At 50.0% G+C, this 141,843-nt stretch overlaps 4 protein-coding genes across 6 annotated transcripts; 2 read left to right on the forward strand and 2 right to left on the reverse strand.

Annotated features, from left to right (window-relative positions):
- Window positions 1-3,234: 3,234 nt before the first annotated feature.
- Window positions 3,235-48,774, reverse strand: ALOX5 (arachidonate 5-lipoxygenase). 2 transcript variants are annotated; one of them, XM_081104722.1, is made up of 15 exons: window positions 48,556-48,774; window positions 42,822-43,020; window positions 40,025-40,106; window positions 26,164-26,286; window positions 20,890-20,996; window positions 19,944-20,116; window positions 16,494-16,640; window positions 11,403-11,606; window positions 10,653-10,739; window positions 8,968-9,146; window positions 6,912-7,033; window positions 6,480-6,580; window positions 6,032-6,202; window positions 4,759-4,952; window positions 3,235-3,559 (listed from the first exon to the last, which is right to left on the reverse strand). In XM_081104722.1, exons 1-14 carry the CDS (start codon window positions 48,703-48,705, stop codon window positions 4,773-4,775), a joined length of 2,025 nt encoding a protein of 674 aa, XP_080960848.1. In that variant the 5' UTR covers window positions 48,706-48,774; the 3' UTR covers window positions 3,235-3,559; window positions 4,759-4,772. The 2 variants fall into 2 exon arrangements, with proteins under 2 accessions (XP_080960848.1, XP_080960849.1); XM_081104723.1 differs by lacking the exons at window positions 42,822-43,020; window positions 48,556-48,774 and adding an exon at window positions 40,302-41,328.
- A 7,392-nt stretch (window positions 48,775-56,166) lies between these two features.
- On the forward strand, window positions 56,167-57,665 carry LOC308528867 (sodium-coupled neutral amino acid transporter 3-like; the record flags this gene model as incomplete). Its single annotated transcript, XM_081104726.1, is given in 2 exon segments — window positions 56,167-56,713; window positions 56,716-57,665. Coding segments are annotated over 2 exon segments (1,497 nt in total).
- A 35,898-nt stretch (window positions 57,666-93,563) lies between these two features.
- RASSF4 (Ras association domain family member 4) lies at window positions 93,564-122,498 on the reverse strand. 2 transcript variants are annotated; one of them, XR_013996757.1, is made up of 10 exons: window positions 122,411-122,498; window positions 119,396-119,471; window positions 111,110-111,249; window positions 110,089-110,177; window positions 109,388-109,545; window positions 107,483-107,584; window positions 107,158-107,209; window positions 106,477-106,598; window positions 104,164-104,377; window positions 93,564-94,071 (listed from the first exon to the last, which is right to left on the reverse strand). XR_013996757.1 is itself a non-coding variant. In XM_081105302.1 (10 exons), the coding sequence occupies exons 1-10, from the start codon at window positions 122,470-122,472 to the stop codon at window positions 104,317-104,319; spliced, it is 960 nt and encodes a 319-aa protein (XP_080961428.1). In that variant the 5' UTR covers window positions 122,473-122,498; the 3' UTR covers window positions 103,080-104,316. The 2 variants fall into 2 exon arrangements, 1 of the variants encoding a protein (XP_080961428.1); XM_081105302.1 differs by lacking the exon at window positions 93,564-94,071 and adding an exon at window positions 105,652-105,749 and having other exon boundaries at window positions 103,080-104,377.
- On the forward strand, window positions 112,864-113,478 carry DEPP1 (DEPP autophagy regulator 1; the record flags this gene model as incomplete). Its single annotated transcript, XM_081105428.1, has 1 exon — window positions 112,864-113,478. One exon carries the CDS (start codon window positions 112,864-112,866, stop codon window positions 113,476-113,478), a length of 615 nt encoding a protein of 204 aa, XP_080961554.1.
- Window positions 122,499-141,843: the final 19,345 nt, after the last annotated feature.

Raw genomic sequence — 141,843 nt, forward strand, 5'->3', positions numbered from 1 at the left:
AAAACTGTGGTACATATACACAATGGAATACTAAGCTGTGGAAAAAAAAAAAAAAAGGAACTCTTGCCTTTTGCAACAGCATGGATGGAACTGGAGAGCATTATGCTAAGTGAAATAAGCCAGTCAGAGAAAGATAAATACCACATGATCTCACTCATTTGTGGATTATAGAGAACAACATAGACTGATGAAAAGAAACAGATCCAAAGACTGAGAAACAGCGAGCAGGCTATCAATCCCCAGAAGGAAAGTAGGGGAGGGCGGGGGTAAGGGGAAGAGATCAACTGAAAGACTTGTATACTTGTATATAAGCCAAACCAATGGACATGGACAACAGGGGGATGAGAGCATGAGTGTGCGGGGCCGGGGGGTGGGGGGGAGAGGTTGGGGGTTAATGGGGACGATGAGGACACATTTGTAATACCTTAACTAATAATTAAAAAAATAAAAAAATAATAAAAAATAAAGTAAAAGGCTAATATGCAAAGTGTCCCCTTGGGAATTTGACTGGGAATTTGATCACTCACTATGACATGCACTGACCACCAGGGGGCGGCCCAGAACAAAGGAAAGCCCCAGCTGGCAGTCAGAAGGCCCCAATTGGCCCTGATCTCTGGCCAGGCCTAGGGATCCTACGTGTGCACAAATTTCATGCATCGGGCCTCTAGTTTGAAATATAAAAGTTTAAATAATTGTACAGTGAGCATGCACATGCTCTAGGTTCTGCAGTTAACGTTATATATGCTTGACCATATATAATGGTCTGTGCACCACTTTACCCACCCATCAACTTATTTTTTTTCTTGCATTTCAGAGTAGATTGCAGCTGTAAGTACACTTCACTGCAACCACTCCAGTCTGCATATTATTACCTAGAGTTCCATGCTGGTTTATGGTTCTTTTTGTTCTTAGCTAGATTTACAGAGGAAAAGGCACAGATCTCCAGACAGCATTGGATGAGTTTTGACAAATGTATGTACCTATGTAACCCAAACTGCTATCAACGTACAGAACATTACCTCAGTCCTGGAATTCTGATGGCCTTTTCAGTCCACCCCATCCCATTGCTCCCAAGCAAACAAGGCTCTGATTTCTTGGTTTTAGCTTACCCTAGAGCTTAATTTTAATGGAGTCATACAGTACATACACTTTCATATAAGAGTTCTTTCTGCTAGTGCATTGCTTTTGAGTTTCATCCATGCTATTGTATGTTAGCTCATTCCTTTTTATTGTTGATTAGAGGCCCGATGCACAAAATTCATGCAAGAGTAGGCCTCCCTTCCCCTGGCTACTGGCACTGGCTTCCCTCTGGCACCTGGGACCCGGGCTTCCCTCGTAGCTTCATCTGGAAGGATGTCCAGTCTAATTAGCATATTACACTTTTATTATTATAGATTGATAGGCCATTGTGTATATAAACCAATCACTTCATCCATTTTCTTATTGCTGGATACTAGAGTTTACAGTTTGGGGCTGCTATGAGAACTGCTAAGAAAATTTTTGTGAATAAGTGTCTTCATTTCTCTTGGGTAAATACCTAGGAATGCTGGTTCAGAAAGGGTAGGGATATGTTTAGTTTTATAAGAAACCAAACACGTGTTTTCCAAAAACAGGTGGACCATTATATCCTCACCAACAATATCTGAAGGTTAATCCATATGCTTGCCAACATTTGGGTTGTCAGTCACCAACACGACACACAAGGACTTCAACCCTTCCTGCAGATGTGTCATCATGTTGCATTGTACTTTTAATGTGTCGTTTCCTAACGACTAACTGTGTTGATCATCTGTACGTGCATCCCGTCATGTGCTTACTTGCCACTCACAAACACTGCCAGGCCCTTTTTCCAAGGGGCTGTCACACTGCAGCCACTGGCCACATCCAGCCTGGGCCTGATTTCATAAGGCCCTTGAGCCAGCAATGTGTTTCACATTTCTAAAGGGTTGCTTTAAAAAATGCAACAAATTGTAGGTAGCCTGCCAAACCTAAAATATGTATAGAAGAAATTTTGCTGACCCTGCTATATATTGAAAGTGGATCTCTCGTATATAGCATATTGCTGGGTATTGCTCTTAATGTTATTTATTCAGCTAGCAGGGTAAACAATTTGTGTAAATGTGGGGAAAATCCGTGTCTAGGATTCTGGACAAAGGCACTAGTATCATTGGTTTCAATCAAATATGTGGAGCCGATTTAACTTGAAATGGGTGAGGCATCACTACAGCCCTGGTGTTACCTACAGCTGAGCTTTGTCAGGGTGAACATAGCACAAACTGGGCTTTGAACCTTCTGGTGTTTCCTCAGTATTTTCAGTGCAACTTGGGACCTAGAAAATATATGGGTCAACACATCTGCCCTGGACAACAAGCCTGGAAGTCCATGGCTTGAGTGAACTTCTCTGTTCACTGAGTGGCGAAAACACAAACCATCTCTTCGCTGATGGCAAGGAACCCCCTGGGTGGCCCCTCTGGGTCCCTCTTGCATCCGCAGTGGAAAGCACGTGCTGACCTAAGTGAACACAGGACCCGGTCTCCTTCATACAGGGACTCTGCAGCGAGTGCAGCTTGGTTGTTACCCTGTGAAGCCAGATGTGATGCCCTTCAGGGGGGCAAGGGGAGAAGTGGGTTCTTAGAGTTGGGCTAAGGAAGCCCATCACTGGCTCAGCGGTTACTTTGGAGATGGCATTTTCCGTGGGGGAAGCTGCTGCTCAGGTGTACTGTCCCCACTTCCTGTCCCCGAAAATGCTCTTAAATGTGAGCCAACCTATTCATGGGCATCAAGGTTAATGTAGAGAAAGCTGGTACTGCAGTGGGTACTGATTTTTTAAAATCTATTCCAATAATCTCTGCCTTTTTGTAGGAGTTTTTAGTCCATTAACATTGGATGTCATTATTGATATGGTTGATTCTGTGTCTACAATTTTATAATTTGATTTCTGTTTGTCCCCTCTGTTTTTATTTCTTTATTCCCCTTTTCATGCTTTTTTTCATTTATTTACATAGTTTAGAATACCACCTATTGGTTTTTAGCTATATATTATTTTTAGTGATTATAATATACCCACTTAAAATTTTGCCAATTACTTAGAATATTGGGCCAGTTGATATAAAATGTAGAAACCATGTCAATGAAAAAGTCCATTTAATACCCATTGTATTTTATGCTATCTTTATATGTATGATGTAAATCTATGTATTTGCTTTAAAATGTCATATATATTTTAAAGGAATTAAGAGTAGGAAAGTCTTTTAATTTAATAAATATTTACCATTTCTGATCCTCTCCCTTCCTTCTTAAGGATCTGAGTTTCCATCAAGTGTCATTTCCCTTCAGCCTGTAGAATTCCCTTTAGCATTTCTTGTAATAGAGATCTGCTGGCCACAGGTTCTCTTAGTTTTATTTACCTGAAACTTTATTTTATTTCCATATTTGAAGGATATTTTTTGCTGGTTACAGAATTCTGTGTGGGTGATTGTTTTCTTTTAATGCTTTAAAAAGAAAGCTGTTCCATTGTCTTCTGGCCCAATGTTCCATTATCTTCTGATGAAAAGTCCACCTGTAATTAAAATTACTCCATTGCATGTTGTCTGTGTCACTGCTTTCAAGAATTTCTCTTTAACTCTGGTTTTGAGGAGTTTGACTCTGAAGTGTGGCTTACTTTGTATTTATTCTGCTTGGGTTTGGTTGGGAGGCTTTTGCCTCGATCGGGGATGGGGAACATCCGGCCATGGGCCATGTACGGCCGGCAAGATCATTTGGTCTGGTCTTGCCAAGGCATTGGGGTGAGTTAATTAAACGTTTGACCTAATACAGCAGACTCATTTTTAAGTTGGTAACTTTGTATGGCCTTCAAATGATGTTATAAATATCCAAATGGCCCTTAGCAGAAAAAAGGTTCCCCAGCCCTAACCAGTTTGGCACAATGGATAGAGCATCAGCCTACAGACTGAAAGGTCCCAGGTTCGATTCCAGTGAAGAGCATGTACCTTGGTTGCAGGCACATCCCCAGTAGGAGGTGTGCAGGAGGCAGCTGATCAATGTTTCTATCTCATCGATGTTTCTAACTCTCTATCCCTCTCCCTCTCTGTAAAAAATCAATAAAATATATATTTTTAAAAAGTTTCACCTCTGAATTAAAAAAAAAAGTTCCCCACTCCTGGCCTAGATGGAATCACAGTGATTATAACTTTTGTGTGTGTGCGCGGGGGTGGGGGGGGGGGGTGAGATGTCTGAGCTGATTGGAATGTAGCATGTGGAAGCAAACCTGTTTTAAATGCATTTTGGTTTTGTGACAACCAGTTCTTTACTTGGGCATGTATTACACGCAAGAAATGGAACTAAGCATAAATAGAACAGAAACTAGTCATTCCATGTCTCCAACAGGAAGCACCTATCAGTCATCCTGACTGGCTGGTGTAGAAGTGCTGAGCGAGGTGTAGGGCAGAGGCCACACCATCCCACTCTGTGTAGGAGGGGTCCCTGCAGTGTTGCCTCTTTGATCAGACTATGGGCTTCACTCAAGACTGAAGAATAAAAAAGGAATGTGCACCGAAGCTTAGCTACCCTGTGGCCCACCCTGGGCAGCCTTTGGTGTGAAGCCAGTGAGCCTGGGGCCCGAGGGCAAAATCCCCAGGAATCCTGGTGGGCTTGGGAGAGGTGCCAGGAGGCCTGCCCCTTGGCCGCCTTGGGGGCCTCCCCAGCCGAACAGGCTGGAGTCTGGGCACCGAACAACACCAGGAACGGGCGGGCGGCCACCTGGAGTGAGACGCTCAGATGGCAACGCTGTTGGGAATCCGGTCTGGAGACAAGTAGTAATAGGGCAGCTTCTTGTTCTTATTGCGCTCAGCGATCACGGTGACGATGGCGTCCAGGTTCTTGCGGAATCGGGCCATGGCCTCCTTCACGGGTTTCTCAGTGAAATGCTCCTCCGGGTACATGCCCAGGAACAGCTGCGAGCCGGGACAGACAGACAGGTTACGCTGCAATGCTAATTGACAGACCTTGTCCCACGCATGGGCAGCATCCCCTGGGAGTCACCCTCTGCCCGCTGCTGGGAATGCTGAGATGGTGAATGCCACCTCCCTCCTGCTTTCCCTGAGGAGGCCTCCGGGGAGGGGGTGGGGCTACAGACAGACAGAAGGCAGACATCACTGCCCTGCTCCGGGTGGCTATAAGGACGTGCGACGGTGCAGGTGGGTGTGGAGGCTGTTGGTCCCAGCGAGGCCGTGGAGACCCACCTGCCTGTGCTGCCCAGCACCCTACCTGCCCGTCTAGGCTCCAGGTGGCAGGAGCAGAGGAGCCAGCGCTGGCCCCTCCCCTGCCAATGGTGTGCTCATCCACACACTCACACAGATGAGAATTGGACATATTTAAAAAACATGATTGGACTGTTAAAGCTAGAAAGTGTCATATTCAGGGCTGGAAAGGGTGCGAGAAGCATCTCAGGCGGTTGATGGGATTTCGGATTTAGTCTGTGGAGGGCAGCTCGGTCTCAACATTCTTTGACCAAAAAGTTCCCCTGCTAGGCGTGTCTCCTCTGATTCCATTGAACACATGCAAAGACACGTATCCATAGACATTAGCAAGGGACCAAAGCATAGCAAATGCCCTGAAGTAACCGCCCATGGTCTGGGCCTGGCAGTCGCCTGTGCAGCGCCCAGCTACTGCCCGGGGCTGTGTCTGCTGAGTACCCAGCTCTGGGTCTAGGCTAAGCGAGGTGCATGTGCACGGGCATGTCTGGGAGACCCAGGAAACTTAGTTGTTGCCTCTGGGCAGGAGAAACCCACACAAGAGAGCTTTGTCCGCAGCTGGGGCGGTGGGGTGGCTTTGTGGGGAAGGTCACCAGTGGCACAGAGTCCTCCGCGCTGTCTGCCCAGCCGCCCAGGCCTGAGGACCTCAGGGGCCACTTCCTGGAAGGTGAGGACCCAGGAGGGCAGGGGCCACCCTGAGGCTGAATCACAAAGCCCCGCAGTTGAGGAGTGGGTTGCACCTGGGGCAACCTGCCCACCAGGAGGGCACACGGCCTCACCTCATTTTCCTGGAACTGGCTCAGCGCCCACACGGCACCCAGGTGCCAGCAGGAGCGGCCTCGGTCTGGCAGTGCGTCCACGATCTGCTCAATGGTGACCACCCCCTTCGCCGTGGGCGGCGGGGCCCGCATGGTTGGTGGGGCGTTGGGGATCCAGGAGCACCAGTCATACTGCAGGGAGAGCCACAGACAGGCAATGCAGGTGCTGCCACCATGTTTCCCGCCTCCCACCTGGGCACCCACCCACTCCCCCAGGGCCCGGCAGCCAGGCTGCAGCCCCCTCGTGCGGCTGTGGGAACAACCGATTCGGCCCTGAGGCCACCTGAGGTCCACCTGGCTTCCTCTAGCTGACGGGCTGGCTGGCTGGGAGACTGCAGGTCAGTAGCAGGCAAGGTCAAGGTGACCTGGGCAATTTCCCTCCCAGAGGGCTGGCCCTGCCCTTGCCCACCTGGCCGAAGTTCACTGCTGCGTGCTGGGCTGAGGCCGTGAAGATCACCACCGTCAGGTACTCCGACAGCTTCTCCCTGGTCTTGATGGACTTGGGGAAACCTGAGGCAGAGCCACGGGCCCCCTAAGGCCCTGCCTCCCAGGAGGGACACCCAGCCAACAGAGCCCTTTCCCCACCCACCCCCCAGCCTTCCCTAGGGTCCCCCACACCAGGACTGGGGGGACCGGCTTGGCCTAGTGTCCCGATGTTTCTGACCTGGGCTATCAGGGTCACAGAAAGCCCCCAAATGTCCCGATGAGGCAGTCTGGGGTCTCGGGGACGATGGCCTCAGCACCAGGGGCTCAGGTGACTGTTACAGGCCAGTGCGGCCCCCGGACACTCGGAGGTGCCGAGAGGAGGGAGAGGACTGGGGAGAGCTGGGCGAGTCCCTACCTGAGGCCTTCCGGCCCCGCATGCCGTACACGTACACGTCCTTCACGAAGTCCTGCAGCTCCTGGTCCTCCTCCACCACCGGGTCGCTCTCGTAGTAGATGCCCACCACGTCGGCCGCGAACCTGGCTCAGGAGAGGGGCCCAGCTAGGAGTCTGCAGAGCCGGGCCCGGACCGTGGCAGGACCCCAGCAGTGACCCTGACACTTACCCCTCACAGTCCAGGACTTTAGGGTCACCGAACCCCCACCTGCCCCCCTTCCCCCTCAGTGCCCTGACAGCAAAGCCAGTCCCTGGTCCCTGAGTCAGCGTGCGGCCCTGGCTAGGTCCATCCTCCCAGGTCCCCTCCTCCTCCAGGCCCCCCCCTCCTCCAGGTCCCCTCCTCCTCCAGGTCCCCTCCTCCTCCAGGTCCCACCCTCCTCCAGGTCCCCTACTCCTCCAGGACCCCTCCTCCTCCAGGCCCCCTCCTCCTCCAGGTCCCCTCCTCCTCCAGGTCCCCTCCTCCTCCAGGTCCCACCCTCCTCCAGGTCCCCTACTCCTCCAGGACCCCTCCTCCTCCAGGCCCCCTCCTCCTCCAGGCCCCCTCCTCCTCCAGGACCCCTCCTCCTCCAGGTCCCCCCCTCCTCCTCCAGGTCCCCTCCTCCTCCAGGTCCCACCCTCCTCCAGGTCCCCTACTCCTCCAGGTCCCCTACTCCTCCAGGATGCCCCTCCTCCTCCAGGCCCCCTCCTCCTCCAGGACCCCTCCTCCTCCAGGTCCCCCCCTCCTCCTCCAGGCCCCCTCCTCCTCCAGGCCCCCTCCTCCTCCAGGCCCCCTCCTCCTCCAGGGCCCCTCCTCCTCCAGGGCCCCTCCTCCTCCAGGCCCCCTCCTCCTCCAGGGCCCCTCCTCCTCCAGGCCCCCTCCTCCTCCAGGGCCCCTCCTCCTCCAGGGCCCCTCCTCCTCCAGGCCCCCTCCTCCTCCAGGCCCCCTCCTCCTCCAGGGCCCCTCCTCCTCCAGGCCCCCTCCTCCTCCAGGTCCCCTCCTCCTCCAGGCCCCTCCTCCTCCAGGCCCCCTCCTCCTCCAGGCCCCCTCCTCCTCCAGGGCCCCTCCTCCTCCAGGGCCCCTCCTCCTCCAGGGCCCCTCCTCCTCCAGGTCCCCTCCTCCTCCAGGCCCCTCCTCCTCCAGGCCCCCTCCTCCTCCAGGGCCCCTCCTCCTCCAGGCCCCCTCCTCCTCCAGGGCCCCTCCTCCTCCAGGGCCCCTCCTCCTCCAGGGCTCCTCCTCCTCCAGGCCCCCTCCTCCTCCAGGCCCCCTCCTCCTCCAGGGCCCCTCCTCCTCCAGGCCCCCTCCTCCTCCAGGCCCCTCCTCCTCCAGGCCCCCTCCTCCTCCAGGCCCCCTCCTCCTCCAGGGCCCCTCCTCCTCCAGGCCCCCTCCTCCTCCAGGGCCCCTCCTCCTCCAGGGCCCCTCCTCCTCCAGGGCCCCTCCTCCTCCAGGCCCCCTCCTCCTCCAGGGCCCCTCCTCCTCCAGGCCCCCTCCTCCTCCAGGACCCCTCCTCCTCCAGGACCCCCTCCTCCTCCAGGCCCCCTCCTCCACCAGGGCCCCCTCCTCCTCCAGGCCCCCTCCTCCTCCAGGGCCCCCTCCTCCTCCAGGTCCCCCTCCCTCCTCCAGGGCCCCCTCCTCCACCAGGGCCCCCTCCTCCAGGGCCCCCTCCTCCTCCAGGGCCCCCTCCTCCACCAGGACCCCTCCTCCACCAGGACCCCTCCTCCTCCAGGTCCCCTCCTCCTCCAGGACCCCCCCTCCTCCTCCAGGCCCCCTCCTCCTCCAGGACCCCCCCCTCCTCCTCCAGGCCCCCTCCTCCTCCAGGACCCCCCCTCCTCCTCCAGGTCCCCTCCTCCTCCAGGGCCCCCTCCTCCTCCAGGACCCCCTCCTCCAGGACCCCCTCCTCCTCCAGGCCCCCTCCTCCTCCAGGACCCCCCCCTCCTCCTCCAGGACCCCCTCCTCCAGGTCCCCTCCTCCTCCAGGCCCCCTCCTCCTCCAGGACCCCCTCCAGCCACACGGAGTGGTCCACAGCCCAGCATGCACTCACGCCCTGATGGCTTCCCACACCAGGAGCCCGTCATCCCGGTAGAAGTAGTAGGGAATGTCCTCCTTGCTGTCCATGCCTCGGGCCTTGATGGCCTCAGGAAAGCACAGCGAGGGGTAGGTCAGATTCTGCATGGCCTTCTGCACCATCTGCACGTGCCCGCCGCCCCCTGTGGCATTGGCCTTGAGCGGGAGGGAGAGAGAGTGCTGTGAGCCGAGGCCAGAGCTCCTCTCCAGCTTCCGGCCCTGGAGCACCAGGAGTAACTAACTGTGCTCAGCTGGGCAGTGGCCAGGCCTGCAGAGGGCCAAAGTGGGAGGGATGTTTAACTCCCAGAAGCCAGGGCAGCCAGTGAGGAGGCTACGGGGAGGAGCCTCTGTGAAAGGGGTTGATGGACGGGTGAGTGGGGAGCCTGGGGGCAGCTGCAGAGGGAGGGCCGGCTCCCACAAGGAGGAGGGCAGCAGGGACAGCTGGCAGATGGGGACACAGGCTGCCCAGAGTCCAAGGAGTGCTCTTGGTGACCCATCTGTGGCTGAGAAAAAGGGGCAGAAGCCAGCCCCCAGGCCCTGCACAAGCTGTGGAGGGCTGTGCTGTGCTCAGGGGAGGGAGGGAGAGAGAGACCTTCTGGGAGGGAGCGCCCTCCTCCCAGCAGCTAAGATAGAGGCACACGTGTTCTCAGGCATGCACACGTGTACACACACACACACACACACACACACACACACGGCTGGGCAGAGGGCCACAGAATCTCCCAAGGAGGGCTCGGGTGCTGGGCGCCAGACATGGGTCCCCGGGGGTGGCTGACCCAAGTGGGGCTGCTCAGAGTTGCCCCCGTGCCATGTGGTCACAGTGTGGAAGCCTGAGCCTGGAGCTAACAGCCACGGCCCCGGCCCTGCCACGGGCAGCCTGTGGGAGAGTGAGGCCAACACAGCTGGAAGAGGGGGGGACTGGAGCCAGTGTGCTTGGGCCTGGGAACTCTGAGCCCCTGTCCATTTCGGTCGGAAGCTCCTGCAACCCTACATGTCCAGGGATATGAGGCAGTACCTCTCCTTTCCAGCTTCCGCTGGTTTGACTTGGGTTTTGTCTTTTGCAACCTAAACAGTGGCTCAACCTTAGGGACCATCTGGCGGCTCACTAATGGGAGGTGGGAAGGAGGGAGGTCAAGGGTGAGCAGAGGGAAGAGAGAATCTGCGCTTGGTAAGGCCATGGGAGGTGTGCATGGGGTCAAAACAGAGTGAGGTGCTGCCTGGGAGAATGTAAGGGACCCATAGGGACCAAGCCACTGGGGAGGAAAATGGGCTGGGAGCGCTGATGGCCGGGAAGGGCAGAGGGTGGGAGGGCGCGGCAGGTCCCTAGTGCCTAAGAGGAGAGGAGTGGGTGCGGGGAGGCAGGGTCTGCACCCACTTGCCCTAGGTGGGGAGGGGATGGTGGGGAGGGACAGGGAGACACGTGGGAGGAAGACCGGGTGGTGCAGTGATGCACTCAGAAAGGGAGAGCTCGCCCAGGCCAGCTGGAAGGAGCTGAGACTGGCACAGAGCCTGGGAGCCCTCTCTGCCCGCCTCCAGCCTCCAACCTCCACCCCCGCGGGGCCTTGGGGCCTGGCCTCCTAGAGGGAACCTGTGCGGGTTTGGGGAAGTGGCTGCCCGCCAGCCTGGGGGCCGCCTTGCGTGGGGCGGGAGGGAAGCGCCCACCTTGTCAAAGAGGCCGTACTGGCAGATGAGCTGCTCCCGGGCCTTGGTGTTGATGGCGATGGTGAACCGCACGTGCGCCACCAGGAGCTGGGGGAGCAGAGGAAGCCTCAGAGGAGGCCCGGCGGGGCCCCTGGCCAGGTTTGCGCCCCTCTGGAGCCCCCAGGGACCCTCGGCACCCCGCGCCCCCCCACCGTCCAGTCCACTGTGGAGGGTGGCACGAGGGCTGGGGGAGGAAGTGCAGGTGGGCCGCGGCCGCCTGATGCAGCAGAGATGCTCAGCGATGGAGACAGTGACAAAGGTGGAAATGACCGACGCGTGTGGAGCTCCTCTCCGCGTCAGGCAGTTCTAAGCTCTAAATGCGGACAGTGACCCTAGGAGGCGGGTGCACTACTTGATCTTCATTATACAGATGGGGAAACTGAGGCAGGTGGGAATATCCTTAGCCTGCAGCCACCCTAACAGTCAGCGCTGACAGGGACAGAGGTGGCGGGGCTGCCACCTGGGCTCAGACTAGGGTCATGGGGATCTCATTTGCCTCTTCAAAGGGGTCTCACCGCCTGGGCCACCCGGATGTCAGGCCCAGGCCCGTGTCCTCAGGGACCAGCAGGCGCTCAGCACGCATTGCCGCCCCCAGAACACTTCTCCAGGACCCTTGTCTGCTGGCCTCCAAGCCAGGCCCCTCCCTCCCTCCTGCCCCTCCACAGCCAGAAACCCTCTCCCCCACCCCCTTGAGGCAGTCGCTTGCTGTACCTTAAAAATGGGGTGCACGGCGGGCAGCTGGCGGTACATGGCGATACCAAACACCTCGGACACCAGGTGTGTGCGCAGGAGGTGGGTGATGGTCTGGTGGATGTGGAAGTCACAGGAGCGCACCCAGATTTTGGCCAGAAGCCAGTCGTATTTTGCATCCGAAGGAAGAAAAATGGGGTTTTCGTCTCCTGGGACTTGGTTGAGCTGGGACATAGAAGAGAGAAAATATGCTTAATCTTTCATCCCAAACCATAGCTCCCGGAAAGCCCGGCTGCTCAGGAAGTTCCAGAGGATTCTGGATTCCTTTTTTAAATTAAATCTTTATTGTTGAAAATATTCCATATTCCCTTTTATTCCCCATTGACCCCTTCTAGCTCGCTCCCCCCTCCCCAGGTCTTCACCACCCTATTGTCTGTGTCCATGGGTTGTGCATATATGCAGACAAGTTCTTTGGTTACTCTCTTCCCACCCACCCACCCCCGCCTTCCCTCTGAGATTCCACAGTCTGTTCCAAGCTACTATGTCTCTGGGTCTTTTTGTTCATCAGTTTATTTTGTTCATTAGATTCTACATATGAGTGAGATCATGTGATACTTGTCTTTCTCTGACTGGCTTATTTCCCTTAGCATAACACTCTCCAGGTCCCTCCATGCTTCTCAAAGGGTAAGAGGTCCTTCTTTGTTACTGCTGCATCGTATTCCACTGTGTAAATGTACCACAGCTTCTTATCCACTCATCTACTGATGGGCCCTTGGGCTGTTTCCAGGTCTTAGCTATTGTAAATTGTGCTGCTCTGAACATAGGGCTGCATACATTCTTTCTGACTGGATTTCTTAAACAGGGACTTTTGAATCCTGGGAGGATCTTGGGGGAGAGCAGGTGGCTCAGGAGGCTTTGTTTCCCGTCTCAGCGACATCGCTTACTACCTGTGGCACCCGGGGCAACTTCCTGAGCCTCTGAGAGCCCCGGTGCCACCACCTGGAATAAGGGGACAGTATCTGCTCAGCTCACAGGGCTATCGGGGGCCGTGAATAAGGGCGTGAAGGCACCAGCCTTCAGTGCTCAGGGCACATGCTGGGTCTTCCCCCGGCCCCCACACCCCTCTTGCCTTTCCCACCGCTCACTCCTTCCTGGTTCCCGCTGCCCTTGGTCTCCTGCAGTCCCTTCCTCTGCTCTCCCCTTAAATGCTCTGTCCCCAGGCTCTGCCTCAGGGCCTGCTCCTGGCTCCCTGCTCGCCCCGGCCGCCTCTGGTTCCCAGGGCTCTTGTCCCTCACGATGCAGTGGCCAGGGCCACTGTCCCTTAGCCCAGACCTCTGGCCAGGGCCTCCCTAGCAGAGTGGTCTCCCTCTGCTGTCTTCCCTATCCAGTTGCTACTCCACACTGGGTCAAGGCGATATTTTTTCTAAAAAGGAAATGTTTCGCCCATTTTTTAAAAACACGCAGCCACCTAACGCCTGAAAAGAACGCCCCTCACTCGCTGGCCTGGCTGCTGACATGGGACCCCTCCCTGCGTCCCCCCCTTCGCCAGGCCACGGGCTCTGAGCTGCGCCATGTCCGTCGTCACGCATCATCACGCTGCTCAGCTTCAGGACCCCTCGGCAGGTGTCATGTGAGTCCTCTTCCAGAGAGGACAGGCTTGGAGGGGGACATTTACCACGACACTGAAGACTGGGGAGTGCATTCCAGCTGCCGGAGCAGGCGAGGGTTGGGCTGAGTGGAGCTTGGCTCACTGGGCGGGCGGCCCTCCCAGCTCAGTGTGGCGTCAGCTGAGTGACCCAGCTGCTTGCCACGCGGGGGCAGCAGCGAGTGGGCGCCTCAAGGTCATACTAAAGGTTTTGGAAGGCCACGTCCCGGCTTCCCTCTCAAAAGCAGCAGTGTCCAATAGAAAAATAATGCAAGCCACAGATAGAATTTTACATTTTCAGGCGTCCACAGTAATAAAAGTAAGAAGAAACAGGTGAAGTTTATGTTAATAATAACATTTTACTTTACCTAATATATCTAAAATATTATCATTCAACATAAAAATAATATAAAATTACTAATGAGATATTTACATTCTTTATATGGGTAATATATTTTATTATTGTTAGCATGCAGTAAAGCTAATGGTGTTTTTGAGGAGTACATTTATTGACACCTTGCTAAATTAACTTACTAATTCTAGTAGCTCTTTAAAAAATTAGAGTCTCTTAGGCTTTCTAAGTCCACCAAAATATAGTTAGTCTTCTCTGTTTTTTTTTTTACATGTTTATTATTTTATTTTCTTGTTTATCACATCCAGGACAATGTTCAATAACAATGGTGATATGATATGATATTCTTGTGTTTTTGTTTTTTTCATTTTTATGGAATTCATTGGGGTGGCCGCGGTTAATGAAATTGTATAGGTGTCAGGTGTATAATTCTGCAGGCACCATCTGCATACTGTAACGCGTGTCCACCACCCAAGCCACGTCTCCTTCCGTCACCCTTATCCCCTTTACCCTCTCCTGCCTCCCTTCCCCCCCTTCCCCCTGGCAATCACCCTCTGCTGTGTGTCTATGAGCTGTTGGTTTTTGCTTAATCCCTTCACTTTCTCACTCAGCCCCCTCCCCTCTGGCAGCCGGCAGTCTGTCCTCTGTTTCCGTTAGTTTAGCTGCTTTGTTCATTAAGCATTCTTGTTTCTGATTTTAATGAATATTTCCTGACTTCATCACATGGAGGTAATTTCTTTCATTATTTTAATTTTAGTTGTGTTACTCCATTTCCTTTCGGTTTCGGTTGGTACAACCAGAATGTTTTCCATGTAGGCGTGTGAATTAGGCCGATACAGAGGCATCTGGGATACATTCGGGTGGTTGTGACAATGGGTCACGTATGACACTGCTGCGTTCGCTCTTCATCGTTGGCATGAACACCGTTGTCAGAGTCTCTCAATCCTGCACCTGTCACGTGGGTGCCCTCGGCTCTTCTGGAGCCTGCCCGCTGCAGCAGGTCTTGCCAGCCGCGCAGCAAAGCCGGGGGCCATGTGCCCGGGGGCTCTGGCAACGTCTGTCTAACGGCGCCTGCAACTCAGCGCTCATCACACGGCCTCTCACCCGTCCAGGCACTGAACCAGCTTTCTAGATGCTTAGCTGGAAATTGGCCTATTTTCTACAACTTCTAGTAATTTGTGTTTTGCTTGGTTTTTACCCATTTCCTCCAGGTTTTCAAGTTTCTTGCCACATCATTACTCTTTTTAAAAATCTGTGATTGCCTTTCTCTTCTGTCCAATCTTGTATATTTTTGCTCTTCTTATTCTTTCATTAGCCTCAGAGGGGCTTTTTCAGAACCAGATTTTGAATGTATTACTCTCTGGCCTTCATTTGCGTGGTTCTTTTTTTTATTATTTTTTTAAAATATATTTTATTGATTTTTTACAGAGAGGAAGGGAGAGGGATAGAAAGTCAGAAACATCGATGAGAGAGACACATCGACCAGCTGCCTCCTGCACACCCCACACTGGGGATATGCCTGCAACCCAGATACATGCCCTTGACCGGAATCAAACCTGGGACCTTTCAGTCCGCAGGCCGACGCTCTATCCACTGAGCCAAACCGGTTACGGCATTTGCGTGGTTCTTTATAGTTTGCAAAGTCTCCATTGTCAGGAGCGGGAAGAGATTCAAGGACATCTCGTGACTTGCCCAAGGTCCATGGCCTGTACGCAAGTGGCAGAGCTGGGCCTCAAGCCAGGCCCCAACCCAGGCCACCCTGAGGGCCCTGGGGCACCGGCTGTGTTGGGGCGCACCAGTGGGAGTGGCCCCGCCTTGCTCTCCTGGCTGCTGATTCCTCTTACATCACCGGTCGCTTACTGGGTGCACAGCGCTTCTCTCTGTGACGGCTGGAACGCCCCCGCAGGAAACGTGCCCTGGGACTGGGGGTCAGGGGAGCACTGACTTGGAGCCAGAAGGCCTGGCCTGAGTCCCAGCTTTGCTTCTGACTGTGTGCACCTGTGCCTCAGTTTCCCTCTCTGAGGTAAACGGTCCCTAGCAATAGTGTCCGCCTACCTTGCAGGGGTATAGTGATGATTACATGACTAGAGGCAGGTCCTTCCTGGAACCCCTGGTGGCTACATGTTTCAGCACGCAGGATTGTTAAGACTTTAGCGGTGCGCATACTTCATTGTGTGACGCCCCTTTCTCCCACCCAGGTCTGGGCACCGTATGTTTTACAATCAAATATATTATGTTCCTGCTGTGACATATGAATTTCACATTGAAAGGGACAAAGCCTTTAATAGCCTCTCCTATTGGTTCAGAGCAAGTTTTGCTACCAACGAATTTGCTGCCAATTTTTAAAAAGCCTAGCAGTGTTAGAACTTTTTAGATTTCAGGACTGAGGATAAGGGATTACAGACCACATGGGTTAACCCTTAGGGGCAGTCCTGGCATGTGGTTAGCACCTGGCAAAATCAGTGGCTATGACGTCTCTAGCCCCAATGTCAGGCTCGGGTCGGCTCAAAGTGCTGTTTGCTGAATGCTTGTCGGCCTGTCCACCATGGGCCCCTGGGCAGCCCACCCCCAGGACCTCTGCCAGGTCCCACCTGCTGTTGTTTCCTGCTGGCTGGACACCAGCTCCCAGTGTCGCAGATGCTGGTGCTGTGAGGAGGCAGAGGGCAGCCAGGAAGGGGAGGGATGAAACTCTACCCCACCCGCCTCCCCCCAGACGGCCCCCAGGCCCTCATGGCTCCTGGCCCAGGCTCGATGCTGCCTCCTGGGGTTCAGTGTGCGGCTCACGTCGCAGCTTCCCCTGCCTGGCCCCTGTTGACACTGTGATTTGGGGCCCTGCCCAGGTTGGGGTGAAGTGTGTTATCCCTGGGCAGGTCTCTGCAGACAGCTCACCCTGCCAGGAATTCCTCAAGTGGGTCTTGGGGAGTGAAGCCCTCCCTGCCCCGTGGACAGCCCTCCCCACGCCTGGCAGGAAGCCCTGGTGCTTGTTTGCTGCCTTAGGAGACGCGGGCAGAGCTGCCCCTGCCCCTGCCCCTGGAGGCTCGAGTGAGCCACCCAAGCTGCCTCCCCGAGCCCTGTCTGCTGAGGGGGAAGCCCAGCAAGGAGGGGCGGGGCCTACCTGGATGGCGATGGGGACCATCTTGTTGACCAGGTTCTTGTACAGCAAGCAGATGGGGGCGGCCAGGAACTGCAGCGTGCAGGGGTCTGTTTTGTTGGCATCGATGCCATCCAGCAGCTCAAAGTCCACGATGAAGATGTTCCCTTGCTGCAGGAGCGAGAGGAAATGTGTCCACATCAGGGTCGGCCAGAGGCGGCCCTGGAGTGAGGCCGGAGGGCGGGACGGCGGCTCCGGGGCCCTGGCTCAGCGGAGGGGTTTGTGGTTCTTCGTGCCCCAGCTCAGGGGCTGCCTCGCGCCAGGAGCTTCAGGCTGCAGAGGCTCCCTCACAAGGTGAGGGCGTGGCAGGGCCCGGCTGCAGTTGCTGTACTGAGGTCTCCTGCTCCTTAAGGAGGACGCGGAAAGGCCGCCCAGGGGGACAGTTTAATGAGAAGAAAGCAGACAGCGTTTAGATCAGTGGTTCTCAACCTGTGGGTCGCGACCCCTTTGGCGGTCGAACGACCCTTTCACAGGGGTCGCCCAAGACCATCCTGCATATCAGATACTTACATACGATTCATAACTGTAGCAACATTACAGTTATGAAGTAGCAACAAAAATAATTTTATGGTTGGGCCACAGCATGAGGAACTGTATTAAAGGGCCAGAAGGTTGAGAACCACTGGTTTAGATGCAATCGGTGAGTCCAATAGCAGAGTGTCCGTGCAGGATTCCAGACACATAAAGTTCACAACCAGGCAAACTCCACTCCGGGTCACCCTCGGGGAGAGCAGGAAAGGGGCGTGTCTTTGGGGGCGGGAGGCTCTGCAGGGGTGGGGTCTACAGAGGCAGGCAGGCATCCACAGGGTCCAGACAGGGCCTTTGGCCGGGGGTGCTCTCCCGGCCCGGAGGAGCTGCAGGGCGGGGGGTCTGCAGGAGTGGTGGGCTCAGTGGCCTGTCGGAGCTGGTGGCGCGGTGGGAAGGGCCACGTGGCGTGAGATCACTGACTGGCTGCTCCTAATGGGCACCCTTCTCTGTAGTTACTCTGCTTCACTGCAGAACAAATGTGCCTGGGGCTTGGGAGGCGGAAAACTGCCCTTATCAGACTATGCTCGACTTGGAGTTTGGGTAGAGGGCAAGCAGCTCTTCTTAAGCCTACCGTGTGTGTGTGTGTGTGTGTGTGTGTGTATGCATGTGCGTGTGTTCATGTGTGTGTGTGCATGTGCATGTGTGTGTGCACGTGTGTGGGTGCGTGTTTCAGGTGTACAGCATAGTGGTTAGACATTGGTATGACTTAGGAAGTGGTCCTGGGATAAGTCTAGAACCGCCTGACACCACAGCTATTATAATAGTTGTAACTGACGGCATTCCCTGTGCGGCCCCTCACCTCCCAGGACCGTCCTGTAATGGCCTTCCTCGTTTCCAGTGAGTGATGGAGTGGGCGGCGGCGGGGGAAGGGGTCGGGTCAGCAGGAGCTTAGGGAAGTGGGTGTGCACGACTCTGCCTGCAGAGGTCGCAGTGGCCACTGCACAGGCCTTCACGAACCCTGGCTGAGGGGCGCCCAGGACCCGAGAGCTCAGAGCCCGGCTACCATCCTCCTCCTCTGTGAACACGACGGGCCCCCTGCCGCGTGGCACCAGCGATGAGCTCTGAGCATCTGCTGTGAGGCATGGGGGCAGGAGTGGGACAGGGTCCGGGGTCATACCCTTGGCCAACCAGGGCAGAGGGGTGTTCCAGGAGCGTGTGTGGCAGGGACCCCTGGAGAAGACGGTGGAGACGGGGGGCTGGTGGGTCACCGGGCTGTCTGGGCTCCTGTGATGGGCTGGACAAGGTCTTTGAGAGCAGATGTGACCATCAGTGAGTACTACATAGGGCACGGCTGCCAATCAAAGCATGAGAGGACCCAGGTTAGTTAATGTGATGGGAGCCAGGAGGCCTGGGAGCCAGGAGGCCTGGGGCTTGGGCCTGCGATGGGGCATTTCTGTTTTCCTGAGCCACCTCCTCTCTGGGCTTCGGTGGAATCCTTCTGGAAGGCGAGGGAGCCAGCCCTGTCTCCCCGTTCTACATTCTAGGACCCCGCTGTGGACATGGGTGCTCTTGCCTGTCCCATGCCCTGTCCTCTCCGTTTGGTCGGCATCCTTGTCTGGGCCTTGGTGATTGCTTCAGGGGATTGAGAGTCGCGCTGTCGGCGACGGGGTGGCTTGTGTGGATGGCTCCAGTCAGTGGTGGCTGTGAGATAACTGCTCAGGACCGAACCACAGCTGAGTGTCCAGACCGTCGCTCATAGGAAAGATGACCATGTGACAAAGATGGGTACCACCCACCTGCCCTGGAGATGGCAGGGACCCGGAGCAGAGGCTGTCCCCTGGGGGGTGCCAGGTGTGCAGAAGGCTGCTCAGTGCCTCCCAGTTCTAGGATTCTCTGCCTTTCGAGGTCCTGAGATGCTCTGATGTGAAGTTTGAAACCTACAGCACTGACTCAAGTTAACACGCCCAGCAATTGATCTACAGGGGGAGCTGCTATGTGCTGCCTGCATGGGGCGTGGGTTGTTGTCAGCCCCCATGTGACCAGGTGGGGTCCGGGGGCCGGGCAGGCTCAGGAAGTGGGGTGGCGGGGACTGCCTGCCCTGGGCGGGGGCCTTTCCTGGGGTGCATCTGGGAAGGCAGCCCTCCAGAGGCAGGTGGGTAGGGTGGGGCTGGCAGATCTGTCCACAGGTGGCGCTAACCATCCCTCTTTGCCTGGGGCCCCAAAGCGAGCTAAGCAAGAAAGATGGGTGACTGGACACAGCAGACCACGAGTCACCTGGGGACCAAGGGCCATTCCTGGGGCTCAGTCCCCAGCAAGGAAGGTGCTGAAGCCGAGTCGCACCAGACCCACCATGGAGGTCGAGACTATGTTTGTCTTGGAACTGAAGAGGGTGGACCCTCAGGTAAAGGCTGGAACAAGGCTGGTGGGGGCGGAGGGGGGAGTGCGGGGGCGAGGGGAGGGCGGGAGGGGTGGGCCAAGGGGCAGAAGCAGATGACACCAACATTTCAAATTAGAAAGTCAAAAAGTCCATGTTTTCTTCTTTGTTTTGTTCTACTGCAGGGTTGCTTCTTTACCAGGTTTCTCACCTTTGCAAGGTGAGTAACAGTGTGATGCCTGGCCCATTACGGGCCCAAGTCAGAGGGAGCTCTGAATTGTTGATATCGACATTGAAAATATTGACATTATGTTCCTAGTCCTGAGCATCACGGAGCCACCTCCCGGTCAGTTCCTCGTCCTGCGTTGGACAAGGCAGACCCATGGACGCCCAGGGGAAGGAAGCAGCTGCCGGGGCATCTCTCACCCTTAGCCCAGCAGAGGGGCCTCAAGGTGAAGGCCTCAGGCCATCAGCGCTGGCCAGCAGGAAGTGGGTTCTGTTGGGGCAGTGTGACCGGGCCATCTAAGCTGGGCCTCCGGCCTGGACACTGTCTGCAGCCAACTAGGTCCTACCTCGACCTCCTGCTCCAAGGTGAGCTGCCGCTCCAGGCTGCACTCCACCATCTCCGTGGTCACCGGGAGCTTCTCGGGCAACTTGGTGCAGCGCTGGATCAACACGGGGTTGCAGCCGTTCAGGAACTGGTAGCCGAACATGAGGTCTTCCTGCCAGTGATTCATGACCCGCTCTGCGGAGGAGAGAAGCGAATCGTGGCACCGCCTGAGATCTCAGGGGGGCAGCTGGGCTCTGCCGGGTCCCCTCTCCCAGGCACTAGAGAGCTGGCTGACCCCGGGCTCCGCCTGCCCACCCCCTGCCCATCACTGGGTCAGGCCGTGACACCTCCTGCCCTCCCTGAGCTGGCCCTTAGAAGTTTCCTGGGCACCCTTTTCTCAAGTACAAAAATAAAAATAGGGTAATGGGATTGCATTAACCTGAAAACTGCACAGCAGGGAAACAGCAGTGTGTAGCAGGCTACAGAATGGGAGGAAGTGTTTGCAAAGCATATATGTATCTGATGAGGGGTTAACATACAAGATACATAAGGGACTCCTACAACTCAACAAACGAAAACGAATAGCTCAATTAAAAAACGGGCAAAGGACTTGAACAGACATTTCTCCAAAGAAGACATACAAATGGCTAGCAGGTATATGAAGAAATGCTCAGTGGCTGGGCCCATCAGGGAATCAAAACCACCTCACACCTGCCAGATGTCTTACACAAAACGAAGCTAAACGAAAGACAACAGTGAGGATGTGGAAACTGGAAGCTCGCGCACTGTTGGTGGGAATACGGAAGGTGCAGCGCCAGGGAACATAGCCCAGTGCAGGTGGCGGCCTGGGCGAGGGCAGGCCTGGGCAGCCGGGCCTGGCAGGCCAGCCTTGCTGGAGCAGGACGGGAGGCCCTTCCCGTTGCCAGGCAGCCTCCCCAGCACCACCAGAGCCCCACAGGCACACTCACCAGAAATAGTGTTGCTGATCTTGACGAAGATTTTTTCGAAGTCGGCGAAGTCACTCCAGGACGACTGGAACATGTGCATGAAGCGGTTGATGAAGAGGTTCTCCATCCTGCACGCAGGGCACAGCGTCGCCGTGAGGGCTGCGGCCTCCCCGCACAGCCCTCACACCCGGGCCGACGGAGCCTCTAGATCCCGCCTGCGCAGCGGGGACGCGTGCCCAGGGCAGCTCCTGCGGAGAGCTCCTTGCAGAAGCAGGACTGAAGCTGGCGCCCGTGTCCCCCATGCTCCCCCCCCTGCACCTCCCGGGTGAGAACTTGGCTGCCTGCCATGGAGGACAGTGTGCGGCGCCTCCAATCCTGTGCGTGCATGCTTCCGTCCACGCATGCATGCTTCCGTCTGCGCTCATGCCTTCATTCATGCTCAGTGCAAGCTTCCAGGGACAGAGGCCAAATTGCCTATGCAGCTGCTCTACCGAGTCTCCTGGATTTTGGGGGGGTTAGCGGTTCAGTTGAGTTTAACCCTTGTTTACTTTCTACTGAACCCTGGCTCTGTGCCTGGTGCTAAGGAGGACAGTCTCGCAGTGCTCATGACACAGGATAGCAAAATAACCCGGGACGGGCGCTTGATGAATTACAAGTGCAGGCTGTGGGCAATACGGAGGGAGCTCTGAGCCATCCTAGGGCTCCTGGAAGAGGCAGGTTTGGGATGGGCCTGGGAAAGGTGGAGAGGAAGTGCGGGGTTTCCCAGGCTTCCCCGCAGAAGCCAAGCAAGGCACAGGTGTGGGGGATCTGCCCGGTGCTCACGGTGACACACTCTGCCTCAGTTTCTCTCTCTGACACACGCATGGCTGAGAGTAACAAGCTGGTACCTGTTCCTCCCCTCTGGCAGTGCTTGCTGCCTATTCCTCCAGTGTTCAGCCTCCTCACGAGCTCGGTCTTTTGTGCGTCCTGACACAAGCAAGGGCCTTTGCACGTGGGGCTTTCCGCTCCTGAGGGTATGGGGTGAGTATACCCTGAAGGCTCCCCCAGCGTGCTCCCACTCCTCCTTCAATTTCACGGAAGCTGCCCCTTCTGCAAACCAGGTTGGCCCTGTGATGCTCTGGGCAGCACTGAAGGAGTTTACATGCAAACGCATCTGCTGCCTTAGCTACAAGGCGGGTCTGCATTCCTCAGCACCAAGCCTGGGCCCCTGGCACCAGAGAGGCCCAGGCAGCATTGAGCATGGTCTGAGGGGGTGGCAGAGGCTGGGGCCATGGGACCATGCCAGAGGTGCTCCTCCAGTGGGATCCCCTTCCCACTCCAACCCAGCAGAGCCAAGCAGAGCCAGCAACCTCCCCACGGAAGCAGCCTGGCGAGGGCCCAGCACCCCCAGGACTGTCTCCCAGGGAGGTGGCTGTCTTTGTCTGAGCATCATCAGGGGAAGGTGTGAGAGTCCCGAGGCCTCCTCAGGCTCTCCCTGGACAGTGGAAGGAAAGGACTGAAGTTTGCGTGTTTGCTCAGAGTGAATCTGGCTTGCAGACTCCAGTTTAGCAAATGCCTTTCTCTGGACTGATTGTCCTGGGAGAGAGGCCTGGGGCCACAAGGCTGGTGACCTCTGTGAGCCTCCATCCTCCTCAAGCTGCCTGCGGGTTATTGTGATGCTGTGATGCCCAGAGGTGCTGGAGCACAGCAGGGCAGTGGCGGCCACACACAGTAGGCTTAGCATCTCAAAGCTAGGGAATAAGGCTGGCAGCATCCTTCAGTCCATGGCCGGAATCATCACGTTTATCCCAGCCCCTCATAGGGCAGGAAGAGCTCTGAACCCATGTTTGTCCTACACCCTTTCTTGTCCTACACCCATGCTTGTCCTACACCCATGCTCGCCCTACACCCATGCTCGCCCTACACCCATGCTCGTCCTACACCCATGCTTGTCCTACACCCATGCTTGTCCTACACCCATGCTCGCCCTACACCCATGCTTGTCCTACACCCATGCTCGCCCTACACCCATGCTCGCCCTACACCCATGCTTGTCCTACACCCATGCTTGTCCTACACCCATGCTTGTCCTACACCCATGCTCGCCCTACACCCATGCTCGCCCTACACCCATGCTTTTCCTACACCTATGCTGTCCTACACCCATGTTTGTCCTACACCCTTTCTTGTCTGACACCCATACTTGTTGCAGCCTCCACTCCAGTAGGCAGGCTGCTGAGGCCCAAGAAGGCCTTAGCACTTCCCTCACCACCTTCTTCTAGCTTCCCTGTTAGTAAATCTCTGGGTACAGAAGCCCTTGTTAAGCTAGAAGAACAAATCTCCCTTGGCACCCAGTGTCAGTCTGAGTGTGGAAAGGACATGTTCCTGGGAAGGAGAGGCCTGTCCAAGTCCCTACAGTCCCCACTGCCCTGAGGTTGGCCTAGTGCCAGATGGTGCCCGGAAAGAGGTGCTGGACACTGCACCCTGTGGGGAGCCAGGGGTGAGTCACAGTCCACAGTCCAGCCGCTCCCCCTGGGAGTGGTCACAGCCTGTCCAGCTGGGCCCTGAACTGGGAACAGGGTGGGCGTGCCCGTGCTCAGCGGAAGCTTCAGATCCAGGAAGAAGGGGAGTTAGGAGGAAAACATTTGCATGGCCTCAGGAGATAAATATTTCTATGTACTTACAGGCAACTTGATACAAGGGACTTAAAGTTCTGTTATTGCGAAAAGAGGAAGCTGCGCCAAGAGAGGGCACCCAGCTTGTTCGAGGCCACACAGCCAGGTCACAGCATGGCCAGGTAATGCACAGCCAAGTGGATACCTACACCGAGCTGCTGGCCGGGCCTGGGCAGGCAGGAGCTCTTGTTTCCTCTACTCCCCCTGCTCCTTCCCTTCTAACAGCTTCTTCATTTTCCATTTCGGTTTTGCTGTTTGGGGGGGCGGGGGAGGAGGCAGGGCAGGGCGTAAAGCTTACTGAAGGCTGGCCTTGCCCCAGGCAGAGCAGGTGGCTCGGAGGAAACGGGTCACTGCAGTTACTCTGCAGTTACTCGGAAGCGCTGTGGAAACCAGCTGCCCAGAGGCAGAGGCCCAGTCTGGAAAGCCGTTTGGTGACCTCAGCCACGAGTTCCAATTCTGCATAGTCAGGACTGCGCTTAGCCGTGGGCAGAATGACACGGCTGTGGCATAAGCCTCAGGGCACAGGGCAGGCCCTGGGTCCGTGGATTCTACCAGGAACCTTCAGGGCAGAGTAGGCTGTCAGGCACGGGTTTGGTGCCCTTTCCCCATCAGACCATTAGGGGGTTTAACCACATGATCTTGGGGTCCCCCACCCGTATGCTGGGGTCTGGACAAAAGAGCCCTGGATGGAACCCCAAGCTGGGCTCCCCATCCCAGAGCACCAGAACTGAGAACAGTGCCCACATAACATCTGGCTGAGGAAAGCAGCAGGGTTGCTGTCTGCTAGAGAGAGATAGCTGGAAATTCAGATACCCTCTTAAAGGGCCAACACAAAATTTCGTGAGCAGCCACTCATCTGCCTTTCCAGGAAGGTGACTGGGGTCTGGGTGAGGGAGAAGGTGTCCCTCCAAGGAGCTACCCTACCCATCCAATCTCATCGGATGGGAAACGCATAGTGGGTAGGGGTCCGAACACCCTCATCCTGGCACAAGGCTGGTCCGTGCTCCCAAACTCAGTCACCTTCCTGCACTGCCCTGTTCTGCTGGGAAGGAAGCTCTCTTTCTCCATTTCCCTTAGAGAGGACACTCCCTTATCAGCCTGCTAGCCACCTGCAATCACGCTTCAGACCGCAAACAGTGAGCAGTGAGTAAACACGTAAAATGCTCCTCCTTCGATGCCATCGAGAAATTTCACAACTCACCTGTTTTTGTGAGCAAGGCCAGCCACGCCCGGACTTTGCATATGGTACTCTCTGCCCCAGCATCCTTGCCCCACTTCTCTGTCTGCTTGACCAGGAGCAAGGCCAGGCCAGATGCTCTGCTGTGAGCCTTCCTGGGCCCCATAGTGAGATAACACCAGAGAGGGTGAGGACAAAGGACCCAAACAGACACTTCTCCAAAGCAGACATACAGGTGGCCAGGAGACATATGAGAAAATGCTCAAAGTCACTGATCATCAGGCAGATGCAAATTAAAACGACAATGAGGTATCACCTCACACCTGTCAGAATGGCTGCCATCAACAAATCAACCAATGACAAGTGCTGGTGAGGATGTGGAGAAAAGGGAACCCTAGTACACTGCTGGTGGGAATGCAGACCAGTGGAGCCATTATGGAAAACAGTATGGAATTTCCTCAAGAAATTAAATATGGAAATGCCATTTGACCCAGTGATCCCACTTCTAGGAATATATCCTAAGAAACCCGAAACACCAATCAGAAAGGACATATGCATCTCTAAGCAGCACAATTTACAATAGCTAAGATCTGGAAACAGCCCAAGTGCCCATCAGTAGATGAGTGGATAAAAAGCTGTGGTACATTTACACCATGGAATACTATGCAGCAGTAAAAAAGAAGGATCTCTTATCCTTTGAGACAGCATGGAGGGACCTGGAGAGTATCATGCTGGGTGAAATAAGCCCGTCAGAGAAAGACAAGCATCACATGATCTCACTCACATGTGGAATAAACTGACAAACAAAATAGATCCAGAGACACAGAAGCATGGAACAAAGTGTCGAATCTCAGAGGGAAAGCGGGGTGAGTGGGTGGGTGGGTGGGAAGAGATCAACCAAAGAACTGGTCTGCACATATGCGTAACTTCACAACAATGTGGTGAAGGCCAGGGGTGGGGAGGAGGGGCGGATTATAAGGGGTCAATGGGGGAAAAAAGAGGACATATGTAATACTTTCAACAATAAAGATGAACAAAATAAATAAAAAAAGAAATGCAGAAACTGTATTATTTTCTGCAATAAAATAAAATATTTAATAAAGTGTAAACAAAAAATTTAAAAGTAACTCCAGGGAGTGGGGTGTGGTGGCGGCTCTCACGGCAGAGCCCTGCCCCCTAGGGGAGAGCCTGGAGCTGGCTGTGGAGAGGATGAGACATGGGAAGGGCCGGGCATTCCAATCAAAGGGCCCGCTCTGGGCTGAAACAGCTTCGTTTGGTGTGGAAAGTCTTCCGGTTGTAACTTTTCATACAGGGTGCTCTGTGACTGTGCGTCGTGAGCCCACTCTATGACCAAGACCCCAGCGAAGGCATTGGGAAGAGATGCCGGGCTGAGCTGCTCCCTCATCCCCTGCAGCCCTGGCCACGGAGGAGCTGCCCGATGTCCGGGAGCCCGCCCAGACTTACGCTTTCGAGTAGTTCAGAACGAAGTCCACGCCTTTCTCACTATCAAACTGGATGTCGCGAGGCAAATCCCTGTGGCACTTGGCGTCGATACTCAAGGGGAACCCAGGGTTCCATTCCATCCACCTGACAGGAGAAAGGAGAAGAACGCGGAGTAAGCGCCTCAGCATGAGACTGCCCCTGTGCCTGAGCACGTGCCCACCCCAGGCCAACACATGACAGCAAGGTACTGCACCCCTCCCCCGGTCCCCGCAGCCACTGTGCTGAGCATCACCTGGGGGGCTGAGGCCCTGAACCCGAGACTGCGCTTACAGCCAGGGGCAGCGAATGGTAGGCCTGCACACTGTGTAAAGGGGTTGAAAGAAAACATCAGAAGAGGGGGCACTGAGCAGCGAGGCCTCCCAGTGCTCTCCCTGGCACAGAGCGGCCTTGGTGGGCACCTGTGGCTGCCTGCCAGGCCTGACCTGGGCGTCCACGGTCCCACCAGCGGCTCAGTGCACCCTGAACTGCGTGCGGTGGTCACAGTGGTGAAGGTTGCGTGGTAGGTAGGTTCGGCGGTGGTGGGTGGCTAGGTGAGCCTGCCGCCCCCACGGGCACAGAGAGCTGCCATAGCAGGTGCAGAGATTTTATAATCGAAGCAGGTCCCCTACAACAGGCCATGCACCTTCCCAGCCAATGTTCTCAGATCCCAGTGCCCTTGAAACTTACCCCGCAGCACTGGACGTTTGTGTGGTTTTTTTGAAATTTGACTTTTCTTCTTGTTTATAGAGAAAAACAAAACCTAACAAACAAACCCTATAGTTTCCTCAGGGCAGGGAGCATGATCTTATAGTTATTTAAACCCAGCTCTTCGATTCAGATCCCTAATTCTCCTTCCTTTTACATCTCTCTTATGAGAGGAAAGTAAAACTTGAGGTTTTGGTTATTAAATTCTGAGTCCCTTTTACTGTCACAAAAACCTCTCCTGTTTCTCATGGTGGTGCTGGCCCGGAAGCCTCTCAGAGTCACAGGTACAGAAAGGGCATGCGCTTGCCCCACACCCACCTGCGGTCCCTCTTAGAGCAAACATGTCACAGAGCCTGTTCTGTTTTCTGAATAAGTGCTGGCAGAAAAAGGCTACCTAGATATATACTGATTATTTTTCAAAGTGTTGGAGAAAAGAATGTGTGTGTGTGTGTGTGTGTGTGTGTGTGTGTGTGTGAGAGAGAGAGAGAGAGAGAGAGAGAGAGAGAGAGAGAGAGAGAGGGAGAGAGAGAGAGAGAGAGAGATGGGGGTTGAAAAGGGAGGAGGGAGGATGAAGGGAGAGAGACAAGAGACAGATGCTCCCACAAGCTCACAAGCTTCTGGAAGGAGGGCAGGAGAGTAGGTGGGTGTGGGGCAAGTACATAGCCATTCAGAGGAAATTCATCGAACAAGTTCAGCCAGACAAAATGAAATTAGAATGAACCAAGAAGTTCCTAAATATAGTGAGAGTATTCATCTGAAAACAAGAACAAGTCTAATCTTAAACAAACAAGCAAATAAATAAATAAAAATATCAAAGGTATTTTATCAAAAATCAAGATCCAGAGAGAATGTTCATCATTACTATTATTACTTATTTTGGGGAATTTCAGCCACACAATGAGAACAATGTATCAGTGGTGTAAATCATCCTATATAATAAAATGCTAATATGCAAACTGAATGAATGGCGGAATGACTGGTGGCTATGATGTGCACTGACTACTAGGGGGCAGATGCTCAACGCAGGAGCTGCCCCTGGTGGTCAGTGTGCTCCCACAGGGGGAGTGCTGCTCAGCCAGAAGCCAGGCTCATGACTGGCAAGCACAGTGGCAGTGGCAGGAGCCTCTCCCGCCTCCGTGGCAGCGCTAAAGTTGTCTGACTGATGACTTAGGCCCGCTCCCCATGGGTGTCAGTCAGACATCCCCTGAGGTCTCCCGGACTGCGAGAGGGCACAGGCCAGGCTGAGGGACCGCACTCCCAGTGCACGATTTTGTGCACCAGGCCTCTAGTGGAAAATAAAAGACAAAATTATCATCACTTGAGTAATATGATCAAACAACTAGGTAACTAAAGAGACTCATTAAAATGATGACTGCCAATAGAAGAGTTTAGTAAGGTGTCAATACAAGGTAAACATTTAAAAATGAGTATTTATCTTTATGCAGCAATACTTATTTACAAACAGAAAAACACCGCACTCAGAACTGTGCAAGCTATAGTTTCCAGGCTACAAAGTAACTTGAAAGGAGAAAGAACCGCATGAAGAAAACTGGAAATTCTGTTGAAGGACATCACAGGAGATCTCGACGGGTGGAAGGACACACTGGGTCCTAGGCGGACAGATGGACTGTCACTAAAATGCCAGCACATGACAATCTACGTGTAACCCAGAACAGTTCCCATCATGAGAATCTTTTAAAAAATGGTGAAATAACAAAGCAGTTAGTAACATATATTAGAAAGATATGAAAATAAAAAATGATGCTGGGCTGTGGCATAAAAAAATAAAGCAACACACAAAGTCCAGAAGCAGACCCCCAAGAAAATATGTGACTATAATACCGACGTAGCTAATACTTACTGTGTGCTTTCTATGCGCCAAATACCATTTCTATGTGTTTTCGTGGTTTAACCTATTTAATTCTCTCACAAACCCTGTGAGGCAGGACTATTATTTCGTCCATTTCACAGACTGTGGGGGTTGAGGCACAGAGAGATTCAACAACTTCCATAGGCCACGAGGTCAGGGGCTACAAGTGGGGCTGAGCCCAGGAACTGGCTACGTGGGTGTGGCCCAGGGCGGTAGGGAGGGATGTATTAGGTAATAAATGAGACCGAGACCTTTGGCCCCTACTTCACACCATATGTACAAATACATGGCAGATGAAATAAAGCCCTACAGTTTAAAAAATAACAACAAAATTATAAAAGTAATAGACAAAAATCTAGTATTTATGTAACTTTGGGGTGGGAGGGCCTTCTTAAGCAAGGCAAGAAACCCAACCGTTATACAGGAGAAACAATATGCGTAGTTTAGAAAAGAAAGAACTGAAATCCCTGAGAGAAAAGCCAAGGAGGACGAATGATAACGCTGTGCACAGGCCAGAGGGAAGCCACGCTCCATTCCCTAGGCAGTGCCCAGCGGAGGCGAGGCGGAGAGCCCCAGCTCCCCTTGCAGGGGAAGCAGTGGGTCTCAGGGAGTTGCAGATCGTCAAAATGTAAAAGACCAATGTCACCAACTTTTGGCAAAAGTATGGGTAAAAGCATAGTTTCATAGACAACTGGTGCTACTGAAAATTATTATACAATTTTGGAACATGATTTTTGTATTTCTTTTTTAAAAAGATTTTAAAATTAATTTTTAGAGGGAGAGGGAGGGAGGAGAGAAGGAGAGAGAGAAACGTTGATGTGAGAGAGAAACATCAATAGGCTGCCTCCTGCAGGCCCCTTACCAGGGTCAAGTCCACGACCCTGGCATGTGCAACCTTTCATTGCAAGGGAGACATTCAACCAACTGGGCCACACTGGCCAGGGCTGTCAGTATTTCTTAAAATGAAAATTGCTTTGGGTAGTGGACACACATGCAATCATGTATCATAGACATGTACACTTGAAACCTATATGATCCTGCTGACCAATGTCACCCAAGGAATTTAATAAAAATAAATGTTAAAATGAAAGTGCTGATTCTGGCTACTCATGATGGCAGTGACAGCATCAGTGCCGGAAGCCAATTCCAGCATGTCATAATTTCAAGAGTTTCATCAAAAGGTTGATGGAACTTGGGGACTCAACAGGGTTGAGTCACACATGTAGTCACCTGTTGGGAATGGCTGAGGGCATTTCCCCAAACCTGAAAAGGAATGATTGCTTGGCTGCCAGACAGCTCAGGGCATCTTAATCTACATGTTATTGCCTCCTTCTGGCCAAACACCTGAACGGCTGTAGGCTAATTCCCTAATTCTGACAATGCTTGTGTATACCCTTTGAAGTGTATATCTCTGCCTCGCCTCAGGACAAATTGTGTTAATAAAAAGCATGAGGTCCTGAGACTAAGGAGATCTTAGTTTCCTTTAAACTAGGCTCCTCTGACGCCCAAATGCCTTTCAAAATTATATTTCGTCTCTGGACTCCTATTTAATCTATGCACAACCTTCTCCAGATTGCTGAACCCTTGTAGATGCTGGAACAAGAACCCTGGCACACCAGCAAATCCGGACGTTGGCACAAGTCTGCTTCTGGCAGCACCATTTGTGACACCAAAACAAGAGCAAATGTACACAGGGAAACAGGCTGGGTGTCTAACCATAGAGAGTGGCTGAATAAGTTATGATATATTCATATGAGGACAGACATATGTGGCTATTTAAGGAGGAAGAAAGCAATGAGACAATATCTCACACATTAGATTGACAAGAATGAAAATGTCTCAAGGTGCAAAGTGTGTCTAAGGTGTAGGGCAATGGTGACCCTCAGAAACAGCTGCTGTGGCGACAATTGGCAGGAACCCCCTAGAAAACAATTGGCAATATCTAGAGAACTTAAAATGTGGTCTACGACCCTGCAAGTCTACTTCTAGGAATGCTCCCTGGAGTCACTCTTCCATGAGAGCACTGGGAGATGATGAGGAAGCTCATTGAAGCATGGCTTGTAACAGCCAGAAAATAAGAGAGCCCACAAGTCCACAGCAGGAGATGGGGGAGCATGGTGGTGTATTCATAGGATGGCATACAGAAGCTAAAATAATGAATGACACCTGACTGTGTCAACTGGTTGCTCTTTAAAATAGAATGATGAGTGAAAAAAGGTAAGGCACAGCATTAGATTAGCTGGTGCCAATTAAAACCCTACACTATACGTTGCTCTGAGTGTGTGGGTGCCACCCAGGTACATACTAGTAAAGTCACAGCGAGAGAGCAGGCGGTGAGGAATGACCTGTCTGGCTCCTGCATCTCCCTGCCAGCTGGCTGAACGATGCAGGCCAGCCGGGCTCGCTGGCTTTCTCGCATGGTAGAGACTCTTCCTAGTTGTTACTTTACTTCCAAACCCTAATCTGGCCGCCTAAAACATGTGAAAGAGGAACTCCAAGATTGTGCAGACAGTGCAAAGCTGTGTTTCCTGAACGGAAACAGAGGTGGGGAGGGGAGGGCATGAAAAGGACAAATTAGTGGAAGGAGGAAGGAAAAAATGAGGATTAGATTCATGAAAGGGGCAAACTATCTCGCCAGAAAACCCACCTCCCTAGAGCCTGCCAAAGCCCATTGCTGTGAAAACCCCAGTGGACCACCGCTCCCTGGCCAAGAGGTGATTCCCAAAGGGTGCTCCAAACAGCACCCCTTCTGCAGGATGGTAACTCACAGGTCCCATTCTCTTGGGAGCAACTGGATTAAAAAGCATTAACCCTGGTCCATTATCACAGCACTTCTCAGATGTTCAATGCCTGTGCAATTGTGAACCCACAAAAGGGGTGTGCGGTGAACAATTTCCAAACATGTTTTACCGTGGGACCAACACTCTAGGGCACACTGGAGAATACTGGGTTAAGCAAATGCCTGTAAGACTAGGGCAGCGGTTCTCAACCTGTGGGTCTCGACCCCTTTGGAGGTCGAACGACCCTTTCACAGGGGTCGCCTAAGACCATCAGAAAACAGATAGATAATTACATGTTGTTTTTGTGATTAATCACTATTCTTTAATTATGTTCAATTTGTAACAATGAAATTGGGGGTCACCACAACATGAGGAACTGTATTAAAGGGTCGCGGCATTAGGAAGGTTGAGAACCACTGGACTAGGGTATCAAGTCATTAATATCTTAGTCTGAATTAGTGTGGAGCTGATAAGACTGGCTGCCCATTCGCCTAACAAGATGCAAACTAGCCTGATTCTCTGGAAGCTGTTTAATGTCATCTCAGTCTAGGACTCCTTCCTTCCACAGGCCAAAGCAGGGGGGCGCTCACCGTGGGGCTTTGCCACGGGTGGTTGAAGGGAGGGAAGCAGGGAAAGTTTTTTGTTCCTCTGCTTTCCAAGGTTCCCTAGGCAGTGTATACCTGCAGGCCTCACGGACTGGCCAGACTTGTTGTGTCTGGCTTCTCTTTACTCTCCACACCGTAGCTGTGAGTTCTGCCCACGCTGCTCTGCGCAGCAGTGGTTCGCTGATTCCTTGCGGGTGGAATGATCACTATTTTTCTGTCCTGCTGTTGATGGGCACTGGGGGGGCTCCCATTTGCCGGCTCTCATGAGTAATGCTGCTGTGGACATCTGTGTGCATGTACCCAGGAGCACAGGCATACAGATTGGATCCAGGAGCAGAATGCCTGGGTCATAGATTATAACGTAGTTTCCATTTTATTAGATATTGCAAAGTTATTTTTCAAAAATGATTTTTTTTTTCACATAGACATTGAGGGTCCTGAGAAGTGCTGTGATAATGGACAAGGGTTAACTGCTTTTTAACCCAGTTTTTCCCAAGAGAATTGGTCCTATGAGTGGCCATCCTGCAGCAATGTCTTCCCACCCAACCACTTCGTTAACATTCGGGTATTGTCAAGTTTCAGTCTTGCCCATCTGGGGTGTGTGTGTGTGTGTGTGTGTGTGTGTGTGTGTGTGTGTGTTATGGTAGTCATAGTAGGAGTAGTGATACTAGGGATCTAATTAATAGATCTTCATCGCCATCTTATCTTTGATTACCTTGGTTCCGAATGAGGCTGAGCACTGTTTTTTGTATATTTGCTCCTCATATTTTGTATGATGAGTTCTCAAATCGCTGGCCTATTTTTCTACTGAATTGACAACCCTCTTCTTATAGATTTGCAGGGGTCATTGGTATATTATAAATCATAATTCTTGCCCATCACGCTGTGAATTGTCTTCTCACCTTTCATGGTGTCTTTCAGTGAATAGAAGTTCCTCCCCATAAGTTAGATGATATTAATCTTTTCCTTTACGGTTAGTGCATTTTGAGCCTTTTTTGAAAAATCTTTTTAACTGGAGGCCAGGAAGAATAACCTCCTGTACTCTAAAAATGTTATAGTTTTGCCTTTAGCATGTAAGCCTATTCAACCCGAAACTGAATTTTCTGAATGATGTGAAGTAGACTCCAATGTCTTCTTCTTCTCCTCTCTCTCCCCTTCTATGGCTGCCCAGTAGCCTGGTACCACCCCTGCCCGTGCCCTCTGTATACATCACGTATCCATGTGTGGCCCCATTGCTCATTTTTTTAAAATTATGTTTCATGGAAATGTAAGTTTTTATGGATCTGGGCAACCAGCGGGGACTTCTGGACCACATGACAGCACCACTGCTGGGTCCCTGGGAGCAGGGAGGGCAGGAGCTAAGAGATGAGAGACACCTCTACAAATTAGAAAAGTTAAAAGAGAGGCCCTGACCGGTTTGGCTCAGTGGATAGAGTGTCAGACTGCAGACTGAAGGGTCCCAGGTTCGATTCCGGTCAAGGGCATGTACCTTGGTTGCTGGCACCACCCCGGTGGGGAGTGTGCAGGAGGCAGTTGATTGATGTATCTCTCTCATCGATGTTTCTAACTCTCTATCCCTCTCCCTTCCTCTCTGTAAAAAATCAATAAAATATATTTTTTTAAAAAAGAGAGTCTGCCCAGCTGTGGCCAGAATTGGTGAAATTGGACACCCGTCCTCTGTCAGTGAAAACTGGTCAAAGACTTTGGAAGAAAAATTTGTCCATATATACTCATAATGTACACTACTTGCTTTAGTGACTTCATTTCTGGGCACCTATCCTGAGGAAAATACTTAAAATGCACCAAAGATCCACACAAAGGTTTTCACATTGTTTAGAAGAAAAACATCAGAACCTTCGAAGTGCCCAGTTAGACCGGTGTTTAAGTAGATTATGGTGCATCCACACAATGGGGTATTATATAAAACCTAAAATAATGTTTGTGATAAGGTTTTTAAAATGTGGGGGAAAGGTTCCTGCTATATCTTTAAGAGGAAAAAGGAGGCTGCCGATTATGTACATAGCGCAATCCCAAAGGGTCAGAGTGAAAATGGGTGAAATACAGCTATTTCCCTCCCTCCGTGTTATTCCCCTTCCTTGGCTTTACTGAATTAAAAACTCTTGAAATACTGCATGTTCCTGGTGAGAAGCTAAACGATGGAGGAACATGCAGGGAAGTGTAACAACTGTCACCCCCCCAGGCCGCCCCAGCCAGTAACCATGCTGACCCTCAGCACGCTGCCTCCCACTCTCTCTTGGGAGGAGTCTCTTACCCAAAAGTCTCCAGGGGCTGAAGCAGGAAACTAAATGAAAAAAGCCTTGATATAGACACTAACAGGTGTGGACTGAGGAAGCCTGGGGAATAAACACCTTGTTTGCTCAAAACTCCACAATGACCCATCAAACATATGGAGAGGCTGGGTACCGCCCACACTACCAGTTTCCATGGGAGCACTCTAAAGCATGTATTATTATTACAATTTTAAAGCAGATTTATTGGGAAATAATTTACATACCATAAAATTCATGCCTTAACATTATCCAATTAAGAGGTTTTTAGTATATCTACAGAGTTGCGCATCCATCACCAGAATCTAATTTTGGAATATTTTCATCTCAAACAGAAACCTTGTACCCATTGACAGTCATTCCCCATCCCCCATCTCCAACTTCCAGCCCTAGGGAATCACTAATCTATTAATCTGTGCCCAGAAATTTGGCTATTTGGACAGTTCATATAAGCAGATTCAGGCAATATGTGGTCTTTTGTAAATGACTTTTTCATTTTGAAGAATGTTGTTGAGGTTCATGCATGGTTAAGTATATAACCACTAGTAGCCCGGTGCACAAAATTCGTGCACATTAAAAGGGAATTAGTTGCCCTAACCGGTTTGGCTCAATGGATAGAGCATCAGCCTGTGGACTCAAGGGTCCTGGGTTCAATTCCGGTCAAGAGCATGTACCTTGGTTGTGGGCACATCCCCAGTGGGGAGTGTGCAGGAGGCAGCTGATCAATGTTTCTCTCTCATCGATGTTTCTAACTCTCTATTCCTCTCCCTCCCTCTCTGTAAAAAATCAATAAAATATATTTTTTAAAAAAGGAAATTAGTTAGCAAACTGGCCATCTGTAGATTCCGTGAGGAAAGGGGGTCCCTCCTCCCTCCTGTAAGGGTCCAGGGTGCAGGAGAATGGGGTTCCTGGCTGGCAGGCCACTGACAACAAGCTATCCAACAGCGGATTCTGTGAGGAATAGGGCTCCCTCCTTTCTATTGTCAGGGTCTGGTTTGAAGGTTGGCCATGCCCCCTGTTGGGCCAGACCCAGAGTTCTACCACGCCGTGGCCTCCACCTCAGCAACCCAGGGCTGACTGCTGCTGGGTGCTCCTGGTGCTCTGAGGGTGGATTCTTCCCTCAGGCCACACGGGAAACAGCTGGGGAGGCCACAGCCTTGGCAAAATGACCCAGGATTCAGTGGGTCCACGCTCCAAGGGTGGGTTCCTGCCTCAAACCCCGCCCTCACCAGAAACAGCTCCAGGAAACAGCTTGGGGGAGGGCTCAGCCGTTGCCAAGAAACCCCTGCAGGACTGACTTCCTTCCACTTGGTCAAGATTCTGATGGTCGTGATGACCACCACCCATGGTTTTTATTTAAGTAGATAATACATTATTTTTTAATGCTAAATAATATTCCATTGCATGAATGGACCACATGTTGTTTATCCATTCATCAGCTAATGGAATTTAGGTTGTTTGCACTTTGGGGTAATTATGAATATATTGCTATGAATACTTTGTACAATTTTTATGTGTAGAAACAAGTTTTCATCACTCTGTGTAGTTACCTAGGAATAGAATTCCTAGGTCATATGGTAACTCTGTTTAAGATTTGGGGGGACTGCCAAACTAGTTTCCAAAGTGGCTGCATCATTTTACATTCTACCAGCAATGTATGAGTTTCTCCACATCCTTGGCAGCACTTGCCATTATCTGCCTTTTTTGTTCTAGCCATCCTAGTGCACGTGAAGTGGTATTTCATGGTGCTGCCATGACAACCAACAGTGTTGAGCATCCTCCCATGTGCTTATTGACCACTCTTACATTTATCTTTGGAGAATGGTCAATGTATTCATTCCTTTTTATGGCTGAAATATATCCCATTACATAGATATACTACCTATATTCATCAGTTAGTGAACATTTGGGTTGAACTCACCTTTTGGCTACTGTGGACAATGCTGCTATAAACATTCATATACAAATTTTTCTTTGGATGTATGTTTTCATTTTTCTTGGGTATGTGCTTAGGTGTGGAATTGCACCATTTTACATCCCCACCAGTAGTATATGAGGCTCTTATTTCTCCACACCCTTGCTAACACATGTTACTGTACCCCATTCTGTGGGTTATCTTTTCATTTTCTTGAGGGTATCCTTTGAAGCATAAAAGTTTTAAAACTTGAGGACGTCAATTTATCTTTTTTCTTTTTAGCGTATGCTTTTGTTACATCTACAACCCCTTTGCCACATGGTAATTCTATTTTTAATTTTTTGAGGATTCTCCCAGGAATTCCACTGCCGGGTAATTATCCAAAATACTAATTTGAAAAGATATATGCACCCCTATGTTCATTGCAGTGTTATTTACAATAGCCAAGATATGGAAGCAACCTAAGTGCCTATGAATAGATGACTGGATAAAGAAGATGTGGTACCTACATACAAGGAATATTACTCGGCCATAGAAAAGAATGACATCTTACCATTTACAATAATATGAATGGATCTAGAGCAGTGATGGCGAACCTTTTGAGCTCGGCGTGTCAGCATTTTGAAAAACCCTAACTTAACTCTGGTGCCGGGTCACATATAGAAATTTTTTGATATTTGCAACCATAGTAAAACAAAGATTTATATTTTTGATATTTATTTTATATATTTAAATGCCATTTAACAAAGAAAAATCAACCAAAAAAATGAGTTCGCGTGTCACCTTTGACATGCGTGTCATAGGTTCGCCATCACTGGTCTAGAGGGTATTGTGCTAAGTGAAATAAGTTAGACATAGAGAGAAAAATGCCCTATTATTTCACTTATATGTGGAATATAAAGAACAAAGTAAACAAACAAGTAAAACGGAGACAGACTTAGAGCTATAGAGAACAAATTGGTGGTTGCTAGGTGAGAGGGGATAGGGGGGCTGGGTGAAAAAGAGGAAGGGATTGTACCCACAAATTGGTGGGTACAAAACAGTCACGAGGATGTAAAGTACAGCACAGGGAATATGGTCAGTAATGTTGTAATAGCTATGCATGGTGCCTGGTTGGTACTAGACTTATTGGGAGGATTACCTCATAAGTTATATAAATGTCTACCCACTATGCTGTACCCCTGAAACTAATATAAAATAATATTGAATGTCAACTATAATTGAAAATTCTTTGTGAAATCCAAGGTCATGAAGATTTACCCATGTTTTCTTCAAACTTTTATAGTTTTAGCTCTTACATTTAGGTATTTGATCCATTTTAAGTTAATTTATGTATGTGGTGTGAGGTAAGGTCCAAGTTCATTCTTTCACATGTGGTTATTCACTTGTTCAATTTATTGAAAAGAGCATTTTCCCTCCACTGAGTTGTCTTGCTACCTCTGTTGAAAATTAATTGACATAAATGTAAGGGTTTGTTCCTGAACTCCCAATTCTATTTCATTGACCAACTGCCTTGATTACAGCAGCAGTGTAGCAATTTTGATATTGAGAAATATGAGTCCTTCAACTTTGTTTTCTTTTTTTAGATTGTTTTGACTATTCTAGATTCCTTGCATTTCAATATGAATTTTAGGATCTGCTTGTCAATATCTGCAAAATGTCAGCTGGGATTGTGATAGTGATTGTCTTATATCACTTTGGGAGTACTGCCGATTAAACAATATTAAGTCCTCTGATCCATGAGCATGAGATTTCTTTCACCTTATTTAAATCTTCTTTTTGATAATGAATCATTTTATTCATCAACAAAATTTAGGTCTTTCACTGTTATTCATTAATCTTTTTAAAAAAAATTTATCTTTATTGTTGAAAGTATTACAGATATTTCCTTTTTTTTCCTCATTGACACACTTCACCTTTCCCCCTGCCTCAGAACTTCACCACACTATTGTCTGTGTCTTTAATTATCTTCAACAATATTTTGTAGTTTTCTTGACTTTTGTTAAATTTAGTCATAAATATTTTATTCCTTTTGATACTATTGTAAATTGAATTGTTTTCTTATTTTTATTTTCAGATTGTTGGTTGCTAGCATATAGATAAACAATTGAAATTTGTATATAATCTTATATCCTGCTTTCTTGTGTGAATATTGAGATGATCGTGTTTTTTAGTTGTTTACTCTATTTGGATGTTTAAACCAACCTTGCATATTTGGGATAAATCCTACCTGACCATAGAATGCTTTTTATGTGCCACAGGGTTTGGTTTGCTAGAGTTTAGTGAAAATCTTTGCATCTGGCCGAAACCGGTTTGGCTCAGTGGATAGAGTGTCGGCCTGCGGACTGAAAGGTCCCAGGTTCGATTCCGGTCAAGGGCATGTACCTGGGTTGCGGGCACATCCCCAGTAGGAGATGTGCAGGAGGCAGCTGATCGATGTTTCTCTCTCATCGATGTTTCTAACTCTCTATCTCTCTCCCTTCCTCTCTGTGAAAAATCAATAAAATATATTTAAAAAAAAAAAAAGAAAATCTTTGCATCTGTATTCATAAGAGATCTTGGTATATAGTTTTCTTTTCTTACAATGTCTTTGGTTTTGATATAATACTTGTCTCATACAGTGAGTTAAGACTTGTTCCCTTTTCTATTTTCTGGAAGAGTTTATGTAAGATTGGTACTAATTTTTTATATGCTTGATAGAATCCACCAGTGAAGCCATGTGGGCCTGAGTTTTTCTTTGTGAGAAGTTTTAAATTTAATATTTCAATCTCTTTGCTTATAATTGTTCTACTAAGATTATTTCATATTGAGTCAGTTTGGAAGTTTCTGTCTTCCTGTGAATTTGTCCATTTCATCTCAGTTATCTGATGGGTAGATATATAGTTGTTCATAGTATTCCCTTGTAGTCATTTTAATTTCTATGAGTTGGTATTGATGCTCCCTCTCTTCTAATTTTAATAATATGTGGCCTCTATTTTTTCTTAATCTTTAGCTAGAGGTTTGCCAATTTTGTTTTGGATTATGTACCACTTTTATAATCAAACTAGAGGCCTGGTGCACAAAATTCATGCACACATCGGGGGGTGGGGGGTGGTCCCTCAGCCAGGCCTGCACCCTCTCCAATCCGGGACCCTTTGGACATCTCTCTCGCAATCTGGGACTGCTGGCTCCTAACTGTTCACCTGCCTGCCTGCCTGATCACCCCTAACTGCTCCCCTGCTGGCCTGATCACCTCTAACCGCCTCTGCCTTGGCCACCGCTACTGTGGCTTTGTCTGGAAGGAAGAAGGGAAAATGTCCAGTTGACCCAGTCTAATTATCATATTACCCTTTTATCAGTATAGATTATTATCAGAAAACAAAAAAATTGATGGGTAATCCTTATAACTGGAGGTGAGAAAACATCAAGATAAATTCAAGCTGTTGCTGCCCATTCCTCCTTTTTTATTATTATTATTGATTAAAGTATTACATATGTTTCCTTTTCCCCATAATTCTCTTCACCACCTCTGCTAGGAGTGGTGGTTGGGGGGAGCTTGGGGACCACAGGCGGCTGGTGCCTTGGTCATCACTCACCAGCAGGGATGGGCCATAAGCTGTGGGCAGGGATCAGCTCATACCACGGCCCCGAGACAGAGGAAACCGGGGTCCCGTGCCATTCGGCCTGATGTCATCACTCACCTGTACTGTTTCTGCCGTGTATCCAGTTCTTGGCGTCTGTGCTGCTTGAGAATGTGAATTTGGTCGTCGCGGGACAGCTTTGCTGTGAGGAAAGGACACGTGTGAGAAGAGCCTAAGGAAGAATGACATTACGGCCGGCACCAGGGTTCCCCTCAGACTCCCCGCCCCTGCTTCACATGGATCATCTCACGGAAGCCTCAGAACACGCCCGTTTTATTAAATGGGACTCAGGCAGGTTGAAGAGTTTTGTCCTTGAACTTTACTCAAGGTCACATACCTAATTCGTAGGTTTGCAACACAAGACTCCAATCCCACGCTTCTAGTCACTCCTTTTCCAAAAGACAACTCCAGCGTCTCCTGCTGCTCGCTCAGCAGCCGGCAGCCTGCACCAGGGCCTGCGGGTCCCTCGGTGCACCAGCCAGGCTTGCTTCCCAGGGGGCTTTTCGGGGACAGGCAGTGACTCTCTGTCCCTCCTCAGGGACCGTGTGTGCCCAAGTCCGGCCACCTGTGGGTTTTCACCTGGAGGCTCTACCTTCCACTCGCCCACAGGACATTGCTCTGCAGGAGTCCTGGCGCTGGGGCCGAGCTGGCTGCCTCTCCTCTTTGTGTCCCTTGTTGGGTTTCTTTAAACCGCTCAGAACCGCCGGCTCCCATTCCCTGCAGTTCCCATGCAGAGCAGCCAGGGCAGCTGCCTGGGTGCCCCCTGCAGCCCTATAGCATCAGCTGCCCCTGGCTCTCGTGTTTCAAAGTCCAATTGGCTGCCTCCTGGACAAACGTGTGACTTAAGAGCCAACATACAGATGCCGACACTGTCCATTCCCCGTGCTGCCTGCTCAGAGGACGGAGACTGGAGCCGAACTCTGAAGCAGTACGAGGCGTCCTAGAGCAGTGATGGCGAACCTATGACACGTGTGTCAGGTGACCCGCGAACTCACTTTCTTGGTTGATTTTTCTTTGTTAAATGGCATTTAAATATATAAAATAAATATCAAAAATATAAGTCTTTGTTTTACTATGGTTGCAAATATCAAAAAATTTCTCTATGTGACACGGCACCAGCGTTAAGTTAGGGTTTTTCCCAATGCTGACACGCCGAGCTCAAAAGGTTCGCCGTCACTGCCCTAGAGTGCGGGCTTTACAAGGGACACACCTGCGCCAGTTGCCTTGGCTTCCTTAGAGGGACTGGCGATAAAGTGCCCACTTCAGGTCACGGTGGGATGTTGTGAGAGAGTGCAGCAAAGCCCCCACGCAGTGCTCGGCACCCAGGCACTGCCCAAGAAATGGGAACAATGGCCATCGTCCTTACACTCCCAATGGGCCTGAGCCTCCTCTTCCTCCCTCTGAGCCTGGCTGCGAAGTCTCTCACCTCTCAGCTGTGGCAGGCGCTCAGGGCAGGGGCGGGGGACACAGAGGGGCAGAGGCCAGAGGGCGAGTGCCCTGTCACTGTTATTTCAGGTGACGGCAGGGGGCACAGTCACGGCATTCCTGAGTGTCAGGGGCTCCAGACTTTCAAAACTTCCATTCCATCACAGGCTGATATTTTTGTAAAACACAATATAAATTAACGAATAAAAACGAAGATAAAAAATAGGCCAAAGGCATGCCCTGACTTTATTACCAGATGCAGCAGCCACAGAATTTTCCCGGCCTGCTGCTCTGAAAGCTGGGCCTGCTCCCAGTCTCCGTGTTCCCGCGTGCGATGGCCCCACTGTGCTACCCACACTCCTGCCACCTGGCCATCCCCAGAGCAAAGGCTGCGATCTCTTCCCGAGGTCAGGGGACAAAACTCCTTCTAGCGCCAGTCCTTCCGTTCAGACATTGTCTTGGAGTTTGGCTTCGTAAGTTAAACCCGTGTCAGAAGCAGCGGGGTGTGCCTGGTCGTTTAGGAACACTGGGTGGGGGGCCTTTTCCTCCTTCGCCTTGGTTTTCTTAGCGAAGGAGGTGCCAGTAACCACTGTGTTTTATCTACTCTGCGGGACTTCCGTGAAGAGCAAATGAGCCAGCGACTGGAAGCCATTGTACTAGGAATGCAAAGGGCGCCAGGGACGGTGGCAGCGGCCCCTCCCCGTTCTGGGGGATGCCTGGCACCTGAAGACTTCTTGTGCCAGGTTCAGTGTGAGCAAACCGAAGGGCCACGGCTTGAAGTAAGGGAGGAACCTGCCGAGGCCCGGATGGCGCTCTCGCAGGCCAAGAGGCTGGTGTGCGGAGGGCTGGCGGCGGGGCTGGCCTCTGCGGGTGCTTCCTGCGCATCGGCCAGCGCGTGCCTCCTGTGCAGAACGGCCTGCTGAGGCAGCGCCAGGCGGGGCCGCACAGGCGAGGGCCGGCTTCAGAGGGCAGATTTTAGGTCCTTTTCTCTTTCAATAAAACCTGGGACTTCACCTTTAACAGCTGGTGACTGCAGACCCAGCCTACCCACAGCCTCCGGGCGGGGCCCTGCTGTGGCGTCACACAGGGCAGTGTGGGCCTGGGTGTCTGCGATCTGCAAAGTGATGCATCTGGAGAGCTGCCCAGTTAGGGGTACCCCCAGGGGCACTTATTACTGGGGAGCCTAGTCACCCCTTGGAGAACTATAGCTCAGGGACCCCATGGCTGGCCTGCGCCTGGGGCCTCAGGCTCCACGCTCGGAGCCGGAGCCGGGTCTGTTAGTAGGGGAGGAAGTTCATGCCTCCTGCAGGTGCTTTGAGGCACAGAGCAGCCCCCGAGGGGCCGCTGGTTATTACTCCTGTGGACACAGCTCGCTGGGAAGGGGTCTGCAAGCCCCTCCTGGGAAGCTCGGGGCGCCGGCCTCGCTGCTCACCTCGCCCGTCTCTGAGCACCACCTCGCCGTCCCCGGTGAGCCAGCGGTAGCAGGGGAACTCGATGTAGTCCCCAGAGGGCGTCTTCAGCGTGACGTACTTCAGGTACCAGTCGTCGTGCAGCCAGTACTTGCGCTTCTCGATTTTGATTAGCTGGATCTCGCCCAGCTCCTCATCCACTGTCACATCGTAAGAATCGACCTGCGAAGGAGAAAAGGCAGGTTAGATCTCTGAGGTCGCGGAGCCTGGCTGTCACCCTGTGGTCACGCGGTGCCCAGGTGTCTGCCGGTGCCTGCCCTCTGGCTGCGCCCTGACCTGCGGGGCTGTGGGACCACCTGCGGGTCGGCGGAGCTGGAGGCAGCGGGAGGGAAGGGCAAAGGCAGTGGCTGTGGGAAGCCTGGACGCAGGCCTTCCTCAGGCACTTGTTAAACCGGATTCCACCAACCCTGAGCTTTCCCTCGGCGGCAGAGCCTAGAGCCCTCAGCATGCCAGTCAGGCCAGTGGAGGGCACCTTACTCCTCTCCTGCCAGCAGCACCCTGAGGGACTTTGTCAGTAAAACGAGAAGTTGGGTGTCGTCAGAGGCCTCTGGGCTTTGGGTACAGTGAGCAGCTGGCAAGCTGTGGCGGCTGCAGGTGCCAGACGCTGTGGTTAGAAAGCAGAAGCCTCTTCCCTGTGCCCTGCGGTCTCGGCCTGGGCCCCGAGGGCAAGGCGCCAGGTGTGTGTGTGAGATGACACTTCCTTGTGGTCTTGGCCTGGGTCTGGGCGGGGTGGCGGCTCCAGGGGAAGTGGCTTTTCTGTGGCTCCAGGGGCTGGAGGGGCTGCAGTGTCCTGGGGTTGATGCGGGAAGGCTGGGGCTCAGGGGAGAGGACAGCCATTCCCAAGGAGCAGGTGCAGGAGCATCATCCTGGGGGCACTCTCTGGGGAGGGAGGAGCCGGCGACTGGGACTTCGAAGGACAGTGGGGGCTCACGGCCTCTGGGACTGGGCGGCTCTCAGAAGCAAGGCCAGCTGTCCGGCTGGGTGGTGACGGACCAGGAGAGGAGGGGCAGCTTTCCTGGGGCGGGAAGAGCAGGGCCACCTTCAACAAGCCTGTGGTGGGGTCACAGGAGGAAGGCCCTCCAGGCTCCCCCGCCGCCCGCCCCTGTAGGCCTGGCAGCAGGCTTTGGAGTCTCGCCCAGGATAAACAGACTGAGCGAACAGCAGGGGCCCCATATGCCGTCGGACAGGGCCGTGGCGGGGTGAGAGGAATACGCCTGCCAGTCTGGCTGCTCGCTGGCTGGCCCGGTTTCCAACTCAGTGCTCAGGAGGCGAGCAAGCATCTGAGGAGTTCAGCCCCGCACTCAGCAAGTCTTTTAGGCATGAAGTCTGGCTACTGTGGCGTTGGCACCCACGGGAGCCACTACTGGACAGTCACAAAGGACAGAGACAGGCTCCCAGGAGACCACTGGGTCCCAAGCATCAAACACAAGTCGAGTCTTAGGAAGGTCCCACATTACTCCCTCCTCTGCGGGCCCAGCGCCAGGTGGCTGCTCTGCTGTCTGTTTGCCCTGACACATTGAATTCTCATGCCCATTCAGCACAGTGGACACTATCAACAGTGGCTGCCCCTACCCAGCCCTCAACAAATGCCAAGCGTGTGCGTGACTGCGTGGATGGTTCCCACTTTTCAGAAGGAAACAGGCTCCCAGGAGTCAGGCAGCTGCCATGACTGCAGTCCGCACCTGTGTGGTGGCCAGTCCAGTCCTCCACTGTTCCCTGTGGCCACGGGGTGGGAAACGCCCCGACTGGGAGCCAGTGACCTGGCTCTGAGCCCCGGTTCACCCCCTTGATGCAGTGTGAAGAGGCAGCATGGGGTGGGGTGGAGGGCATGGAGTAGCTTCCTACGAGATGGCATTTGAGGCAGCTCTTGGGACTCAGTAAGATTTCAGAGGGGAGGGGAGAGGGAGAGCGGGATGGGCAGGGCCTTTCTGTTACAGGAACGGAGAGAGCACGATCCTCAGGCAGGAGGCGGCTGGAGCCTGGAGCTCCCTGAGCAGAGGCGGCAGGAACTGCAGCAGATGCTGGAGGGAGACATGGAGCCGGGAGGCATGCCCTTCACCAGCCGCAGTTTGTGGAAGGGCACTGTGCTGATTTCACTGGTGGTTCCCAACTCTCTTTTAAACATTTCAGCTAAGTGTCGGCCGGCCAGTTCTATCCTCATTTCAAGGAGGGTTTCATTTTCTCTGCCCAGATCCCTGCTGTTGCTGCGATAGGGATCTCTGCCGGAGCAAGGACAGGGGAAGGCCCTGGCACAGCCAGCCTGGGGTGCCCAATTTTGGGGGCTGGTGGGGGCTGGGAGTGGGGAGGAAGAGGCTGTAGAGCAGAGAGAGAGGGCGATTAAGGGGTGGACAAGGGAGAGACTGCGTAGAGAGAAGATGAAAGGGGGCTGGAGCGGGGAGAATGGGTGAGCAGGAGGAAAATGGGAGCCAGAATGGAAGGAGAAATTGGAGCAGAGAAGAGAGAAATTTGGGGGGCGGGGTTGAGGGGTGATGGGGAATAGGGAGTAGAGGAATAAAGGGACGCAAGAAGAGGAGGCAGATGTAGGGAAGAGAGGGGACAGAGAAGAAAGACTGGGGGATACAGATCGAGGATCAAAAGGAAATATTTATTCTTCATTAATATATTCTGAGAATGAGGTGTTCTAGAATGTATTCCTCATGAATATATTAAAAGAATATTCACTAAAAATATTCAAGAAGTATACATAATTGTAAGAATTGCTTACACTCCCTGAATATATTCCAGGCTAACTTATTGCACTTAGCTTTCCTAAAAGTGCTGCCACGGAATGAAGATGGGGAAGGGAGATTTCCCAGAAATGTTCTGTCTGTTACAGTCACAGCACTTCACCTGGATTACTTTCAATCCACAGAGTGAAAGAAACACCCCCGTTGGTTAAGTTGGCCCAGACTTGGGCTAGTCTCTGGGCTCTCAGGTCCGCAGTTGGGCTGTCCCCAGCAGACACGGAGGGGCCCATGGAGGGGGACTGTCTCCAGGAGAATCTGACCTGTGAAGGACTCCAGCTCCCAGCCCTGCCCTACACCACTGTGCAGGATGCTGGGGAGAACAGCCAGGGATCTGTGACTCAATTTATCTAGAAAAAAACCCCCAGTCCTCTCCACTATCTGACTGAATTCTGCAAGGGTGGGTTGGGGTGTTGACCTGACGATGACCCAGAAATGACTGACCGGTTGCCTGAAAATAGTCTTTACTGCCACTGTTCTTACCCATCAAGATTGTAACACTTTTCGAGTGAAATGGTTACCTTTATCTTCTCAGCAAGTATTTCCTCTAATTTTTTCTTTCACCTTTACCCCAAAGGGACAGATTGTCCTTAAAGAGACATTGGCCGGAGAATGGGGAAGTCGCTCTGGGCTGTGCAAGACAGTGTGGAGTAACTCTGCATCAACAGGAACTTTCTCAAAAGCTGATTTTTATCAGAGAGCCTTTCCGAGCCAGCTGGTTCCCCTGCACGGAGCAGCCACCCTGGCTTGCCCTCTCTCACCCCAATGGAAATGTGAATGCAAATCGCTCCTGAAATTTGCTTCTGAGACACTGGCTGAGGTGTTGAATCACAAGGGCATTTAAATGAATTCTTGGGGGTAGGAAGATAGAAGAGAGGGAGGGAGGTAAGGAACAGAACAGTGCTTGCGCCCCTTTGCCAACAGCCTGGTTGGGTCACACCACTGTCTTCTGGGGAGAAGCCACATGGGGTGCCCCGTGCGGCGCAGTGAGGACCCTGCTGTGTGCCGTGTGTGGGAGGACAGGGCCCACGGTGGCCCACTGATAAAAGGGAAGCAGTTCGCACCCTGTTCTCCTCCCCGAGGTGTGGGGAGCCCATAAATAACAAGTAAACGAAGGTGCTTCAGAAATGACCGGGGTGCCATGGTCTCACATGGATGACTAGTTAGCCTTCCTGTGCTCAGGCCAGTTCCCTGGCTGGGCAACCAGCAGCAGGAGGTGGTCCTTACACTCAGCACCTATCTCTCCGTGAAGGGAGCTCAAGCCCTGCCAATCCAGGGTGGGCAAAAGTAGGTTGACAGCTGTTTGTATGGGAAACAATACAGCCCTGGCCGGTAGCTCAGTGGTTAGAGCATCAGCCTGCTCATAGAAGGGTCATGGGTTTGATTCCCAGTCAAGGGTACATACCTGGGTTGCAGGTTAGATCCCTGGCCCCAGGTGGGGTGTGTTCAAGAGGCAACCAATCCATGTGTCTCTCACATGGATGTTTCTCTCCCTCCCCCAACCCTCCACCCCTACCTCTCCCTTCCACTTGATGGGAAAAATATCCTTGGGTGAGGATTAACAAAATAAACAAACAACAAAAGGAAAGAATACAAGAATAAATAGCATTACAAGAATAAACTGTGTTTTGTGTACTCACACTGTAAACCTACATTTGCCCACCCTGTATGCTGAACTTGGCTAAGTGCCCGGTCAGCCTATAGCTCGGATCTAAGGCTCCTCTGAATTTGGGCCTGGAAAGGGGTGGACTCTTACCTACGTGCTCCAGGCCCTGCAGACCTAAAGCACACTTCACCCATGTAGCCGCAAGTATTTGGCCGAGCCGCATGAAATTGCCGTTTTGTCTGTCAAACCTAATGGACTCGGAGCAATTTTATATGGTTCGACCTTATAATGCGCGAGGTGGCGAGAAGGCGCTCTGCGAAGTCTACATGTGTTGGGCCCGTTCAGAGCTGGGGTGGCGGAGGGAACAGTATTCCGTGGGCCTCGCAGCCTCCTGGGGCACTGCCGATGCGCTGGCCCCCGCGCTGGGCGCCCCTGAAGGCACCGCGGGAGGACCCGGCCGCACGCTCCTGGCTGGAGCTCGTGCCGGAGCCGCCGGAGCCCGCTTCCGGGTGAGGCCGCCTCTGCCCGTCACACCGCGCCTGGCCCACAGACTGGGGTGCAGGGGACACCCGTTCCCTTGGCTTCCTGAACTCCTCCAGCTCCGGGGCCTCCAGCGAGGAGGGGAGAGGGGAGTCCTCCCCCCGCCCGCCCGCCCCCAGCCCTCACCCTGGGTGGACGCCCCCTGGTGCACACCCTGCTGCCTAGCAAGGCTTCTCCTCCCGGGTTCCCGGGCTCCTTCTAAATACCTCTGGGACGCGTCCTGAAACGGCGGCTGCTCAGCGTGGAGACATCCGCGAGTGCATTTGGGGAATCTGAGGCCCAGAGGTGGGGACAGAGTGAGCTAGTGTCGGGCCCGGATGGAACTCAGGTCCCTGGACCCCCGACTGCGCTTTCACAGCTGGCGGCTGCTCCGGGTGCCCTCTGGCTCCACCGCAGGGCGAGGACTCCCGGGGGTGGGGGGGTGGGGGGGTGGGGGGGCGGGGGGTGTCCCTGACCAGACCCCTCTCCCCCCACCCCTGGAGGGAGCCCAGTGAAGGGGCCTCTCAGAGCCTCGGCCTCCCATGTGAATGGAGAGCAAACCTTGACCCTCCCGCGCCCTGGGGAGCAGAGCCTCGCCCTGGACCAGACCCTGACCATGGTCCCCGCCGCCCCGACGGCTCGGACGCGCTTCCACGGGCCCAGGCTCCCAGACGGGTGGCTGGAGCGCCCAGCCGCAGGCTGCTCCGAGGGCCCCGGGGTCCTTCTCCCGGCCCCCTCCCCTCCCCTCCCTCCCCTCCCCTCCCCTCCCCTCCCCTCCCCTCACCTCCCCTCCCCACGGCCCAAGACGCCCCCGCCGCCGTCCCTCACCGCGCCGCGCTCGAAGTCGTTGTAGAAAGCCTTGTCCAGCAGGTGCCTCTCGCTGCAGCCCGCGGAGCCCACGAGGCTGAGGTAGATGTAGTCGTCGGTGCCAGCGAACCACTGGCTGCCGGTGGCCACGGTGACCGTGTAGGAGGGCATGGCGGCGGGCGGCGGGCGCAGCGAGCGCTGGGAGCCTCCGAGCGCTGGTCCCGAGCGCTGCTCCCCTGGACCCCGACCCCGCCCGCCCGGCGGCCCCGCCCCGCCCCCGCCCCGCCCCCCTGCGGCTCCAACCTGGAGGGGACGCCCGGACGCGAGCGGAGTCACCCTTTCTGCGTTGCCCCTGCGTGGCTTGGCTTCTGTTTTAGTACCGAGGGGCCAGGGGCAACCTCAGCTGCCATCCCTCCTCCATCCACCCTCCTCCATCCACCCTCCTCCATCCACCCCTCCTCCATCCACCCCTCCTCCATCCACCCATCCTCCCACCCGCCCAGTCTCTCATCTCCTCTACGCTCTGCGCTCTCACTTGGCGCCTCAGCTTCCCCCCGGGGGAACGGGTAGGGCTGGGCTCCGGGACCCCGAAAACCTGCTCCCTCCAAGTTCCCGGTGCGCGGGCGGGGAACCGGCTCCCCTGCTGTGAGTTCCCGAGTCTAGAGCAGAGGAGGAAGCCCGCTGGGGAGTCAGGGGGGCCACACCTGAGCCCCGACAGCGAGCTGAGCCTCTGCAGCACCGGCTCCTTCCACGCGCTGATGCCACTCTGGGCGGGGGCGGGGGCGGGTGGGCCCTGGGAGACGGGTGCCAGCCACGCCCAGGCCGCGAGGTGGGCAGGATACAGTGGGAGGCAGAGCAGCCAGAGAGGGGGAGGCGGGATGCTCAGGGGTGTCTGCAGGAAGTCAGGGGCTTCTGAGAGGGGGCTGCGGGGCGCGGGGCGGACGGGGCGCTGCGGGGAAGGGTCGGGCTTGTTTGGGACACGCGTGGGAGTGGACCCATGGCTGGAGGTCCCAGGAAGAGGATGTGGACCCCACGGGGCGCTCCCAGAGTTAGAGCTGGTACGGGGGAACCCATCGTGCCCCTCCCCACCCCCCAATCTGTTGACTTTCTAAGTGAGGGGCGGGAGCCAGGAAAGGGTGATCGCGGAAGGCTTCGTGCACTGGAAGGAAGCTTCCCCACTGCTAAGACCTGGTCTCTGCAGTTCTCCCTATTCACCCACACGCCCTCATCCCCCGCCCCCCGCCCTCGCCCCGCTCCAACTTCAGAACCGCGCTCCACATTCAGTGAAGAGCTGGACTAAATTAAAACCGAGTGCGGTGACCCGCACCTTGGAGAGGGTCCGACGGGTAGAGGCGGAGTGGGATTAAAGACCAGGAGACGGGGTTGGGAGGACTGGCACAAGGCACCAGCACCAGCACCAGCACCAGTACCAGCAACTTTATTCTTTACACACACTGCTTTATATCTAAGCTGTGGCTGGTCATGCTTCATAGATCACTGCTAGGGCCTGGCCTGTCATAGGGAAGTAACAGATTGTTACAGGCTGGGCAAGACTGAGCAAGCTTTGTCTAGAATAGATCCATCTATGTTTGACAGTTACTATGACAATCAGGTTATGTTTTAGTAACTGCACTTTTAGCCACCGAGGTCGTGCCTTGGTCAAGCCTTGTCTAATTCCGCTTTGCTGCAAACTCTAATAAAGCCTTAAACCTTTCCTGAGCTTTGACCTTAAAACCTTCCAGGATCGACATAGGGTAGAGTCCAGGGCTTTGCCATGTCCTCTGGTCAGCCCAGACTTTGCCAGCAGCATGACGGTCCCCAACAACCGAGCTAATTCCATGTGAGGTGGAGGCTATGTCAAGTCACCTGCTTTGTAGCTCATTCGGCTGGAGGCTGTAAGGCGCTCTACAAAGATGCAGGCCAAAGGCAGGCTCCCCGTTTCTGGGAGCCTGGGCTGTACCTGGTGGCAAATCCCGCCTCCATGGCAGAACCAAGACTCTGGGCAGAAAGAGGGCACCATCTCACCTCCACACCTGGGGGATGAGGTCAGATTTCAGTGCGTCTGGCTTTACTCATCGAAAGACAGGCACCAAAGGGATTATTTTTATTTATTTATTTTATTACTAGAATGTAATTTATTTTCCTGTTGCACGTTCATGCTGATCGAAGTTTTTTTTTTTAAATAATTTTTTATTGTTGAAAGTATTACATATGTTCCCCTTCTCCCCCCATTGATCCCTCTCCAGCCGCCCTTGCCCTCCGCCCCAGGCCCTCTGTGTCCATGGGCCATGCATTTATGCATACAAGGTCCTTGGTTAATTGCTTCCCATCCACCCACCCTCCCCCACCTTCCCTCCAAGATTCCGCACTCTGTTCCATGTTTCTGGATCCACTTCGTTCATCAGTTCATTTTGTTACTTAGACGCCACATATGCGTGAGATCATGTGATACTTGTCTTTCTCTGCCTGACTTATTTCACTCAGCATGATACTCTCCAGGCCCCTCCATGCTGTCTCAAAGGGTAAGAGATTCTTCTTTTTTACAGCTGCATAGTATTCCATGGTGTAAATGCATCACAGCCTTTTTTATCCACTCATCTACTGATGGACACTTAGGCTGTTTCCAGTCTTAGCTATTGTAAATTATGCTGCTCTGAACATAGGGGTGCATACATTTTTTCTGATTAGCATTTCAGGCTTCTTAGGATATCTTCCTAGAAGTGGGATCACTGGGTCAAATGGCAGTTCCATATTTAATTTTTTGAGGAAACTCCATACTGTTTTCCATAATGGCTGCACCTGTGAAGCATTCTGGACCCGGGCTTTTGTTTGCTGGAAGTTTTTTTTATTGCTGCTTCTATGTCATCAGTTATTATTTCTGCTCTAATATTTTTTAAAATTTAAATTCTTTATTTAAAGTATTACATATGTCTCATTTTCCCCCCCATTGACCTCTCCCCAGCCGCTCCCACCCCCCAGCACATGCCCTCACCCCCCTACTGTCTGTGTCCATTGGTTATGCTCATATGCAAGTCCTTTGGTTGATCCCTTACAACCCCCCACCCCTGCCTTTCCTCTTAGGTTAGACAGTCTGTTAGATGCTCTGTGACACTGGCTCTATTTTTGTTCATCACTTTATGTTGTTCATTATATTCAACAAATGAATGAGATCATGTGATATTTATCTTTCTCCAGCTGGCTTTTTTCACTTAGCATAATGCTCTCCAGATCCATCCATGCTGTTACAAATGGTAAGAGATCCTTCTTTTTTACAGTAGCGTAGTATTCCATTGTGTAGATGTGCCACTGTTTTTTAATCCACTCATCTGCTGATGGGCACTAGGGCTGTTTCCAAATCTTAGCTATTGTAACTTGTGCTGCTATGAACATAGGGGTACATAGATCCTTTCTGATTGGTGTTTCTGGTTTCTTGGGATATATTCCTAGAAGTGGGATCACTGGGTCAAATGGGAGTTCCATTTTTAATTTTTTGAGGAAACTCCATATTGTCTTCCACAATGGCTGCACCAGTCTGCATTCCCACCAGCAGTGCAAGAGGGTTCCTTTTCCTCCACATCCTCACTAGCACTCATTGTTTGTTGATGATAGCCATTTTGACAGGTGTGAGGTGGCACCTTATTGTCTTTTTGATTTGCATCTCTTGGATGGTTAGTGACTTTGAGCATATTTTCATGTGTCTCTTGGCCTTCTGTATGTCCTCTTTCAAAAAGTGTCTATTTAGGTTCTTTGTCCATTTCTAATTGGATTGTTTATCTTCCTTTTGTTAAGTTGTATGAGTTCCCTGTAAATTTTGGAGATTAAACCCTTATCGGGTTAACATTTACCACTGTTAAACCCTTAACATTGGTAAATATGTTCTCCCATGCAGTGGGCTTTCTTGCTGTTTTGTTGATGGTTTCTTTTGCTGTGCAGAAGCTTTTTATATTGATGAAGTCCCATTTGCTTATTTTCTCCTAAGTTTCCATTGCCCTAGGAGCTGTATCAGTAAAGATATTGCTACAACACATGTCTGCTATTTTGCTGCCTATGGATTCTTCTAGGATTTTTATGATTTCTGGTCTTGCATTTAAGTTCCTTATTCATTTTGAGTTTATTCTATTGTATGGTGTAATTTGGTGGTCTAATTTCATTTTTTTGCACGTATCTGTCCAGTTTTCCCAACACCATTTGTTGAAGAGACTGTCTTGACTCCATTGTATACTCTTGCCTCCTTTGTCAAATATTAATTGAGCATAATGGCTTGGGTAGATTTCTGGGTTCTCTGTTCTGTTGCATTGGTCTATATGTCTGTTCTTGTGCTAGTACCAGGCAATTTTGAGAACAGTGGCTTTGTCCTATAACTTGATATCTGGTATTGTGATCCCTCCAACTTTGTTCTTCTTTCTCAGGATTGCTGTGGCTATTCGGGATCTTTTTTTATTCTATATGAAGTTTTGGAGAGTTTGTTCTAGGTTCTGTGAAATATGCCATTGGCATTTTAATGGGGATTTCATTGAATCTATAGATTGTTTTGGGTAGTATGGACATTTTAATGATGTTGATTCTACCAATCCACGAACATGGTATATTCTTCCAGTTGTTTATGTCTTCCTCTATCTCTTTTTTCAACATCCTGTAGTTTTCCTAGTACAGATCTTTTACTTCCTTAGTTAAGTTTATTCCTAGGTATCTTAATATTTTTGTTGCAATGGTAAATGGGATTGTTTTTTTAGTTTCTCTTTCTGTGAGTTCATTATTGGTGTGTAAAAAAGCCATAGATTTCTGGGTGTTAATTTTGTATCCTGCTACATTGACGAATTCATTGATTAAGTCTAGTAGTTTTTTGATGGAGTCTTTAGGGTTCTCTATGTACAATATTATGTCATCTGGGAATGATGACAGTTTTACTTTTCCTTTTCTAATTTGGATGCCTTTTATCTCTTCTTCTTGTGTGATTACGATGGCTAGCAATTCCAGTACTATGTCAAACAGGAGTGGTGAGAGTGAGCATCCCTGTCTTGTTCCTGTTCTTAGGGGAAATGATTTTAGTTTTGCCCATTGAGTATGACATTGTCATATAAGGCTTTTATTATGTTACGGTATGATTCTTCTGTTTCCACTTTGCTAAGAGTTTTTATCAGGAGAGGGTACTGGATTTTGTCAAATGCTTTTTCTGCATCAATTGATATGATTATGTGATTTTTTTTGTCTCTCAATTTGTTTATGTGATGTATCACGTTTAGTGATTTGCGAATATTGTACCACCCTTGCATTCCTGGAATAAATCCCACTTGGTCATGGTGTATGATCTTTCTAATGTAATGCTGGATCAAATTTGCTAGAATTTTGTTGAGGATTTTGGCGTTTATATTCATCAGGGATACTGGCCTGTAATTCTCTTTCTTTGTAGTGTCTTTATCTGGTTTTGGGATTAGGGTAATGGGGGCATCATAGAAAGAGCTTGGAAGTGTGCTTTCCTCTTAAATTTTTTGGAATAGCCTGAAAAGGATAGGTTTTAGTTATTCTTTGAATGTTTGGTAAAACTCTCCTGTGAAGCCATCCGGTCCAGGGCTATTTTTTGCTGGAAGTTTTTTTATTACTGTTTCATCAGTAGTTATCAGCCTATTCAGGTTTGTTTTTTTTAATTCTTCCTGATGGAGTTTTGGAAGCTTGTATTTTTCTAGGAATATGTCCATTTCATCCAGTTTGTTGGAGTAGACTTGTTTGTAGTATTTTTTTTAATAATCCTTTGTATGTCTGTAGAGTCAGTCATTATTACTTCATCTCTTTCATTTTTTGTTTTGTTTATTTGTGTCCTCTCTCTTTGCTTCTTGGTGAGGCTGGCTAGAGGTTCATAAATCTTGTTTATCCTTTCAAAGAACCAGCTCTTGGTTTTATTGATCTTTTGAATTTTTTTTTAATATATTTTATTGATTTTTCTACAGAGAGTAAGGGAGAGGGATAGAGAGTTAGAAACATCAATGAGAGAGAAACATCGATCAGCTGCCTCCTGAACACTCCCTACTGGATATGTGCCCACATCCAAGGTACATGCCTTTGATCGGAATTGAACCTGGGACTCTTAAGTCCGCAGGCCAACACTCTATCCACTGAGCCAAACCGGCCAGGGCTTGAATTGTTTTTTGGTCTCTGTGTCATTTATTCCCACTCTGAACTTTATTATTTCCTTCCTTTTGCTTACTCTGGGCTTTTTGTTGTTGTTGTTGCTCTCATTCTAATTCTTTAAGTTGTAGGGTTAGATAATTTGTTATCATTTTTTCTTGTTTTTTTGAGGTAGGCCTGTAGAGCTACAAACTTCCCTCTCAGGACTGCTTTCACTGTGTCACATAGATTTTGGATTGTTATTTTCATTGTCATTTGTTTTCAGGATGCTTTTTATTTATTCTTTGATTTCTTTGGTGACCCAAATCATTGTTTAATAGCATGCTATTTAGCCTCCAAGTGTTTGATTTTTTTCATTGTTTTTATTGTAGTTGATTTCTAATTTTATGCCATTGTGATCTGAGAAGATGTTTGATATGATTTTGGTCTTTTTGATTTTGAAGAGACTTTGCCTGTATCCTGATATGTGGTCTATCTTTGAAAATGTCCTGTGTGCACTTGAGAAGTAGCTTTGGGGGAAAATATTCTGAAGATGTCAATTACTTCTATCTGATCTAGTGAGGCATTTAGGATTGCTGTTTCTTTGCTTATTTTTTGTTTAGAGGTTTTACTAGTATACAGTGGTGTCAATGGGGCATTAAAGTCCTCTACTATGAATGTATTGCTATCTATCTCTTCCTTGATATCTTCCAAAATTCTTTTTATGTATTTGGGTGCTCCTGTATTGGGTGCATATATGTTTTCCAGAGTTATATCCTCTTGTTGAATTGCTCCCTTTGGTATTATGAAGGCCTTCTCTTTCTCTTCTTATGGCCTTCACTTTGAGGTCTATTTTGTCAGATATAAGTATTGCTATCCCAGATTTTTTTCTCATTTACATTTGCCTGAAATATTTTTCCATCCCTTTACTCAGTCTGTGTGAGTCCTTTGTTCTGAGGTGGGTCTTGTGTAGACAGAAAATATATGGATCATATTTTCTTATTCATTCAGCTACCCTATGTCTTTTGATTAGAGTATTTAATCCATTTATGTTTAAGGTTATTATTGTTAGTACTTGTTTGTCACCATTTTTATTCTTTATGCCTATGTCCCTTCTTCCCTTACTATTTCTTCTTTTTAGAGCAGTCCCTTTAGCATTTGTTGCATTACTGGTTTGGAAATATTATATTCCTTTAGCCCCTTTTTTGTTTGTGACGCTCCTGATTTCACCTTCAATTTTGAATGATCACCTTGCTGGGTATATTATTTTTGAATTCAGTCCCTTGCTTTGCATCACTTTGTATATTTCATTCCATTTCCTTCTAGCCTGATGTGTTTCTGTTGAGAAATCAGTTGATAGTCTAATGGGAGATCCCTTGTAGGTAACTTTCTGCCTCTCTCTGGCAGCCTTTAAGATTCTTACTTTGTGGCGGAGCAGAGAGGCGGCGGCCAAGAGCCGAGCACCGCGCGTCCCCACCACGAAGCCAGGCTGCTGAGTGTTGGCGTGAGAGCGAGGCTGTTCCCTGAGCCATGGAGGCGCCTCTGCAGACGGAGATGGTGGAGCCGGTGCCCAATGGCAAGCACTCAGAGGGGCTGCACTCCGCGGACATCCCCACCGCAGGCAGCGAGAGGGCCCACAGCCGGCGGAGCCACCTGGAGGGCAAGGGCTTCGTGCACAAAAGCCCGGGCAAGGAGCCGCACTTCACCGACTTTGAGGGGAAGACCTCATTCGGGATGTCAGTGTTCAACCTGAGCAACGCCATCATGGGCAGCGGCATCCTGGGGCTAGCCTTCGCCATGGTCAACACGGGCATCATCCTCTTCCTGTTCCTGCTGACGGCCGTGGCCCTGCTCTCCAGCTACTCCATCCACCTGCTGCTCAAGTCCTCGGGGGTCGTGGGGATCCGTGCCTATGAGCAGCTGGGCTACCACGCCTTCAGGACCCCCGGCAAGCTGGCAGCCGCCCTGGCCATCACGCTGCAGAACATCGGAGCCATGTCCAGCTACCTGTACATCATCAAGTCCGAGCTGCCCCTGGTCATACAGACCTTCCTGAACCTGGAGGAGAAAACTTCGGACTGTACATGGATGGGAACTACCTGGTGATCCTGGTCTCGGTCACCATCATTCTGCCCCTGGCACTGATGTGGCAGCTCAGCTACCTGGGTTACTCCAGCGGCTTCTCGCTCACCTGCATGGTTTTCTTCCTAGTTGCAGTCATCTACAAAAAGTTCCAGGTGCCATGCCCACTGCTCTCCAACTCTGCCAACATCACAAGCAACTCCAGCCTTGGGGAGGGGACACCGCCCCTGGGGGAGACTTTCAGCTCAGACTCCTGCACCCCAAACTACTTCACACTCAACATACAGACAGCATACACCATCCCCATCATGGCCTTCACCTTTGTCTGCCACCCCGAGGTGCTGCCCATCTACACGGAGCTCAAGGATCCCTCCAAGAGGAAGATGCAGCACATCTCCAACCTGTCCATCGCCGTCATGTACGTCATGTACTTCCTGGCCGCCCTCTTCGGCTACCTCACCTTCTATGACCACGTGGAGTCGGAGCTGCTGCACACCTACAGCCTGGGGGACCCATTCGATGTGCTGATCCTATGCGTGCGCGTGGCCGTGCTGACGGCGGTCACACTCACGGTGCCCATCGTGCTGTTCCCGGTGCGCTGTGCCATCCAGCAGATGCTGTTCCCGGACCAGGAGTTCAGCTGGCTGCGGCATGTTGTCATCGCCGTCGGCCTGCTCACCTGCATCAACCTGCTGGTCATCTTCGCCCCCAACATCCTGGGCATCTTCGGGATCATCGGTGCCATGTCGGCCCCATGCCTCATCTTCATCTTCCCTGCCATCTTCTACTTCTGCATCGTGCCCACCAAGAGGGAACCTGCCAAATCCACCCCCAAGATCCTGGCCCTTTGCTTCGCTGTGCTTGGCTTCTTGATGATGACCATGAGCTTGAGTTTCATCATCATTGACTGGGTGTCGGGGACCAGCCGGAGTGGAGGAAGCCACTAGGACAGCCCGTCCTGTTCTGCCGACTCATCCTGCGCCCCTGCCCAGACTTCTCAGCCCCTGCTCGCACCTGGCGCAAGGCAGGGCCAGGAGAAAGGCATGGCTAACGTTATGGCAGCGCATGGCCCTGCCCCACGTCCTCTCTGTGAAAGGCTTTTATTTTTAAAAAGAACCAGGACCAAGGCCCTTGGCCTGACCCTGCTGGGCCCTGGGGCTGCAGCACCTTCCTGAGCTGGGCACAGGGGGCTGCACCCCTGCTCCCCTCATGTTGCCTCAGATCCCCCCAAACCCTGCTCCTGCCTAAAAAAAAAAGATTCTTACTTTGTCATTGATGTTTGCCAATTTAATTATGATGTGTCTTGGTGTCGGTCTTTTTGGGTTTACCTTGTTTGGGACTCTGTGTGCTTCTTGGACTTATGTGGCTTTTTTCTTCCCAACGTCAGGGAAGTTTTCTGTCATTATTTCTTCAAACAGGTTTTCTATGCCTTGCTCCACTTCCTCTCCTTCTAGTACCCCTATTACATGGATGTTGTTCTGTTTCGTGTTGTCCCAAAGCTCCCTTAGGCTCTCCTCCTGCTTTTTAAGTTTTCTTTCCAGTTGCTGCTATGCTTGGGTGATATTCCTACCTTGTTTTCTAACTCGCTGATGTGGTCCTCAGCTTCTTAGAGTCTACTGTTGAAACTTTCCATTGTGTTCTTTATTTGCAGCTATGTCATTCTTTATTTCCTCTTGATTCTTCTTCATATCCTCTTGATTCTTACACATGTTGCTGAATTTGTCTTCCATCCTTTTCAGCATCCTTATAACCATTGATCTGATTTTTTTTCTCTGACAAATTGCTTGCCTCCATTTCATTTATTTCCTTTTCTGTGATTCTTCCTTTTGAATGGGGGGTTGTTTCTTTGTCTCACCATTTTTTGCTATTACTTTATGAATGTTTCAATGTATTAGATCAAACTACTATGCCACCCAAATTTTTTGAGTTTGTCTTATGTAGTACATGTTTTGTGGGACCCAGTGATGCAGTCTCTCAGATCTTGTGAGCTGGATAATCTAGGGATGCCCCCTACTGGGTATATTTGTGTTCTCTTAGTATAGTTGGGTCTTGAGTGTTATTGTCCCATTTTTGGATGGAGTCTCCTCTCAGGGTGTCTTGTTAGGTGGCTTGCACTCTACTACATTGACCGAACAGCACAAAATACAACTTGACAAGACATGACACAAAGGGAACAAAATGCGAATATACTCACAACACCGATAACCCCAATATAAGTGACCCCCAGAGAAAAGAGAATTAGGACAGAGAAAAGAGAGCAAAAATGATATCAAGAAAATTTTTAAAAAGGTAAGAGATAAAAGAAAAGGAAGAAAGAAAAAGTGTATATGGGCAGAAAACACCACAGAACAAACGGATAAGCCAAAAAATTGCAAACAACAAATATCCAGAAAAAAATAGGTGGTGGAGGCAGAATTTGTAGAGGCAGAGCTTATATACAGATAGTAAGGTTAAGGAATTAAATGAATAGGGGGAGGACCTTGGTTCAGTATAGAGTAGGTAAAAAGAGAATGAGTGGATAAGAAGAAAAAAAAGAAAAAAGAAAAGAAAAGATTAGTAAAATAAAATAACAATAAAATAGAATGAAGAAAAATAATACAAAAAATATAAAATAATAAAACAAAGAAAATAAAGGGAAATTTTTTAAAAATAAAAGATAAAATTAAATTAAATTAAAAATTGAAGTGTCATTTGTTTCAGCCAAGTTTTAATGCCCCATGGGGGGCTGGTTTAAGATCCCACTCTTCTGTTCTGTCTGTCACTTCGCAGTTTCCTGTTAGGTAGTCAGCACTGTGTTGAAGTTCCAAGTGATCCACAATCCTCTGTGGATCTCTACAGCCTTAACTGCAAATAGGTTGGACCAATCAGCCCACTTAGCCTGTCTGCTGTCAATCTTAATCTCTCAAGCAGCTGTCTCTGACAGGGCTATAGGTAGGAAGAATGCTATATCACTTTCTGGGACTGAACAGCCTCTCTTCAACCCAGTCCCTGAGGGCTCTGTACCACTCAGGGTATAGTCTGGACATGGCTGTATTAGCTCCCTTGGGGCTGCTGGGAGGGGCTGGCTCTACAGGAGAAAATTGACTGCTTAGGTCTGGAGGGTCAGGAATGTCCCAGTGCTGGACTCCTAGTCAACTCTCCCTGACCCACTCTCCTCCACAGCCTCTCCCAGACTCCACAAGTCCATACCTCCACCTGCACCTCAGCCACAGGTGAGTTTGTATTTTAAAGGTCTTATGAACTGGGTTTAGCGAATAAAAGCAAAGAACAAATAGAGGCAAAATAACCATGTGACTGCTAATTTCTTCTCCCCCACCCCCCAGCACCACATGTCTCGGGCAATTCTTCAGGCCGCCCCCTCTGGGTTCAGCCTCTCATGGCTGTGGACTTAGATCTAGAATCTCCTGCAGCCAGCAGCCCTGGGGACTTCCTTTCCACAGTCTGATGTTACGCTGTCCCCAAGGGACATAGTTTTGGTGCCATGCAGCTTTCTTTTGACCCTCTTGGCTCGGTGGTTTTGCATCTCTCTCCAGCCCACATCCCTGATCCTACCATTCTTCAGGCATCCTCTGCCCTTTCCAGCTGTGAATTGTCTCACCAGCTGTGTCTACTTCACCAATTCCGGTGGATGTTATTGGATTTAGGTGCTCCTTCTATCTGCTCCAAGATAAGGCTCAGGACACATCTGCCTATTCAGCTGCCATTTTTTTTTCTCCTCCTATCAGCTATAATCTTTATTATTTCCGTCCTTCTACTTATGATGGGCTTTTCTTGTTGTTTTCCTCTTTCTAATTCTTTAGGTTGTAGAGTTAAATGGTTTATTGTTGATTTTTCTTGTCTTTTGAGGTAGGCCTGTAGTGCTATAAATTTACCTCTCAGGACTGCTTTTGCTCTGTCCCAGAGATTTTGTGTTGTGTGTGTTCATTTTCATGTATTTCCAGAAAGGTTTTTATTTCTTTATTGATCTCCTTGGTAACCCATTCATTGTTTAATAGCATTCTATTTAGCCTCCATGTGTTTGAATGTTTTGGAGTCTTCTTATTGTAGGTGATTTCTAATTTCATTCCACTGTGATCTGAGAAGATACTTGATATGATTCCAATCTTCTTGAACTTGTAGAGACTTGTTTTGTTTCCTAACATGTTATCTATCCTTGTGAATGATCCATGTGCACTCGAAAAGAATGTATATTCTGCGGCTTTGGGGTGAAATGTTTTATAAATGTCAATTAAACCCATCTGATCCAGTGTTTCCTTTAGAGTCACTGTTTCCTTGTTAGGTTTTTGTCTGGAAGATCTATCCAGTGAAGTCAGTGGGGGTGTTAAAGTCCACTACCATGACTGTATTGTTGTCAGTCTCTCCCTTAAAGGCCTCTAGAATTTTTTGTTTTATTTTGTTTTTATGTATTTAGGTGCTCCTATAGTGGGTGCATATATGTTTACCAGGGTTACATACTTTTGTTAGATGAATCCCTTTAGTATTATGTAATGACTTTTGATGTCTCTTGTGATGGCCTTCATTTTGAAATCTATTTTGTCGGGCATGAGTATTGCTACTCCAGCCTTTTTTTCTTTTCCATTTGCATGGACAATTTTTTCAATCCCTTTACTCTCATCCTGTGTGAGCATTTTGTTCTGAGGTGTGTCTCTTGTAGACAGCATATAGTTGGGTCATGGTTTTGTATCCATTCAGCTATCCTATGTCTTTTGATTGGAGCATTTAATCCATTTACATTTAGGGTTATTATTGATAGGTACTTTTTTATTGCAGTATGCCCAGGTTTCTCTATTTCTTATTATTATTACAGCAGTCCCTTTAGCATTTCTTGTAATGCTGGCTTGGTGGTGATGTACTCCTTCAGCCTTTTTTTTTCTTTTCCAGGAAGCTCTTTATTTCACCATCTATTTTGAATGATAGTCTTGCTGAATATAGTAATCTTGGTTTCAGATCCTTGATTTCCATTACCTTGAGTACTTCATGCCATTCTCTTCTGGCTTATAGAATTTCTGATGAGAAATCAGCTGACAGCCTATGGGAGCTCCTTTGTAGGTAACAGTTTGCTTTTCTCTTGGTGCCTTTAAGATTCTCTCTTTGTCTTTAATTTTTGACATTTTAATTATGATGTGTCTGGGCATGAGCCTATTTGGAATCTTCTTGCTTGGGGTTCTCTGTGCCTCCTGAACTTGTGTGACTTTTTCCTTTACCAGGTTAGAGACGTTTTCTGCCATTATTTATTTAAACATGTTCTTTATTCTTTTCTCCCTTTCTGCCTCTTCTGGCACACTTGCTATGTGAATATTTTTACATTTCATATTGTCCCACAGCTCCCTTAAGTGGTCCTTCTGCTTTTTAATTGTCTTTTTTTTTTCTTTTTGGTTCTCCGTTTGAGTGATTTTTTCAATCCTGTCTTTTAATTCACTGATTCTGTCCTCAGCTTCCCCTAATCTGCTTATATTCCTTCCAATGTGTTCTTTATTTGTGTTATGTCATTCTTTATTTCTGTGTTCATAGATACTATATCTTTTCTCATGCTGTTGAGCATCTTCACCATCATTATTATGAACTCTATATCAGATAAATTGCTTATCTCCATTTCATTTTGCTCTTCTTCAGGAGAACTCTCTTGTTCTTTCATTTGGGGATTGTTTCTTTGTGTCCTCATTTGGGCTCTCTGTTTGGGTTTGTGACTATGTATTAGGCAGATCTGCTACGCCTCTCAATCTCTAGTGCAGGACAGTGTCAAACACTGTTTCTGACTAATTTGATCAGGCAAAGACTCAAAGCCTCCAGAGACCATCTCTGGCTCCGGACTGATAGGATTCTGTCTTGAATTGCCCTCAAGCAATTGTCCATAGGTGTGGCAAGAGTTTTTTTCTCAGTAGGGTGGGGCAATTTCTTCTGACTGGAGGCTAATTGTTATTCTCAGTCTCTTAATGGGCCTCAGTAACTCCACACCATAGGGCAAGTGTTTCCAATAGGGTGGGTCAACTGTCTTCCCACCAGGCAAGGCTGCCTGTATAGAAAATGTCTACAAGAGAAAGATGACCTCTGCAGCATGAGGGAATGACTCAGAACAGGAAACTGGGATGTCTGCCTTCTGAACTCTAATTCCAGAGCCCTTGATCTTGGCTTCTGCCCACACAGCTCCAGTCCACTCTGCCCTCCTCCTGCCAGAGCAGAAGGTGAATGGTTCCAAGGGAATTTTGAGCATTGTCCCTCTAACATGGTGCCTGAATTTCCAGCCATCTCTCCCTGTCAGACAGCAACCCTGCTGTTTTTCACAGCCAGATGTTATATGGGTACCTTTCTCAGTTCTGATGCTCTCTGCTGGGGGGCCCAGCTTGAGAATTAGACCCCAGAGTTCTCAGTGGCAACCCCCCACAGCTGAGATATCTCTTAGGAACTTCAGTTGCTGTCTGTGGGAGCCCAGCCAGCCCTTTTGTGCCTCCATCTCTCCTACCAATCTCTATGCAGTCTCTATTTTCAGGTTTCTCTCCAGTGAGTCTTCTGTTGATTATTCAGGAAGTTTTTCTGTATTTTAGTTGTAATTCCAGTTTGGCACTGGGAGTGTGTCCATGCAGCATCCACTTAGTCTGCCACCATTTTTAATATCCAAAGGGATTATTTGGGAACCCAATTAGAGGACAAGAGAGGCTATGAGCACAGTTGTTATGGGGCAGATGAAGATAGCACAAGGTGGGACTCCAGGAAACTGTAGAGGAGGTACGAACAATGGCTCTGAATTACCTTCAAAATAAGAACAAAATGGCTCTTTTTCTTTAAAAAGAAAATACTATATATATTTTTGACAAACATAATGAACTACCCTTGTAGAAAATATTACAAATATAGAAAAGTTTGATACAGAAACAAAATTCATAACAACATGCAGAAAAAGCAATTATAAAAATTAATTACATTACACATTTTAAAGCATTTAAAAACACATTGTATGTTTAATTTCATATCATTTTCCACTTTCCTTAATATTATAGCATATTTTCCTATGGGATTTTACTTTTTTAAATACTTTAAAGACTGTATATATTCAATTATATGCCACCATTTCCTTAATTAATCCACTATTATTGGACATTTAGGTTGCTTTCACCCATAAATAATGTGATGATACCTATTTTGTGCTTAAAGTATTATTTTTTTATGATAGGGATTTAGAAACTACTCAAAGTGTAACAGCCTTTTGAGACCTTTGTTACATGATATTAATCTACTTTCCCAAGGACTGTAGTAATTGACATTTATGCCGTTTACTCTCATGCAGAACATGGAATTTTGTTTCATAGAAACTTTGCCATAATGGGATAGTTTCCAAAATATGTCTATCTTTTTCTCACTGTCCGTGCCCTGGTCAAGGCTTTCAGCATCTCCTGTATGAATTGTAACAACAGCTGCTACATAGCAATCTCTCTATCTCTAGTCTAACCGCCTCCTCCTCGAGTTCTCTAGCCAAACTCAGTTGTAAATGAAATGAGTGAATTGTACGGCATCTCAATGAAGCTGTAAAAATGTTAAAATAAAGAAAACAAAGATACTTACCTAGAAGGATTCCTGGTGGCTAACTGGGCTCAAGTGGAAAACAAAACTGTGACATAGATGGCATCCTCTCATCGTCTTACTGAACACCCATCATTGCCTGGGCGGGAAGGGGGGTGCGGAATTTACAAATAAAAATTGTATATATTTAAGATAAACAGTGTGATATTTTGATATACAGACACATTGTGGCATGATTACCACAATCAAGCCAATTACCTCATCCATCACTTCATACAGTTACTATTATTTTGGTATAATGAGAACATTTAAGTTCTACTCTATTCACATATTTTAAGTATACAGGACAGTATTATTACTTACTAGGGGCCCTGTGCATGAATTTGTGCACCTTGAAAGGAACTGTGGGCCACAAGGCTGCAGTGGGCACAGGGGCGGGTCTCAGCCCAACCTCTGTGCCCCTGCCCAGCTCCTCCTAGAAGGCCCCCAGTCCCCTGTCTGCCGGCAGCTCCGCTCCCCCCGCTGCCGCTCCCATGTGCTGAGGGCGCCGGCCGTACTCTCACCCACTGATGGTGTGGAGTGATTGGGACCAGCACCAGCAGTGGGTGCTAGTGGGACCAGTGCCATTGGTGGGTGTGAGCAGTGGCTGCTGCCCCATCATCCCTCAGGAGCAGGGGGAGGTGGAGAAGCCCTCAGGGGCAATTGGGGCCAGCAACTGCCACTCGCACTGCTGATGGCGCCGTGCGCCAGCAGTGGGTGCAAGTGGTGGCTCCCGTCCTGGCAGCGGGTGCAAGTGGGCCTGGTGCCAGCAGCAGGTGGGAGCACCCTGTGGTGCACAGGAGCAAAAAATTTTCAGTAACCACCAGAGGCTAGTGCCCAATGACAGTTACTGGCACCCCACCTTGGACTGGGGCCCCTGCTCACCTGCTCCACCATCCAGCCGCTACTGATGCTCGGCATGTTCTGTGCTCTGCCACCTGCTGCTGACACCCACCACGTTCTGCACATGCCCCCTTGTGGTCAGTGCACATTATAGTGACTGGTTGTTCAGTTGTTTGGTTGGTCCACTGTTTGGTCTATTTGCATATTAGCCTTTTATCATATAGGGTAGTCATAATGCTGCATATTACATTCCAAGAACTTATAACTGAAACTTTGTATCCTTTGACCAATCTCTCTGGTTTTTCCTATTCCCAGACCCTGGTAATTGCCACTCTACTCTCTGTTTCTGAGTTCAATTTTCTTATATTCCAAATATAACAGAGATCATGCAGTATTTGCTTTTTGTGTCTGGCTTATTTAGCATAATCCTATAATAAAAGCCTAATATACTAAGTTTGTGGTCATCCAGTCATCCATTCAACCAATCAAAGGGTAATATGCTAATGATATGCTAAGGCCGCTAAACTGCTTGCTATTATGTGCACTGACCACCAGGGGGCAGACACTCCAACTGGTAGTTTAGCTTGCTGATTGGGACTGAGCGAGACAGGCCAGACACACCCTGGAGCCCTCCCACTATCCCTCCCTGGCTGGCCAACCTCCCGTGTCCCTCCCCGGCCCCTATTGTGCACAAGTGGGGTCCCTTGGCCTGGCCTGTGCCCTCTTGCAATCTGGGCTGAGGGACCACTTCCACCCCCCCCACCCAAGTGCATGAATTTTGTGTACCGGGCCTCTAATGTTCTCATATTCGTTCATATTGTCACAAATGGCAGGACTTTGTTTTTTATGGCAGAATAGTATTCCAGTGTGTGAGTGTGTGTGTGTGTGTGTGTGTCCATTTTCTTTGTCCACTCATACACTGAGAGATACTTCAGTCATTTTCATAACTTAAATATTGTGAATAATGCTGCAATGAGCATTATTTAAGATCCGGATTTCATTTCCTTTAGATATATTGTTGAAGTGGGGTTGTTGGATCAAATGGTGGTTCTATTTTTAATTTTTGAGGACATTTATGCTGTTTTCTATAGTTGCTGCACCAATTTACATTCCTACTCACAGTGTACAAGGGTTCACTTTTCTCCACATCCTAGGCAGCACTTGGAATCTTTTGTCTTTTTGATAATAACATCCTGACAGGTGTGAGGTGATATATCATTGTAGATTTGATTTGCATTTTTTTAATGATTAGTGTTGTTGACTATCTTTTTATGTACCTGTTGCCCATTTGTATGTTTTCTTTGGAAAAATGTCTCTTCAGACCTTTGTCTATTTTATAATTGAGGTGTTTAGTTTTTTTTTTTTTTTACTTGAGTTGTATTAGTTATTTACATATTTTGGAGATTAAACCCTTATCAAATATTTGGTTTGCAAATATTTCTCCCATTCAGTAGGTTGCATTTTCATTTTATTGATGATTTACTTTGCTGTGCAGAAGCATTTTAGTTTGATGTAGTCCCACTTGTTTACTTTTGCTTCTGTTTCTCTGTGCTTTTGATGTCATATCCACAAATTATTGCCAAGAGGTATCTCAAGAAGCTTTCATCCTACATTTTCTTTGGAAAGTTTTAGGGTTTTAAGTTCTTATGTTTAAGTCTTTTGTTGTTGTTGTTAACCCTCAGCCAAGGATATTTTTCCATTGATTTTTAGAGAGAGTAGAAGGGAGGGAGAGAGAAAAGGGGAAAAGAAAGAGAGAGAAGCATCAATGTGAGAGAGATACTTTGACTGACTCCAGCACATGACCAGACCCAGGTGGGGGATCGAACCCGGAAGCCAGGCATGTGCCATTGACTCAGAATGGAGCCTGCAATCCTTCAGTGTATAGGCTCAATGGTTGGAGCATTATGATTAAGCCTTTAACCTATTTTCAGTTGATTATGTATATGGTATCAGATAAGGGTCCAATTTTATTCTTTGGCTTAGGATATTCAGTTTTCACAAATAATTTAGTGAAGAAACTAAACTATTTTTCCCCATTGTGTATTGTTAGCACCCTTGTCATAGATTAATTGATTGTACTATATGTACATAAATTAGTTGATTGTAGTATATATATGGATTTATTTCCAGACCTCTTATTTTGTTCTATATATCTATGTGTGTTTTTATGCCAGTACTATACTGTTTTAGTTATGATAGCTTTGTAATACAATTTGACACCAGAAGTGTAATGCCTCCATCTTTGTTTTTCTTTCTCAAGATTGCTTTGGATATTTGTGATTCCATATGAATTTTAGGATTTTTAAAAATACTTTTTGTGAAAAAATGCTATTGTCATTTAAATAGGGATTACTTTGAATCTATAGATCACTTTGTGTAGTATAAATATTTTAACAATATAATTCTAATCCAAGATCATGAGATATCTTTCTATTAAAAAATATTTTCAGGGAAACTAAGATGGCGGCATAGATAAACACCGGGAAATAGTCGCCCCACACAACAATTGAAAATTATCCCAAAGGACGGAGCAAACATCATCCAAAACAACAGGAAGGCTGGCTGAGTGTAATTTCTACAACTAGAAGAAAAGAAAAGCACGCTGAGAGCCAGAGGAGCTGCGGAGGCTGAGTGCAGAGGTACGGTGGCGGCTCGCGCGCGCGCGGAAAGGGGGTGGCACCTGAGGACGCGGCTGTCTTTTTGAATCACAAGCTCCCGACTGCTCTGAACTCCGGTTCCGGGAAGTCTCTGGGGACCCAGGACTCATACGGGCAGAGGCTGGTCTGTCAGGTGGCAGCGGGCGAACTTGAGGGTGGATTTCCCTCAGAGGTGCTTGCAGCCGTTACCGGGACACTGAGACGCACGACTCCGGGCGCGGAGAATCAGCCATAGCGTCTTTCTACGCCCTTTTGACTCCCTGAGACTCCGCCCCACCCAGGCTGCGGCAGAGGCTTTTGCATGTGAATGTACCTAACTATAGCCCAGCCAAGCAGACCCGGAACTTCCAAGAGAAGGCCCAAGGCCCCTCAGCGGCTTGCATTGCTTCACAGCTGAGCCTCTTCGTGGTTACTGCTGTGTGGCCTCAGGCAGGGGCTGAATTAGCACCTCCTTAGATCCAGGAGCCACTGTACCCAGTGGTCAGAGGGGGTCCATTCTCCCACTTCAGACACAGCTGCTTCCCACAGCCAATTGGACTGGAGGTCAATTCCTCCCAGTGATCCTACAACAACCAAGGCACCAAGAGTGCACCAAGAGTGTCCACCCCAGGTAACTGGGGAGGCTGAGCCACTGGGCCCTACAGGACACCTGGCGCGCAGGCCACTCTATCAACACAGGGAAGCAGCCAAAATGCAGAGACAAAGAAACAGGTCACAATTGGCAGAAACGGAGGAGGCCAGACGACTGGATATAGAGTTCAAGGCCACGTTTATAAGGTTTTTCAAGAATTCTATGGAAACCGCCGATAAATTTAATGAATCCCTCAAGGAGTATAGTGAGACCATGGAGGACATGAAAAAGGACCAACTAGAAATTAAGCATACACTGACTGAAATAAAGAATAATTTACAGAGATCCAACAGCAGACAAGAGGATCCCAAGAATCAAGTCAAAGATTTGAAATGCAAAGAAACAAAAAATACCCAACCGAAAAAGAAAAAAGAAAAGAGATTCAAAAAATATGAAGATAGTGTAAGGAACCTCTGGGACAACTTCAAGCGTACCAACATCAGAATTATAGGGGTACCAGAAGGAGAGAGAGGGCAAGATATTGAAAACCTTTTTGAAGAAATAATGACAGAAAACTTCCCCCACCTGGTGAAAGAAATGGACTTACAAGTCCAGGAAGCGCAGAGAACCCCAAACAAAAGGAATCCAAAGAGGACCACACCAAGACACATCATAATTAAAATGCCAAGAGCAAAAGATAAAGAGAGAATCTTAAAAGCAGCAAGAGAAAGACAGTCAGTTACCTACAAGGGAGTACCCATCCGACTGTCAGCTGATTTCTCAACAGAAACCATGCAGGCCAGAAGAGAGTGGCAAGAAATATTCAAAGAGATGAATAGCAAGAACCTGCAACCAAGATTACTTTATCCAGCAAAGCTATCATTCAGAATGGAAGGTCAGATAAAGAGCTTCACGGATAAGAAAAAGCTAAAGGAGTTCATCACCACCAAACCAGCATTATATGAAATGCTGAAAGGTATTCTTTAAGAAGAGGAAGAAGAAAAAGGAACTCTTACCATTTGCCACAGCATCGATGGAACTGGAGAGCGGATAAATACCACAAGATCTCACTTATTTGTGGAATATAATGAACAACATAAACTGATGAACAAGGACTGATCCAGAGACGGAGAGGCTTTGATTGGACTGTCGGGCCTTGGAGGGAAGGTAGGGGAGTGTGGGGGCAAGGGGGAAAGAGCAACCAAAGGACTTATATGCAAGCATATAGGCCTAACCAATGGACACAGACAACGAGGGGGTGAGGGAATGAGCGGGGGGAGGGGGGGTAGAGGGTACACATATGTAATATCTTAATCAATAAAAAATATTAAAAAAAAATATTTTCAAATTGGTTTTTAGAGAGAGGAAGGGAGAGGTAGAAAGAGCAGCATCACCGTGAGAGTGAATTACATTGATTGGCTGCCTCCTGCATGCCCGCCTCCTACCCCCAACAGGGATCAAGCCCACAACTGGCATGTGCTCTGTCTGGGAACCAAACCAGGAAACCTCTTGGTGCATGGAATGATGTCCAACCAACTGAATCACACCAACCAGGGCATACTTTCCCGTTTTTTTGGATGTCATTTATTTCTTTCGTCATTAAGTTTTCAGTGTATAGATATTTCAGCTCCTTAGTTAAAATTATTCCTAATTATTTTATTTTTTTGATACTACTGTCAATAACATTGTTTTCTTATTATTTTCAGATTGTTCATTACTAGTGTATAAAAGACATTTAATTTTTGTATAATAATTTTATATCCTGCCAGCTTGCTGAACTCATTTACTAATTCTATGGTTTTGATTTTGTGTGTGTGTGTGTGTGTGTGTGTGTGTGTGTTTCTTTTGTGTCACATGAGAATAGAGATAGCTTTGTTTATTATTTATTTAGTGGGATGCCTTTTGTTTTGTTTTCTTGCCCAGTTGCCTTGGCCAGAACCTCTAGGGAAAAGTTCAATAGAAGCTGCGAAATCAGGCACCCTTGTCTTGTTCCTGGTTTAAGGGGTGAGCTTCTAGTCTCATCATTAAGTATGATAGCTGTAGGTTTTTTATAGTTTCCCTTTATCAAATTGAGAGAACTTCTTTTATTCCTAGTATTTTGTAGTGTTTTTTTATCATGAAAGGGCTTGGGAGTTTATTAAATGCTTTTTTCCAGCATCAATTGAGACATCGTGCAGTTTTTCTCCTGTGTCATATTAATATTGAGTATTACATTAATTGATTTTCAGTTAATCTGACCTTGCAATCTAGATAAGTTCCATTAGATCATAGTGCATACTACTTTTTTATGTATTGGATTCATTGTTAGTATTTTTTGAGAATATTTGTATCTATAATATTGGTATCTATATATTAATAGAAATATTGATCTTTAGTTGTCTTTTTACTTTACTATTTATTCATTTTATATTTTAAATCCTCACCCAAGGATATTTTTCCATTGATTTTTAGAGAGTGGAAGAGAGAGGGAAAGACCGAGAGAAATATTGATGTGAGAGAAACACATTGATTGGTTGCCTCCTGCATGTGCCCCCACCAGGGCCAGGGCAGGGGAGGAGCCTGCAACTGAGGTACAGGCTCTTGACCAGAATCGAACCCAGGACCCTTCAGTCAGAGGGCTGACGCTCTGTCCACTGAGCCAAACTGGCAGGGGCTATTTTATTTTTTAATCACAGCTTACATTCAATACCATTCTGCACCAGTTTCAGACGTACAGCACAGTGGCCAGAAAAGCATGTGCTATTGGCAGAGTGTTTCCCCAAATGCCCCACGCACCCACCTGGTCCCATAGCCAGCCATTTGGGCCTCACACGCCATATTCCCCATGCTGCACTCCATGCTCAGTGGCTATTCTGCAACTACCAGGTTGTACTGCTTAATCCTTTAACCTTCTCCACCCAGCCCCTTACCCCCCGCCCCTATGAGTCTGTCTTGCTTTGTTTATATTGTTCATTAGACTGCACACATAAGTGAAAGCATATGGCTATTCTCTGAATGGCTTATTTCACTTAACTTAATGCCCTCTAGTACATGCTGTTGCAAAAGTTAAGATTTTCTTCGTTGTTACATCTGAGTAGTATTCCATTGTGTAAATGTACCATAGGGTTTTTATTCATTCATTGAGGGTGGGCCCTTGGGTTGCTTCCAAATCTTGACTATTGTAAATAATGCTGTGATAAATGTAGGGGTGGATATATTCTTTCAAATTAGTGTTTTCAGGTTCTTAAAATATATCCTCAGAAGTGAAATTGCTGGGTCAGTGGCAGTTCCATTTTTAATTTTTTGAGGAACTTCCACACTGTTTTCGATAGTTGTTGCGCCAATCTGCATTCCACCAACAATGCACTAGAGTTCCCTTTTCTCCACATCCTTGCCAGCACTTGCTGTTTGTTGATTTATTGACGATAGCCATTCTGAAAGGTGTGTGGTGGTATCTCATTGTGGTTTAAATTTATTTACTTTCTTTTATCTTTTAAACATTTTTCTTCATTGCAGAGCGGAAGGGAGAAGGAGAGGCAATCATTGATTGGCTGCCTTCTGCACGCCCCACACTGAGAACTGAGCCCACAACCCTGGCATGTGCCCTGACAGGGAATTGAACTGTGACCTCCTGGTTCATAGGTCAGTGCTCAACCACTAAGCCACGCTGGCCGGGCTCATTGTGGTTTTAATTTACATTTCTCTGACAAATAGTAATGTTGAGCAACTTTTCATATATTGGCCACCTGTATGTCTTCCTTGGAGAAGTGTCTATTCATGTCTTCTGCCCACTTTTTAATTAGGTTGTTTCTTGTGTGTTAAGTCGTATGAGTTATTTATACATTTTGAATATTAAACCCCTTCTCAAATGTATCATTGGCAAATATGTTCTTCCATTCAGTAGGTTGTCTTTTCATTTTCTTGATGTTTTCCTTTGCTGTGCAAAACATTTTATTTGATGTAGACCCATGTGTTTCTTTTTTCCCCCCTTGCCTGAAGAGATATAGCAAAAAAAAATATTGCTATAAGAAATGTTTGAGATTTTACTGCCTATTTTTTCTTCTAAGATTTTTATGGTTTAGTATCGACATTTTAGTCTTTAGTCAATTTTGAGCTTATTTTTATAATGGTTTAATAAGTTGGTCTAGTAGTTTCATTTTTTAAATGTATCTATCCAATATTCCCAACACCATTTATTAAATAGACTGTCTTTACTCCATTGTATGTTCTTACCGCCTTTGTCAAATATTAATTGATCATGTAGGCCTGGGTTTACTTCTGGGTTCTCTATTCTGTTCCATTGATCTACATGTCTGTTCTTGTGCCAGTACCATGCTGTTTTGATTATTATAGCCTTGTAGTATAGTTTGATATCAGGTAGAGTAATGCTTCCAACTTTGTTCTTCTTTCTCAGGATAGCTGAGGCTATTGGAGGTCTTTTGTGGTTCCATATGAATTTTTGGATTAATTGTTCTAGTGCCATTGGTATTTTGATAGGAATTGCATTGAATCTAAAGATTGCTTTGGGTAGTATGGACATTTTAATTGTGTTAAGTCTTCCTATGTATGAACATAGTAAATGTTTTCATTTATTTGCATCTTCTTTAATTTCTCTCTTCAGTATCTTATAATTTTTTGAGTACAGGTTTTAGCTTCCTTAGTTAAATTTATCCTAGGTACCTTTTAAAACTATATATTATTTTTTAAATATATATATTTATTTCAGAGAGAAAGGGAGCGGGAGAGATAGAAACATCAATGACGAGAATCATTAATTGGCTGCCTCCTGCATGCCCCCTACTGGGGATCGAGCCCACAACCTGGGCATGTGTCCTTGACCGGAATCAAACCTGGGACCCTTCAGTACACAGGCTGCCAGTCTATCCACTGAGCCAAACCAGCTAGGGTAAGCATGTCAAACTCGTGGCTCACGGGCCACATGTGGCCCACAATGAATATTTTTGCGGCCCAGCCAATATAACGGTATCTAAGAAACATTTTAATAAAAATTTCGTAACTTAATTTTTACAATATCCTGTTATACATAATTATTTATAACCCTCTACAACGAACTACAATGTTCGCTAATGACTGATTACTATAATCGTGTTGCATTCATTTCCCTTACGCACCTTACGCACAGGTGCACCATTTCTCTCCACTAATACTAGCAGTGAATATTTTAGCAGCAGATTGCCACCTCATTTGCCTTGGACTGACTTGTTTGGAGAGCAAGAAAAATAGGTTTATTTGCATTACGCTTATTAATTTGTGCAGTTATTTAGTGTCTGCTAAGTTAATGTTCAAGAAAAATATTAATTTTTATTAAAATGTTCTATTATTTTATGTTAATGATTACTGATTTATTTCAACCATTTGTATTCATCATGTCTCTATCAAAATAAACCTACTTTTCTATGAAAATTGAAGCTTTTGTTTTTTTGCGGCCACATAAACTTAAACCTTGTTTACTTGGTCCGTGTTAGCCTTTAAGTTTGACATGCTTGGGCTAGGGCCTACGTACCTTATTTTTTGATGCAATTGTAAATGGGATTGTTTTCTTAGTTTCTCTTTATGATATTTCATTATTGATGTATAAAATGCCACCAATTTCTGAATATTAATTTTGTGTCCTGCTACTTTACTGAATTCATTTATTAGTTCTAGTAGGTTTTTGGTGGATGATATTTAGTTTTCTTATTCTGTCTTTTTTTGATTTGTTATTAGGGTCATATCAGCTTCATAAAAGGAGTTGTTCTTTCACTTCTACTTTTTTAGAAAATCTTGTAAGTATTTAGTGTTAATGCTTTGTTGGTAGTATTCAATGGTAAAGACTTCAAGGCCTGGGCTTTTCTTAATGGTAGTATTTTTATTTCTGATTTGATCTTTTCATTTGCTATGGGTCTAGTCACATTGTCAATTTCTCCCTAAGTAAGTTTTGGTATTTTGTATTTTTCTAGGAATTTTCTCATTTATCCTAAATCATATAATTTGTTAGCATATAGTTGTTCATAGTATTGCCTTATAATCATTTTTATTTTTGTAAAATAGGAACTTATATCCTCTTGAATTCCTGATCTTAGTCATTTGAGTCTTCTCTCCATCCCCCTTCTCTTATTCTATCTCTCTCTTTCTCTCATTATTGTAGCTAAAGGTTTCTTAATTATGCTGATCAAAGACCAACTTTTGATTTCATTGATTATTCTCTATTTATTTTTACCCTTTATTTCATTCATTTCTACTTTGATTTTTATTTATTTCCTATTAGTTTTCTCATTGTCTGTTAGTGTCTTCAGGTGAAGTGTAGGTGATATACTTGAGATCTTTCTTCATCTTCAATATAGATGAATGCATATATAAAATTCCCTCTAAGTAGTGCTTATAAGGTTTGGTATGATGTATCATTTTCATTCAACTCAAAGTATTCATTATCTTCCCTTGTCATTTCTTCTTTGACCTACTGATAATTTAGGAATGTATTATTTAAGTTACACATGTTTATAAGTTATCTAAATTTCTTTCTCTTATTGATTTCTAATTTTATTTTATTGTAGTTAGAAATATTTTATTGTTAGATAAGTTTTTATCTGTTTACATTTCTTAGGCTTGATTTGTAGCCTACCGTATGGTTTATCTTGGGGAATGTTCTATATGCTTTTGAGAAAAATATGCGTGCTGCTGCTGTTGGGTGGGCTTTCTTATGGACAGAGGGGTGTGTGTTAGGTCTAGTTGTTTTTTACTATTTTTCAAATACCCTATATCCTTGTTTACTTATTACCTAGTGTTCTATCCATTATTGAAAGTAAGGTATTAAAATATACAAATTTAACTATTGAATTTGTCTATCCCTCCATTTAATTCTTTTAATTTCTGCTTTATGTATTGATCCCCAGTGGGAGATATGCAGGATGTAGTCAATCAATGATTTTCTTTCATCATTGACATTTCTCCCTCTCCCTCTCCCTTCCTCTCTCTGAAGTCAGTAAAGAATATATTAAAAAAGAATAAAATTCATATGTTCATGTCAGTAGATGCAGAAAAAACATTTGATAATATAATCTATATATAAAAAAGGCTAATATGCTAAGTGTCCCTCTGCCTGTCTGACTATCACTATAATATGCAATGACCACCTGGGGGCAGATGCTCAACATAGGAGCTGCTGTGATGCGCATCGGCCATTTACAGAGAACGGCAGCATGGACCTGGCGCCGACACTCGGCTTCCCCTGAGTGAGACACAGGCCCTGCCATCACCCCAGAGCGACAGCCTGCCGAATCGCAGCCTATGCTGCCATGGCACAAAATGCAGCCCACAGCCCAGCCCAGTCCGGGAACCGGAAACCGTGGCTGTGGGAGCCAGGTAATGACACACGTAGCAACGCCCGGCTTCCTCTCCCTGGCGACTGGCCTCCTTCCAGTTTCTTCAGCCCAGGAACACAACTTGCTTTATTGCCAGGTGAAAACATTTCACACTTTAACCAAATGTCTGTGAAGCGTTTTCCTGTGCCTCATCTCACTTGATCCTGACAGGAGTCCTGGAGTAGGTAGATAGGAGACTCGGTGGAATCCTATTTTCTTTTCATTAGCCAGAAAACAGAGATTTTGAAAGCTTAGAAACTGAAAAGAAGTAAGAAATGGTGGACCCTGAAAATGACTTCAGGTTTTCTCACTGCGCAGAATATAGTCAAACACTGCTACAGTTAAATATCTCACCCTTTGTTCTTCCTGCATGATCTACAATAATAATCTGCTTTGTGTTGATATTTACTCCTGTTTTGCTGACAATTACCTGAAAGAGAAGTTGGGATGCTTCACTGGGCTGGAAAAAGTTTAGCTACATCAGAAAGCAGGTCTAATTAAGCAAGTTTATTCTATATATATGAAAGTCTAAATCAACTCGCACATGTGCGATACATATAAAGCTCTTGCTGGCGCCAATTGCACACGTGTGTTTTGATTTGTCATTGTCAATTGTGAATTTGGTTCACATTTCTATTATAGAGAAAGGGTACATAGCAATATTAAAATATTTCTTCTAATTAATTTCCTTTCAATGTGCATGAATTTGTGCACTGGCACACTAGTTTATTATAAAAAGTCTAAGCAAAGTGGTAATAGAAAAAACATACCTCAACACAATAAGTGCCATATATGACAAACCCATAGCCAACATCATACTCAATTGGGGGAAAAGTGTTTTTCTTAAGATCAGGGACAAATATCAAAGTACTAGAGGCCCGGTGCATGACATTCATGCGCTTGGGGGCAGGGTCCCTCAGCCCAGCCTGCACCCTCTCGCAGTCTGGGACCCCTCAGGGAATGTCCAACTGCCAGCTTAGGCCCACTCCCCCTGCCTAAACTGGCAGTTAGATATCCCCCAAGGGGTCCTTAACCCTGTGCTCACCAGCCGTGAGCATCCTACATTGAGCATCTGCCCCCTGGTGGTCAGTGCGTGTCATAGTGACCTGTTGTTCTGCCATTCGGTAGATTTGAATATTAGGGTTTTATTATATAGGACTAGTGGTCCAGTGCACAAAAATTTGTGCACTGGCGGGGGAGGGGGGTGCCCCTCAGCCTGACCTGTGCCCTCTCACAGTCTGGGACCCCTCGGGAGATAACCACCTGCTGGCTTAGGCCTACTCCCCCGGTGGCAGATGGCAGGCCCGATTCCGCGGTGCCTGCCCTGCCTCCCCAGGTCACAGATGGCAGGCCCGGATGGCGGCTGGGTGGGTGGCGGATCGTGCTGTCCCGCCCCACCTGCAGTATGCAAATTTAAAAGCCATCTTTGTTGGGTTAATTTGCATACTCTTCTGATTGGCTGATGGGCTTGGCAAAGGTACGGTCAATTAGCATCTTTGTCTTTTATTAGTGTAGATACTACAAGACCATAGTATTAAAACAGCATGGTACTGGCATAAAAACAGACATATTGATCAATGGAACAGAATAGAGAGCCCAGAAATAAATCCACAGCCATAAGGTCAATTAAGATACTGCACAGATGTGGAACAGCATAGCCAGGAGGCAGCCCTGGGGCTAGACAGCTCTGCTCTGCCTACTCTGCTCTGTCTATTGTCCTCTGGTCTGGCAAGACACCTGAGATGCCTTCTGTGTTTGAGCTTCAGCTGGGGAAATTCCATTTTCAGTCTTTGGTGGAAAGACTGCCAGAGGGGAGCTGACTTATACAGACAGAAGCCCCTGTCCCTGGTCTCTGATCCGTCCTCATGCAAATGAAGACTCCAAATCCTTGCAGTGTGATCAGAATCCAGCTGCTCTGACTTGTCAGTGAAGATGCTGATGGGGATATAGTGCACGGTCCCGACCGGACAGGGAAAGCCTGTCTTCCTGGTTGACGTACAATTTCAGGATCTCCTTTACAAGGGCTGGCTCAGGCGGCAGGAATACAGTGCAGGCCAGCAGTTCAGGGCTGGAGGCAGAAAGCTTAGTGCAGGCTTCTCCCTGAAGTACAGTTTGTGTAAGAGGCCTCTGTTTAGAACCGGCTGCTAGGCTCTGTTTATAATTTTAGCCCAGGAGCTAGTCTTGGTAGGTGTCTTTTTTCTCAGGGTGCTCTTCCTGAACCACTACCTTTTCTCACACCCATGAAATCCTGGCCTATCTCCTCCCCTTGATCCTTCTTATCATTTTCCCTTCGTCTCCCAATCTCCTCTTCTAAGAACGCGCACAAGTGACGCTTCTTCCATGGAGCCTTCCTTGAATCCCTCAGACAGAATTAGTTGCACCTCTTCTGAGCTCCCACACGTTTGTTCTTGCCCATGTTTTGGAGCTTTGCCACTCTGTCTCCCTCTCTCCCAGCACATTCTGAAAGTCTGAGAACAGGGAGCAGACCTTACTTGACCCTCCGTCTCCAGCATGATGCCAGGCACAGAGAAGTTGTAAATAGGTCCTAGGTATGTTGAGTTACTGGAGAGCTTGCAGCTTGCTGAGAAGATATGGTTTTTGAGGTTGGCAAGGCAGATAGGCAGCATGAGCCTAAGCTCAAGAGAGCGGTTCTAACTTCCCCAGCAACTGGTCGCATGATCCCTGACTCACAGAGTGGAACTTGTGGCGTGTCTACAGAAAGCCCTAACTGCAGCCACCGCTTTCGTAACTGCGGCAGGACTGGTGTGACTCTCCCGCAGGACAGCACGGCCCTGGTGCCCTGGCCGGCCAAGGACGTGACTGGCGACAGGTCTATCTGATTAGTCATCTTCCTCTGGTTTTGTAGGACCACACCTTGTTTTGGTCAGTTTCTAACATTTATAGCCCTTTGCAGTTTCTCGTGCATAATTAAACACTGACTACCACTGACTATTAAAGAGAAAACATTCATCAGAGAAAGAAAAACAAATCGATTGTCCAGAGGCCCCATCTCCCCACCCTGCCCTGCGATAGCCGGACCTCTCAGTTTTGGCTGACTCCGGCTCAGGGTGGATGTTACCAGCTCCTCCCAGCCCATTGCTTGTTTAGCTGCCATTTGCCCTGTTCCAGGAAGAATAAGAGGATACAGACTAAGTCTTAAGAAGCTCCTGTATATCTGAAAGTGTCCCACTGGAAGGATAATGAGGACGCTTAGGGCAGCTGCTTCAGCCTGTGGCCAGCCCGTGGTGGGGACCTTGTTCTCACCCGCTCCCTTTGTGTGCTCCCGGGTGTCTCTGCTCCCAAGGCTGTGACATGAGAGTGGGGTGAGGCACCCATCCACTTTCCCTGGGTGTATGCTCTCCTAAGGGCTGCACAGGTTACCCTCTGGGGCTCAGCTTAAGGCCTCTCTTTTACTTAGGAAGACAAGCTGATGGACGTCTTGATTAAGTACAAGGATACATTTTAATCCACGGAGGAGGACAGGATCCAAATAGACTTGTTATATTTGTTATTGGTGCTCTTTTTTCCAAAAGGGAGAACAATTCATAATCAGGCCGACATTTTTCATCCCAAGATTATTAATCACAAGAGTGAACTCTATGAGCTCCGACTGAACAATTCACTCCCAGGGGTCTGAGCGTCATCATCTTCCTCAGGAAGGCCTGTCCTCGGCCCCATCTGTAAGGGTCCCCTGTCACCCCCTCTCCCTTCACCCGCATGAGCTTTCTTCAAGGCACTTACCACCAGCTGGCATCGGCTTCTGTCTTTCCTCCTTCCTGGTTTATTGTCTGTGTCTCGTACTGCAGGTGGCGCATTGCGAGATTTTGCCAGTTTTGTTCACTTTCACATGTGTGATTCCTACAAGGATTTGTGTTAACACAGAGTTGGGGAGAGAGGGAACTAATAATTTCTAGGTACTCTGTGCTAAGAAATTTTACATATTCTACCTCATTTATTCTTACAACAGCCCCATGAAATATATATTGTTGCTAAATTTTACAGAGAAGAAAGCCCAATTTCAAATGTCTCCTACATGGAATTGTCTCTCCTCTCCTCTCCTCTCCTCTCCTCTCCTCTCCTCTCCTCTCCTCTCCTCTCCTCTCCTCTCCTCTCCTCTCCTCTCCTCTCCTCTCCTCCCCTCCCCTCCCCTCCCCTTCCCTCTTCTCTCTCTCTCTCTCTCTCTCTCTCTCTCTCTCTCTCTCTGAGAACTGCAATCAATATTCAAGAAAGTGCCTCTAAGCGTTAAAAGATTTTAACCAGGGGAAAATGCCCTGGTATGATGGAAGCCCAATGCCAGAAAATGTTAATTAATTATGCACGTGATATTAGCTCACATTTATTGGGGCTTCATGCTGCCAGGACCTATCCTGAGTGTTTTATTTGGGGAGGTGCTATCTCACCCTCATTTTACAAGGGGAAGACTGAGATAGAGGGACCGTGTAATCCACACAGCGAGCAAGTGGTGGAGTTGGAATTTGAACCTTGGCAATCTAACTACAGGGCCCCAAACTTTACCCAAAGATGTGGGGGAGAAGAGAGGTATGATTTGTAAAATGAATGAAAAAAAAAACATCACACACACTCCCCGCCCCCCGCCCCCCCCCCCCCCCCAAGGCTTAGATTAGAGTGTAGGCCTCTTGGTTCCATGCGAATCACGGTGACAGCATCAACTAACCTCTGCCCAGCACTTTCACATCACGAAGCATCTCCTCTCCGTGACTTCACTGTGCTTCCCACAAAGACGCTGAGAGGCAGGCGAGGTGGTGTTAGCTGTCACTCGCGGCTGGCGGCTGGGAAGAGGAGCTCGGGAAGGGAAATGACTTGCTCAGTGAGTCTATTCCACGAGGCGGCCCCAATGGCTCTCATTCAGCTTCTTGCCGCTGCAGAACGGCAGGCTGGTGGGGTTTGACACCAGGTGCCAGCTTCCTGGGTGGGAGGCAAGTCTGGAACTACAGACCCTGCTTGGGAGGGGGAAGCGGAAGCCGGAGGTGGGAGGAAGTGGATTAGGAAGGGTGCACGATTTCCGCATCCGGCTTTGTGGCCAAGCACTTTACATTTTTGGTCTTTGAGGGCTGGTGTGGCCACAACCGTGCAGTACTGGGCTGGTGGCAGAGTTAAGAGCTACTCCAGAGTGAGTAGGGAGCGGGGTGGGGGGGGGGGGGGAGGGGGCGGGGACATAATTTAAGAGACTAATACTCCTGTTTTTTCTCTCAATAGTAGACTCCCAAGTGGTGGTAGCAAAGGGCCCGAGGATGAACTGATGGCGTTTGGTCCACAAGGTTTCCTCACTAAGCCAGGTCCTTCTTGGAGGTTTTAGAAATGTCTGAGGCTTTCTGTCTTTGAGAAGAGGCTTGCTCCGACACCAACCACTTGGTGCTCAGCACTGGGACTTGCACTTAGTCGGTGCTTAATAAATGTTGAGTCAATGCGTTTGCTTCTCCTTTAAATCCTGAGTTTTGTAACCAGGCAAACCACTCTGTGCTTTGATTCTTTTGCACTTTGTCACATCCCATTTAACCTTGTCTGATGAGCCCTGATGTTTTACTTATGGGCTTGTGAGCTGACAACAGCACATGCTAAGTCACTGTGACAGTTTTGTAGGTGGTCAATGCACCATCCAGGTATGAGCTGTCTGAATCCAGATTTTTTAATATGAAGGACACCTTTTCTCACTAAAAGGCCACAGAGGTCTTTGGAGAAGTGGTTAATTTCATGTCCAGGTCAGGGAATCTTCAAGATAAACCTGGAGCAGTTGTGGGGTCAGAATGAAAGAAAGCTATCTAGCCACTGGGATTGTATCAGAGATCCGTAGCCCAACTTCAAGACAGTCATTCAGGGTCATTTGGGCATAAAAAAGTAACTGAAAGGAATGATACAAAATAAAGGCAGCTGGTTGCTAGGGCACATAGTTATTATTCTGAAAACAGGTGATTAAGGAAAAATGATAAAGTGAGCTACACCAGTTTTTATAGTGATTTAAAATAAAACATAACTGCCTACATACACTACACCAGTCCAGAACTGTCTCTATCGCCTGCAACCAGCGGCAGGAATTTGAGTCCTAGGACAGAAGTAACTGCAAGGATCATTTAATTTCACCATCTTCACCAATTTCAATGTCTTCTATAAAATCTCCAATAAAAGTCTGCCTACACCGTGCTCAAACACTTCTGGGAATTTGAAATTCAGGCAGCCCATTCCATCTCAGATACACTGAGTGTTTGAAAGACCAATCTGGTTGGTGTTAAATGGTATCATGGTTTGGCCTTATATTTTATTTCACCAATTACTAATGAAATTAAGAAATTCCATGTGTTTAGTAGTAATTTTCATTTCCTCGTTGAAGATATATCTATTCAACTTTTTGCCCATTTTTTCAACTATATTTTTTTTTCTGTTGATCTCTTACCCCGCCACCGCCCTAACCCTCCACAGCCTTCCTGCTATAGTTTGACAATCTATTTAATGCTGCTCTGCCTCTGTATCTATTTTTGTTCATCAGTTTATAATGGTCTTTATTATCCATAAATGAGTGAGATCATGTGGTATTTTTCCTTCATTGACTGACTTATTTCACTTAGCATAATGCTCTCCAGTTCCATCCATGCCATTGCAAATGGTAGGAATTCCTTCTTTTTTACAGCAGCATAGTATTCCATCGTGTAGATGTACCACGGTTTTCTAATCCATTCATCCGTTGATGGGCACTTAGGTTGTTTCCAAATCTTAGCTATGGTAAATTGTGCTGCTATGAACATAGGGATACATATTTCCTTTTTGACTGGTGTTTCTGGTTTCTTGGGATATATTCCTAGCAGTGGGATCAGTGGGTCAAATCGGAGTTCCATTTTTAACTTTTTTAAAAAAATTAAATCTTTATTGTTCAGATTATTACAGTTGTTTCTCTTTTTTCCCCCCTTAACTCCCCTCCACTCGTTTCCCACCCCACCCTATGCCCTTACCCCCGCCCCCCCCGCCCCCCCGCCCCACTGTCCTCATCCATAGGTGCACGATTTTTGTCCAGTCTCTCCCCGCATTCCCCACACCCCTTTCCCCCCCAAGAATAGTCAGTCCACTCCCTTTCTATGCCCCTGATTCTATTATAATCACCAGTTTATTCTGTTCATCACATTATTTATTCACTTGATTTTTAGATTCACTTGTTGAATAGATGTGTATTTGTTGTTCATAAGTTGTATCTTTACCTTTTTCTTCTTCTTCCTCTTTTTAAAGGATACCTTTCAGCATTTCATAGAATACTGGTTTGGTGGTGATGAACTCCTTTAGCTTTTCCTTATCTGTGAAGCTCTTTATCTGACCTTCAATTCTGAATGATAGCTTTGCTGGATAAAGTAATCTTGGTTGTAGGTTCTTGGTATTCATCACTTTGAATATTTCTTGCTACTCCCTTCTGGCATGCATGGTTTCTGTTGAGAAATCAGCTGACAGTCGTATGGGTATTCCCTTGTAGGTAACTGACTGTCTTCTCTTGCTGCTTTTAGGATTCTCTCTTTGTCTTTTGCTCTTGGCATTTTAATTATGATGTGTCTTGGTGTGGTCCTCTTTGGATTCCTTTTGTTTGGGGTTCTTGTAAGTCTATTTCTTTCACCAGGTAGGGAAAGTTTTCTGTCATTATTTCTTCAAATAGGTTTTCAATATCTTGCTCTCTCTCTTCTTCTGGCAACCCTATAATTCAAATGTTGGTACACTTGAAGCTGTCCCAGAGGCTCCTTACACTATATTCATATTTTTGGATTCTTTTTTCATTTTGCTTTTCCAGTTGGGTGTTTTTTGCCTCTTCGTATTTCAAATCTTTGATTTGATTCTTGCAATTCTCTGGTCTGCTGTTGGAACTCTGCATAATATCCTTTATTTCAGTCAGTGTATGCTTTATTTCTAGTTGGTCCTTTTTCATAACCTTGAGGGTCTCACTAGATTTCTTGAGGGTCTCACTACATTTATCGGTGGTCTCACCAGTCTTTTTGAGGGTCTTACAAAATTTATCAGCGGTTTCTAGAAAGTTCTTGAAAAACCTTAAAAGTGTGGTCTTGAACTCTATATCCAGTCATTTGCTTTCCTCCATTTCTGTCATTTGTGACCTCTTTCTTTGTCTCCGCATTTTTTATGCTTTCCTGTGTTGGTAGAGTGGCTTTGTGTGCTAGGTGTCCTATAGGGTCCAGTGGCTCAGCCTCCCCAATTACCTGAGGTGGACACTCTTGGTGCATCCCTTTGTGGGCTTTGTGCACAGTCTTGTTGTAGTTAAACCTTGATTGTTGTAGGTATCACTGGGAGGAATTGACCTTCAGGCCAATTGGCTGTGAGAATCAGCTGTGTCTACAGTGGGAGAACTTCTGTGCTGAAGACACCCTTATGAGGCTAGACTTGCTTTAGTGGGGCTTTGGTGCTCACTGAGTCTGCCCTCTGAGTGTGTCCCTTATGGATCTGAGGAGTTGTAATTAGATGGTCCCACTCTGATCACTGGGTACACTGGCTCTTGGATCTAAGGAGGTGCTAATTTAGCCTCTGCCTGAGGCTACCGAGCAGGAGCTATGAGGAGATCTGCAGATTCCCCTTCCTTGTTTGGGGTTTGGAGGTGCCCAAATGAGGCCCAGCTGTGAAGCAATGCAAGCTGCTGTGGGGCCTTGGGCCTTCTCTTGGACGTTCTGAGTCTGTCTGGCCCAGCTGTAGTTTGTTAGGTAATTTTCAGATTGCAAAGGGCCAGGGCATTCATATGCAAAAGCCTCTGCCACAGCTTGGGTGGGGTGGGGTCTCAGGGAATCAACAGGGTGGAGCAAGCAGCTATGGCTGATCCTCAGCCCTGCTCTAAGGGGCCCCGCGTCTCAGTGTTCTGGTAATTGCTACAAGCACCTCTGAGAGAAAGCTGCCCTCCAGTTCTGAGTTCTGCCCACTTCCAGACAGTCCAGTTTCTCCCCGTATGAGTCTAGGTTCTCAGAGACTCACCCGGAACTGGAGTTCAGAGCAGTTGGGGGCTTGTGACTCCCTCCCGATTCAGAAAGACAGCCGGGTCCTCAGTTGCCAGCCCTTGCCGCGTGCGCCTCCGTACCTCTGCACTTCCGCACGTCCTCTGAGTCTCAGTGTGCTTTTCTCTTTCCTTCTAGTTGTAGAATTTCCACTCAGCCAGCCTTCCTGTGGTTCTGGATGATGTCCATTTTGTCTTTTAGTTGTATTTTTGAATTTGTTGTGGGAGGCAGCAATTTCTGGTGTTTACCTATGCCGCCATCTTGGTTTCTCCTCAACTATATTTTTTTAAATTAAATTCTAGGATTGTCTTAGTCCAGTGATGGCGAACCTTTTGAGCTCAGCGTGTCAGCATTTTGAAAACCCTAACTTAACTCTGGTGCCGTGTATCATATAGAAATTTTTTGATATTTGCAACCATAGTAAAACAAAGACTTATATTTTTGATATTTATTTTATATATTTAAATGCCATTTAACAAAGAAAAATCAACCAAAAAAAATGAGTTTGCGTGTCACCTCTGACACACGTGTCATAGGTTCACCATCACTGTCTTAGTCTGTTGGCCCTGTTATAACAAAACTACCATAGACCGAGTGGCTTATAAACCACAGATGTTCATTTCTCACCGTTCTGGAGGCTGGGAAGTCCAAGATCATGGCACCACTTCCTGGTTCATAGATGGCCATCTTTTAGCTGTGTGTTCACAGGAGGTGGAGAGCACTAATCCCACCCATGAGAACCCCCATGACCCAATTATCTCCCAAGACTCTACCTCCAAATACCATCACATTGGGGATTTGGTTTCAACATAAGAATTTTGAGGGGACATAGTCTATAGTTAAGCATCGTCAGGTATATTATACTAGAGGCCCAATGCACGAAATTTGTGCAAGGGGCTCAGTCCCTGCCACTTCGGCTTCGTCTGGAAGGGCGTCCGGTCTAATTAGCATATTACGCTTTTATTATTATAGAGATGCTTTGTTGGCAATATGTACTATAAAAAGCTTCTTCCTGTTGAGGCTTTATATTTTTACTTTCTATGTGGTATTTGTTTTTTTTAAGAAGTATAATTTCCCAGTTTTAATGTAATCAGATCCATCAATCTCTTTCTCTGTGGTTTTTAGTCTTAACATGCCCTCTCCTGCCCAAAGACATAAATTTATTATCTTATAAAAGGTTATAATTTGATTATTTAAATTTTTAAAATTAGAATTCACTTTAGCATTTGGTATGAGATAGGAATGCAGTTCATCTCTATCCATATTGGTGCCAATTGTCTCAGAACAAGATGTATGATAGTCTTCCTTTTCCACTGATATGTACATCATGCCAGATCTGAAATTACATAGTCTCTTCTTGCAAAAGAAAAATTCTTGGTGACTCTTGATTAGGCAAATTTTTTTTTAGCTGTAATACCCATAAAAGAATAAAATTTGTATATACTGTATTTCACCAAAATGAAAAACATCTGCTAATTAAAAAAATAATTACTAGTAATAGAATGAAAAGGCCAAGTTCCAGACTGGAAGAAAATATTTGCAAAATCGTATCTGAAAAGGACTTGTATTTAGAATATATACATTTATTAATGAGAAAACAAAAAAAAAAAATTTAAAAACGGGCAAAAGCTTGAGCAGACACTTCGCCAACACAGTATATGGATGTAACATAAGCACATGAAATAATACTCAATATCATAACTTAATAGGGAAATTCATTAAAACTACAGTGAGGTACCATTACAGAATGGGTTAAGTGTTGCCTATTAATTTTAAAACTTACTTGCAATCCTGTAAAAAAAATCACTTTTATTTGCTAATGTTATTGAGGGTTTGCATTCATATTAATTAGTGGGTTGTGTTTGTGGTGTGTGTGTGTGTGTGTGTGTGTGTGTGTGTGTTTGTTTGTGTGTGTGTGTGCATGACATCTTTGTCATTTTTACCTGGATGCTTGTCAGGCATCTCAAATTCTACGTGTTAAAATTATACTCATGATCTTCATTGCAAAGTCAACTCTGTTTTCCTCCATCTCAATACAAGACACCAACACTTACACAGGTGCACAAATTCTACCTGTCTCATCCTACCCCGCTACATTAAATCAATCACCAATGATGATTCTACTTTCTAAATAGTGCTCCAAATTGGTCATTTCTTGTAACCCTATGGGTCAAACTCCACTGTTTTAACATGACCACTCTGATTCTATTTAATCCCTTCCAATCCCTTCTCCAACTACAACCAGATTGATCTTCTAAACACAAAAATTTCATTATATAACCGAACCATCACCATCACCAATGCTGCCCAATTAAAATGTTTCAAAGTTTTCACCATTCATTTGTATAAAGTTCAAAATCACTGATTGATTTGTCTTTGTCTGCTAGTTTAATGTAACGCTTTAAATTATAAAGCATTTGCCAAGAATTATTACGATTGCAATTTGAATTACATTTAAATGTAAGTTCATATCTAAATGAACTCATGCTCATGGCCATTTATGACACTTTAAAATTTATTTATATTTAGCCTGTTATGTATGCAATCATACATTGTGTAGAAGGGTACTTGGATGGCATTTTCAGTTTTTGAACAATGGAGACTGTTTTTATGTTGCTTTATCTTTGGACAATAACTTGGCCATGTATTAAACTATGGGGTCAAATCTCTTCAACTTTAAAACTCTGTGGAGACTGCTCCACTATCTTCTCTAGCATCTGAAGTGGTTGGGGAAATACCTACCATCCACTTTGAACATAATGAATGTTTTTATCCTAAAGATTTAGGTGTTCTTTTGGTTACTGAAAGTTTTCTTCAATAATATTTTTAATTTTGTTTTATTCCACTTCTTGGTTCATTTTTTCAGGAACACCAATTATTTATATACTAGAGGCCCAGTACACGGATTCCTGCACCGGTGGGGGCCCTCAGCCTGGCCTTAGGGATCAGGCCGAAACCAGCTTTCTGACATCCAGTCAGCTGGTCGCTTAGGCTTTTATATATATAGATTGGTTCTTTATTGTTTCTTCCCTGAGACGATCACTTTTCTACTAATTTAATTGCTCTGATAATCACCACATTCTCAAGATTGTTCTCCATGTCACTCATCCAATTTCCTGTCATGCCAGTTCTGCTCCTTACTGCTTCTTAATCAAGATCTGCATGATTTTTGTTTTTCTTTAAATAAAATTTCCTTATTTTTTCAGTTACTTTTTTCTCTTCTAACATTGTTTATTTCTTCTTTGATGTCTTGACTATATTCTCTGATGTGTGGTTTCATAGAGTTCATTTCCTTTGATTTTTTTTTTTTTGGTTAAAATTTTTCTTTTTGCCTAGAATGAGACTTCTTTCAAAATATATTAAATATGTCTTTTGTACACTATGCTCTTTTTTCCCTTATTATTCTAAGTGGAATGTTTGCATTAGTCTTACGCTGTTTTCCCTGGAAAATTTATTTATTTTTACTTTACAGCAATTATTGTATTTAATTCTAATAATAGCAGTACTATTATTATTTCCATACAGAAAATTTTAAAAACATGGGAAAAACATAAAATTGGAATATTATGACATTTGGATTAAAAGGAGTACCATCAGCAATGGAGATCTAACATTTTCCATCTTGATGTATGCAATGGACTGAAATGTATCCCCTTAAACTTCAGTGTTGAAGCCCTAACTCACTCACAATGTGGAGTGTATGGAGATAGGGTCTTCAGGAGCTAATTAAAGTTAAGTATTATAATAACTATGTGCAATGAGAGTGGGTACTTTAAAGATTGAGGGGGGTCACTTTGTAATGTATATGATTGTCTAACCACTAACCTGTGCACTGAAAATTATATAAAATAATATTAGATGTCAACTGTAATTGAAAAATAAAATTTAGGAAAAGGTTAAGTAGGTTACAATAGTAGGACCCTAATCTGATATGACTGCAAGCTTATAGTCATTATTAAATCTCTCTCCCTTTCCTGCCTGGTGAGGACACAATGAGAAGGTGGCCATATACAAGCCAGGAAGAGAGTCCTCACTAGAGACAGAGAGAACTGGCACCTTGACTTTGGACTTCCCAGCCTCCTGAACTGTGAGAAAATAAGTTTCGGTTGTTAAACCACCAATCTGTGGCATTGTGTATGGCAGCCCTACCTGACTAATAAAATGTACTAATACACACCAAATTTCACAAGGCAAAAATTACAAGAAACATAAACATAAATAAACAGATAAATTTAACTCATTTATTAGAAATTATATTGGAATTAATAAGTGTAATGTTTACAAAATAAAATAAGGATGGTGGTAGAGAAAAGACCTATTTATAACAGTCACAAAAAAGATAAAATAACTAGAAACGTACCTGGTAATATATGTGCAAGATTTATATGTAAAACAACCTTTATTCTTTTACTAAGAAATATAAAACAAGACACTAAACTGCAAGGCCAGCTCATCCTTAGAGAGGAGGATAAATGTTGTAAAGATGTCTAATGATCCTAAATTAATCCATAAGCCAATAAAATATCAATTTTATATTTTGGAATATATCAAGAGTGTTTTTGGAACTGTACACGCTGATTTTAAAATGTGCCTGGGTTAAAGTTTAGGTAATAATAAAAACATTTTGGAAACTAGAGTAAAACATATTATTATGCTACAATAATTAAAAGTTTGATAATGAAGCAGAGATAAGCAGACATGAATTAAAAGTATAAATATAGACCCAAATAATGGTGGCAATTTGAACTAAGATAAATACTGCCTATGTTCCCATACATAGGCTCTGTGATATAATTCAGCCTTTGGACGTAGTGAAAAGAAAGACACCTGGAGGAGGACAGAGGAATAAGTACCAGATGAGACAGCAAGTTTATGAAATGCAACGCTAGCAGGACTTCTCACTGACAGGAAAGGGGCAAAGCACCCGCCATTGCTGTGAACCCCATCTCCTGCTTCCCGTACTCCCCGGTCTCTGTCTTGCTGAGGAATATAACTGGCCTTAAATTTATACCTTAATTATAAATATAACGCATACACATGATAAAATGTTCCAAGTATGGAAAGCAAACTGTTCTCACACTGGAAGGCTCCAGCCTTAGTCTCCACAACTGCTTCTTTTTTTAATATATATTTAAATATTTACTCACAGACCCATTGCGTTAAATGTATATTTATGAACTGTCCAGAGACAGTTTTGGTCTTCCTCACACTCTTGAAAATTTTAAATGACCCGGGCAACCCTTGTGAAGATCAAGTTTTCAAATTCTTTTTTTTTACTGTAATTTTATTTTATTTTTAATTTCTTTATTGATTAAGGTATTACATATGTGTCCTTATCCCCCCCATTGCCCCTCTCCCCGCAACTCATGCCCTCACCCCCCTGGTATCTGTGTCCATTGGTTAGGCTATATGCATGCATACAAGTCCTTTGGTTGATCTCTCCCCATTACCCCCACCCTCCCCTACCTTCCCTCTGAGGGTTGATGGTCTGATCGATGCCTCTGTCTCTGGATCTGCTTTCCTTCACCGAAGGCATCCTAGGTCCCTTGTGCGCCCAGGCAGTGTTCAGGTAGCAGCAGTCTAGGCCGCCAGCATCCATCTCTCCCTGCCAAGTCGGCTCGGCGATACTCATTCGGTTTCCGCCGGGTTCTGCACCTGGACACGCCGGGCAGGATCTAAACCTTAACTGGCACTCCACGTGGACTGATTTCACGCGTGACATGGATGGACTTACACGAGGCCGTTCCCTTTCACAAAAACTCCTCGCTTATGTAAAAACTCCCGGCATGCAGTCGATGGCCAGTAAACTCAAATGCACTCCCACCAATCTCCCCATTTCCCGGCGTGGGGTCCCCTGGGGTTCCGCGTGCAACGCGGCTGAGGTCAGGCCCAGGCGCAGCCGCCTGCGCATTCGGGGCCGACCCCGCCCGGCGACAGAGGCCAGGCGGCCGCACACACCGAGCCCCCCGAGCCCCCGCCACGCAGGAGCCGCAGGCGCAGCCTAGCACCTCCCGAGCGCGGAGCCCACAAAGCCCCACAGCGGCTTCTCAGCCTCCTCTGAGCCTCCTGAACGGCCGTGCGCTGCTGTGCGCACTGTTCCCGGGCCATGTTCCCAGAGGGCGGAGCGAACCTGCATGGGAATGGACTGAGCGGACAACGCCAGGCAAGGAGAGAAATCTTTCAAGGAGTTGGCAGTAGAGAGCAAACTAAGAGGGAAGCAGAGAAAATAACTCGTTTGTTTTAATAAAAAAATTGATATCTAGCAGGAAGGGGCCACCTGGTAGAAAAAGACTTATCTTCCTGTGCCTTGGAAGTGGTTAGTATCTAAGTTACAGTGGGACTGGAAGAATATTCAGGTAATTTGACTAAATGTGCTCACTTTTAAAAATGATGCTTGCACCTTCACATTTTTCTGAGTCCCATCTGACTGTAGAGGGTGGCCTCAACTTCCCCACATTTTGAGGATGGTGTTTCCAAAGGAAGATACAAGCTGAATGCACATAAGACAGGCATGTCCCCATTATATCCCCTTTGCTGCCACCTGGTGACAGTTCTAAGGAACGTAAAGAAGTGTAAGAAGCCCCGGTCCAGAACAAGACTTGCATGAGAGTCCTTTGTCCATGCAGTGCCCTCGTTAAGCTGGGGTGCTTCCAGCTGAGCCACCCCAGATATTTACTTCTCCAACAACATGAAATTACTTTGTCTCCCTAACATGGGGAATACATATAATGGCCATGTACTTCTATTTAGAAGAGGTACTCCCACTACCTGTCAAAAAATTCATATAGGTGTTTATTTATTTACTTATTTATATTGGTTTTAGAGAGAAAGGGAAAGATTAATGAGAGAAATATCGATCTGTTGCCTCCCACACACAACCCTGATGGGGATCAAACCCACAACCTGGGTATGTGCCCTGATCAGGAATAAAACCTGCCAGCTTTGGTGTATGGAACAACCCTCCACCAATCAACTGAGCCACACTGGCCAGGACCGTACAGGTTCTTAAATTTCCCTTAGGAACTTATTAGATGGTTCTGGGGGAAAATAGAACTCACCTTTAAATTTATGGAAAGTGTTATTTTTGCCGACAATTTCAGATTTGGTTCAATAGCTTCTCTGCCTCTCATGATCTAAGTCCAACAGTAAATTCTAAACAATGTCCCAGACTCTATGCTAAGCTCTCTACCTGCATTATTTCATACTAGAGGCCCGGTGCATGAATTCGTGCATGGATGGGGGCCCTCGGGGTGGCCTGTGGGAATCAGGCTCCAGGTCGCAGCCCCGGCCTCACAGCCCTGCAGCTCTGCCTGGCACCCTGCCTTGGCCTGGCACCGCCCCCTCACCTGTTCCACCATCCTGCCTGCAGGGCAATAGGTCGGGTCTGGGCCCCCCCATCCCCTCCCCCCTGCCTGGCTCCCTCAGCACCAGGGAGCCAGGCAGTGGCCCCACCCCCTGCAGCTGCCACTGGTCACCATCTGCCCGGCGATCAGGCCCCCACTCGCACCAGCCTTGGCCTGGAGCCGTCCACTAACTTGCTCCACCATCCCATCACGGTCCTGCTCTCATCAGGGCCCATCGGGGCTACCAGCACCATGTCGCCTGCCATGTTCCCCGCCGCCCCCTGATGGTCAGTGCACATCATAGCGAGCAATCAAACTCCCAGTCGAACTCTTGAGGGGACAATTTGCATATTAGGCTTTTATTATATAGGATAACTCCCCCTACAACTCAATCACAAGTATCTTATCCAACTTAAGAACAAAATTCAAATTGACCAGTTGCTAAGTGACCAAGATGCAAACCCAAGCACATTGCCCTAAGGCCCAAAGTCTTCATCATTAAATCCTGCCTATCCTTATCAAAGATTAGTATTATGTATGCATCTTAGACACCGTCTCACATAGCACACACTGCCCCCAGTAAATGGGTTATAGCAGTGGTCCTCCAAGGGGGTCCTGGACCAGCATATCACCATCACCTGAGAGCTGGTTAGAAATAGAAATTTGGCTACAGCCCAGACCTACTGGAAAGCAATTCTGGGAGTGGGCCCAGAAATCAGTGTTTTAACAAGCCTTCCAGGTGATTCTGATGCACCTGAAATTGAGGATCACCGGGTCTGTCACAGTACCCTTTGCTTTACTCATTTACATTCCAATTCCTCTTCTTGACTATCCACTTACACTTAGCTCCTTCAAGCTAAGGCTGTCTTGTCCATTTTATTTCTACTGCACTTATTAGATTGAATAAATTAATAAAGAATGTGGAAGCCAAAGGTTTTAAACATCTTATTCATTGGTGTAGGGCAAAAGAAATTTCAACAGTATTAAAAAACAAACTTGGAGCTCCCCTTTCCCTAAATAAAAAATCCAGAGATTGTATAAGGAGCCAGAGGAATAAAAGGATTCAGCTTGATAAACCTGAGTTATCGTGGAAATTCAGCAGACTGAGGGCAGCGTATTTTCATACAGCAGTGTAGTCAGAGGCAGTGCTTAGGGGTGGGCAAACTTTTTGACTCGAGGGCCACAATGGGTTCTTAAACTGGACTGGAGGGCCGGAACAAAAGCATGGATGGAGTGTTTGTGTGAACTAATACAAATTCAAAGTAAACATCATTACATAAAAGGGTCCGGTCTTTTTTTTTTTTGTTTTATTCATTTCAAACGGGCGGATCCGGCCCGCGGGCCGTAGTTTGCCCACGACTTAGTCCATTTCTAGTAGTGGAACATTTCCATCCACAAATCAATGTAAAGCAGTTGTCATTTCTTCTCTCCTAAGGGGCTCCTAAAAGGAGGAAAAGGCCGCAGTGCCACGTTGGTTACCATAGGCTACCAAATGTACTGGCCTATTTGCTCCCGGTTTTAGGGCTCTAAGAAGAAATGCAAACCACAAACTGAGAATATATCACACTCTGGAGTATCTGCTTTATTTTTATAGAGAACAGAGTTTACTCAGGATAAAAATGTAAAGTATGAAATCTAACAATTTACAAAGGTCTTTCTGTTGCAGGACCCCGTGGTTGCTGTCAAAACTGCAAATCTCATTACATTTAAGAGAGTGGTGTTGGTCCAGCCAGAAGTTACTCCAGACACAGAACTGCTACACGCTAATGGTAGGTCCTCAACATGGCCCTGCTTCCAAGTGACTTGGCCGATTAACAGGACACCTGCTAAGCGAAGATCAAGTCTTTTGTGAAAGATGACTGCAATCACCGCATAGTCACACAACACTCTGGGATATCCCGTGGATGAAACTATTGCCAGCAAGGCCATCTTCTAAGACCCTACACCAAGTACAAGGCCAGGAGGAAGACAAAGTTCACGTTTGAGGAAATAAAAAACAGGCAAAACAAGTGATTCTTCCAAAGCTGCGCTTTTAGATGTTGCTTCAATCCTTAAAATAATTTCCTGGGAGAAAAATAAACAAAAGGTGGTAGTATGCAAAATATTCCTTTTTTATGAATAACTGTCATTAATAACACTAGAAACTGACATGATTATAAAAGATACCAAAAAAATCAGAATGTTAACATTTAATAGAATTAAAATCTGAGCTGAAGGCTGAACAGAATGTTGGACACAGCACTGTTCTGATGGTAGCTGAGATGTTTGCTAGACTGTAAATAATTAATTTCACTCAGAAAAGTTTAACTTAGATTTCAAAATCTACACATTGAACTACATTTGGATTAAGTAACTTTTGCTTTAGGTAATTTGCTATTACTTAAAGTTTTCCAAAGGAAAGGCAGGAAGGTGTGTACACTGTAGATTTTTATTAGCAAGTTGAGATTGTTTTGGTTAAATATGGTTTATTTATTCATGTAGGTCTAAAATGCTATCTCAGTTTGTCAGAGCACAAGAGAACATCAAAACTTCTGGAAAACAACTGACATAGTGTAACGCCATCACAAAAAAACTTGTGGCTTAATTCAGTTTTCATTTTGACTTTTAGAGTATCTTTTAATAAGAATTTGGTGAAAAACAGGAAAATTCTACTGATTTAACAGCTGTTCATAAGAAGGAAAGAAATAAAAGAAAGTTAATAGAAAGTGATGGGCCTTAAGAATCGGTGAAAAATCAATACATTTTAATATAGTGAATCTTGAGTCATACTTACAAACCGATAATTAATATACTACAAAACTTTACAAACATAAAACTTCATGTTACAGAAGTCCAAAACCAATGGAATTCACTTCTTTTCCTTTTTAATTATTCCTTCAACAGAAAGTCTTAAAACCAAAGTTAATGAAATTCCTAATTTTTATACATGTCATTAAAACATGATTGTTCTTGTCAAAATTACTCATGGAACACTTTCAAATAAGGTCAAGAATTTTATATTCTCGAAAAAGATGTTTTTAGTTCTCTGTACTCCAGGTTACAGAAATGAGAACAGTGGGACCCAGGTAATTTCTTTCCACCCGCCCATGTCATTAAACCCCGTGTTTCAATGTCTCCATGCTAGGGACGGACACACAGTGTTTAAGGGCTCTATTACAAAGTATCTCTAGTTCTGAGACAGCTTTTCCTTTTCCTTTTGTTTTTAAGACAGGGCTGAAATAGTGCCCTTACTTAGCGGAGGCGAGCCACCGACTTCCTTTTTGTGCCAGTTTTCCAAGATACTGCGTGAGTTTTTGCCCTCATGTTTTTGCCTGGAGTTTTGCGCGGCTTCTCTTTGTGCACCTTCGTGTGCTGCCTGAGGTGAGAGCTCTGGCTGAAGCATTTGCCACATTCACTGCACTGGTAGGGCTTCTCCCCCGTGTGGGTTCTCTGATGCTGAATAAGGTGGGAGCTCTGGCTGAAACATCGGCCGCACTGATCGCACTGATAGGGTTTTTCTCCGGTGTGAATTCTCTGGTGCTGAATGAGATTTGAGCTCTGTTTAAACCTTTCTCCACACTCATCACATTTATAGGGCTTTTCCCCAGTATGGATCCGTCGATGCTGTATGAGATTAGAACTCTGGAAGAAACTTTTCCCACAATCAGCACATTTATGGGATTTCTTTCCAGTATGGATCTTCTGGTGTTGAAAAAGGGTCGAGCTCTGACTGAAACTTTTTTCACATTCTGTACATTTATAGGGCTTCTCATCCAAGTTTCTTCTCCGTCTACTCAAGCTTGAGTCAAACCGTATTCCCCGTTTCTGCCGCTGCCAGCCTCTCTTGCGCTGGTTCTCAGAGGTCTTTCCTTGGCTTGCGCTCCGAGAAATACCTCCCTTCAGTTTTCCTAACCGCATTGTGAGAGCCAAATGTATTCTTAACAGAGTCCACTTGCTTCTTCTGAATTAATGTTTCTCTTCTTAGAGCTACAGAGCTCAGACTTTTCTGGGTGTAGAAGAAAAAACAAAAATAAATTACAGATGATTTGTTAATTATTTAACTTGATACCTCTTTAGATCCATCCAAATTGCTTCCATTTTTAAATTTAAAAAGTATTCAATATATATGAAAACAAAAACAATTTTGAGGAAAAAATACTTGCAAAGTAATTTTAATAATTCCAGAGTTTAAACTTAGTATTAGCAAATAAGTATCATTATGTCTTAATATTTACTCCCATGTTAAATGTCTCACTGGTGGCTATCTACTTAAGGAGTCCAAATTAAAGAAAGAAATGACAAATCATGCTTTTATTAACTACAGAATGCCTCAAAAATGTATACACACTTTAACAGCTAATAGCACAATTTTGAAAATGAAATGTATTTTAATAAACACTGCCTTTATATTTAAAGTGTGTGTGTACATTTTTTGGGACACCTATATTTGTCCTTATTCATTTAGCCATTCTACTTTCACAGCTATAGATAACAACTTTGCTCTAGCTTTTAGCGTAAACTGTTTTGAAAGTAGGAACTATAAGGAGTAGTAAGTTTCTGTGAGTTGATTTAACAAATGCTGGATGAGAAAAATGTCAATAAAGAAATGCTTTATTTTTTTTTCTAGATTTGAATGATCAAAGAGGACAATTCTTTGAAAACTTGAGGATTGTGTTTTGAAAGAGATTTTTAAAGAACTTTTACAGGCTAGTGAAAGAAACAATAGAAAAAAGGGTGCAGAGAAGAAAGATTACATATAAAAATAGGATTGGAATTTAAAAAATACCCAAATGCCAAATAAACTCAAAATTTCAAATAAATCAATTTATTTACATATAAAGTTATGTAAACTCCAAGTAGGTGAAAATGTACAAGAAACTAGGCTGCAAAAATATTAAAATTATTGGAACTATTTTCCACATCAGATGTCAGGAAGTAGACTTTGAAAAATTAGGCTGGGTCCTTGCAAACAGGCTTCTAAAGCAAATAATGAAAACACAAATGACATCAGTGTTCCGCCGTCCCTTCATCTTATTGTATAACTGAGAGTTCAGGCTTGATAGCGCTGGGGAATTTATCTGGATATTTAATAATAATATCTGCTGCAAGTATGGTAAGTATCAGAGAGCAAACTGCATTCAAAACAAAATCACAGCGATATGGCTACTTATCCTTTAACTGTAGTAAATATAGTATAGAACATCTATTACGAGGAGACATTTGTTAGGTCCATGGTACTGGAGTTCAAAAAACAGCTATAATAGTAATTATACACTGAAAAAACACACCTTTACTTTTTAATACCATAGAAGTGAGATCTGGCAGGAAACTCAGAGCCCACCTAATGCACCTCCGACACTGTAGATGGGAAATGATACTCCAGGTGCCTGCAGGCCAGACACGGGCCGTGTATTCAGCTCTCATGGCGGCTCCAGGCGGCCGCCCCGCGGGGCAGGGCCCGCGCCTGCCCGGGCGGCACAGCACAACAGGCGTGCGTGCGGCCAGCTCTGGGCCTCAGGTGGGCATCGGTGGCTGCAGCGGGCGGCGCGGGGAGCCTGAGGGCAGCGCCCGCTGCTCTGGGAGCCGCTAACAGGACTGCGCCCGCTTTCATGCCGGACCGGGAGGACACCGCAGCAGCCAGGCCACCAGCGCTTAGCCGCTGTGGTTCTCAACCTTCCTAATGCCGCGACCCTTTCATACATTCCTCATGTTGTGGTGACCCCCAACCATAAAATTATTTTCATTGCTACTTCGTAACTGTAATGTTGCTACTGTTATGAATCGTAATGTAAATATCTGATATGCAGGATGTATTTTCATTGTTACAAATTGAACATAATTAAAGCATAGTGATTAATCACAAAAACAATGTAATTATACATGTGTTTTCCGATGGTCTTAGGCGACCCCTGTGAAAGGGTCGTTCGGCCCCCAAAGGGGTCGCGACCCACAGGTTGAGAACCGCTGGGTCAGAGGCTGAGCGTCCTTGTCAGTCGGGGCTCCTCAGAGCAGCGCGGTGCTGCTCGGACATCAGCCCCAACACCCGGGGCGACCGAGGCACAGGAAGCAGCCCGCCCGCCGCCCCGGCCCCGCTGCAGGCCCCTTAGAGCCTCCCGCTCCCCGGGCCTCCGCCGGCCGCCGCCCCCGCCCCCGCCCCCGCCACGCCCGGCCTGCCCAGGCCCTCTCACCCCCACCTCCCGCCCCCCGGGCCTGCCGCCCGCTCCCCGCGCCCCGCGGGCCCCACGCACCGCGCCTCCCGGACCCGGCCGATCCCCCGCCGCCCCGCTCACTGCGCCTCTCGGACCCCTGCCGACCCCCTGGCTCCCCGCTCGGCGCCCTCCAGACACCGGAAGTACAGGCGCCGCAGCGGCTCTAGGAACGCGGCGGAGCGACTCTATGGTCGCGGCCCCTCTCCCAGTGGCTCCCTCCTCCCGCTGCTCCCGCTGCTCCCGCTCCTCCCGCTGCTCCCGCTGCTCCCGCTGCTCCCGCTCCTCCCGCTGCTCCCGCTGCTCCCGCTGCTCCCGCTGCTCCCGCTGCTCCCGCTGCTCCTTGTGGCCGAGGAGGAGCCCTGTGCCTTCCGTCAGGGCCGAGGGGCCGCCACCCAGACCCCGGCTCCAGACTTTTTTCTGCACATCTGCGGGGACTGTTTGCTCTATGTACATTAAAATGAGATAAAATTTATTTAAAAACCTGTTATTAGTAAGACAGTCATTAATTAAGACTAACTCCTCCCATGTCCCACATAAAGGTGAATTGCCTCTTTAGTTACCTGAAAACAGTTTGGCCAACCACAGAAGGCCCAGATGTGTAGATCAGAGAAGTAGAGAGTTAGAGGGGAGGCTAGGGGACTGTCAAGGGCGGGGGGAAAAAAAGGACACATGTAATACCCTTTGTAATACTTTAAGCAATAAAAATAATAATAATAAAAAAAATAAAATAAAATTATGGCACGGTGACTGCCAGAAAAAAAAAAAAGAAAATTTAACAGAGCCAGAGACTTATCAGAAAATCATAAAGCATCCTATCTAATAAAAGAGAAACATGGTAATTAAAAAAAAAAAAAAAGAAAAATGAATTTTGAAAAGGAGCGAGATGAAAGTCATGCAACACAGGTGCGTAGGTAGCCAGGAATGGACAGAGTAGGAGGTAAGGATGGACAAAGGCAAGAAACAGAAAAGGGTATGGGGTGGGGAGGAGGAGGAAGATGAAAAGAAAAAGGAGAAAGAGAGGGAGAGGAAACAAGCAGGGTTTTATGCCTTCACTTATTAGTATAATTATAGTCAAGCCTTACTGAACGCTTATCATGTGCCAGGCACTGTTTGCAGCATCTCAGTCCATATTCCTGTGATAGGATTGTTTCCAAGCGTTTACACTGCCCTTTTTGTATTTTACATCCCTGCCTATTGCCGTGCGACTTTCACTGCCTCCCAGGGAACGACAGCCCATCCCACTAACGCTGACTTTAGGTGTGAATAGCATTGGCCAACTGCGTGTGAGTGAGCGGACATGAGTGTACCATGTCCCAGAAGAAGCTTTAAAGCATCGTTTCTGCCTCCACTCTTCTTGCCTCTGCCTTGGGAATACTGTGTGCCAAGTGGGGGCTGCTCCTCCAGTAGGACCTGAGAGAAGACATGTGGAGCGGAGATACATATGCCCACCTGCAGCCACCTACAGTCCCATGTAACATGACAAATAAATGCTCTGTTTGTCATTGAGATTTTTGGTGTTATTTGTTACTGTAACAAAGTTGACTAAAAAACCTCCCATAACTTTAAGAGATAGGAACTGTTATTATCCTTATTTTACAAATGAGAAAATGGGCACAAGTAACTGGCTTTGCTTTTTTTTCTTTTTTTGTAAAAAAAAATTATCTTTATTGTTGAAAGTATTAGAGATGTCCCCCTTTTTCCCCCATTGACCCACTCCACCCCACAGCAGCCACCCCCCTACCCCCGGCCTTCACCATACTACTAAAAGTGTCCATGGGTTATGCATATCTATCTATCTATCTATCTATCTATCTATCTATCTATCTATCTATCTATCATCTATCTATCTATCTATCATCTATCTATTATCTATCTATCTATCTATCTATCTATCTATCTATCTATCTATCTATTATCTATCTATCTATCTATCTATCTATCTATCTAAAGCCAGTGTCCCTGACAACCAAAACGACCAGAGACAAGAACACCATGGCCTCTTGCCCAGGCTGGCCCCACACCCCAGGGAGCAGTTAGGGGTGCCCCTAGGCAATGTGATAGGGTGTGAGTTCGATGGGGGAAGGTCTTAAGGGTCTGCGGGGTTGAAGTGGTCGGCCCGGAATAGGTCTGGAGTGTGCTCAATTTCATCAGTTGTTATCAGCCTATCCAGGTTTTCTGACTTTTTCCGATTCAGTTTTGGAAGATTGTATTTTTCTAGAAACTGGCCCATATCATCCACATTGTCCAGCTGTTTTTACACTGGGAACGGGTTGGCTCTGATCGCATCTCCTGGCTGATCGTGGCTGTGGGACTGAGGTGGGGCTGCTGCCCACCAGGACACCTGCTCAGGACAACCTGCTCCTGTTCTGCAGCTGCAGGGCACCTGTCCCGCCCCCACGGGCACAGTGGGCATTGCCAGGTCCTCCACCTGGCCTGGCCTGTGCTTTGTGTCCCAGGGACCAAGGGACCAGATGTTCCTGGGTGAAAGGCCCCGTTTTATTTTGACAGTGGGAAGGTCTTGAATCCATTTTCTGGTAAACATCCCAAGCAGGTAGAGTATGGCTGTCACCAGGGGAAAAACAAGGTGTTTTTCGATGCCTTTCTATTTGTTCTGGCCAAACCACCGTTCTTCCTGAGTCCACTTGCTATTTTGCAATCATGTTGATTTCATCCTGTTTGTTATTTTCTCTGGTTCCTGAGCCCAAGCCCGGGAAGACAGTCCTGCTGTAGGAGAGGGCATGCTCTCACCGGAATCTTCAGTCAATCTTGGGATACACTTACTGCCTGAGACGCTAGTTAGTGAAGGGGCATCTGAGAAATACGGAAGGCCTGTGGAGAGAAGACCATGGAGGAAACCACAGAGCCCACTGGGGAGGGTCTGAAACGGAGGTGTCACAGGGAGCTAACGCGCAGGTTTTCAAACGGCCTCTGAAGAGGAGATGTAGTGCCGATAAAAAGGCTCGTGAAGCCCTCAGATGATCACGGAAGTGCCCCTTTCCCCTTTCCTGTGCTGGTGGCGTTTGTTAGCCATGATATGCAGAAGTTAGTTTTGATAATGTCTATTTTAAAAGTGACACTTATCTAGACCAGCATTAAATTAAATAATATTGTAAGAACTGCAAAAAACACCCTCAATCTCTTGTCGGTGGAATGGGGTTCTTTCACAGACTCGCAAGGGAAGCATTCTGGAAACCCAGTACGGGGGGTTGTGACGTGCTGGATGTAGTGTGGCGCCAGATGCAAAATCAAAGGACTGCCCCTGGGATCCCAATGTCTCATCTCCGTCTGTCCTGCCATAAAAAATCCAACCTTGCTCTCCAGGCCCAGAAACAGGGCCAGAGATTTTGTGCCATCCTGCTACTGTAGTGAGCGGCGGCTAGGGCCGCATGGTTACTATGGAGAGAGAACGCAGGAACCAACAGGCCAGCTCTGTTACCCAGCAAGAGCGAGAGCTTTGTTAAGCTTGGATTATACTGTCTCGGCCTTGGGGAAGGACCATGCATCCTTTCAAACTAACCAGTCAACTTCCCAATCTTTGCTGGGCTTGTATGGGATCCTCCCCCTAACCAATCCATTTCCTAGCTCTTCTGGGATTGTGTCCCTTATCCAATCCGATCCTTATCCCAGGCTAGACTGACAGACCTCTAAGTGTCATCTTGGGTCCTACTGCGCATGCCTCACAGTAGAAGCCCCTCTCCTGCGTCATCCACCCTCACCTTGGCTTCTGCTGCGCGTGTGCCCAGCAGGGGAATTTCTCCTGCTGCTTGTACGCCTCCCTTGGTGATGACCAGTAACAACCGTTCTGCTTCCTTTGGGAATTAGAGGTCCCCCAGGGGAGTGTGAAGCTGTGGCTGCCTAGCGGAGCAAGCAGGCTCAGTGTCCGATTCAGCTTCCCAGCATATTATGCTTAATAAGTCTGCTTCCCTGTGCTCCCTTCCTTTATTAATATCTAGCTATGGCCCTGGCCGGCTGGCTCAGTTGGTTAGAGCATTTGCATGTACTCCAAAAAGGTTATGGGTTCGATTCCTGGTCACAGCACTTATGGGGTGACCGATCGATGTTTCTCTCTCACATCCATGTTTCTCTCTGTCTCCCTTCCTCTCTTTAAAAATCAATAAAGCATATCCTCTGGTAAGGATTAAAAATATATCTATATATGTAGGTGCCTACGCTAACAAACCCACAAACAGGTGAGTGCTTACAGAGGGCTCCTGACCCTATGGCTCCCCGTGTGCCAGGCCTGGCCTGCCCCGGGCTGGCAGGTGTCTCTCGGCCTGGCATGCCACACACAGTCGTAACCACCCAGGCTCAGCCGTGGGCCTCCTCCCAGGGCCCTTCACTGGCTCCCTGCTCTCAGGGTGCCTCCCGATGAGGGAGCCCCGAACTGCGGTGGACTGGGGCTCTGTCCTTGTCCCTCCAGGGCGGAGCAGAGGCTGGCACAGGAAGTCACTCAGTTACTGCTGAGCACTGGCTGGCAGCTGTGCTACACCTGAGGTTGTAAATAGCGGCTGGGGAGTAAAATGACCTGTTGGATTTCTTTCCTACCCTCGCCTTGGCCTTGCCGCCACCCACCTGAGCCCGTGCCTGGAAGATTCCTGATGCTGAGAATCTGTGATTCGGGATGACCCTACGTTCCCCGGCCAGGCCACCCACAGACCCCCACAGGGATGACCCCTCCTCCATGTCCGGCAGCCACCTCTGTCCTCAGGCCCCACACCCATCCCCAGGATATGCACAAAAATGAGTGAGTTATGTCTGTGCACAGGCAGCGATGGGGCTCAGCTCTGGCTCATCTGCCAAATTCAGCCACACACTCTCCAGGGTAAGAGTCTCAGAAATACAGCAGGGGGTCAGGTGACACACATAAGCGAAAGGAAGGCGTGGTCCTGCCTCCTCCAGCTCAGTGGAGCTGCCTCCTCCAGCTCAGTGGAGCACACCTTTATTGAGCACCTAGGAAACCGCGCTGCCAAGTGGCGCAGACAGCAAACCTCGCAGCCTGGCTGCTCCCCAGCTCTGCTCCTGTGGGCGCTCCGAGGAGCCGCTGCTGAGGAGGAGGGGGAATCTCGCCGCCTGCATTTGGAGGCCTCGCTCGTTCTCCCCTTTAAGTCTGCCCCCCACCGGCAGTGGGAAAAGAATTTGGTCTTTAGCTTGCTGACACACACCACGACTGACATAAATTGTTGCATAGTTTTGCAGAAGACTTCTTATTCCTTCCAGAAATTCTCCATCAGCTGACCAACCCACATGGTTCAGTGTCTGGCCCCAATGAATTCAAAGCCCTTTCTCCGCAGGCCGACATTTCTCCTCATCGCACACCTTTGAGGGAAGTACTTTGCATGGAGGCTGCAGCCCAGAGAGGGACAGTGTGGCGGGGCCTGGGCACTGCCTTCTCGAGCTGCTGACTACAGCCCCTGGACCCCGGACTCTCCCACAAGGTGTCGTACATCCAATGCCATGTGGGCCACCTCCTCAGTGAGTTCCTTATAAGAATTCCTTCAGGTCTTGCGGAGGAAGTTTAGAGTTAGTGCTGCAGAGAGAAGAGGTGCTTGCGGTCTTATTCCTGTCCGGCCTCTGCCTCCGGCGCACTGGGCTGTGTGAGGCTCACGGAGTGACATCAGATGTTTGGAGGCCAGGAGCCCGGGACGCCATGGTGAAGTGATGCTGGGAGTAGGCACATTCCATCCCGGCAGAGCTCCTGAGCGCAGCACAAGGTGGCTCACGTGGACGCAGAGGACGGGGCTGGGCCCTGCGGGGCTGAGCCAGCTCCCAGGGCGCCGGTAGGCACTGCTCTCCTAAGCAGGAGGTGTGGCGTGAACAGGACTAGCCACGCCATCCAGTGGCAGGTATCAGCGCCAGGGCTGTTCAGCGCCCAGAGCAGCCTTTCATGCAGCTCCCACTGAACCAGCAGGAAACCCCACCAGCAAGTTCCTGCTACTCAGGCCAGCGTCTGGGTCCTGCGAGTGCTCACCTTGGAGATAAGAACCAGGGATGTGGGATTCGTGGTACTTAGGCAGGTAGGCAGGTGCTGATTCCTCAGGTGGGGCCGCCAGTCAGGGCCCGCTCGCAGGCACTGGGTGTGCACTGGCTGCTGGTGGCTTCGGGAGAGGCGGGCTCCGGCTGGCTACTTGGCCTCCACCAGCTGCTCCAGGCGCTGCAGCATCGTCAGACGCAGGGCTTGGAACCTAGAGGGAGACACAGCCAACAGACTCACTGACACTGCAAGGGATGGGGCGGGGGAGGGGAGCAGAGCGGGGGAGCTGCAGATGCCTAGGCCAGGAGGGTTCCTGACTGGCTGATTAGTGCCACCGCCTGCCTTCTGCCAGGAGGGAAGAGCCAGGCGTACACCCTGTGGGCCCACGGGCTGCCAGAGGCAGGCAAACAGGGCTGCACACGCTGCCAGCCTCACAGCTACATGCTGCCATTTCCATTCCCAAGACTGTCCGGTATGGACAGGCGCGTGCTGGAGTGGACAGAGCACAGAGCCAGGATCGGAGCCCTGGGTTCAAGCCGGGGCTCAGCAGTCACCTGTGCTGCAAGCTTCCTCACCGTGGGCCTGTTTCCTTTCTGCACCCTGGAAAGACTGACCGGGTGGCCCCAGGGCCTTTTCAGGTCCTAAATCCTTCAGTGACCCTGCTGACTGCCCACATGGGGCTCAGCTGCACAGACGGAAGTGTGGGGGAGAGAGGCGGGCGGGGGTGGCTTCCACGGGTCATTCAGCCAGAATCCTAGCCAGTCCTCAACTTCAGGCCCTAGCAGTGAGCAGTCCCCTCCCCGCCCCGCCCTTTCTAAGAGGGACTGTTTCCGGCCCTGGCATGGCACCTCGCACGTGTCCTCTCCATGCTTGGCTCTGCAGAGGGGCATGTAACCTGGCTAACCTCTCACAGTTGGACCCTGTGTAGCTTCCCCAGGAGCTGCCAGGTGACACCTGCTCACCTTTCCACTAAACTGGTCCCCTGCACCTGAGTTATAACAACCGCCCCTTTCACAGGCTCAGACTCCCACTGGCATGAAAGCCCCGAGCAGGCTGACCGTGAGTAGAGCTGGATCAGCGGCAGAACTCCCAGCCCTGCTCCAGGGTCCAGCATGCTCCTGCCTGATTCTGCTGCCTGGTTTTCAGCAGCTTGTGTCCCTCCCATCTGGTGAGGTGCTGGATGGGGGTGTGGGCTGCCTCCTGCTATTCTGGCAAGTTGCCACCCAACTTGGTATCAATGCCAAGCAGGGGGCCAGAGGGCCTGGCTGGAAAGCCAGGGTTGGCAGGCTTCCCTGAGCCATGCGAGGGCACTTGGCACGTCTGGAGGAGAGAGCTCTCCCAGCCCTGGTCCTGCTGCTCTACCCTGCAGGCTGGCCTGATGGACAGGGCCCAGGACTGGCCCTTTAAGCACTGGCCCTGGATGCTCTACCCTGCAGGCTTGCCTGATGATTAGGACCCATGACTGGCCCTTTAAGTGCTGCTTACTTCATGGTCAGTTTGATTATTTCTCTTTGCTCCTCTTCTTTTAATTTTTCAATAAAACTGTCCAGCACCGGCATTTCAAACTTAATGTACTGAGCAACCTAGAAAATCCAAGAACATTTTATTGTGCTTTAAATTAGAAGCCAGAAACGTTTTCTTTCCCTCAGGGTTTCCATAGGTCCAATTCAGCAACGTCTTATGCCCATGGAGGTGGCTGCCCTCCTCCCACCCCCAGCACTGCTCTGTGTGCTCCAGGGCGGGCGGGGGGCCCTTTCCTCAAAGGCAGCTACTCTCCCTGGGAGGAAAGACTAAGCCAAGTATTGGGAAAAGCATTAGACAGTGATCAGAGGCGCACAGGGTGCTGTCTGGGGTGCAGGTGGGGACACTGTTTCATACAGTGGCATGAAACTGTACTGGCCTGTGGACTTAGCTGCCTGTGGACTTAGCTGCCTGTGGACTTAGCTGCCTGTCCACAGGCCCAGCCAGGCCCTCGCTCAGAAACCCTGTGTGGACCTTTAGTGCAGTGACAACGGAACACTGCAGTGAAGGAAAAGGTTCCACCTGGCAGGGGAAAGCGCAGGCAGTGGCTTCCTGGAACCAACATCTCCCTCTGAGGCAGCCCATGGCGCTGGTGGTGGCACAGAGGGGTGGGGGTGGGGCTGGAGCCATCATGGCCCTCGCGTGGGGCCCTTCGGGACAGCCACGCGGTCCCTGGAGACCACGTCCAAGAGGGCTGCGGCCAAGGACACCTTTGGAGCCCTGAGAGCCCCCATGCTGTCCGCCAGCCCCGCCTCAGGAGCAGGCCTCCCAAGCCGCGGCCCCACTCACGTCATGGGGCACCTCCTCTCCCAGGTCGGCTTCCATCAGGAATATCCTGGCAATTTTCTCACTGGGCCCGTGCAGGACTCTGGAAATCAGCGGGTACTCACAGTCTTTTAATTTTGTCCGCTCTGAAAAGAAAGGTGGTTTACAAAATTCAGGGGGCATGAGGAGCGCCTTGTTCCCGGATGGACGACAGCCGTCAGGGGCCGCAGGGGCCCTCCTCCAGGCCTGGCTGAGACCATGGCCCTGAGTGTGTGTGACCATGTCATTCACAAAGACCCACTTGGGCAGGGACCGTCCAGGGAGGGGAGCGGGGAGGAAAGCGGACCCGGGAGGCTGGGCCCACAGTCGCCTTCCGAGGGGCTGCCGAGAGGACGCAGGCTCGGCCACTGCACTGCTCAGGGCTGAGGGCTTCCCTCCAGCTCACAGACGCTGGTGACCCTCCCCAGCCCTCCCAGTAAGTGAGCCAGGATGGAAGCTTCCCACGGGGGGAAGTGGGGGTTCTCAAAGGGACACGTGTGCCCTGGTCGGGCTGGGAGAGGCTTCGGGGTGCAGGCACAGTGGGTCCCAAGGCCAGGAGGGCAGGTTGCCCTGTGCCTGCCACACAAGCCAGCACAGCCCCCAGAGAAGGAACGAGGTGGGAACCTGCCTTTTGTTTTTATGATCTGGGCAAAGGCCGGCACTCACCCCCCGACTCGTGAACAACGTAGAGTGCGAACTCACTGGGGCCGTTCTCCACCTGCAGCGGCAGAGGCTGAAGTCAGACCCGGCTTCCAAGACCAGGGACAGAGGGACTCCTGGCAGCAACCACACCCCCGGGGCCACACACATAGATCCCACACACCCGGCCCACCCGCCCCACCATCTCTGCTTCCAACCCCAGAGCCCAGCTCAGCAGAGAAAACCTTGCTAGACCTTCTACCAGGGCCACAGACAACTCCCCCCACCCCACCCCGTCGCCAACCCCTGGAAGACCACCCGCTCGGGGACCAGGCGCTCGGGCCACACTTACCCGGAACTTGCTGAGCAGCAGGCTGAGCACCTGCAGGGTGGTCATGGTGCTGTTCACCCTCACGTTGGTCACGGACCCATACGCAGGCGTAAACACGGAGGTCTGCACAGGGAGGGGGGTCAAGGCAGGGCCGGGGCCGGGCTGGCACGCTCAGGGCCGGGCGCACTGTCAGCCACGGGCTGAGGAGCGCGGAGCAGCAGGCGGACGGGGCTCTGGGAACACCGGCGCCTGCCTCACACACAGACCCGCGTACCAGCCGTGCCCATGCCTGGGCACACGCGGGGAGGCTGGGACGGCTCAGTCTGACTGAGAAAGACGCCTGCAGAGCTACCAGGGCAGCCTCTGCTCCTCGGAACCAGTGGGCTGAGGTAACTCACAAGGGACGGGGACCGGCCTCTCCCTCCTCGTTCTATCCATCAGTGCACCAGGTGTTTGCTGATTCTAAGGCAGAGAGTCCTCGAGTCCACTCCGCTCCACTCTCCCAGGGGTGCCCAGCTTCCCACTTTGCCCTTCCAGGCTCGGCCCTTTCGATTATTCCACATACCGGTGCCCGGAATAACCTTTCAAAAACGCTGCGCCACAAAGTGCTCTGAGCTAGCCCCATGCTTCACCCCCTGGGCACCAGGGCCTCCCGTGACCCCACTCCTGGGCGCCCCACTCCCCAGATTCAGATGCGCACGTCCTGTCTGGCCCTCGCTCAGCTTTCCTCGGGAGGTGACTGGGACTTGCGGTGTGTCCCCAGCTGGTCCCAGTACCAGAGCCAGGCTCAGCCTGGACTTGCCTTCTCCACAGAGAAAATGTGGAATGACTCTGGGCTACAGAAGCAGCCTAGGCCTTCGGTCCCCAGGAAGGATGCGATACAGAGAGGAGCCCGGCCACTGCGAGGGGAAGAGACGTAAAGAACACCCGAGTCCTTAGAAGGCTTCTCTGCATGCAGTGCCTTGGCCCATTCTCAATCTCTCCTTCAGCTCAGTCCGGGTCGCTCACTCCTCCAGGAAACGGCACCCTCAAGCCATCCTGGGTCTTCCTGGGCGGAGCAAAGCTAGCCCGCTGCCCCTCAACCCTCGCTGCACCCTAGCGGGAGGGCGGGGGGCGCTGGGAGGTCCCGACAGCCAAGCAGGGTCTTGTCGACTTGCCTTGCTCATGTCCTCACCCTGAAGGCCAGGCCTCCCCCGGCGTGGCCTGAATGGCTCGGGGCAGGCCTCGCCCGAGCTGCTGCTCTGCCACTCTGACCCCGGGACCTCCATCCCCTCACACTGGTTCCTGGGCTGCTGCTCGAACTGGAAGCCCCTGCTCCATTCCCAGGATGTGCCTGTCACAGGAGACTCCACCCAGGCCTCACCCAAGCTGCCACTCGTGCCCTTTGCAGTAACGACCAGCTTCTCCTCTGGCCGTTCAGTGTGTTTGATGATGTCACTCCCTGAGCTTGGTACAATACACGCTGGGACAAAGGCTGCGTGCCGGGAACCAGGGGCAGCGCGCACTCTCTGACGCAGCCGCATGTGCCCGGCACACCTCGGCCTCGCCAGCTCACTCGCCCTGCAAAGTGCCAGCAGGGTGCATGGTCCCCAGGACACTGTACCCAGATGAACCTCAGGGAACGCTGCCCAACGAAGACCTGCACAGACCAAAGACAGACTCAGCGTGTGAGAGTGGATGGACAGTGAGTCTGTGGTGAAAAGTACAGGCTTTGGGGTCAGGAACTGGGACGTTATTTTGATGGGACGCTGGGCTTGCCCTGACCCCGCTTCTCCACCTGCACGGCCACCTGCACACAGGGAGGTGGAGCGGGTACTGACGTGGCCATCCTGCCTGGCGTGTGGCGGGCCCAGGGGTTTTGCCTGTGCTTGGGGCTGGTTGTGGTCAGCGTCAGGGCCCTGGGCAGCGGCGAGGCCGGGACGTCACCTTGTGGTTGTAAAAGTGCCCGTTGATGGAGAAGCGGTGTCGCCGGGTCCTCTGGGTCTCGCCGGGGGTGCGGCACCTGGGCCTCCTCTGGATCACACAGGCCGCGTCGCTCTTGGTGCGCATCAGCTGTGGGGTCTCCTCGTCCTCCTCCAGGGGCCCTGCAGCGGGAAGGGAGGCGGGGTCAGGCCCCGGCGGAGCACCGGTGACATGCTGTGACGCTGTCCCTGTGTGGAGGCGGGTCCCGGCAGGAAAGGTGACCCCCAGGTAGGACCACCTGTGCGACCACATCACCGCGCCGCAGCTGTGGGCCTCGCCTCCGGGCACCCAGGGCAGGTCTTTGGCAGCTCAGCCCCTGCTCTGAACAGGCCCCTCACTGGGTATGGGGGGCATGGAGGCCAGGGGGGCAGTTATGGACCCCAAGTGTGAGGACGAGGCCCCGGCCTGCGCGGCCAGGAGGGCGCCAGGCCCTCTGCGAACTGTTCCCTCTTCCTGTAACACTGCACGCGAGGGGGCCGGTCACCGACGAACCACGTCACCCCTGCTCCCTTCCCGTTGCGTGAGGCGTCAACGAGGACCCTGTGCTGCTCCTGAGGACAAGTGGGGCTCCTCGCTACTCCCCAGCACTGCTCTCCAAGGCGGGGCCCCGGGCCAAGCCCCCTCCCACCAGGCTGAGCGCAGGCCCCGGCCGCTGGGCCGCTTACCTGAGCTGTCGCTGGCACTCTCAGGCCTGTGCTCGGAGGGCTGAGGGCCTGGCTGCTGGGCAGTGCCACCCTGCAGGAGCGGCTCCTTTCTGGAAAGACATGAGCACGATGCGGCAGAGAAGAGTGACCTAGAGGGCCAGCTGCCTGTGTGGACGGCACACAAGCCAGACGCCGGACAGGCCGAGGGGAGGCTGGGATTTCACACCAGAGTCAGCATAAATATTGAAAGAAAAACACAGTATGGCCAAGTGTCTGCTGGGCAAAGAGGGGGTCTGTTCCGAGGACCCTGTGGCTCTGCTTTGCCACTGCAGGACACGGGGCCACCAGGCGGAGGCAGGCCGAGTCCTCTGCCCTGTGCCACGTGGGCTCCGGCATCCCTCAGGCCTGGGGAGAGCCGGGCAGGGCAACCTTCAGGGGGCCGACCCCTGGGCCTCTGGGCTGGGGAAGGAATAGACCTGATGGGAACCAGCCCCCTAACTGCGCACGTGAATGAGCTCCGTGCTAAGCCTGTGCTGCTTGGAATTTGCTACGCGTGACTGGGCACACCTGTGGGTGCGCCAGTGGGTCAAGGTGCTGAGGGTCCTCGCAGCAGCGACTTGATTTGAATATTTGAAGGGGGAAATGATGATATTAAATGTTGGTAAATTTATAAACATAAATTCTGATATTAAAATAAAAGCAGAGCAGTAGCAGGTGAAATCTACAGCCCTCTCTTTGCAGACCAGGTGGCTCATGTGGATGTTTGAGAAACACAACTGGCGGGATGGACCCTGGGACAGTCTCAGGAGGGCAGCGCCTTGGCTGCCATCTAGAGAGACCCCCCTGGGGCGAGGCTGCCGTGGGCAGGGGAGGCTGTGGGCTGACGCTGTCATGAGGGGACAGGGCTGAGCCATACTATTGTGCCCCCTACAGGAGCGGGCTTTGCCCTGAGGCCCAGGACCCCCCACCAACACCCCAAACAGTAAGCTCAGGTTGACCAGGTGCCACGGAGGCCACCCAGCCACCCGAGCCCAGCACTCACAGGCGGCAGCTGGGCTGCCCGGCGTCCAGGCGGCTGATGAGAGGTGCCGGCTCCCGGTCATCCTGCATCTGGAGGCGGATGGGCCGCCTCAGCCCCCAGGCGATGTTGAGGAGCCCCTCGATGACCAGAGCTCCTTCCTCCTGTGGGGCCTGCACAGTGAGCCTCTGCCCCGGCCCGGGCCTCAGAGTCACTGCCCGCCTCCCGCAGTCCCCCAGGACCCAGCCCTTCGGACATGGGACTCCCCGGACACTCAAACCCCCCAACACGCACCCTCCTCCTGGGGGACCTCCCTGGGGAAACCTAGGTGCAAGGCCAGGCCAGCCAGATGAGCCTGCTTGGCCCACACCTGGCAGGGGCACGGCGGGGGGCGTGGCTGGGACGGTGTCCCACGGGAACCCAGCCGCTGTCCACACAGCAGCCAGGAAACTCGGTCTGGGAGCCTCGGCCGCACCAACATCAGCGCAGTACAGGGCGCCCTCCACCCGCACCGTGCGGGTCGCAGCCCCATCACCACTGGAAAGTACTACATCTGGGAAGCAGTAAAACCAGGACCCTGGGCGCTGCCTTGGTCCCAGGCCAGGGTGGGCACTGTCACCTTGGCGCAGGCTTAGGCAGCAGGCCTCCAGGGCAGGGCCTCCTGGGGGAGGGGGGGGCGCGGGGGGGGGGCAGGGCAGGCTCCGGCTCCGCCACTCTGGCTCTAGGCTGGAGTGTCTGGGGCTCAGGGGCTGGTGTAACCCACAGTGGGTGGGTTACACCCACCCACTAGGTGGTGGTAGCAGCCCTAGGGCAGCCTCTCCCGGCCTGGGTTGAGGTGACCGGCAGTGGTGCCCGTCCCGCCCCTGCCCTGCAGAGTAAACACTTCCAGCGCCTCCCGCGGCACAAACACTTGCTCCTGGTGGGCGCTGGGCCAGGCCCGCCCCCGAGCTGTTTTCCTGAGAGCCTCCCTGACAGCTATTTTGGGCCTCGTGACAGTAGCTGACTGGTGGGAAGGTATAAAAGCCGCGGTGGGGCCTCTGGGTTTGCCAGACAGTCGGAGAGGGTTCTGCTCTGCACAGTGGCACATCGGACAGAGGGTGGCACACTGTCCTTACCCTCATCCCGACCGTCTGTCCCCGGACACAGGGCTCCGACCGCTGGGCCCGCATCTGCTGCCCCCAACTTCGTGGGGCTTCCCGAGCCCAGCCTTGCTCCTCCGCATCCCTGCCACCCCCAGAGCCCCTCGGCCACAGGTAAGAGAGAGTCCCGCTCCCTGGTTTGAGATAAAACAAATGGCTCTGTGTGTCTTCCCGGGTGGGTAGTCCTCAGCCGGGGACCTGCCCAGCCTCAGGGAGGGTGAGAGACGGGGAGCAGCCAGTGGCAGTGACTGGCTGCAGAGGGCTCTACACCACAAAGGGTTTCACAGGAGCTGCCACTCATGTGATTCTCACACCACACGCCCCTGTGAAGCAGGTACCTACAACCCCGTTTTATGGATGAGTAAGTAGAGGCTTGGAGAGGTGACACTGCCAAAGGTCCCCGAGTCAGGAAGGGGCAGAGTCTGGTTGTAAACCTAGTTCCCTCCGCCTACAGTCCGAGGCTGGGTTCTCTTATTCGCATGGGCTTTAACATTAGCAGAGAGGAGGGGCTCTGCAAACTCACACAGGCAGCCTCAGCTGGGGCGGGGCGGGCGGGGCAGGGGGCGGGCGGGGCATGGCGGACCCTCACCCCAGTTCTCTGTCACCCCACAGGTGGCTGCTTCCCAGCCGTCGGCAGCCATGAGGTCCCGGCTTCTGCTTTCTGTGGCCCGTCTGCCCACAATCCGGGAGAGCTGGGAGGAGGTGCTGCCTGGGGGGCCCAGGCAGGACCCCGTGGCTTCCCCGAGCCTGGATGACTACCGGAGGTCCATTTGTCAGCTGGCGCAGCCCACCTCAGCGCTGACCGAGGCTGCAGGCAGGGCCCAGCCCAGCAGACGCCCCTGGCAAGCCCGGGCCGGCGAGCAGAGCGGCCCCCCCGGGTCCCTCCAGGACTTCACCACTCACTTCAGCGGCCAGCAGCCCCCGAACACTGCTGGCCCCCGGGGCTGGCTCTCCGGGCAGTCCCAGGAAAAGCAGCCACGATGCAGGGGCCTGCCAAGGAGGACGGCTCCCTCTGCGGACCCCTGGGGTCCTCACAGAGAGATGGAGAGCAGCAAGGCCGGGGGGTGCCCCAGAGGGGAGCTCTATGATGCCAGGGCACCGGGGCGCTGTCCGGTGGGACCCTTAAGGGACTGGCACCAGGGCTCCCACGCTTCCCGGCAACCCATCCGGGCCGCAGCCTCCCCGCCAAGCTCGCGCCCCAGCAGCATTCTCAGAACTCTCTATTTGCACCTCCCGGTGATCCATGAACTCTGACCCCTCCCCAGTAAAGGCTTCTGTACAGAGCAAGCTGGCCGCGTCACCTCTCCACTTTGCCCGCCCCGCGGCGGGCACTGCCCCTGGCAGGCCTCGGAGGGAATGAGGTTCTGAGGGGCTGCCTGCTCTGGGGCCCTACCCCGAACAGTGACAGCCTCCCTCCCGGGAAGTTGTGCTGCGGGCCCCACGCTCACTGCTCCCTCCTTGCTGACCGCTTGGGCCCGTTCCTGGATAGTTTCTCGGTTTCCTCATGGCAGAAGGGGGCCATGGGACCTGCCTCCTGGCTGCTCCGATGAGCAAATGAGATAACAGTCACACATGTCATGGGGCACATGTTGGAGTCCATACCCTTAGCTGCTGCCTGTGTGGGAAACAGGTTGGGGGGCGAGGAGAAGCGAGATCTCACCCCCCAGTGGTTTCCGAGCGAGGCCCTGGGCGCTCCCAAGTCAGTCCCTTGGCCCCAGCTTCAGAGCCCAGGTTCCATGAGCCCCAAGGGAAAACGTGTCTCAGCAAGTAGCCCCACTGTTTTAGGGGCGCTGTCAGGGTGGCATCGGGGGTACCTCAGTGGCTCCAGCTCACAAGTCCTGTTGAATTATCAGGAGAGTTTTCCCCAGACTGAGGGCCAGGACAGAACCTGCACTAAGCCTGTGGATGCCACGTGACTGCACCAGCTGATCCTGTCCCCCCCCCCCCCCGCCCCCCGATCCCTACCCCTGCCTGCCTCCACCCAGGGACCTCAACTGTGGGGGGAGAAGTGCAGGGTGTTGCCTGGCTACCCTGTTCTCAGACAAGTCCAGGGGGCAGGGCTCACTCCTCATATCCTCAGGCCCAGGTCAGCCTGGCCACTCCTGGGGCCCCAGAGACAGGCAAAACCCCGTTTCCTCGAGGCATCGGGCAAGCACGGAGGTGAGGGGAAGACTAGGGGAGAGGGAGGGTTTCCCTCTCAGAGAGGCAGGTGAGGCATCAGAGAACCAAAAGGATCAGGCCCGAGAACCGGCCACCTGCTCCCTGGGCTGGCAGCGCTGGCTGGCCGGGCAGGGGCGGGGGCAGAGAGGAGAGAAGGACGGAGGGGGCTGCAGCCGAGCCCTCAGCCTACTTCACCTCCCCCACCTCCTCGCTCTGTGGACCATCACACGTTCTTTTCTTTCTTTCTTTCTTTAAAAACAGTTTGTTGTTGTTGTTAATCCTCACCCGAGGATATTTTCCCATTGATTTTTAGGGAGCGTGGAAGAGAGAGGGAAAGACAGAGAGAAGCATCAGGCCTGGGAGGAGCCTGCAACGAGGCCCGAGAGCGGCCTCGAACCCGGGACCCTTTGGTTCACAGGGCGAGGCTCTATCCACTGAGCTAAGCCAGCTGGGGCTCTTCCCTTTTTTAAAGCTCCTTTTAAATTGGTTTGGACTTTTAAATTTTTTTGTCTTCTTTTATGCGTTCTGTGGGGCGGCAGAATGTAAACCATACATTCAAAAGAGGAAGCTTCAGACCAGCAGTTTCTCAGGTTCCCCATCTTTTCGGCGGGGACACCAACGCCTGCCCTCACACCTGAGAGGAGGGGGGACTGGACAGCCGCTTGGAGATGGAGGCACAAGCGCCGCATACACATGTCTGCATCCGTCACACCGTGCGGCTCCAGCTGGCGGGTCTTGACTGTCCTGCCAGAGCGCCCGTGGGAGGGGCGCGAGGGCTGCCCGGCCCAGGGGGTGCCCGGGGGCGCACCGGGCTCAGCCTCGCTCAGCCCCTTCGCAAAGCGGCAGGAACATGGGTTGGAGGATGACCTGGCCAGTGCCCCCGGCTCAGGAGCCATGCTGCTGTGTGGGGGGTCAGGCAGCGGTGAGGGGACCCAGGGCTCTGGTCTCCTCTGCGAACACCTCTCAATGTGAAAGAAATTAATCGCACTTTCAAAGGTGCCAAAATAACAGCCAGAGGGAAGGGCTTGGCAGGCAGCGTCCACCCTCCTGCTCAGACAGCCTTGGGGGAGGGAAGGACCTGGAGGGGGAGGGCCGGTAGAGCCTCACTCTCTTCCCACCCACGGTCAGAGCAGGGAGGACACACTGTCCCACCCAGGGCGGCGGCAGGAGGGAACTCATCCCTGCGCTCACCTGCCCGGGACCAGTGGTCTGCCAGAGCCCCTCGGGGCCTTTCTCAGGCCCAGCAGGCGGCTGGGGGTGGAGTGTGGGGACTGGGCTGGGGGTGGAGTGTGGGGAAGCCTGGAGTCCACGAGAGCTGAGCATAAGGTTGGGTGGGAGGCCAGCTCTTGGAGGGGCCGCACAGGCACCCACCGGGACATGGGGTCCCGCTGCCTCCGGCTCACACACTAATTAGTGAAGACTTTCCCCACGGGTGGTGCCCGTTTTCCTCTGGAGACGCCTGCGAATGCTCTGCTGCCTTTAAAGGCAGATTGCTCCCAGCTGCTCCCGCTCTTCACTGTTGCACAAACACAGTGACCCCAAAGGCCAGGCTCCCCACACAGGATGCTAGTGCGTTGGCCTTCTCAGTGGGTGTCCCGCACACCCAGCTCTCCAAACACGTGCCCCAGCCATGGCCCCCGGCCCCTGACCACTGACACCTTCCTCTCTCCATGTTCTATGCACCCGGTGGGCCGGTGGAGGAGAAGGTGCCCCCAACAGTAGCGCTGGGGCCGCCAGGGCGCCAGGAGAGGCCGGGTGACAAAAGGGAGGGGTCTCTTCAGGGCCCCCATGGCCCCGGGAGGCGCACCTGGTGCTGAGCCCTCCGGCAGCCGGAAGGCAGCTCAGGTGGGTGTCCCTGCTCGATGCTGGCGAAGGTGTTGCTGTATTCACACCTGTGCTCAGGCCTCGAAGCCACACCAGCACTTGCGCTCTGCAGGTAGCCTGCCTTGGAGGCTTACGCGTGGGAGCCTCCATCCCTTTGACTGGAAAATGGTGGCTCCTTTGTTGCAAAGCTCTGTGTTACGGAAAATAAACAGAGGCAAAGTACCTGGTGCCTGGCTGCCCGACCTCAGGGCCTACAGTGCCCACGGGGAGGCTGGCCTGAACCATGAGTAACCTGAGCACCCCAAACTGCAGAGGCCCGGCCGCTGGGTGGTGGGGGGACGTGGCGTCCCGGGAACCAGCCACGCGTTCCAGTGTCGGAACCCCAGGCCTCCCACGCCTGCAGCCTCACATTTGGTGGCTGTCACCTCCCATGGAGGCGCACTCCCTCGGGCTGGCACCCCTTGGTTTAGGCTGCAGAAGGTTCCTGAAAAGTACGCTCTGGCTCCAGGGAGATCAAGCCAGACCCTCACACGAGTTTTAGGGCTGGAACATGAAAACCCCACTGCGGGATGTAAACGTCCCACCGCCGCCGGGGCTGCCGCCACTGCGAGTCCCCCATGTCTCCACGAGGACGTGGTCACACATAAGCACAGGGCACGGGTTCCCAGCCCCCCAGCTCCCCAGCCCTGCTCCCCACACAGCTGTTCCTATGGAAGGGTTTGTCCTGGGGAATCCCATGTGCCAACACCAAGCGCCCAGACCAGTGGTCTCAGAATGGCCTTCCTCAGGACCCCCGGGGGCCCTGTCCACACACGGGGGATGCAGAGCTTCTCCCACAGCGGGCCTGGGGGAGGACGGAGGTAAGAACTGCAGTCCTAACAAGTTCCCAGGTGAGGCTGCAGGTGTGGGAACCCCGGGACCTTAGATCAATCCCTGAGTGGCCCAGAGCTGAGGACCAGGGCTCAGCCAGAGACTGCACTGTGGCCGCCAGCACCAGAACCGAAGAGGCCCCGCTCCTCACTTACAGCGCAGGTCCACGCTGCCCAGCACACGGGCTCAGCCCCATCCACCCCGGCCTGTGGCTACGCATCCAACCCCTGTGCCCAGGACCACACTGCCTGGCCCGGGGGCTGCAGAGCCAGGCAGGCATCGGGGAGCCCACTAGAGCAGCGGTTCTCAACCTGTGGGTCACGACCCTTTGGGGATTGAACAACCCTTTCAGAGGGGTCGCCTAAGACCATTGGAAAACACATGTATAATTACATATTGTTTTGTGATTAATCACTATGCTTTCATTATGTTCAATTTGTAACAATGAAAATACATCCTGCATATCAGATATTTACATTATGATTCATAACAGTAGCAACATTACAGTTATGAAGTAGCAAGGAAAATAATTTTATGGTCGGGGGTCACCACAACATGAGGAACTGTATTAGGCGTTAGGAAGGTTGAGAACCACGGCACTAGAGTAAGGACAAGACAGTGAAGCCAGACTTTGCAGGGCTGGGATCAGAGCCCTGCGCAGTAAGGAGCTGGGGCAGGTGGCTGGTGGGACAGGTGCTAGAGGCCGCTCTGCAGAGGGAGGGCGTGAGGGAAAGAGCCCTCGGCAGAGCCCGGTGGGGAACAAGGTGTCAGGGGTGGCCCAGGCCCCGAGTGTGTGCCATCATCGGCCATCACAGGCAGCCCGGCACTGCCTGACCGGGATCCAGGTGGCCCAGCAATTCGGTCTGGCAGGTGGGTGTTAGTTGGCCCTCCTTTGTGGCCCTGACAGAGGACCCCCAACGGCCCACAGCTGCCCGGACACTGGGCTCACCCTCTGGTCTGGGACCTGCAGGAGGATGCGTGGCTGTTTGAACAGCTAAAGGGAATGAAGATGGACGAGCAGTGGCCGCCCCCTGGGGAAGGGGTCTGTAGGGGGATGGGGTGTGAACTGCCCATTCTGTGCTCAGCAACAGGAGGGGACTCGGAGGCTGCTGGCTCTTACAGACACTGACCGGCCAGGAGTCCAGGAGTCACCCAGTCTCAACCGTGGAAAGCCCCAATAAAACCTAACACAGTAAGTCTCCCCAGTGGCTTTACAAGGGAATTGAGTGAGACCGAGGTGGGGCCAGCGCCCCAGCCTGGGTCCCAGGTGAACAGGCTGAGGGTTCAGAGGGCGGGAGGGCCAGGCCTCTGCTTGATCTGCTCAGTGAGTGCCCCCAAGCCTGGGCCCTGCTGGCCATTCCCCGGAGTCCGCTGGTGCCACAGCCTCTGTATGGCCTACAGACACGCTCTGCTGAGCTCACATGGGGCTTCGAGGTTTGGGAAATTCCACATGGGATCCCAGTGTCTAGCTTCTGTTGAAATACCAGGAAGGGTCTGAGTGGGCCAGTCCCCCCTCCTGCACAGCCCATGGGCCTGACGGGTGGGCAGCAGCGGCTGCAGGTGGGACGGGTGCTCCCTGCCCTGCACGCCCTCCGCCAGTCCTGCCTTTCACTTTCCGACCTGCCGGGCCCAGGGAGCACCTTTCCCTTTAAGCCCTTCCCTCTGCTGATTCTGACTGACAATCTCCTTTCACGTCTCGATTGCCCTGTGCCAGGGCCCCGTGTTGAGCCCAGTTGTGCTGTGGGATGGCTGGTCTCAAAGATTTCAAACTCCAATGTCCTGGCAATTCACCGGGACAAGAGTCCCAGCTGGAAGGAGAAGGCCCACAGGAGGACTCCTGCCGGCTCTGAATTCTCACGGGGACAGTCTGACCTCTGCACCCCTGACAGGGGCCTCAAGGAGAGATCCTGGCTGCTGTCACCTGATGCCCCACTCAGAGGATGGGTGACCTTATAATCAGTGGTTCTCAACCTTCTGGCCCTTTAAATACAGTTCCTCATGTTGTGACCCAACCATAAAATTATTTTCGTTGCTACTTCATAACTGTCATGTTGCTACTGTTAAGAATCATAATGTAAATATCTGATATGCAGGATGGTCTTAGGCGACTTCTGTGAAAGGGTCGTTCGACCGCCAAAGGGGTCGTGACCCACAGGTTGAGAACCGCTGTTATAATTCTTTATCCAAGTGGGGACACTTCCGAGAGTGAGGGGTACGGGCTGAATCATTACCCTGGAAAATAGGTGTAAACTGGGGCTGTCTTCTGCAAATGGCGGATAAATGGTGACTCTGCATAAAGAAGAGAACCAGGCCTTACCTCTCGGTGTCTCAGCTGGAAGCTCTTGCCCTCATGGTAGCAGTTGTAGGTTTTCAGCAGGTTTAAGAGCTCCGACCTGAGAAGGGAAGGACACGTGCATCCTGAGTGGGCAGACCTCGGACAAGGTGTTTGTCCTCCTGGGCCTCAGTTGCCTCATCTGTAGAATGGGCATAACAGCACGCACCTTTCCGGCCATGCATAATGGTTAAGAGGCCAGACTGCTATTGGGCACGCGCCCTTCAGTCTTCTTGAGGGTTTCACATACCAGCCCTCATGGCAGGCGTAGGGGTGGGACTTAGAGGGAAGTGAAAACTCACAGATGGACCCCATCACTGTATAGTGAGGGTGTTTGCACATGTTCACTATCGTGGACAAAAGTTCCTGACGGCCTCCCTGTACTTTACTTCTGAGTCACTTCCTCAAGTAAATCCCTGGGGCTCAGACTATTGACATTTTGAAGACTCCAGCTTCCCCCCCACATTACTTCCTACCAGGGCCCGGCATGGCTGCTGTGTGGGCACCATGAGGGCGACCTGCCTCTTTCCCATCCTGACCTCCTGGAGGCATGACCGAGGGATGAAGGTGACAGCAGGTGAGTAAGACCCCGAAGGCCCAGGGAGGCCACTGGGCCCAAATGTTTTCTCCCCAGAATAGAAGGGAAACCATGCTGTGCTGGGCTGGCGTGGCAGAGAGAAGACAATGACAGCTGCCTGTGCCCGAGCTGGGCTCTGCAGGGCAGCACCATCCAACGGATACAACATGCGAGTCACATTTAGGCGAGTCAAATCCGCAGTAGCCACAATACAAGAGAAGAATGAAACAGGTGAAATTAGTTGTAAACACACTGCGGACCAGTAGTTTTATTGCTAACTTTAGCCAGTGGCCAGATAAGTTTCTATGGAATGAGTACAAAAAACATTTTACATAAATGTTAAAGGCACACTTTAAAACTAAATACTCATTGCATTTTGAAGTTATTTATTACATGTTCTTACAAGCTATTATCTTTTTAAAATGTGATATTTTGCAAAACACTGTGAATAACAGGAAATACAAGAATTCTCATGATCTGTCAGCAATGTGTTAATAACACCCTTTATTGAACCCAGTATATCTAAAATGTTATCATGTCAGCATGTAACCTATATAAAAATATTAATGAGACCTTGCTCATTATTTTATTTTGTAAGAAGTGTTTGCCATCTGGAGCATCTTTTACATTAACTTTGCCCCTCCAGCCACAGGGCCGTGCTGGGCGGCCACAGGGCTGTGCCGGGCGGCCACAGGGCTGTGCTGGGCGGCCATACTTGCTGGCGGCTCCCTCCTGGACCGGCTGCCCTATATCTTCTTCAGGCAGTGCCAGCAGTGGCACTGCAACAACCCGAGCTGTGGGTGAGCAGCACCCACTCTGCAATGTGGGGATGGTGGTAACTGACAGGGGAAGTGATTTACAGCTTCATGGCATCAACGAAGCAGCATTCAATGTTGCATGTTCACTGGGCTTATAAGTGTGCAAACACTAAACACAAAATTATTAGGATAGACACCCCCCCACACACACATATATGAAATTAATCATGTTATGGCGATTATGACTTTTCCCAAAATGACATCTAATATTGTTCTTATTATAAAATGTAAATAAGGAAACAATGGTATGGGTAGCACTGGGAGTGATAGAAGGGAATGCTGTCTGTTCTCAGGGTCTGTAGCAGGAGGGCCCAGGGTGCCGTCTCTACAAAAGCTAGCCCACCCCATGCGACTGGCTTGTCTTTGGATGGCAGGTAGGAGCTGCCAAAAGTAGACAATGTTTAGACTCAGAACTCAAAGAGCAAGATAAAATCACAACTATACTTTTCTGTAGTTCAGAAATAAATTTTAAAAAGTATCCTAAACATTTAAGAAGTATCCTAAAATAAAAATAAGCAAAGCTAAAAATCATCTATGATGTATATATATAAAAGGCTAATATAGAAAGTGGCCCCTTGGGAGTTCAACCGGGAGACCGGGAGTTCGATCACTCGCTATGATGTGCGCTGGCCACCAGGAGGCGGCATGGAATGAAGGAAGGCCCCCCGCCAGGAGCCGGAAGGCCCCGATTGGTCCTGATCACCGGCCAGGCCTAGGGACCCTACCTATGCACAAATTTCATGCACCAGGCCTCTAGTTATGTCAATAAAATACACTTTTTTCAGTAAAAACTCAAAACCAATTTTGAGGGTTTTTTCCTTAACTGTTTAGCACAGCCGTGGGCAAGCTGAGGGCCGGATCCGGTCCATTTGAAATGAATAAAACTAAAAAAAAAAAAAAGACCGTACCCTTTTATGTAATGATGTTTACTTTGAATTTATATTAGTTCACACAAACACTCCATCCATGCTTTTGTTCCGGCCCTCCGGTCCAGTTTAAGAACCCATTGTGGCCCTCGAGTCAAAAAGTTTGCCCACCCCTGGTTTAGCACAACAATAAGAGTGTTAGTATTGCTCTAGTTATTTTTGTTTGTTTGTTTTTCAGCATTGCTCTAGCTTTTATTTTATTTTTTATTATATTTTATTGATTTTTTACAGAGAGGAAGGGAGAGGCATAGAGAGTTAGAATCATCGATGAGAGAGAAACACCAATCAGCTGCCTCCTGCACACCCTCTACTGGGGATGAGCCCGCAACCAAGGTACATGCCCTTGACTAGAATTGAACCTGGGACCCTTCAGTCCGCAGGCCAACGCTCTATCCACTGAGCCAAACTGGTCAGGGCTGCTCTAGCTTTTAAATAAATACCATTTCTGCAGAGTCACAGTGGGCACTCTGGGGCTTTCCTGCTTTTGTGGGCCAGAGGGGGCAGACGTCAAACCCACACCCTGAAGAGATCTTCCATCTCCAAAGACAACCAAGACCATGACAGGCCCCCATCACTGTCCCTGGGGCAGGCACACCTCCCATCTAGGAACCCTTCCACCCAAAGGCTTCCCATGGAGGAGACCTCAGGCATGCACCCCTCCCCGCACACACAGGCTTACTTCAGAATGGATTTGCTGTCGCTGATGGGCACGTGAGAACTGGGTGCACAATCTTCCTTCATCTTCTCCTCCTGTCTGCAGACCCGGAAGCTACCTGCCAGCAAGACCAGGAAGGGCACACACACAGGTGAGCGGGAAGAGCTGGCCAGTGCGGCACCCAGAGCCAGCGGCCTGGCCTCACCTCCCACCTCCATCCTCCCAATCCTGCATCCCCAGTCCCCTCCTCCCTCCCACTCCCTGGCACAGGCCGGCGAGCGGAAGGTCAGGCCCAGAGGACTTAAGGGGGTTCCACACCTACACGTGTCAGTCAAGCGCCCCCTAGTGGGCCCAGCTCAGAACTGCCGAGTCAGCAGTTGCCAGCTCTATCAGCCCCCCTCCAGGAACCTCTCCACAATCCCTAGGAGTCAGGATCAACCTCCTAAATGTTTCAGGACAGGTGCTTCCTTCCCTCCCTGGGACACCCTGAATAATGCTTCTGTCCCGACTGATTACTCCTCCAAACTTCCGAAGTGGCCTGGGCCTGTCTCTCCGTTCCCGCTGAGCCCAGGGCGGGACTGGGCTGCCCCTGGAGTCCGCGCCCCGGCCAGCTCGCCGAGGGATGGGCTGACAGGTACCATGCTCACTACTTGCCACAGACTGCGGTGAGCATTTTCTATGAATTGCAGCTGTTTTGTCACCACGTTGCTGAGATGCTGCAGGAACTTAACTCCCGCATGTCATTCAGCCTATTGTAAAACCGGTTTCTTTAGATGTCCTTTCACTTAAAGTCACAGAACCTATTGCCAGCCTTGTGAGGGCTTACTGTAATTCATTTACTCCTCACAACATTATGAGGTAAATGTTCCCATTTTGTGGGTGAGAAAACGGGTCAGAAGGCAAGCATTTTGCCCAAGATTCCCAGCGAAGAAACAGCAAGGCCACTGTGAACACCGCCTTAGCGCCCAGATTCTGTCCTTCAGCCCTTCCTGCGCTGATCTTGAACAGGGACTCACACCCCAGAGGAAAGAGTGAAGAAGGGACTATATAAGCTGCTGAAACTGTTCACATTAGGCAGCTGAGGCACAGGAAAGACTCCATCCCCTTTCCACCTTGCCTGGGAACTGAAACTTCTTGAACTTTCCAGTCTTGCATCAGTGCCTGGATATACATCTGGGCCTCAGGGTGAGCCTCTAATTACCCCCTGAGGACTCGGATCCACCCACCTGAGAGCTGTTATCCAGACCCCTGGACGTGACCAGACCTCCCTGCACCCTGTTCCCGATCACCTGACATACCTCCGACCAGGTGACCCTCCTGGAGCGATCCCGGGGCAAGAATGCAGGGCTGATAATGGCCAAGAATGCACTTTTTCTACAAGAACTTTTCACTTTTCACTTTTCTTCCTTCTTTGAAACACTCCTGGGTTTTGCCTTGCTGTGTTTCCAGTTTGCAAACTCCAAGACCCTGGAATGAATCTATCCTTTTGTCTAGCACAGCCTCCAGACTCTGGGAGTGTGTCTGGCACCTCTGACCATCCTTTCTCGTCTATACAGTGGGGTAACCCGCCCTCCAGGGGATAGTGGGTTCACACAGGAAACTACCTATCTCTCTCCCTACTCAGCCCGGAGGGGTCTGTGGAGCTTCTCGCAGTCCTGGCCTCTGTGGGAGGGTCACTCCACTGGGGCGTTCTCTGTTGAACTGGCATCTCCCACATGGTTCCTACTTCAACCCTCTCCACGCCACCCTGGGGCAGACTCTCCTATCAAGGGCCTCTGTGTGTTAAGCGGTGAGCCACACCTCAAAACACACTCCCACCCTTGACCCTGCCTCCTCCTCCCTTTTCTCACGTTGCAGCCAGGAGTCCAAGGGGTTAAGTTATCCTGGGAGGTGGCACAGACACCTCTGCTGTTCAGTTAATCCTGGGAGGGGAGTGCTCTGTCCGTTGGGCAGGACTGACCTTTCGCGCACTCCCTCCCTGCTCGCCGGACACCATCACAGCTGGCGGGACCTCTGTGTTGGCAGGAGCGCTTGATTTGGGGGGCAGGGAGACATGGTAGGTATGGAGAAAGGAAATATTTGAAGGAGGGAGGTGGGCCTCCCAGCGACCCCAGAATCGTCCTATAAATACCTCCTCTGCCTGTGCAGGGAGGCAAGTCTCCGCTGGGAGAGGTCGGGCTCCCGAGGGCAGCCCCCGCTGTAACCAGCACAGGCCCTACCCCTGGGCACCGGGTGAGGGACCTCCTGCTGCACTCTAGGCCCATTTCCAAAGAGGGTTTCAGTTCCTCAGCCCCTCAGCTCTCCCGCGGAAAAAGTGACCGCCAGGCTCCGCCTCAGGGTCCTTCCTCAAATCCTGCCCACACAGAAGCTGGCGCAGCTGAGCGGGCCAGGCTGGTGGCTGGCTCTCCCTCACACTGTCCTGTGGCTCCCGGCACAGGGATGCCTTGCAGCCACATGACCGGAAGGGCGGTGTTCACCCAGAGCTAACAGGGCGGCTCTTCTCCCGCCTTCCTCTTCGCAACCCCCTGTCCCCCCCGCCCCCGCCCCCCGCCCTTCTCTCCCACTCTCCCGCTCCCTGCTGAGCTCCAGCCTCCGGAGCTGCCCACAGCCCCCTGAAGGGCTCTGTGCCCTTCCTCCATTTGGGCTTTTGCGGTGCTGTCCTCTGCTCAGAGCATGGCCTTCTCCCTGTTCTGTACCCCGATGTTAGCTCCCCTGGGCCTGGGCCTGCTCCTACTCCAGGCTCCCGCTCTGCTCCCCTGCAGGAGCCCCCCTGCACACCTCCCCTTGCAAGAGGAGGAGTGCACTGTCTCAGGGACTCTGTGGTGCTGCCTCACCACCACTTTCCCCGCAGGGAACACAAGCCTGGCGCATTGCAGGAGGTTCCAGAGATGGTAAATGACCACAAGAAGCCACACGGGGACCCAAAGCCAACTGTCCCAGAGCCATGCATATGCAGCTGGAATGAAACCCATGGAAGTCCGAGTCAGGGAGGGGACTCAGCAGACACTGGTCCCTGGGCCCACAGGGAGCTGGGATGCTTTCCTTCTCTAGAGGGGTAGCTCTTCTGGTGTTTCATGGGACGCCAGAAAGCTGGATTTTTAAAAAAATCCTCACCCGGGTATCTATTTATTGATTTTGGAGAGAGAGAAAGGGATGGAAGGAGGGAGAGAAGGGGGGAGGGAGGGAGAGAGAGAGAGAGACTGATATGAGAGAAACATCAATCGCTTGCCTCCTGTACATGCCCTGAGCAGGGATGGAACCCACAACCTAGGTATGTGCCCTGACTGGGACTTAACGGCCACCTTTTGGTGTACGGGACAATGCTCCAGCCAACGGAGCCACCAGCCAGGGCAGAGATCCGGACTTTTATTGGCTGCATCTCCCTGTTTAACCACGGCGGCTGGGAAGACAGTGCCTGCCCTGCGGCCATGTGACGGCTCCTATTCTCAGCTGTGGGCCCAGGCGACTAACTCTGCAGACAGAAGTGTGTGTGTCCCTCCCAGGCCAGCTCATGTGACCACTGCAGCCTTGCAGCTCTCCTGTCCCAACTGGTGCATCTCCCTGAAGGGCAGCCTGGCTCCGTGAGTGCCTCTGTGGACCAGAGTCCTCTGCAGCCCACAGTGGACACGGGCTGGCAAAGAGAACCCACCTCTGCTGTGAGAGCCCTGGAATGCCAAGGATCTGTGGGTGCCGTGTGACGCGGACCAGCCTGACTGGACCAGCCTGTGCAGTACCTATTCCCACGGGCGAGTGCACACCAAGGCAACAATAAAACAGCCAACAAAACACGCTGCCAGACAGGCCCTCGGTGGGGCCCCAGCCTGTGACTTCTGATTCAGGGTACAATGCTTTCCTTCTCCCACAGCATGTGGGGAATACGCCCATTTTATGGGAACACTCTATGCAGTGGGTTTCTCTGTAAGGCAAGCAGCGACCAGCTATTAGCAGGTGTTTTCTGCTGAGCGCCGGGCTGGGAGCTGGGAGGTGCCTGCAGCTGCATGTCCTTTCCTCTGAGCCTTCATTTTCCCATCTGTACAATGGAAACACTGACCTTTGATGGGTAGAGATGATCTCAATGAAGAACTCTGTCTAAATGGAACATATAGACCAAATCAGGTGAAGGGGCTGCTGTTACTGACAGCGAGGTGGGTGGCGGGGAGCCCCGTCCAGGGGCATGCCCTGTGCAGGACTGCGGCTGGCCTGTCACTCGGGCACAGCCTAGAAACCACAGAGCGACAGTTGCAGCTGGGAAGGCCACCCCAGCTCTGGAGTCTAGTCTTCTTTGTCAGGTCTTCCCACACTGGCCTTCAGGGGTGTTTCGCCCCCGAGAGCCTAATTCAAAGGATGTGACTAAGGTGCTGAGGGTCTCTGGGTGGAGGCGGGAGCATCAGCGGGGGAGCTGCGAGGGGAGGGAGTCCGAGGGAGGGAGAAGGAGGGCTCTGGATTGCAGTGGAGAAGTGAAGGGGAAAGGGGGCTGAGCTTGGCGGGACAGGATGCGGTGCCATCTCAGGTGAGGGCGGGAGGCGAGCGAGGCTGGGGAGGCAATGAAGGGCCAACATCAGCAAAGGGGGCTCTTCCAACGTGCCCGGCTGGGCCTCCAGGCCTCGGGGCGGGCACCGTGCCCCACGGAGAAGCGGCCTCTCCTCTGAGAGAGCACCCATTTCTGTGTCCCCTGGCGCTCGCCCGCTGTGTGGCCCCAAGCAAATCACATGGTCTCTCTGGTTCCACCTGTCCAAACCCTCCACCCCCAGCAGGCTGCATCCCTGCTCCAAGTTCCAGCCCTGAGCTCTGGGGCCACTCCCAAGTTCCACTTGGAATCTGCGCACTGTGCATTTGCGTCGCTCACCAGGCTGAAGGGTGGGAGCTTTTCATTCACTGTAATGATCCCAGTGGCTGAGTGGTACGTAGACCTCAGGGTGTCCCAGAGATCCCTGAATGCGAGCTTCTGGGAGAGAGAGCGAACACGCACCCCAGCAAGAAAGCGAATGGGATTTTCCTCCCTCTGGACATGTTCCAGAAACTGCCCCTTGAACTCTCCCTCTACTGGCGCATTTGGCTGGCCCTAGAGCAGTGACTGCGAACCTTTTGAGCTCGGCGTGTCAGCATTTTGAAAAACCCTAACTTAACTCTGGCGCCGTGTCACATGTAGAAATTTTTTGATATTTGCAACCATAGTAAAACAAATATTTATCTTTTTGATATTTTTGATATATTTATTTTATATATTTAAATGCCATTTAACAAAGAAAAATCAAACAAAAAAATGAGTTCACGTGTCACCTCTGACACACGAGTCATAGGTTCGTCATCACTGCCCTAGAGAGTCTCTACAGAGTGTCTTTCAATCTTTTATTAAAAAAAAAAAAGCACAATTGTATCTTTAAATAAAACCAAGGCAGAAGCCCAGTATACAGATGGATCAAGCATGTCAAACTCGCAGATGGCGGGCCACATGCTTCCTCCGCCGGCCACCAGTTTGACATGCTTGAATGATTAAAGTGCCTTGGTTGAAGCAGGACTGGGGCAGTGCGCTGGGGCTGGCCTGCCTCTCCCTCTGGCACAGCCTGGAAGCTGCAGAGTGACAGATGCAGCTGGGAAGGCCAACCCCAGCTCTGGAGCCCAGCCTCCTTTGTCCCTGTCTGCTCCCCTCCCCCAGCCCCAGGGCATGGAGGCCTCTGGGCTGGCTTCCCGGTTAGAGGCTCCCATCCTCAACCAAAGGCCCAGCTTCAGCCAGGGTTCCCTGCGCCCAGGAGGGGCGGGAGTGTGCCACTCGGTCACCTGCCCTGGGCACAGGCAGGGAATTGTTTCAGCTTTCCACTTCAGGGGCTGCTGGGCCCTGAGCAGGGGCTGCTGGCGGCAGTGGCACCACAGCCCGCCCTGCTATTGTCCCGGGCCTCTGGTTTGGGACAAAGGGCACTGAAGCCTTTCCAACTGCTAGGCTTGGCCCATCTTTCCTCTTTGGGGGCCGTGAGCTCTGTGGCTCTTCAGGTCCCACTACAGCCCAGTGGCAGAGGAGCAAAAGAAGGCTAATGCAGGGGCAATATCATAAAGCCAAACGAATGCACTTGGAGGCCTTTTCCTCCAGGCTGCGAGCTGCCTGCTCCTCGGTCTGACAATGCCCCCTCTCGTAAAATAACGGCACAAAAGCTGGTCACTGCGGTCCTTACCTGGCAAAACGGAAAATGTGTCAGTATCCACATTAAACTGTGTCGAGGACGTCTGGGCAGTCTGAAAGCTTGGTAGCCTCTGTTCTAACATTTAAAACATTACGATTCTTATCTTCTTATTGAGGCCCGATTAACATCAAATGCGCAACAGAAGTGACGGGGAACGGGAAGGACAGAGGGCGTGGGGCCCGGGCTGCTCTCACGAGGAGGGAAGGGGGCCCCGAGGAGGGCAGGTGCGGGGACACTGCTGGGCATTCCCAGGAGCCGCGTCGGGGCCACAGCTTCCAGCTGCCAGGCAGGGCCAGCGGGAAGGCATGGAAAACAATGCCCTGGAAACAGGCCTCCCTGGCACCTGCTGGCCGGCAAGAGGCAGGAGCTAGGCCAGGAAGGTGCTGGCACCAGCTGCCTACAGAGGGCCTGGCTGGACGGAGGCTGCTCCTCAGCGACACACTTTGGCCGAGAAAGCCAGCTGTGGGGATGAAGACGGCAGGCAACAGCTCAGCAGCTGCAGATCCCACCTGCTTCCAAGCTGCTCTTCTCCCCCCCCCCCCCGTGCTACCCCTCCCCCTCCCTGTGGCTCAGCCACAGACCTCCCTGCCCCAGTGCTGAGGGCTAGGAAGGCCTGGGAGGACACTGCCCAGCAGGAGAGGTGGCCGCAGAGCCACCAGCACCTCCATCCCCACCTCCCCCGGGCTGACCTTTACTATGCACCCTCCCCACTGTGCGGTTCGGGGTCCCACTGACAGGTCTCCCTGAGCCCATTCTGGCCTGGCTTCCGAGGCACGGCAGGCTGGGCCACACAGCTGCCTACAGTCCTGCTCTCCCTCCCGTCTGCACCCCCCACCCCCCGGCCCCCGGGACCCTCCCCCAACCTGGGCTCTCCTCTCCTATGAAGGGGGACAGGGGAACAGGAATCCTCTCAGCTGTGCTTTTTGGGCCAAAGAGATGCTCAGAAGGACCACTGAGGCCTGGAGCAGGAGTGCGGCCTCTTTGCAGGCTCAGTGCCCCCTGTGCCAGGCTGTACTGGGTGCTCTCCACAGCTGCCTCCGCCCGTGCCACCCACTGTGCCAGGCCTGAGGGCCATTGCAGCTCCGGGCTGGCTCCCTGTGAGGCATGTTGTGCTTTAAAACTTCTGGGTCACGGAACCCTTTGGAGTCTGGAGAGTTTAACACGCGATCCCCAGGAAGATGTGTGTGTGCGCATGGGAGTGTGCGCACGCGCCTGTGCACACACTGAATTTGCACACCACTGCAGGGGGTCAAGGAGCTCCTCAGATCCCGGTTAAGAACTTCTGCTGAAAGGTGTCGCAGCAAAAGACAGGAAGCAGGGGTGTCATGGAGAGGAGTCTGGGTGGGAGTTTTGCTGGAGAATCAGCTAGTGGGTGACTTCAGCGTGTTGTGCCATCTCTTGGGCCTGGGGTTAGCTGGGACTGTCCTGGCAGCTGGTCTAGAGTGTCCTCAGGGCTCTTTCCACTTCGGGGGCCACAGGCCTCATGACACTCCACCCACCCGCAAGGTCAGGCAGGACAAAGAGAGGGGGCTGTCCACCTCCCCCTCAGCAGTACATCCCGGGAAGGAGGTCAGACGGTTAGGAGACTGAGCAATCTGCAAGTTCCCCTTCAACAAGAGTGAGAACAGTGCAGAGGCTTTGGGAAGTGCAGCCACTTCCTATTTGACTTTATTTTACTTTAAAGCAATTTCAAAGTCTTTTCTTCAGAGCACCGTGCGCCGGGATAACACCCACCCTTCCCAAGGATCTGGGTTTCAAGCTCTGCTCCATGACTGGAGCTGTGTGACCTTAGGCGAGTCCCTCCCCTCCTCAGCCTTAGGTTCCTCATTAGCTGAATCACTGGCTGTGAAGGTGAGTGAGGAGCCATGTGAGCTGCGCCTCATACGAGCTCACATGTGATCAGCAGAAGCTCCCGTTATAGGTCGTAAGGGCCAGGGTCTCTGGAGAGATCGCGAGGCTCTGGAGATGGGAATGTGGGACCGAGAGAGGATGGCAGTCCTCCCGGGAGGAGCGGCTGGGAGTGAGGACACATGGCTAAGTTTACTCTCAAAACCTGGCCCGGCCCCCAGAGGTACACTCAGAGGGCTTTCTGGTCGACCCCATAGCCAGGGTCTCCCCTGTGAGGCTTTGCCTGTACAGCATCTGAACTTCGATGGTGCTGCTCCTTTCATGTTCTTTGTTATGAGTCGTTGTCTAGCTGCCCTGACCCAGGAGGACCCTGGCCCTTCACGATTCTTGACCTCTAGGCTACCAGCTGGGTCTCAGGGTAGAACTGCAACCCCACCTCCCACCTTTCACACTGACACTGTAATCTGTGGCCTCCCCCTCATTTTCATTGTCAAGTCAAACCACCAGCACTACACACGGAGAGAACCACAACGAGAACGAATGAAAACAGACGTAAACACTGACAAAGTGCTGAAACACACCCATTACTACTCCCAGCAGGCAGTATTTTGACCTCAGTTTAACATGTTCCCTTTTCTCTTCTCTCCCTTTCCCTTCTTTCCTTTCCCTTCCTCTTCCCTCTAGCCCCCTCCGTCCTCCCTCCTTCTCCCTAGTATCTGCCGTCCTGGTGCCAGCAGCGGCTCAGGAATGACACAGGGGAGTAGGAGGCAGGCAGACCTGCATGTACCTGTTAGTTCTACCAATTCATTTACCTTTCTTTCTTTTTCTTTTTTCTTTTCTTTTTTTTTTTTTTAAACCAGGGCTCTGGCAGCACATCTTGATTGTGCTGTGCACAGTGGAACTATAAAGTAGTCAATGAGGGTCTCTTCTGCAAGCACAAGTGCCTGGCTGTGTAGTCTAACCTGCTTGGATCCAAGGAGAGAACTGCAGCTTTGTTTGCTGTGACCTGATTTAACTCTTTTGTGAAGCTCTCCTTACAGTGTTTTCAGGTCGCACTGGCCCTGTCTGGTATTCATGCCCAGCGGGACAGGTAAACTGGGCTGTGCAGAGTGAAAACACGGAGGCATCTCACAGGCGGAAGCACAGGAATGAGAGTCGGGAGCAGGGGGAGAGCAGAGTGAGCTCTGACATTAGTGGTCGAAACGAATGGGACCCAGCACAATAAAGCCTGGGTTCGAATCCTGACTCCACTACCGACTCATCTGGGTAAAACTGGATAATTCCACAAGTTTTGAACATCAGTTTTCTCATCTGGAAATGGGTTTAATGAAAGTACTGGGGCTGTAAGACGTAGAGGGCATACTATGCTAAACCCCTTACTGAGCACAGGCCAGGGAACAAGGCAAATCCTCTATGAATAGCGATTGTGGGACAAGCCCCTCCTTCTGCTATTTCCATGTGTGAAACCAGAGGCTTGTGCCAGAGGCGCCTGGAGCCTCTCCCCCAACTCTAAGACCAATGCGTCTAGGAAACTGGCTAAGGAGAGCGCCAGCGCGGCAGGTGTAGCTGCGGTTGCGTCACCTGTCGCGCTCAGACTTTAGCCCCTACAGTGCCCTCCCCGTGGAGGATGCGCCTGGCGCAATGCCCACTCCCAACTCCGCTCTGGGCCACGGGCTCTGGAGGAGCCAGGCTGGCGGAGGGAGGGGACCCTGCTTGCGGCAGCCGCGGGCATCAGTGCCCAGGCGCCGGCGCTCACGGCTGGGGGCAGCCTCGGGGGCGGGGGTGTCAGTGCGAGCCGGACGCCCCGAACTCTCTTGCCCACGTGTCACTCACCGTCCTCCCGCGGCGCAGACCGGAGATCGCTGGCAGAGCTGTGCCCTCGCCGGCCCCGCGCCGCGTCCTGGGCGCCACTGCCCCGGGCCTCCCGGGCTCGGTGCGTCGGGCCGCCTCTCCCCGCCCCTCGCCGCTCTGGCCAATGGTGAGGCCCGTCCGCCCCGCCCGCCCCGCCCCGCCCTGCGCGGGCCAATGGCACCAGCTCGTCCCGCCCGCCGCTCCCGGGCGCCCTGGGAAGGGTCGGCTTTAGGCGGCACCGTAGGTGCAGCCGAGCAGGTTGGGGCGTCGGGCTGCGGGGAGTCCTCGGGCCACCACCAGGGAGCCCGGAGGCTCACGGAGGAAGCAGCCTGCGAGTTATTGGCTGGGAGGGTCCAAATTCCTTGGGTTTCCAACCGAGGCCGCTGCGTGGGCGCCGCGGTCACTAGTGCGCTCCCGGGGGGCGGGGTGGGGGGAGGGGAATGTAAGGCCCGAGCAGTTAATTTTTGCTCCAGGAGCCGCTGGGTGCTTGAGGTGGCCTCTCAGGGCTCCACTGGGTTTAAGAAATCGGATCCGATGATAAAGAGGAAAAGATAAACTTCTCTCCTCCCCACCGCCTGCTTCAGTATTAGTTGCCTGCGCGGAGGCAGAGGGGACAGAGACCACAGGCCTATTGGGGAACTCAGGCCGGGCAGGGGAGGGGTTAATGGAAACATTTGCGATTTCTGTGTTACCTCCCGATTCCCAATCCTGACTTAGGATGGACCTCCTCTTTCCTATCCCCAGCATAAATCCCTTTAGCTTCATTCTGGCTGTGGCTCAATCTACAAAGATTAAGACTCACATGGCCATTTTAGAATTTGGACCTTCTGGAAAATTTAGGCACCCACGTGGGCAAAAATCAGGTCAGTGAAGTCTCCGGGCCTGCACCCCACTTTAGAGGGGCTGCGCTAGTCATTGCTAGGACAGCTGGGTTTGGGGTACAGAGACTGGGCTCTGCCGTCTACTTCCTGCACGCCCTTGCCGTGATGCCACGCCTCGGGGCCTCAGTTTCGCCACCTGCGAAGATGAGGGGGAAGGATGACCAGCCCGGGGGTCCTTCAGCTCTACCTTTGTGTGAATTCATGGAGAACGGCCCAGCTCAGGGCGTCCCTGTGGTTTGGGACCTCCTCTTGCATAGTCCAAAGATGTGGTCACCAAGGCTGAGGCCAACCATTGGGTGCTTCTAAAGGGCTTTTAAAACAGTGGGTAAATGCAACTCAGCTCCCCACCTGCGAGCATTTACCCCCACCCAGAGGGTAATTAAACAGCACCAGCTGACACACAATTCCCTGGGGCTTTCCAGCTCTTGAAAGTGAATCAGTCTTTCGTCTAGTTGGTGCTGCCCCATGGCCAAGCCTAGCCTGGAGTGAGGAATGGATTTGAGGAAGCCACCCAATATGTCCTGCAAGCCCGGGGTGTCTGCACTGTGCCTTCCATCAGGGACACCAAGCAGTCTCCTCCACAGTCCTGGGGAGGGGGTGTATCTACCTGAGTTTTACATGGAACACAGTGCCCATCACCAGGGTCCTCATTCCTTCAGAAAGAGGATCACCTTTTCCTTCAATTTTCATGGAACTCCAGCTCATTTATGGTGCATGTTGTGGATACTGTTAGTTGCAAACCCAATATCTCTTTCCTTCTTTGGGAAAAGGAAGAGAGGGAGGAAAGAAGAAAGGGAAAGGAAAGGAAAAGAAGAGATAAGAAAGGAGGGAGGGAGGGAGGGAGAGAGAGAGAGAGAGAGAGAGAGAGAGAGAGAGAGAGAGAGAAGAGAAGAGAGGAGAGAAGAGGGGAGAAAGAGAGGAGAGAGAGAAGCTTGTTGGAGCAGCAACGTGTCGGCCCCTCCTGACAGATGATCACTTGTATTTTTCATGCTGTGCTCACAACTCAATAGTGAGTCATGAAACTAAGTTAGTATTAGGCTGTGATAGAAAATGTGTTTCTCACTGTGCACCACAGTCAGAAACATTTGAAGGCCGTTCTCTGTCGATCTTGACAGTTACTGTTTTCAGGGCTTTCCCAGCTTCCTTTGAAACTAGAGGTGGCCATCTGACCCACTTCTGGGCAAAGAAATAGGGAAGAATGTGGGGGCTGAGGGGAGACTCGAGGGAGAGAATACAACTTCTGCTTTCCTGGGAGGAGGAACAGATGCTCCCTTCTCTTGCCTTCTGTCTCAGAGGTGGATACAGCGTGTAATGTCTGGTGCACTGGCTGTCATTTGAGAGCACAGGCTGAAAGCACACAGATTTTAACACCATGGGCTGCTGCGCCACGGCTGTGTACCCTAGACGTTTTGCCACAGAGAAAAGCCCCTATTGTTTAAGCCAGAGGTTGATAAGTCTTTTCTACTTAGCTTGTTGCTGTGATTTGAAAGCTTCCGTAGACAACGTGTAAACCAAAGTCATGGCTGTGGTGCCACATGTAACCCATGGACTCTTTGCTGGCTCTTCCCTTGGTTGATCTTGCTGCCTTTATTGCTCTCTCCCATCGTCTCCTCTTACCTCCTCTCCTCTGCTCTGGCCACACTCTTCCTTCCACACATCAGGCCCTCTCCCTCGGAGGGCCTTTGCACTTGCTGTTCCCTCAGCCTGAAGGCTCTTCCCCCAAATGTCCACAGGACTTGCTTCTTCACCTCCTTCTGATCTTGACTCACAAATCACCTCTCTTCAAGGCCTTCCCTGGCCCCCTAACTAAAGTGCCCCCTGCTGGCCCACAGGCACTATTCCGTGGTGTGCTGTATATTTCACTTCTTTACTCTGAGCTTCTTGAGGGAGGAAACTGTGTCTGTTTCTTGGATTTGGGATATAGATTCTGCCTGCAATGTCATAGTGTTTAATCAATATTTGGTATATAATTGACTTTTTCCCTTTCTGCCAGATTCAGGTAAGAAAACAGACTCAGGGAGGCTCATTACCCCATCCAAGGGGACACAGTAGGTAACGGGGTGGAATCTGGGTTTGCACCCTAGGGGCCCTGTGCGGTTGTGTTTGTGGCACCAGGGAGAGAGGGAGAACAGCCACCCTCATTGGAGGAGCAGGCGTTAGGGGCCTGAAGCCACATAGATTTCTGCATGACTCCTTGCCCTGCGGCATCGCCCAGTAAAGGAGGCCCCGGGGAGTCCATTAAGGGAACCAGGCGCTATCCAGTTCATCTAGGGCAGGCTCACTCTTACATCCCACATCAGAGAGTCTTTAGAAAAGTCATTATTTGGTGAACAGTCCAGACTGACTTGCAAGATCATAAAAAGCCAAATGGAAACACTTACGATTCAACATTTTTAGTCAAGAAAACCCACAAAGAGTGAATTTATATTTGATTTACACGTGGGGGAACCTAAAGGAGCCTAATAGGCATAAAACACACTGACATCTTGTGTCAGGAAACAGGACGAGGTGTCCTGATGGCTTTCGCTCGAGGCTTGTCGGCACCAGGCGCTGCTCCAGTGAGCCTGAGAAATTACCTTCTTCCGCTGCGGCTTTGAGAGGCGAGCCCTGAAAATGCCGGGTATAATCATTTGGTGAGGTGCAATTTGGATCTCACTGCGCCTTCAAAAATTATGTATTTTAACATAAATAATATTATTTATGAGGGTCGTTTCCAAGGCCATTTCTTTACACAGCAAAGGGGAGTTGGAGTTAAAATTACTGGTTACTTGCCTAAGGCCTTTAATGGGTAACTTTGTATGATTTTTTCCCTTCATCGTCTGACATCAGATTTAGAACAAATGACTTTTTAAAGCAATTTTTTTTCAAAAAAAGTATGCATGATTCTAAATGAAATTCTTTAGAAAACAATGGGATGATTGAATTTGATTGCGATCTGTAAGGTCCAGTTTAAACCAAACAGCGTTTCTTTGCTTTTAATGGGCTCTGTTGTAGGAAACTGACCCACAGGAAGAGGCCGCTTACAGAAGCTTCTTTGGTGGAATCCTTGAGTAGTGAGGTCACCCCATTGCGTGATCTTAGCATGTAGACATATTTGCCATCGGTTTTCAGATGCTTTCTCAAATAATCTGCATACCATCAATTCTTCTTTCCTATGTGAAATGGTTTGCATGAACTCCATTTGTTAGCATTGTTAACGTAAAAAAACCATTGAAACCTGTAAAGAATTTTTGTGAGTTTATTTGAGCCAAACTGTCCACATATGCCGGGAAGCAGAACCTCAATGAATTGAGATAGTGCTCCGGAGAATGGCAGGGTTACATTCGTATTTATACATGAAATTCATTGGTGACAGATTTAAGGAGGTGGGATTAAGCGAAGCGGGGAAACCTCTGTGATAGGACAAAAAGTAAAATGATGGACACATACTTAGGTGGGTGCAGGATCAATCAACATGATAATGAAGGAATTTGTAGTATCTGCCCTGGCGCCCAGAACATTTGGTTATGCCCCAGGGGCTCCAGAAAAAGGGAAGTTACAAGTTACCCAGACACTTCAAGGGAATGTTATCTTAGAGGCAAAAAGGCAAATGGGCTCAGTAAGGATCAAAGTTGATCTTGTCAGTGAAGATACTGGCTTAGGACATAACTGCCCACCATAACTGCTTTTAGTCAAAGTTTAATTTCAGACCATCCTTTGTGGTTATTTTAGGTCTCTGAGTCTGCTAGGCTGCCACGCAGGCCTTCCCTGAGCTTGTCAGGTCAGCGTGTGGCCCCTTTTGTCCACAGCATATAAATAACTTGTTAATATATGGAACTCTTTAACCCACACCAGAGGAGAATCTATCTCCAAATGGACATAAATTCCAATGATGTGTGCCACAGAGCTGCTTTTTTATTACACACACACACACACACACACACACACTCACACACGCACACGCGCACACACGCACACACACACACCTGCTGTATGTATTATTTGTCCTTTATGGTTGTGCTTTGGGAAAGCTTTTGTATCCTACCTGGTAGAACGAATACGCGCTTAGGCGCAGCGTTTCCTAGAGGGGAGAGAGCTTGCTTTAAAAGGTGACGTGGTGCCTGGTCAGTGTGGCTCAGTGGTTGAGCATCGACCCAGGAACCAGGAGGTCACCGTTTGATTCCTGGTTGGAGCTCATGCCCAGACCTGTTTGGCTCATCCCCAGCAGGGGCCATGCAGAAGGCAGCTGGTTAATAGTTCGCTCTCTCTTTCTCCTTCCTCCTTCTGAAATCAATAAATACATTTTTTAAAAAAGTGATATTGCTAAAAATTGCTGCTGAAATTTCCTTTGGGGGAAAAATAACTGTTTAGCTCAAGGGCTACCCCCCCTTGTCATTGAGAAAGGGTGTGGCTGTCCCCGAGGTCTGCTCCGAAAGCCTGAGTGAGCATGCGGACGGCAATGACATCTACGGGCAGAAAGCAGAAACAGGCCTGGTTGGCTGATGAGTCCCAGGCCTTTCTCTTCACCCTCCCCTCTTATCTTCCTGGTGCTGGACATAGGTAATGTTTTGGGAAGGTTTTATTCCAACAGTACAAATCAAAACGCCAGGGGAAAGACATCTGCCACTTCCGCGGGCGTTCCTGCCTTCTCCAGCCTCCCCCAGACCTGACCCCCACCCAGCCACGCTTCATGCATCCTTCCACCTTCTACTTGGTCGTGCTCCCAGAGGATGCGGACAACGGGGGCTGCTAGAAAGTTCATTATTAAAAATAATATGAAAATAGTTATGGCGAGAAAAGATTCCTGAACAAACTGCGTTTTCAATGTAACTATAATTTTAATAATAGAAAATGATGTTGTTTGTTATTTTGATTAATTTAACAAATAGCAGGACTGTTTACTGGGTACAGGGAGCTAAGCATGGAACAGTACAAGGGCAGGAGAATTTATAAGATGATGCTTCCCAAAGGAGAATGTAAGGATTTATCTGCACAAAGAGTCTGGTCTGGCCTGGGAGCCAGAATTTCTATGAATAGCAAGATACGAAGATTCAAGGCTGAGAACTCATAAGCCATTAGGACCTTCCCTCAAGCCAGATGTTAAGTGGAAACCTTCCAGATGGAAAATAGAGGAACTCTGAGAATGCAGAGCATTTGCAAGACAAGGGCCATTTGTCCAGCTTCTGGGCTGTGTATTTCAGAGCCTCAGAGAATGTGGCTGCGGCTGTGTCCTGGAGGGAAGAGCAGTCCCTCCACCTCTTCTTCCACCGGCAGCTTCCGGAGGAAAGCAAGGCATGCCCAGCGGGAAAGGGCAAGCCGCCCAGACTTGACCTCCTAACCCTGTGACCTGTTGACCCTGTGTTTGAAACGATGTTTCAGCTGAGCCGACCTCACCTCTGAACCTGACATCAAAGCTGCCTCTATTCAGCCCCTGGTGCGACAGGGGCTGCCACCCCCAAGTTGCCTTCCAACCTTTGTAACTAAGGGCCTGTGTGTTTAAGGAAGGACAGTCTCATATAATTGCTAAACTTAAATTTTGTGTCCATTTAGGAAACAGTTTTCAAAGTGAAGCTGGGACAGAATTAGAATAACCAGTGTATTAGGGTTCTCCAGCTAAACAGAATCAATAGGCTATGAGAGAGAGAGAGAGAGAGAGAGAGAGAGAGAGAGAGAGAGAGAGAGAACTTTTAAGAAACTGGCTCATGTGACTGTGGGTGCTGACAGGGCCAGATTTGTTTGGAAGACGCAGCAGTCTGAAGATTCAGGTAGCAGTGGATGTTGCAATCGTGTCTGGGACCTGCAAGCCAGTTTAGCTGGAAACAGGCAGGGTTCTCTGTAGAATATTGGGGCAGAATTGCTTCTTCTTTGGGAAATCTCAGTCTACTCTTTTAAGGCCTCCCGCTGATTGGAGGAGGCCCACCCACCACATTATGGAGGGAAAATTGCTTTGCTCAAAGGCTACTGAACGTGGGGATCTGGGTACAGACTTCTCATGGGTTCTTGTCTGACAAAGATGAAGAATAAATTCAGGGACTAACAAATTTATTTAATAAAAATGTAGAAATTTATTGGAAGCAGATACAAACTTCATCTGGGCAGGGGTGTCCCCAAAGGGGACCCACTGGGGAGAGGTCCCCAAATGGGAAAAGCCTGCTTTCTCTCTCTCTCTCTCTCTCTCTCTCTCTCTCTCTCTCTCTCTCAAAATCCTCCTCATGTCCCCTTGTCTCCAGGTTATATACGCTGCAGTTCTTTGTTTGAACCTGACCCTTTCATTAATTTAGGGCCCCCATCCTCTCCTCATTGGTTATTTGTTACATAGTATCAGTTTCAAAGGCCAGTGCCCTCTTCTTTCTCTCCCCTTATCTTGAAACATTCCTCTATTTTCTGTAAAAATGTCTCCGTTTCCCATCATTCTGTGACTTTTCTTTATCCTCTGTGAATGTGTGTCTTCCTCCCCCCTTATCCCGTGTCCTTTTTCTATCCTTTGTAACTACTCAGGCCAGAGATACCTCGTCCTTCACATATGCATTCTTCCCCCCTGGACTCTCTTTATTCCCTAAACCTGACTATTTTGTCCTTAGAATTCCTTTCACTACTAACTTAAATGAGTAGTCACAGCTGAAAAATACCTGCCCGCAACCTCTGGACTGGTATTTGACCAAACAGCTGGGCACCATGGCTTAGCCAAGGCACTCATAACATGAACCATCACAACCAGTGAGTTTGACCAACAGCTCATCCCTGGCATGCCCCTCTCAGGAGAGACTCCATGGCAGGGAATGGCCTGGTACTAGGCATTCAGAGATTTCATGTTTGCAGGTACCTATATAATCTGTGGCAATTTCTGAGGAACTTCTGTTGTCTATCAGCCTATTGGGTCTAAATTGGGGGTTGGCCAGATAGTATATATTTCCATCTCTCTTGCTACCACTCAAGCAAAAGCAGCCATAGGCAATCTGACCGACATTACTGTGTTCCGATAAAACTTTATTTATGCAAACAGACAAAGGGCCTGATTTGGTCCATGGGTAAAGGGAGAATTTGGGGTGATATCAGACCTTTTCTCCCTGCCAAACCTGGCAAAGGGGGTGGCTAAGCTGTACTCTGGGTGGGGATACTTCCATCTATGGGGGATGAAAAGCCCAAAGGGAGCTTTGTTACCTCACACAGGAAAAACCTGGGGCTGGGTACGTCCAGGTTGGGTAAGTCAATGTCTCAAAGACATTTTCAAGGACTGGTGCTCTCCAGGTCTGCGCTCCGGCATCTTCAGCACGTTGGTTTAGGGCACCCAGGTACTTAAAAAGAGTGCCTGTATTTCTTCCACATTCAGTAGAAGAAGAGGAAGAGTGTGCCCCAGTGACTCATTTTAGTAGCAAGAAATCCCTTCCCAGAAGGCACTGGGCCATCTCCCCTCACTTCTTGGCCAGAACTAGGGTGTGGGTGCTGCAGAGGACGGACTCTCTGTGACTGGCTGGGAGAAGTGTTTGGCTGGCCAAGTGGAAGATGGTAGATCAGCCATGAAAACTCAGGCTGTGACAGCAAGCAAAGCTCAGTGTGCCCTGGGAAGAAGCCCAGCAATCCCGCCCTAACTGCAGAGCCCTCGCAGCTGAGGTGGCTCATTCCGGGTGGCCCACACCTGGGATGTGAGCAGGTCTGCAGGTAGAGGAGGGCAGCACGAGGGTGAGAGTTCAGGAGAGCAATGTCCCCTGTTGAGTGCCAGGTAGGAGGCTCTGGGCAACTGAGAATACCCGGGACAGAGGAAAGTTAGTGAGACCCTGAGCACGGAGAGCGGCCCAGCCACCAGACACATGGGAACTGCAAATGCCCAGAAGAAACGCAGAGCAGCTGCAGGGGCCTGAGGCCATAAAGGCCCTCGCCCCCAGCGGCTGGACCTGGGCGTCAGTCACGGAGCTGTTAACGTAACATTCAAACCTGTAAAGAATTTTTGTGAGTTTATTTGAGCCAAACTGACAACAATTTCTGGGAAGCAGAATCTCAACGGATTGAGAAAATGCTCCAGAGAATGGCGGCTTTTTTCCATCTATTTTTATACGTTGCAATAAAAGGAGGGGACATAATCCATTGGTGATAGATGAGAGAGGCGGGAGAAAGCAAAGCGGGGAAACATCTGGGACTGGATAAAAAGTAAAATGATAGACACATAACAGTCAATAATTAATATGATAATAATAACAATAAAGGAATTTATGGTCTCCTGTCCTGGAGCCCAGGCAATTAGGTTGTGCCCCAAGGGGTCTGGAAAAAGGGAAGTTATAAGTTACCCAGATATTTCAAGGATATGTTACCATAGATACAAAAAGACAGATAGGCTCAGTTAAGGTAAAGGTTGATCTTGTCAGTGAAGATACCGGCCTAGGATGTAACTACCCACCATCACTGCTTCTAGTTAAAGTTTAATTTCAGACCATCCTTTGTGGTGACTTTAGGTCTCTGAGTTTGTAAGACCGCCATGCAGGCCCCCCTGAGCCTGTCAGGTCAGCATGTGGCCCCTTTCGTCCACAGAGCTCCGGCTGGGCTCTCTGTAACCTTCCAAGAGCTCCAGGGCCTGGAGCACAGCAAGTAGGAGCCGCAGGAGACCTGGGCCCGAGAATGAAACTTACCTGCACTGGCGCAGGGAAGACCCAGCTGAGGCTGGGATTTTTGTCCTGGGCTTGGAGGCTGGCCATGTGGGAGGGCCGGGCCCGATTCCCAGGCTCCGCTG

This window comes from Myotis nattereri (assembly GCF_964212035.1).
Source record: "Myotis nattereri genome assembly, chromosome: 13".
NCBI classification, from domain to species: domain Eukaryota; kingdom Metazoa; phylum Chordata; class Mammalia; order Chiroptera; family Vespertilionidae; genus Myotis; species Myotis nattereri.

Bases quoted from the DNA above. Each gene is read 5' to 3' on its own strand.
- ALOX5 (XM_081104722.1), bottom strand. From the start codon at position 48,705: ATGCCCTCCTACACGGTCACCGTGGCCACCGGCAGCCAGTGGTTCGCT. The intron at 10,740-11,402 runs GTACAGCAAGCG...CTGCTCCCCCAG, and splicing joins CCGTGCACCCCATTTTTAAG to CTCCTGGTGGCGCACGTGCG. The intron at 9,147-10,652 runs GTGGGCGCTTCC...CTCCCGCTCAAG, and splicing joins AGTACGGCCTCTTTGACAAG to GCCAATGCCACAGGGGGCGG.
- RASSF4 (XM_081105302.1), bottom strand. From the start codon at position 122,472: ATGAAGGAAGATTGTGCACCCAGTTCTCACGTGCCCATCAGCGACAGC. The intron at 111,250-119,395 runs GTAAGGCCTGGT...CAGGCCCCACAG, and splicing joins TCCAGCTGAGACACCGAGAG to GAGGAAGGAGCTCTGGTCAT. The intron at 107,210-107,482 runs GTAAGTGTGGCC...CTGCCGCTGCAG, and splicing joins TGCTGCTCAGCAAGTTCCGG to GTGGAGAACGGCCCCAGTGA.